At 53.1% G+C, this 116,336-nt stretch overlaps 6 protein-coding genes across 9 annotated transcripts; 3 read left to right on the plus strand and 3 right to left on the minus strand.

The window, feature by feature from the left end:
• Nucleotides 1–10,429: 10,429 nt before the first annotated feature.
• Nucleotides 10,430–14,177, minus strand: R3HDML (R3H domain containing like). The gene is made up of 5 exons (XM_054392044.1): nt 13,917–14,177; nt 12,451–12,569; nt 11,813–11,945; nt 10,667–10,782; nt 10,430–10,562 (listed from the first exon to the last, which is right to left on the minus strand). Exons 1-5 carry the CDS (start codon nt 14,175–14,177, stop codon nt 10,430–10,432), a joined length of 762 nt encoding a protein of 253 aa, XP_054248019.1.
• A 15,828-nt stretch (nt 14,178–30,005) lies between these two features.
• On the plus strand, nt 30,006–32,948 carry FITM2 (fat storage inducing transmembrane protein 2). The gene is made up of 2 exons (XM_054392065.1): nt 30,006–30,178; nt 32,306–32,948. Exons 1-2 carry the CDS (start codon nt 30,006–30,008, stop codon nt 32,946–32,948), a joined length of 816 nt encoding a protein of 271 aa, XP_054248040.1.
• Nucleotides 32,949–52,977: 20,029 nt separating this feature from the next.
• Nucleotides 52,978–65,429, minus strand: GDAP1L1 (ganglioside induced differentiation associated protein 1 like 1). 4 transcript variants are annotated; one of them, XM_054391951.1, is made up of 6 exons: nt 65,250–65,429; nt 62,749–62,941; nt 59,260–59,433; nt 57,152–57,249; nt 56,854–56,968; nt 52,978–53,321 (listed from the first exon to the last, which is right to left on the minus strand). In XM_054391951.1, exons 1-6 carry the CDS (start codon nt 65,427–65,429, stop codon nt 52,978–52,980), a joined length of 1,104 nt encoding a protein of 367 aa, XP_054247926.1. The 4 variants fall into 4 exon arrangements, with proteins under 4 accessions (XP_054247926.1, XP_054247925.1, XP_054247927.1 ...); XM_054391950.1 differs by having other exon boundaries at nt 59,260–59,453; nt 62,691–62,941; XM_054391952.1 differs by lacking the exon at nt 59,260–59,433.
• A 5,439-nt stretch (nt 65,430–70,868) lies between these two features.
• LOC128975057 (oxidative stress-responsive serine-rich protein 1-like) lies at nt 70,869–75,364 on the minus strand. Its single transcript, XM_054391853.1, has 4 exons — nt 75,332–75,364; nt 74,552–74,649; nt 73,315–73,425; nt 70,869–72,411 (listed from the first exon to the last, which is right to left on the minus strand). The coding sequence occupies exons 2-4, from the start codon at nt 74,626–74,628 to the stop codon at nt 71,733–71,735; spliced, it is 867 nt and encodes a 288-aa protein (XP_054247828.1). The 5' UTR covers nt 74,629–74,649; nt 75,332–75,364; the 3' UTR covers nt 70,869–71,732.
• A 135-nt stretch (nt 75,365–75,499) lies between these two features.
• LOC128975076 (oxidative stress-responsive serine-rich protein 1-like) lies at nt 75,500–81,098 on the plus strand. The gene is made up of 4 exons (XM_054391872.1): nt 75,500–75,550; nt 77,844–77,958; nt 79,714–79,827; nt 80,051–81,098. The coding sequence occupies exons 2-4, from the start codon at nt 77,882–77,884 to the stop codon at nt 80,748–80,750; spliced, it is 891 nt and encodes a 296-aa protein (XP_054247847.1). The 5' UTR covers nt 75,500–75,550; nt 77,844–77,881; the 3' UTR covers nt 80,751–81,098.
• A 3,952-nt stretch (nt 81,099–85,050) lies between these two features.
• On the plus strand, nt 85,051–114,306 carry JPH2 (junctophilin 2). Its single transcript, XM_054391946.1, has 5 exons — nt 85,051–85,429; nt 92,596–93,379; nt 108,697–108,815; nt 112,635–113,410; nt 114,226–114,306. Exons 1-5 carry the CDS (start codon nt 85,051–85,053, stop codon nt 114,304–114,306), a joined length of 2,139 nt encoding a protein of 712 aa, XP_054247921.1.
• The last annotated feature ends 2,030 nt before the right edge of the window (nt 114,307–116,336 follow it).

Consider the following 116,336-nt stretch of genomic DNA (forward strand, 5'->3'; position numbering starts at 1 on the left):
GCTGCTGTGCACTCTCATGTTGACTGGACTGGCACCAGCCCAGAGAGAGGGGGGCACAGAGGCTGCGGAGCGTGTGCTGGCACGTGTGGCACTGCTTAGCCCAGGGGAGGAAAAGTAGGTGAGGGATTAGAGTGGCACTTCACTGGCTTTTCCCAGACACCCAGCAAGGAGTTGAGTGCTGGAAGGGAGACCTGGGCCCCTTTGCAGTGCAGCCCTGTGCTTCATGGCCATGACCCTGGTCACAGCCTCGCCAGTCTCTGCACCCGGAGGAACAAACTCCAGGCCAGGCCCATCTGAAACTTCCATTTCCTGCTCTCTCCTCAGATGGCTTTCTTCTCACCAAGCCTGCTTCTCCTCTCAGTGTGCCAAGAGGGAAGAGCCTTTTCCTGCCCTCCAGAGATGCTGCACTCCGTGCACCATCCTGAAGGCACAGAAAAGGAAAACCATTCCTGAACTGCTCCTGTCCTGTTCCTGTGAGCCTCTGCTGCTGCCCAGGGCTGCCTGGGGTGCATTCAATCAGCTTGGAGATGAGAGCTGCCAGGAGGCTCCTGCTGGGTCCGGCGTGGGAGATGAGCAGCAGGTCCGCAGCAGAGCTGCGGGGCAGGGGCGCGGTGGCGATGGGGCAGATGCCAGCGTGGCTGTGGGCGGCAGGGAGCGGCAGGGAGCTGCAGGGAGGGCAGGGCCGGCTCTGAACTCTGCGTAACCCGGGGACAGCTCCCTCCCCGCTTCGCTTCCACAGCAGCGCTGACGCCTCTCAGGGGGACACACCCAGGGCGACAGATTTCTCCCGGCTGGCGGTAGTCCCCTGGCAGACGCCCATGGCTGAAGTTAAGGGCAGCACCCAGCTCTGTCTCCACCAGGGTGCCCCTGTGGTGGCAAAGCCACCAGCTCCATCCCACCACCATTTCATCCTTGAAGGCAGCCGGGTCCAGGCAGAGGAGCAGCCAGAGCTATGGGTCTGAAGCACATCTCTTTATCCTCCTGTTCCTCTTGCTTCCTTATTCCACTGACTCATTTCCTGGGGCCACCTTTGCCCTGCTGACACCAGGCTCCCATTCGGGCTGGTTCCCTCAGGTGCCTGTCGGTGCCTTCTCTGCTTCTTACTGCCTCGACCTGGCTGAGCCTGCTCGCCCCTGGGGCAGGACCTGCTCCTGTTCACAAGCCGTGGTGGCTGCAAGTGAGAGGCCACACAGCTGCTGGGTAGGGACCTGCTACATGGGCAGGGCTTTTCCCACGGAATAGTTCTGTGTGCCTCAGTATTGCCCTATCCATTAACCTGACACCCTGCCCAGCTTCACCACCCGTGGTCCACTTTCCTTGGGTGATATTGGTCCCACTGAATCCTCTTCCCAGCCTGAGCTGCTGTTTACCACGGGGGCAGTAGGATGGACCCAGTGATGGGCAGGACTCACCCAGCCAGCTGGAAACCAGGGCAGGCTGGCACATGGGAGAGCATCACTAGCAGCTTTTTATCATGGGGCAGCAGGGCTTTGGGGACTGTGCCCAAAGTGCTGAGCCTTCCCTGGGAGCAGGAGGGGAGAGAAGTGGCCAGGCAGAGCAGGGGCAGCTGGGCTGGGCAGCCTCTGTGGGCGGTGCTGGGCCATGGTAGCTGTGGGTTGTGTGTTGGCAAACAGGCTGAGAGGGCTCAGCTGTTGATCCTGGCCTGTAAAAGTGCTGTGGCACTTGCTCAGGTTTATGCAGGTTTTACAGCTCTTGTTCTGAGAAGTGCCATGTGTTTGGTTTTGCTCCTTCCCTCAGCTCTGTCTGTTGACATTGGCTGTCCCAGGCAGGGCCATGCCAGGAGGCTGCCTGTGCTGCTCTCCCGGTGCTTCCCAACTTCCCAGCTTGTTGCCCACGAGGCTTCACATGCACCCAGGGCTCCCAGAGCACCATTGCATAGGAGATGGCCCAGGGCAGCACTGCCCAGTCCTCACCTCCAGTCCTCTTCCCAATAGAAGATGCCAGCACTGGCTAAGTCCACAGGGACACCTTGGGGCTGGGCTCAGAGGGCTTGAGCCCATGGTGATGGTCTCCATCCACCCCTTAGAATCCAGGATGCTGGTGCCACTGGGATGCAGCCATGAGTCCCTCCAGAGGCTGCAGCATTTTAGGACAGAACTTCTGGTCCAGCCCTGCAGAACCTTCAACTTTTTGGAGCCAGGTTCTGTTTGCTCCTTCACTGATGGTGCCTTTCCACAGCTGCTTGCTGTGCATGGAGGGGCTCCTCTCACACCTTCAGTGCATCATCCAGAGACCAACATTATTTTTTGAGGCAGTTCCTGAAGGGATTTGTTGGGTGATTTCTATTGATGCTCAGGCTGAAGCTTGGACAGGAGCCATTCCTTGGAGCAGTGTCTTTGCTCAGAGGCCCCAGGGTGTGTGTGGTGCCTCTGCCCAGCACAGGTGAGCCAGCAGCCCTGGGTTCACCATGCAGCCACTGCCTTGAAATTTGCCTTCTGAGAAAATTCTGTAACGTTTGCCATTTCCACAAACACCTCTGCCAGGAACCTTGTTTGCTTGAATATTTGAGGCAAGCAAACAGAGAAGGAGCCTGAACACAAACAGTCATGGCCTTTTTTTTTTTTTTTTTGCAGGCTTTGCCCTGTTCTAACCCCCAGCCTGCCAGCAAAGACACTTGCAGGTGTCCCCCCCTGCCCAACGTGCCCCTGGCTCTGCCCAATGTGCTGGCCTTGGTCCCACTGCAAATGCTGATGTATTAAAAAGCAAATTGCCTGGCCTGTGCTGCCTGCAGGACCACCACTCACTTCCAATAAACACCTCAATACCATTTAAGAAATGTCAGTAGAAGAGTAACACAGCCTGGCAGCCCTACACCTGCCCTGCACAGCACCACAACAGCTCTGGGAGACTCCTCAAACCTTCCCCAGCCTCATGCTGCCCACCTTCCACAGCTGGACCTCACTGTGTGCTGCCAGCAGCCCTGTGCTCACTGCCATTGTGTTTGCTCGCTGGGCACTGCCCTGTCAGCTCTCTGTGCTCACTGCCATGCTGTTTGCTCCCTGGGCACTGCCAGCACCCTCTGTGCTCACTGCCATTGTGTTTCTAAGGGAAGCCACAGCTGAGGGTATGCTGCCAGCCTGATGAGGAAGGTGGCTGCCCTGGCAGGCTGGAAGTCCCTGCCCTGGCAGGGTGGAAGTCACAGCCCTGTGGCCAAGCACAGCTGTCCTTTGACACTGAAGCCCTCCATAATGGGGGGAGCATCCCCAGCTCTTCCCCAAGGAATCCTCCACTGTGCACCAGCAGACAACTCTCAGGATCAAGCCAGGGTGGCTGAAGCAGTGGTTGCCCCTTTTGCATCCCAGTGCTCACTCCTGGATGCAGCAAGACTCCTCAGCTGGCTGCTGCCCTAAGTACTGACCCTGCCAGCAGTGTTACAGCCACCCCCAGCAGCTGGTGGGGACAGTGGGAGTGGGGACAGGGAAGGAGGCTCTGCTGGGTGTCCTCACACCTGCCAATCCCCAACAATCTCTGGGCCATGGACATAGAGCTCAAGGAACATAGAAATTACATAGCAGCTGACAGGAGAAATCAAGGTGGCAAAGCTCAGTTTGGGTCATATCTAGGTGAAAGCTGTAAAAACTGAGGTCTGTTTGGCAAAGGAAAGTAATTGCTGCACAGTGAAAAGTAAAATTGCTCGGGAATTCTGCCTCCTCTTATGTTCTTCAGCTGGAACTGCTCACATCTGAGCACAGCACCTCAGCAGCTCTGACATCCTGCATTTTCCAGCAAGTTCCCACAGCTGCTTTGCTGAGCTGGCCCTGGTCATGCATCAGTCCCTGCAGGAACCACCAGCCCCTGGGATCTCCCTGCTCTGAGAGCTGCTCCTGGAATGTGGAGACCTGGTGCTGCTCAGGCTGGGACTGAGGGCAAGTACCCAGATTGTGCCCAAGTCTTGTTAGGAGGATAAAGCTAGAGCCAGGGACTCCCCCACACCATCACCTCTTCTCTGCCCTCCAGAGGAGCATCCCCTCACCCCATCTCCATCCCCAACCCTGTCACACACCCATCTGCAGCCTCCTCCAGAGTTTTAGCTCCAGTATGCCCAGAGGAGCCCTTTCCAGCTCACAGCCCATCCTCAGCAGCTACTGGTGAGGATGCTGAACTTGTCCCCAGCCCTGCAGCTCTCTAGGAGCTGTGGCATCACTCCCTTCTCACCTAGGAACCCACACATGGTTCTGGGGTCAGGACAACTTTGTCACAAGGCACCTTCCAAATCCTTTGCACAAACTACAGGGAAATTCTTGCCCCCAAAGTATTGGGGTGAATGCTGGGGCCAGTGTGGGGCAGGGATGGATGGGGAGGGTTGCAGTGCTGCAGTGAGGTGATGCCCTACTCTGCCCTTACTGTTGGCACCACTGCAAAGAGCAGGTGAGACCTGCTGACTGTCCCAAGGCCCAGCTGCCCCCTTAGAATGGATTCCTGGCTTCAGAGGGGTGCTGAAATGCTGAAGCCCCTGAGATGGGTGGGGAGATGGAAAAACCAGAACCTCTTTCACCTGTCGAAGGAAGAGGAACAGAGCCCCTCCAAGGATAGAGGCTCACTGTCTGAACCCCAGCAATGCCAGGGCAATGCCAACTGGGGTAGCCTGTCCTGCCAAGGGCTGCAGTGGCAGTGCTGGTGGGCACAGCTGGGGCTCAGCACCAATGCTGCTCCATGGAGCACTCCCATTGCTTTGCAAGGGGATAAATTCCAGTGACTCTGGGAAGGGTTCAGCCACCACTTTGCCATCTGCCCCATGGCGCATCCCAGCTGCTGTGCCCAACCTGCTGCCCAGCCCAGCCCCAGCCCCATGGCACTGCAGGCTCCCAGGAAAGCCAGTTGCTGCCTGGTCCTTCATCCCTGCCATCCTTTCCTCTCCTCTATTTGGATAACTTTTTCACCTGTTTTATTTATGAGGACTCCCCTCCCTCTGCCAACACTCTGCATTTCCTTTTGCTTTGGTCTGGGAGGCCCATCTCACTTTTTTATTCTTATTATTTTTCTCTCTCCCCCTTGCAAGGCCCCAGGCTCAGCAGCCCAGCCTCACAACAGGCTGGCAGGCAGCGGCTGCCGGCTGCAGCGAGCTTTGTTTGGCCATGGGAGCAGATGGGGAGAGCAGCCACAGGTGGGATGTGTAGTGAGTCTTCCCCAGAGAGTTCTGCCTGCATCTGCCCCAGCTCAGTTGCCTCTGCCCCAGCTCAGCTGCCTCTGCCCCAGTTCTGCCTGCATCTGTCCCAGTTCTGCCTGCATCTGCCCCAGCTCTGCCTGCATCTGCCCCATCTCAGCTGCCTCTGCCCCAGTTCTGCCTGCATCTGCCCCAACTCAGTTGCATCTGTCCTAGTTCTGCCTGCATCTGCCCAAGCTCAGTTGCATCTGTCCCAGTTCTGCCTGCATCTGCCCAAGCTCAGTTGCATCTGTCCTAGTTCTGCCTGCATCTGCCCAAGCTCAGTTGCATCTGCCCCAGTTCTGCCTGCATCTGCCCCAACCCAGTTGCATCTGTCCCAGTTCTGCCTGCATCTGCCCAAGCTCAGTTGCATCTGCCCCAGTTCTGCCTGCATCTGCCCCAACTCAGTTGCATCTGTCCCAGTTCTGCCTGCATCTGCCCAAGCTCAGTTGCATCTGCCTCAGTTCTGCCTGCATCTGCCCCAACTCAGTTGCATCTGCCCCAGTTCTGCCTGCATCTGCCCAAGCTCAGTTGCATCTGACACAGTTCTGCCTGCATCTGCCCAAGCTCAGTTGCATCTGTCCCAGTTCTGCCTGCATCTGCCCAAGCTCAGTTGCATCTGCCTCAGTTCTGCCTGCATCTGCCCAAGCTCAGTTGTATCTGTCCCAGTTCTGCCTGCATCTGCCCAAGCTCAGTTGCATCTGTCCCAGTTCTGCCTGCATCTGCCCAAGCTCAGTTGCATCTGTCCCAGTTCTGCCTGCACCTGCCCAAGCTCAGTTGTATCTGTCCTAGTTCTGCCTGCATCTGCCCCAACTCAGTTGCATCTGCCTCAGTTCTGCCTGCATCTGCCCCAACTCAGTTGCATCTGCCCCAGTTCTGCCTGCATCTGCCCAAGCTCAGTTGCATCTGCCTCAGTTCTGCCTGCATCTGCCCAAGCTCAGTTGCATCTGCCCCAGTTCTGCCTGCATCTGCCCAAGCTCAGTTGCATCTGCCCCAGTTCTGCCTGCATCTGCCCAAGCTCAGTTGCATCTGTCCTAGTTCTGCCTGCATCTGCCCCAACCCAGTTGCATCTGCCCCAGTTCTGCCTGCATCTGCCCAAGCTCAGTTGCATCTGCCCCAGTTCTGCCTGCATCTGCCCCAAGCTCAGTTGCATCTGTCCTAGTTCTGCCTGCATCTGCCCCAACCCAGTTGCATCTGCCCCAGTTCTGCCTGCATCTGCCCCAACTCAGTTGCATCTGCCTCAGTTCTGCCTGCATCTGCCCCAACCCAGTTGCATCTGCCTCAGTTCTGCCTGCATCTGCCCAAGCTCAGTTGCATCTGTCCTAGTTCTGCCTGCATCTGCCCAAGCTCAGTTGCATCTGCCTCAGTTCTGCCTGCATCTGCCCCAACTCAGTTGCATCTGTCCTAGTTCTGCCTGCATCTGCCCAAGCTCAGTTGCATCTGTCCTAGTTCTGCCTGCATCTGCCCCAACTCAGTTGCATCTGTCCTAGTTCTGCCTGCATCTGCCCCAACTCAGTTGCATCTGTCCCACTTCTGCCTGCATCTGCCCCAACTCAGTTGTATCTGCCCCACTTCTGCCTACATCTGTCCCAGCTCTGCCCACTGACCCTCAGGCTGAAAAACTATGAGAAAATTAGAATTAAATAAAAAAAATCAGGGGAAAATTAATGGCAGAAAGCTTTGCCTGCACATGTGCCAGGACTGCCAAGCAGCTGATGGCATTAGAGCCAGCTGCAAGTGGGCAGAAGTTAATTGTGAGTGATTAAAGGGCTTGTTCAGTCCCTTGGGTTATATTTGTCAGGCAAAGCCTGCTGCTCACTGCAGAAATGAGGCTGGCCTTGCATGCTGGGACACAGCAGGACACAGACAAGTTAGATTTAGGGACACCCAGACCTGGCCACTCCACACTGCTGTGTCTCCCAGGCTGATGGGAATGTCGTTTGAGCCTCCCTTTCACCTGCAGTGAGGCACAAAGCAGTCCCTGGGAGCTTGGTGATCTCCTTTCCAGCAGCAGAGGAGGGGGAGGGTCCCTTCCTGCACAGCAACCACCTCAGGGATTCATCACTGCAGCATGGATGCCCAGCACAAGAGCAGGTTAGAGCTGGAGGTGGCACCTGTAGGAGGCTGTAGACCTGGAGCAAGAGAAGCCACCACCCACAACAGGGCCATAAAAAAGGCATAAAGAGGTGGCCTGGAAGCCCCACAAGCCCTCCTGGGGCCTGGCTAGAGCACAGGTGGCAGCTGGAGCAGGGGCTGGAGAGGCTGTACGAGTCTGTGAGTGAGATGTGGTAAAGAGGAGCAGGACATGGATAACACAGCAAGGAGAGACAAGGTAGCACCATGAAGGACCACAGGGTGTGATGAAGAGCCTCAGAAAGTGATGAGGGGTCAGGGGAAGGGATAAATAGTCCCAAGGAAGTGATGAAGAGACACAGAGAGTGATGGAGAGCCATGAGGATGTGATGAGGAACTTTGTGACTGACAGCCCTCCTCTGCTGGGGCCTCACTCCGCACCGTGGCCATGCCCAGGGCACTGGGGATTGCAGATCACACAGGACCAAAGCAGCCCCAGGCACGGCTGGACCTGTCCCAAGAGTAACAGCAGGCTGATGCCAGGCTGGGCAGGAGGACCCCATCCCCTGGTGCCCACATGCATTTGTTGGCACTGGGCATAAGCAAAGAGAGCAGCAGTGTGGGGCTGCCCTGGGCTGGTACCTGATGTACTACAGAGAGAGTGTGGGCACAGGCCTGGTGGGCTTCTCCCTGTGGCTGGGCAGCCCAACAGTACTGTGCTGCTTGATGGTCTGCACCACAGAGCCTGGAGGCTGAGCACCCTGCCCAGCCATAACCCAGCCTGGCCCCAGCCTGTGGCAGCAGCGCTGGCAAGTGCCCACTGTGCCCGGCACCTGCAGCCCAGGTCTGCCAGGGGGCACCCACTGCCTTTGCCTTGGGGCTGACTGCATGTCCTCCAGCAGCAGCACACTCACCTCCTTTCTAAGCTGCTTTCACTTCTGCTGCCAGCCCAGCAGCAGCAGCCCCTCTTCCAGCCGGCGGGGCAGCCCTACTGCCCTGGCACATGCTGCCTTCTGCAGGCCTGGCAGAGGGCAAGAGGCAATGCCCAGGTCTATCTTACAGAGCACATCGGGGACCCCTGCCTCCAGCTCCAGCCTCCGCGGGTCCCTGGGCCGCCGCGGGCCGGCCGGGGCTGCTGCCCGCTCCCAGCCCTGCTCCCCAGGGGGCGGCGCGGGCGTGGGGTCGCCGTACTCACCACACGGAGCCTCCATCCCAGCGCTCGGCTGCGTGCTTACAGTGACCATGGCGCACCGGCCACTGCTAGGGGCACTTGGGGCCAACACCAGAAGAGCCAGAGGAAGGGAAAAAAAATAAGAAATCTAAATAAATAAATAAAAATGTCTTTCACTAAGGAACTGGGTGAAGGCAGGAGGGAGTGCGGCGAGGCAGGGCGAGGAAACCTGCCCCTCCTGTTATCTTATTGATTCACTTAATCAGGGCTAATGTGGGTGGGGATGTTAAACAGTAACCAAGCTCTTATGGAAACCAATCTGCGAGGTGCCGTTGCTGTAGCTATAGTAACTGCTGCCAAGCTAGGAACTCAAACAGGGCTTTTACTGGACTCTATTTGGGCTCCCATCTCCACCCGGTGTCAACGCTAGGGCAGCCACGGGGCTGGAGCTCCCCCCCAGCTCCGGGGCGGGGGACGAGGTGGCCATATCCTGCTCCACAGCACCCCGGGTGCTGCTAGGTTTGGTGCCATCACCCACCTGTGATGGGCAAACCATGGCTGAGCCTGGGTGCAGGCTGGGGCAAGCAGTGCCTGGGAGGCTGTGGGCTGTGGGGGCTGACTTGGGTAGGGCAGAGCCCAGCCAAGGCATAAGGGGCAAAACGTCCAAGCCATGAGCCAGGGCTTGCCGACTCTCCACAGGACTGGAGGGGTCAGCTGGTGATGGAGTGCAGGGATGCAGTAGCAGGATGCAGGGTGGTGCCCTGAGTGCAGGCCCAGGGTGCAGGGTGCTGGCAGCTTCTCCCTCTTTCCCTCTGATCCCCAGGCTGGGGGAACTGGCAAGGTGCTGCAGCTGCTCATGGACATCTCTGCTCCCTCTGAGACCACTTGGAGGAGCCTGGAGACCTCACGGTGGCAGGGGTGCAGGTGTGGTCCCCAGACTCCCCATGGGGCTGTGGCAACCCCTGTGCTGCTGCTGGCTCTGTGGTACCAAGGGCTCTCTGCCAGTCCTGAGGTGTCCCAACATCCTGGTTGTCAAAGCCCTGCAGCCTCCAGGGGACAAACTTAGGGACTCCTCTGGATGGAAAAGCGCATCCCAAGGGAACATGCAGAGGGACAGGGATGAGAAGGGAGCGGGCTGCCAGGATGTGGTGGGTTGCAGCTCAGGAATCCACAGCTGGGGGCTCAGACCCAAGGCTTGGGAATCTGGGGGCTCCTGAGTTTGCTGAGTGCTGGGAGGTCCTAGAGAGGGAGGGGATGTGGCTAACGGGGTGCTCAGCAGTGCCGGGGGTGAGGCAGGGCAGTGGGGTGCTATGGGGCAGCCCGGGTAGGACGGGAAGCTCGTGGTCCTCCGGCATCGTTGTCACCTGGTGTCCCAGCAGTGCTGGCTTCTCCCACACGATGGAGCAAAGCGCCCGGGCATCTCCCGCAGCCATGGCCCTTTGCCCTGCCCAGGCCGTCTGCACCCTTTGGCTGCACGCCCCCAAACCCAGAGCAAAGGCAGCGGCTCCGGGATACGAAAAGCTGTGAGCGACGGAGGAGCGACACGACGTGGGGGTCTCCAGGCTATTTTATTGGGGGGCTCAGAGCCAGTGGCCCCATGGCAGGAGGGGCTGCTGTGGAGCAGGGGCACGCTCAGAGCTCTCCAATTCTCCGTCCACTTGCCGTGGACGGAACGTCTTGTACCACTGACTGACACCAGCCTTAGCATGGGTGGGGGGCAGTGGGGAAAGCCCCCTGAGCCTGCGGAGCAGGGACCACACCAGTCAGCCTAGCTCGTCCTGTGCAACCCCAAACCATCCCTATTTCAGGAAATGGGGATCTGGACCATCCTTATTTCCCTCAGAGTGGGAGGCAGACAGGCAGTGCAAGCGCTGCTGGAGGGGTGTGTTACAAAAGCTGTTTCCTATGCAGCAGGAGGGGGGAAGCAGGTTGGGCAGCTGGGCTGGTGGGAGGGTCAGTATCATAAATAATTCTGGTTCACCCTACCCCCATGCCTGGGGGCTCGTCATGGGGCTGCAGCTCTAGAACCAGCTGACTTGGTTGGATTTGAGTCCGGTGAAGCACATGTTGTTGGAGCAGCCCCCACCGTAGCTGGGGGGGCAGGCTGAGCATGGCCTTCCCATCTTGTACGGAGCTTCTCCCAGCCAGTTGCCCCTAAAAAGAGAGGAGGGCATCACCTCTGAGCACCAGCACCCCACTGCCAGCACTGGAGCAAGGAGGGAGGATGGCACAGGGGGGGCTTTCCTCCGCACACTTACTTGATGGCATAGTTGCAGACAAGGAGGGTGGCGTGCCGCCACGTGCTGCCCCACACTTGGATGTTGGTGCAGGTGCTGAGGGCACAGCCCAGGCGGCTGGAGGATGCCCACACCATCTGTGTGGGGACAGAGAGCAGACAGTGGTGGTCACCAACCTCCCAGGTAGCCCACAGGCAGTCACCCTGGCACCTCGCACAGGGCTCCGTCCCAGCAGGGCATCACATTCTGCCTGCCCAGGTTTCTCAGGCTGGCTGCTGTGCCCATCGCTGGCACTGCTTTGTCACAGAGCTGCTTTGGCACTGTCCCTCTCCCACCTGCAGCCCATGCTGCCCTGAAAGGGGCTGCCTTGTCAAGCTCACTTCAATGAGCGACAGAGTCTGAGTCAGTTCCCTGATTTACCCAAATCAGTTCCCAAGCCTCATCCTGAAGCATGTTGGGCATCTTACCCTGCACACAGGGAGGTGAAACAGAACCAGAAGCTCCTCCTGAAGCCTAATTTCTTCCTTACAAAATGTACCCTCCTGCCTGTTTGCAATCCAAAGCATCCCCATGGATGAGTGGCATGGGGATTCAAGTGCTCAGGTAAAGGCTGGAGCCAGGCTGAGGAAGTAATCAGGGGTTGGCACAGCTTTTCTACCAGGCAAGGGAGCAGAGGGATGTTTTCTACCTTGTGCTGGCCAGGCTCTCAGGATGTGCCAGAGGAGGAAGAGGCTGCATTCCCAGGGACCTGGGCACAGTTGAGCACTATAAAGCTGTTCCATCAATGGAGGAGAAGATTCATACTCAGTGATAACACAAAAGGGCTTTGGTTTTATCTTCACCTTGAAGGTGCCAGTGGGGTAATAAGGGGGAAAAAAAAAGGCCAAATCAGTGGAAAAAACTCTTTTTTTAAAAATGAAAACCTCCCAGGCAACTGTCCAGGAGGTCCCAGCTATGGCCTGATATCACAGAGCCATTTTGGAAGCAACCTTTAAGATCACTGAGCCCAGCCTTAAACCCAGCACTGCCAAGTCCATTTGAAGCAGGCAGCTGCCGAGATCTGACCCCAGAGGCAACTGTCACAGGGAGAAGGGCTGCTTGCTGCACCAGGGGCTAGAGCAGCCCAGGCTGCTGTCCCGGGGGGCTGTGGGGGGCTGCAGTTCTCACCTGCGTGTAGTGGCTGCAGACAGAGCCGCTGCATTTGGAGGGGCAGCGGGGGTTGCACTCACGGGGGTGGGGGAAGGAGTAGTGCTGCTTCTCCTGGTGCCACGACCTCACCATGTCCACCACGGAGCGCTGCCTGCAAGAGGTGCTGGGTGTGAGGTGGGCTTCCTCCCCTTCAGCTCATGGGCAATGGCGAGGAGGGGGAGGAAGGCTCCACATTGAGAGACTGAGGGAGAGAAGTGGGATGGGGCCGGGGCAAGGATGTCTTTGTGCCAAGTCCACTTGTGCCCAAGGTCAGAAGACCTGGCCCTTGCTGGAGGCACCTGAGCTACAGGACCCATTGGCATCTCTCTGCTCCCGCAGGGAGTTAAGCAAGGACAGAGCAGATCGCTAGTCCCTGTGCCTGGAAGAGAGGGGATTTATCCTTTCCAGATGAGCAGTGGGCACCTCTGGTTTCCCACATCTACCTTAGTGCAAGACTTGGACCCTCCTCCCTGGGGGTTTGATGTGCTTCTTGCTTGCATCTCAGCCCTCGGCAACTCCAGTTCAGAACCTCTCTGCTCCTCAGTCAAAGGGCTGCTGCTGCTCCTCCTTCTCCTCCACCACCACAGGAGGAGGAGGGGGGTTCCAGGAGCACTCACCTGCCTGATTGGATGGAGAGGTTCTGCCCCACATATTTAATCAGCTGCGGGGGGCCGTGGTCCCACAGGCAGCGTGCAGCCCACGCCTCCGCCGCCCTGGCCAGCTGCTCGTCCCACACCTGGCCAAGAGGAAAGGAAAAGGGCAGGCAGGGATGTGGGGTGCCTGAAGGAGTACAAAGGAGAAGCCTGCTCCCTTGGGCTCCAGGAGGGTTTCTGAGCACTCATAGGTATCCAAAAACCAGGACTTACAGCTCAGGCTGGAAAAAGCCCAGTGGGAGCATGGTAGCATGTCCAGCAGAAATGAGCCACTCCAGCTGCCCACCACAGCTCCTGGGCACAGATGCCCCAGATTGGTGCAAGCCCTGTGTGTGTGACTCCCTCCAGGAATGGGCTCCTTCTTCAGAAGGTGAAGATGAGCCCTGGGGTGAAACCCAGAGCCCTGCACTGTTGCTGCAGCTTGCAGCCATCCCCAGACTCCACCTGCAGACTAACTGGTGAGGACAGCTGGTTCCTTCATGCATCATTGAAAGGTTCCTCACCCATCCTGAACCACTTTGGGAAGATGCCTGGAAGAGTTACTTTGGAAGGCAGGAATTTAGGCCAAGTAATAAGCAGTGCAGGATGCTCCTGGGCATGTCTGACCTGCTCTCTGGTACCCAGCAAGCTGGGCTGCCAAGTGCTTCTCCCAGACTGGCATCCAGGGATCACCCATCTGCTCCTGTCCCCTCTCTGGGAGCAGAGCAGCATCTGGCACCTCCTGCCCCAAGGGTCCTACTTTGTGCTGGCTGGAAATCCCTGCTTTGGTGGCTTCCACTTCTCCTCCCTTTAGGGCTGGGTTAGAAGTGACAAGCAGGATGAAGACAACCTGGGGTAATCTCAGCCCAGGGTGGCCTTTCTCCCTCTGGAGGTGCCTGACTCATTGAGGCTGTACAGCTCCTGTCTGACCCAGTCCTGCATCTTTTTTCTCCCAGGGACTGCCATCCCTGAGCATGGTTCCAAGGAACTGGGCTCTTGGGACAGGGCTGGGCTCCCAACTGCAGTTAGGGGAAAGCTCCCTCCTGATTCTTAGGCTGGGACCTGAGCTTTTCATGCTTACAGCCACCTCTGTTCCCTAAATGCTGCCTCTGCAGCTCAGCTGGATGGATCCTGCATCCCACAGCCTGCAAGCTCCCAGATGTCCCAGGTAGGGGACCAGGGGTCATGAATCTGCCCTGGGTGGAAACATCACTCTGTGGGACTCTATCCCTGCTGTGCAGAATCTGCATGAGTCTGCCCTGCACCAGGGGTGTGAAATATCCTCTGGGACAGATGTTCAGCAGTGAATCCAGGGCAGCCCCCTGACATCCCCATGTGTAGGTGCCCTGTACCTACCAGGCTGGGTGCCCACATCATAGGCAAGCCCTTGGCCCCCACTGCAGCACCCATGAGCTGTGAACCCAAAGCCACGCTGCCAGAGCCCCACTCACCATGTACTCCATGTTGGCAGCCGGAGGGGACACCTGTGACCGCACTTGGTTGTGATAGTCCAAAACCAGACCCATGTCGTGGGGGGAGAGGTAGCGCTTCCGACGGCCCCGGGGCACCCCCGCGCCCCACGTCAGGCCCACGGCTCTGCCCTCGGCAGGGGACAAGAGCTCGGTGGCATTGGGCAGCAGGAAGGAGCTGGACTGATGAGACATCCAGAAGCCCAGGGCGGTGAGGTACAGGTGCAAGTGCAGCAGGGTCATGCTGGCCCGGCCCGCGGCGACTGCGGCGGCTCTCTGCTCCCCACGGAATTCAGCAAGGACAGAGCCGAGCGCTGGTCCCTGCTGCCAGCACGTGGACCTAGGAGAGAAAACAACACAGGCACTGCTCAGGCTCGCAAGCACCACTTCCCAAATAAGATGGAAATAGGTTTTTTCTTTTTTTTTCTTTTTTCTTTCTTGTTTCTTTTTTCCTTTTTCTTTTTTTTTTTTTTTCCCTTATCCAAATACTTCTTTTACACCAACCTCCCTGATAACCTGATTTACTATAGCAAATTGCCCAGGACAAGCCAGAAGATGGCTGGGGATGGGGAGCTGGTTTTGTTCTTGCTTCTTAAAAAAAAAAAAAAAAAAAAAAAAAAAAGCAAAACCAAAAGCAAACACAACCCCCTTCGCCCCCCCCCCCCCAAAAAAAAAAAAATGGTACAAAATCTCCCCCTAATTCTCACTCCTTGCACATACCTGCCAGGCAGGGGCTACTCGAGAGCACACTGAGCATGCCGCAGCTGCCTGCCCTGTAACTTCCCAGGCGTGTGGTGCGGTGTGCTGAGCAAATCCCCGGCACAAACCGGACTCATACAGATGAAGAAAGGCACAACCAGTGGGAAAAGCAGCGGTGAGAAATCCTTACAAGCCTTAGCTCAGGGAAAGGAAAATAAACCACCCCGAAAGCAGGATAATTTAAAAAGAAACAAGGAAAATGCTGAGCTGTCCCCTCGTCCGTCAGCCGGTGCAGCTCCCAGCATCTCTGCCAGCTCTTCCCGGAGCGGCGGGGAAGATGTTCCTCCGACTACGTACCGTGAGGACTGAGCCAAGGGCAGCCGAGCCCGGCGGCAGCGGCGGCAGCGGCCGGGGTTGACCTTTGCGAACAACCTGTGGGGCAGATGCGGACGGCAGGTTTAGCCTAGCCCCGGAGGGCAGCCCGCTGCGGCATCTGACGCAAAAGCTGCATCTTAACTCTTCCCCTGGGAATGTCCTGAAGTTTGGGAGCAGCCCTGCTAGGAGATTTATAGGCTGGTGGAGGCATCCGCGCAGTCAGGCGCACGCAGGCACGCTGAGCCGTGCTCCGTGCCCCTGGGGGAAGTGAGCAGAGCCCAGCTCGCTCCCCCAGCGGGCGGAGGGGCTGCGGGATGGGGGTGGAGGGGCTCTCAAGCTGCCTACCGGGAGAAGTTCCTAGAGTTGTCTGTTCATTCCTCCCCAGCTGGGGTCTTGCCGCGATCTGTGGAGAGGGAAGCGAATCCGGGTCATCGAGGGATGTGGAAAAGATTTTCTCCAGCAAGGCAGTGGCAGGGCTGGCACGTGGGGACACCTCACTTTGGTGCTAGCTGAGCAGAGGGCAGAAAGGGCCCTTTCTCGGGGTGGCTGGAAGGGGACTTGGTGACCACACATGTCTGTGGGCCAACAGCTGTCCCTGTTAGAAATGAAGTCGCTTGTGGGCTGGGTGCTGCCACCCATGGGTTCCCCAAGGACCAGGGCTTGCCACAGTCTCTACCCATGTCCCTACCACTGACTTGGGCTGTCAATGCCCAGCCAGGAGCATCCCGGGGAAAACAGCCCTTCCCCTGCAGTCTGGGCTCCCCTGGGCAGCCCTACTGAGGTCCAGGTGTCTGTCCCCAGGGAGGGGAAATGGCTGCAGAGCTCCGAAAGCCGTGGACAATCCTGTGGCATCGAGAGTGCTTCCCTGCAACATCCCAAGCGGTCACCATGCCTAGGGCCAGCAGAATTGTTTCAAGGCATAAAAATGAGAGCTTGGCAGGCTGGGCAGCTGCTTGCAATGCCCATCACATCTCTTCTTGCCACCATGCTTGGAGACAGTGTGAGCAGCCACATGTGAGCTGCAATGGGGCTTGCTGCCATCGTCTCCCCCTGCCACAGCTCCCCAGACGAGCAAGCTGCTCACCCCATGCCTCACTAGCGCATAGATGAGTTTGGAGCTGGGATTTTAATTTGTGCTGCATGAAGGGGAGTGCTGAGGCCAAGCTGCTTCTCCTCAGGTGGTATGAGGCATGGAGACAGAGGCATGAAGCTGAGACTAGAGCATGACCACAGGAAAGCTGGTGCTCAGGTAGGGAGACAAGGAAGCTGCTGGGATGTGTGGGGAGGAGAAGGCAGTCCCACTGCAGTAGCCCATCACTGCCTTTCATCTTCACTGGTTTGACTGGGATAAGAGTTGAGAATCCTGGACACAAAACTCTTGCACCATGCCAGGACTGACAGCACATCTCAGAGCCTTGCTGCACCCAGGCCCCCCTGAGACTTGTCATGAAACAGAAACTGAACAGGGGCTTGAGAAGCAGACCTGAGCATGGGGTGGGAATAACATCCAGGTGCTGAGCTGATGTGCTCAGCCTCACCCTGCTGTGAGCTTCTGACGACACAGTCGCCTGTGTAATATTTTTCCTGGCATCCACTCTCTCATAAAGCAGCTCAAGATGCTGTGGGCCCCTGGAGCAGCTGGAGGGAGGTTTCCACCCCTTCCCCATGCAGTGGGTGGGATTTTGATTGTGCCAGCGAGGAGACCAGGAAACTGTTCTTGAAGCATCTCTGGCCCTGCTGCAGGACAGTGAGAGGGGACCCCTTGGTGCAGAGGGCAGCAACACCCAGAGTGCTGGCAGGGCTGGGCATACTGCTGGGGGCTGTGCCATGCTGTGAGTGCCAGTGCTGGACATGCCAGGGTGTCAGGGTGGCTCCCAGAGCCCACCAGCTTTCCAGGTTACTTGTCCTAGGGAGTCTAATCAGCTCAGTTTCACCTTCCTAGCACCAGACCACCTCAAAACACCAACCACCTCTCTGCAGGTGCTGGGTAAAGCACCACACCCAGTTTGCCAACACCCCTATTTTATGTTCACCTGTATGCAGAGATACCAGCCCCAGGGCAGCCAGGACAGCCCTTGGTACCACTCCGGGATGGCACACCCAGAGCTGCCTCCAGCCCAGCTATCAAATCTCAATGGCAAAGCTGGGAAAGGAGGTTTCATTCCCAGTGGATTAGAAAGGCAGATGGGGACAAGCAGCAGCAGTCTCAGCTGGGGTAGACTGGGGACATAGTCTGGGCAGACTGGGAGGAGCAGCTGCTGCCAAGTGGACACCAAGATAGGGAGGACTCTGGGGCTGCCTGATGGGGAGGGGTTTTTAATGATTTGTTATTTCACAAAAGGCAGAGCCCTGAGCAGTGGAAACTCTCCCAGGCCCATGAACTGCAAAGCTTTGCCCTGGAAGGTTTGTCTGAGGGTTTTGTCTCCCCGGGGCTGGGGCAGAGCAGATCCACTGCAGCTCCCTCTGCCACGCAGCAGCCCCGCAGCAGCCCCGCAGCAGCCCCGCAGCAGCCCCGCGACCCCGAGCCCCTGCACCGAGCCCAGGCAAAGGTTTTTTGCCTTGGGTGCAGCCTGAAAGCACTGCTTGATCAGCACTCCGCGAGACAATCCAAATTCCAGGAACTGGAAGGGGGTTTGTGTCCCTGCCAGGCGCAATATCCTGCAGCCCAGACTGGCCCCGCTGCCAGAGCAGACGATATCTGCAGCCAGGCAGCCAAGAGGCTCACAGCGCTCAGCTGGACACCCCAGCGCCGGCAGAGTCCCGTTTGAACGAGCCTCGGGGGCGGGGGGAAGAGAGAGAGAAATCCCTGGGTTCACAGCACTCTCTTGGCTCAAGCGACCACCCATGTTTCTAAGAGCAGCAGACAGAGCAGCTTGCTCCAAAACGAGCTGTTACGGGCACTTGCAGGATGTCTCTGCCGTGGTTTCTTCTCCCACCTGTTGGCTTTGGGCATCTCCCATCACTCTGTGGATCAAGGTGGCAAATGGTGACGTGAGCCCACACAGGACTGAGCAGGGCTTTGCCCTTTGCTGAGGGATGGGATCTGCTGTGGTGCCAAAGTGTCCCTGTACCTCGAGGTTGTTGTGGCTTTCCATGGCAGGAGCCTTCTCTTTACTGGAGTGAAATAGAACAAAACTAGAGCTCTGCTTGACCAAAGCTCTTTTCCCAGGTAATACACAAGCTCTGTTGCTCTAGTGAAATGTTCCCCTCTTGTGAGAAGGCAGACAGCTCATTTTCCAGCTTTGCTGAAAGCTCTTCATTTCCCCCTGTCCTGCTTCAAACACCACCAACAGCCTCAGCCACCCCAGTGCCCATCCTGGCAGGGAAGAAAAGTCAGGGTTTTGATGGCATTTCTAGAGCCCTGTAGAGGTCCAACACATCCAGAGCTCTGTTTCTGCTCATGCATCATGAAAAGGAGAGCTTGATTCTGACTTAGAGGTAGCAGATGTGATCTCCTCATCTTGTGACATGAGAAAACCCAGGCTGAAATCCTGTAAATTTATTTGGGATCTCCCTGGAGTGAAGCACCCAGCTGAGCTGGAGCCCAAGTGAGACCAGTCCTGAAGCCTGAAGATTTCAAAGTCATCCTTCTTGTCAGCTAGGACCAGCTCCTTGTAGATGTTAAATCCCTTTCTGAACCAAGCTGAGCCTTGGAGGAAAAGGTGACTGAAGGTGACACTGAAGAGGTGACTTCCCAGACTGGGAAGGAGGGGATGAATTCCAGGTTGCCTATAGAACTGTGTGCCCTACTTGGACAGAATATGGGGACAGCAGATTGGGATGGGTTCCTCCAAAGAATTCAGCCTTTCTTCAGTGAAATTGAAGAAGTTTGACAGGTTTTGAACCCCTTCCCCATGGTATCTCAGACACTGCAGGAACAGGGCAGGATTGTCTAGAGGAAATGTCAGGATTTTAATGAGAAGACAGAACTTTTCCAGCATTCACTGCTAAAACCTGGGGCAGAGCAGAAAGCCAAGGTGCAATTTGTGTTTACCTCAGTGTCCCCTGCTCTGTCAAACAGGCCATCTCCCCACCCAAGAACCTGCTTTCTCCATGCCATTGCAGAACAGTCACACCAAGAAGGGGGAAAAATTAAGCACAGGCTCCTGGGATCACCAGCAAACAAAAGGGCTTTGCCAGTCTGACTTTCAGGGAGTTCCCTTGCTCCTGTTGATGCACTCACAGGATGGGCTCAGCAATGGGCACAGCACAAGGCAAAGTGAGGGTCTGGGTGCTGGCAGCCCAGGACCTTGCTGAAGGTTTGCATCTCCTCCAAATGCTGTTAGATTGCAGCACTCTGGGCTTTACCTTTGGAGCAAACCTGAAGACAGCCCATGTGCACTGGCCAGAGCTTGCAGGACTTGTTATGAAGGGTCCTGTTATGGCTTCATCTCAGATTTTTCCCATGGAGACTCTTCCTCTCCTAACCCACTTGGGCAGTGACTGTGCCTCCTGGGCAGGATTTCTGCTGTCTGTGGCCAGCCCGCAGCACCACAGCCAAGATCTTACAGACCAGCCCCTCACAGAGAACATCTCCCCTCTGCTGGGCTCTGCTTACAGAGGGAGGGGAGGGGGCAGTGCTGCAGCCAGCCAGGGGGCACAGCTCATGCTAGGGACAGCATGTATATGACCCCAAACGTGCAGCCAGACAGGCCAAAAAGGGTGAAGTCCTCTTTAGCCATTGTCTCGGTTACTCAAGGCATCACAGCCTGCCTACAGCAGCATGCTGACAGGGTGGCTTGCAAAGCCCAGCCCAAACTCTGGGCTTTGGAGCATTTCCATCAACAAATGTGAGCTGCTTCACTGCTGCCTCCTGCTCTTTCCAATCACAGAGCCACTGAACCCTCTCTGGCTGTCTGCAGCCCATGGAGGTTGCTGTAAAATCCACCCAGGATTGTCCTGTGCCAGGGCCAGGCTTGTCTATTGCCAGGGCCAGGGACTTGTGTTCTCTGCAGGAAAGCCCACAGTCCTGGAGCCATGATGCCTAGTGCCTGCCTCTGCTTCAGGTGCAATGTCCTCTCCTAACCCACTGGTTCCACTTGCACATGAAAAATAATCAAAGGAGGCAGGTGGCAGCAATGTGGGGAGAGTCTGTACATCCTAGGAGCCTTTAGTGGCTGAAAACACAGCAGGACCAATGCTTTGGTGGCACAAAGTAAAACCCACTGGTTTTGAGTCCAGCAAGGCAACTGGGATCCTGCATGGCCTCCTTGGTCAATAGCGGAGAGTCAGCCCCAACCCCTTCCCCATCCCCCATGGCACTGTTGGAGCTGTGGTCCCCACCAGCAGCCCATGACTGCCCACAAGGGAGCTGGGGAGGCCACTGGCTCCATCCAGCACCAAGGTATAACTGGAGCCTTTGAAAGGTGAGACATCTTTCCACCAGCTCTGGAAATAAATCTCTGTGAAGCTGAGTGCTGTGGACAGCAGCCTCTCACAGAGGGGTTTTACAGGAACTGGGCTAAGTTTGGAAGCCACTTCACAAGTCACACCGGAACTCCTCTCAGCACCATTCAAAGAGAGTGAGTTTTGTGTTTGCTAACAGCTTACTCCTCAGCCCAGAGCTGTGGGTGTGTGGTGGCCTCGGGGCACTCCCAGAGAAGATCCTGGGAAGTGGAGCTCATTGCCCCTCCAGTCAGCTGAGACCAGGACAGACACAAACCCAGGGCTGGGTCCTGGCACTCCTCACCCCACCGTGCCCACTGCCCAGCAGCCCATCCCCACTGCACACCCACAGCCTGCCCACAGGGCTGCAGCCCTCACCCAGCTCTGCCCCTGCACAGACAGGCAGCAGAGTCAGCAGCAGCCCTGGAAAGGTGATGGTGGAGAGGTTCTTACCATGCCCACCACCTGCTCCCCACATGGGTGAATTTCAGGCTCAGTGGTGGGAAACTCATCAGGCCCAGTGGGAGTTTCACATCCCCTGAGGCAAAACCAGCCTTCAAAAAAAGCATCAACTGGGGCGAGCTGAGATCATCCCACACAGTGAGCACCACCTCTGGAACGGCCAGGAAATGCTGCAGCCCTGGCAGAGGGCTGGATCAGCTGCTGGCTGGCGGCTAGTGGATCTCAGCCCTGAAAGCCCAGACCTGGCAAAGTGAAGCCAGGACACCCTGGCAGCCTTACTGTGCCATTTATTTGCTTGGCCAGGTGTGTGGCACAGCCTGGCTGCAGCCTCTGTATGCTCAGCCCCTGCCATTTTTTTTTTTTTTCTTTTTTTCGCAAGACCAAAATTAAGGCAGAAACTGAGTACCTGGCCCCAGGTCACAGGAGGATTTGTCATGGCTGCACAGGGACCTCTTCTTCCTCTTGCTCCTCTCCTCAGGGGTGGCCCAGCTGCCCATGTGCCTGGGTCTCCACTGTGGCATTAGCACAGAGCCTCCAACCATCTCCACCGGTGCAGGGTTCACTGCAAACCACTTCCCATACACATTTCTCCACCTGTATTGTCACGTTGGTCACATCTACCAGAGGACTTGACCAGCCCTGCTTCAGAGCCATGGGGAAGGACACCCCTGAGGGCTGCACAGTTCCTAGCTGGGCTCCTTACAGCCCCACCACTTCTTTCTGTGCTTGTTAACATCCAGCTGTGGGCTCCTGGCTCAGAGAAAGGGAGGGTGGCATTGCCCCAGGGGCCATGTCCAAGCAGGGAGTGCTGGGCCAGGTTTGGGCAGGGGGCTGAGGAATGAGACCCCTGCATCCTTCTCATCTGGCACTCAGCTGTTCCTAGTTTTTCACCCTTCCCTTTTTCCTGTTTAAGCTGGGATTCTCCTGATGAGAGGAAGTCTGGGAGCACTGATGGATGGTTTGGTGGCTGGGGCTAGCAGCTGGGAGTCCACATCTACCCCTCCACTGGCTGCTGGGGTGGCCCAGCAGAACCCTCTTTCCAAAATCAACACTTTGAACCCCTGCAAGTGGGTTGGGGGGATGTCAGAAACTAGATCAATTGGTGGAAGCATTCCATGATGATATGAGTCTGTGTCTTCTGGCATGGGGGTGCTCACAATGTCCACCATTAAGCCTGTGGCAGCAGGTGGGGGATGCCATGAACAGCTGATGCCCATCTGGACTGACTGGGATGAATGAAGTGGTTATAAAGCAGCAGGGCTGGGAGCAGGACAGGTTTTCTCCCCAGACAAGGAAAGGACTTTTCCTCTGCCTGCTCCAGTGATGGAAAGGATGAGATGTCTCTGGGAGTTTTATGGACCCTGCTAAGGGGAAGCCTCTAGGTCTCCTCACCGCAGGGTTTTGTGTCTCCCCACCTCCCGAAGCAGGTCAGAAAATCAACAAGGCTCCCCTCTGTGCTGCTGAACCCCCTCCAGCCAGCTCACATAGATGACTGCTGAGGTGATGAGGGGAGTTAATTGACTCTGACAAATATTTACCTGCTTTCCTGGCTTTGCAGAAACCTCACTCCAACCCCAGCTTTGAAGTGGAGTTCAAAGCCCCAGCAATGCTGACGTCTTAGGGGGAGAGAGCTGCAAAAATACTGCTGTACAAGGAGGGCACCACGTCTCTTGCCCTCCTTGGAGGGCACTTGGTGCAGCACTGGCATCTTCCACCATCTCATAGGGTCCTGCTCATCTCCCCACGTCAGGGTAAGATCTGCTTTGCCACTTGTTTGGAACCTATGTGAAATAACCAGCCCAAAGAAAAGCCTTTCACCCTTCCCCCCACAGTGAAGTGACAGAAAATGCTTCTTGTGGGTTTTTTGCTAACTTCTAAAGGGTGTCAGCAGACTGGTCTGAGTCACACATCTGTGGTGGGCTCGTGCTTAGAAAACTGCCCTGTCTGAGCTGTGCAAACAAACACTTGTGGAGAGGCTCCTGCATCTCCAGGTGAAGCTGATAAATGCTCTGATTTAGCTAAAGCTCCAGGCTTTGGCTTTCATTTTATTTTTCAGCAAGCTTCAAGCTAAAGGAGGAAAATAAATGTTTATTCTCAGAACTGGTAGAACCCAGGCAGCAGGGGCACAACCTTCATCACTCACCTCCTCCTCGGGATGCTGCTGACACCCCTGAAGCACTGCTGATCGCCCTCCACACCTTCCTTCCCTGTGGTAAGATGCAGGCTGGATCACAGTATTTTGGGAGCTGCTCTGTTCCTGGCAGACTGGGATGTGCCAGTCTGGTCCACTTCATGTCACCAAACTGGGCCAGACCATAATGGACCAGTGGTGGCCCTGCCAACCTCTCGTGCCTGACCGTAAAATATCACAAGAAGCCTTGGAGAACGTACAGAGGTTCTCTAACATTCACTTTGGGCTTCAGTTGCTGTTTGGGATCATGTAACCCTAATGGCAGTGCTCCTTCTGCAGCTGGTGGGACCCTATGGGAAAGCAAAGTGAAAGAAGTGCTCCAGAAATCCTGCAGAAGCTAAAGGGAAGAGCTCTGGATGGGATGAGGTGCTTGTGGCTCTGGGTTTCTGCTCAAGGCAAATTAATTTCTCCACTGCCTTAACCCTGGGGTTGGCTGCCCTGAGCATTGCTCTGCATGCTGCCTTGTCCTTTCCCCTTGCTGTCCTGCCCATCCTGTCTTTTAGATGTCACCCATGCCACAGCCCCCAGGGCCTGGGGTGTCCTCCTTTCTTCTGCTGAAGGCTGAGGTGTGAGGCAGCCTTTGGTGAAGGGTGCAGCAAGGTGAGTAGCTTCAAGTGAAAACCTGAACCAAGGATCTACAGAGCAATCATTTATTGTATTGAAGATCCAAATGAAGGCTGCCATGACCCTGAGAGCAGTGCCCTGCCAGCACACCCTCTTTTGTGGTTATTTTTATCTACAGAGCAGTTCAGCAGTCCCTACAGTCAGGCCAAACTCAAATCCTGATTTCCAGCCAATGCTTGTGTAAGGACACAAGCCATTAAAGCACAGCTGCAATGTTCACTATCTATATTTTTTTTTTATTTTTTATTTTTTTTTTTAGTTTCACACTCAGTATCTGTGACTCTAGATTGGGACTGAAATAGCCACAAGCCGTGGTGTGTGGCTGGCTGTACCACTCACCCAGCCAAAGAAACAGGGCTGTGCACTGTGGTCCCTGCAGCTACTCAACATCAAGTCACTTCCAGAGCTTGCAGCTGAAGCCATGACTGGTTCTTTCCTGCAAACATGAGCTAAAAATGCTCCAGCCAGGTTTGAACTATTCGTATTTCTGACTCTGAATGGACAGACGCTGACCATTCCCTTCCCCTCTTTGATCAGCTCCAGTAAACAGCACTTTCTTCAGCTCAAATAAGAAGGAGGTATTTTGGTACAGCAGCTCAAGGGCCACCCAGCAGAGGGTTTGGGGGAAGTCCTCACCATGGGTTTTGCACAGTGTTTAATCTATGGTTGATAATCACAGAGTCAGAGAATGCGCTGGGTCGGAAGGGGCCTTTAAAGGTCATCTAGTCCACCCCTCAGCACTAAGCAGGGACATCCCCAGCTAGAGCAGGTTGCTCAGAACCCCTTCAAGCCTGACCTGGAATGTCTCCAAGGATGGGGACTTCACCACATCCCTGGGCAGCCACCCTCACAGTAAAGAGCATGCATGTATAGTGGATCACAGGAATTGGCACAACAGGTGGTGTCCTCTCACCCTGCTTCTCCTGCTAAGGGGCTGCTTGATTTGGAGTGTAAGAAGTGGAACTCTTTGACATCTCTGGGAACTCTGCTTATTTTTAAACTCTTCAGACCATTATCCCATCCCTCTGCAACCTCACAACCACCTCTGAAAGTCATGAGGTTTAGGGTGACAGGTTGGACTTGATGATCTTTGAGGTCTCTTCCAGCCTTCTTGATTCTATGAGGAAACGTAGGAAGGAGGAGAACAGAACCTCTCCCATGTCCTGCTCAGGTACAAGGGGTAGAGAGGGGAAGGGACTTGCCTATGGCTGGAGAGGAAGGTGGTCACAGTCACAGACTGAACCCAGCTCCTCAGAGCCCACACTCATCACAGGACCATCCCTGCTGCAAACCAAAGCCTATCATTAGTCTGCTCTGCTGCAGCCTGGCTGTGCAGAGCTAGAAATGTAAATGTTGGGCAGCAGCAGGTATTCATTTGTAGCACTAATAAAGTATGTGCTGTTGAAAACTGAATTGATTCTTTCTTGTGCTTTGCCCCCTAGCCCCAAATATTTTGCTCTTTGGGTATAACCACTAAATAGGCTGAAAATTCCCTGCAGCTCAGACCAGACCCTCCCTATTCATTTGAGGAGAGCTGGAGGGGAAATGTGTGACCTGCAGACATTTTCACATTCAGTCCAGTGATGCTTCAGCCTGTACAAATTCCCTGGGGTTATTTTCCATACCTTTTCCCAAAATTCTTGGGGTTTCAGGACTGGAGAAGCCCTTTCCCATTTGTTTGGGCAGCCACACAGCTGCTGAGTTACCCTGGTCTCCTTTCTGGCTCTCAGCTCAGCATCTCTGCTGTAAATAACCCAGGAACTGCTCACAGGAGCCTGTTTTTGAATTTTCTTTATTTTTTTTCTTGGCCTTGTTTCTGTCCAGACCAGTGACAAGACTGGGGCTGACAGCAGGAACATCTTTCCCCTCAGAGTCAGACAGCAAAGTTCCAGGCCAGTGTGAGGGGATGGCTGCTATGCCCCTGCCCCAGGCAGCACTTCAAAGGCATGGCTGGCAGAAAGAAACACAGCAGAACCTCTCTGGGTTTATCTTTTCTTTACAAGCCCACAGCAAGCAGAGAAGGCTGCAGAGCTCAAAGCACTGAGGCTGAGAGACAGTGTCTCAGCAAAGGGCTAAAACTGTCTTAAACTCCAAGCTGAATCTCCTATTAGGCAGAGAAAATACAGCACCAATTCTGCTTATGCAGCAGCTCTCAGGCAAACACCCCAGGATGCTCAAACTCAAACACAATCAGTCATGGAGATGTGAGCAGCCTTCAGCAAGCAAAACAGAGCAGGGCAGGCTGATGAGGAGTGAGGGCAGGGCCACCACCACCTGCATCCAAAGGGAAGGGCTGGGGCTGCTGGGGCCCTGGGCAGGCTGCTATGGGTGAGCAGGTGCCAGGAGGTGTGGGAATCACCGTGAGGCAGGAGGACAGGCCAGGAAGAGAGGAGGTCTCCCAGGTCCAGCTGGACCTTTGCTGGTGGGTTAACCTAGCACCAAGTGTGCAGACACTGATCAGTGGCTCTGCTGGTCCCACTAGGCAGCATGCTCAGAGGGTCACCAGCACCTCCTCCTAGTGCCCCTGGTGCCCCTGGAGCCCACCTTCCCCGCAGTGCCAGTCAGCCTGGGAGACCCCACCCGAGCCCAAACTCAGGTCAGAAAAGAACCACTGCTTGTGTTTTGCAAAAAGGAATTTGGTAGCTTTTCTCTCCTTCAGGCATTGCTCTTTGGCTGCAACACAGAATTACAGAATCAACCAGGTTGGAAATGCCTTCAGGATCATCAAGTCCAACCTATCACCCAGTACCACAGAGAACTGCACCCAGAACTCTCACAGTTACAAAACCATGGGGTTTTAATTCCTATTCAGCACACTCAGGAGGCTCAGTTTAACTGTTTGAGCTGAGAGTTCAGTCCAAACTTCTTGATCCTGCTCCACAGCAGCCCTCCAAACCTCCAAGCCACTTTACTTTTCAGTGTCTGGTCACTCCCTCGCTAGGGCACCCATGATGCCTGAAGGTTCTGCAGGGCTTTGTTGAAGGGCTGAAGATTTAAACTCCAGTAACTCATCCTGCAGGTAGTTTTAAGGCACAAGCAACTTTTCAGTAATGATCTGGCCTTCTCCTAGCATGCAGCATCTTAGAGTGTGCTTAGCAGGAAGAACTTCTGAGTAGGGGACTTGTGATGTTCATGCTGGAGGCTGTGGCACAGCTGCAGCATGTTGAGTGGCAGCATCATTTTCTCAGCATCATGCAGGACCATCAGCCTGTCTTCCAAAAAGGTTTGAATTTCTCCATGGCTTATTTTAAGCACCCAGAGCTGCCCCAGTCTCCTGAGAAGGCTTCTAAGCTTGTCTCTCCACAGACTGCATACCGAGACTCTGTTCCTCAGTTCTGGGGATCCTCAGTTCTGTGGAAGGTATCCATACCAGTGGCACAGCAGCAAGACGGCCTCCTCTGCACTCACTGTGATTAACAGAATCACCAAAAGGAGGCCAATTAATTTCCTAAGCAACTAAATTATTTAAAATAATTACAGCAGAGTGTTTTCTCTTTTGTTCCAATGAACAGCGAAATTCGTAACACAAGAGGAACTCTATGGCCAGGAAAGATCTCCCTCAAACCTGCTGCAGCTCAGGAGTGAGGATGCTCTCCACTCTTCCCAGGCATGTTGGGTCTTACTTCAAACCTCTGCTCTGCAGCTGGGATCTTCACAGTCCAAATAAGTGCCCTAAGCTCTAGGTGGCTGAGACTGCAGGGACAAGGCTCACCAACCAATCTTCAGCTCTGAAACTGCTTCTACATCCCCTAATGAATCTGGTCCCACAGAGTTTAGAGGCAAAATGTGATTTCTTCATGATGGAGAAACAGAGTGTTGAGGGCTTTGCTTCAAATTAAACCACAAACATATACAAACAAAACACCACCAATTTTTTAATTGAATCATCTCCAAATTTCAGCTTAAATCAGGCATTGGTATGGTGAAGTTAAGGGAAAATATATGAAGAAAGGGAAAGACACCCACCTCTGATATATCTGACAAATTGATTCTGTTTCATATGGTTTTTAGCTGCCACAGGTGGACCAGATCTCTGTGAGAGCTCTTTGAGAACCTTCTGCAGTCCCCCTAGAACAAACCCTATTCCCTGTTCATGAACAAAAGCCTTTTCTGCAGCTTTGAAAGACCTAAATTCCACTTCTCTGATTCTTTACAGAAGAGCAGTGGGCTCCTCAGAAGGACTGTTGGCTTTGGCTGGTGCACAGGGCAGCAAATACATGGCCCAAAAGCAGAGATTTACTCTGAATCTGCAGGACACCTGGACCCAGCTGAGCTGTGCTCACTGCTCTTGTGAGAATCCATGATTTACAGAGATAATCCTCAGACATTTCAAGCTGGGCTGAAGATAGACACATTTCCAGCCCATGCCATCAACTCCATTCATCTGGAACAGGTGCCAAGCTTATGAAATCCTCCTGCTGTGTGGTAGACTCCACAGCATGCTTCATTAGCGACCAGCCGAGCAGCTCACCACCTCCAGCTTGCAGGCATTGCAAACAGTCTGGAGATCAGAGACCCAAACCTGGGAAGCAAAGGAGGCAAGGTTTCAAAGGCAGAGGGGATTTAGCCAGACAATGCCAGCCTCTGTCAAACCTGCTCCCAGCCCCTCTCATCCTCACTCATCTGAGTGCACACAGCTGTCTGTCTTCTCTAATTCAGGGCTGCAATGCTTGTGGCTGGAAGTGCTAGACGTGGCTGTGGCAGGCTGATTAAAAACAACATCTAATAAATTGCCAAATGCCATTTACCCTGGATAACCTCCTTAGCTGAAACTCTCTGTATCTGCTGGGGCTGCTTTGATGTGTCCTCCTGCTCTTTCAGCCCAGATGTTGTCATAGATTTGCTGACGGTGACTGCAGCCCAGCTTTGAAATGCGCTCTGGCAGGAGACACTTTCCCATCCTGTCTCAGATGGGATCTGCTGTTTTTCTCCCCTCTCACATTTTTCTTACTGAGGCCGTTGGGATGAATAAAGGCTCTTTGTTCATGCAGCCTGCTTGCTGAAGCTTTTATTTTTCACAAACTAAGCCGAAATGGCAGCAGCAGCACTTCAATAGATGAGATGGGTCTTAAACACCAGGGTGATGGCCAGCACTTGAACACCACTTTCAGCTGCAAACATGGACAATGAAAAAGGTGTGGGAACCTTAGGAGCCCCAGAAACACTTTCTTCCTCTATCTTAAGCCTAATTAAAATTAAAATTAAAAAAACAACAAAAAACAAACAACAAACAAACAAAACAAAACAAAACCAAAAAACAAAACCCCAAAACTCTACTGAGTGAGGAAATTCTCCAGTTTTCTCTTGAATGTGATGGTCAGATGCACTTAGAGAGTAGCAGTGGATGCTCACTTATAGCATGACAGAAAACAGCCTCAGTTTGTGCCAGGGAAGGCTTAGATTGGATATTAGGAAAAATGTCTTTGGAATGGTTGTCAACCCCTGAACAGGCTGCCTAGGGAAGTTCTGCAGTCACCATGCCTGGAGGGATTTGGAAGATATGTAAATGTGGTGCTGAGGGACATGGTTTAGTGTAGACTTGGTAGTGTTAGGACCATAGAACACAAGATTGGAAGGGACCTCAGGGATCATTTGGTCCAATCTTCGTTGGCGACAGCATGGTCTAGATAGGAGAAACTTCTTCACTGAATGGGTTCTCAAAAACTGGAACAAGCTCCCCAGAGAGGTGGCTGAATCCCCATCCCTGGAGATGTTTCAAAGCTGCAGAGCTGTGATGCTGAGGTCCACAGGTTAGCTCCAGCCTTGGCAGTCCTAAGAGAACGGTGGGACTGGGTCTGAAAGGGCTTTTCCAACGAGAAGAGTCCTGTGAGGGGCACCCTGTCCGGCTAAAGAGTCCAACACTGGGACTCTGCGACTTCTCCGGGTGACATTCCCCTGGCTGCTTGCTCTTGTGCAAAACTTCCCCGGTGTGTGCAGTCGGCATCTCCCCAGAGTAACCTGCACCCATTCCCCATCCCTTAGCATGCACTCCCCGCAGGGAGGGAGTCTCCAACCTCCTCTGGAGTCACACTGTGGGTGATGAGGAGGTGTCCCCTAACCTCAGCGACACGTGAGTTTCTGTCACACGGCCACGTATGGGCTAGCAGGGTGCCGGATCCCCGCTTCCGTACGGACCCACTCCTGTCTCGGTGCCACTCCCGGCGCAGCGCTGTAGGGGCCGGAGCGGCGACACTACGCGTGCGCGCAGCCCGCTCCGGGACCCGTTTCCAGCTCGGCGGGCGCCGCCAGGGGGCGCTGGAGCGGTGCGGCTGCAGGAGCGTCGGGCGCGCGGGCCGTGACGCGATACGGCGGCCGAGCGCCGGCAGCAGGGAGAGATGGAGCGGCTGGAACGCTGCGGGCGGTGGTTGCGGGCCAGGCTGGCTAGCGGGCAGGTGCGCCGCCGCCTGCCCTGGCTGCTGCTCGCCATCGTCCTCGTCGGGTCCGCCCTCAAAGACAATGACTTGGTGCCCGAGACGCCCATGCAGAACAAGCGCAACCCGCTCAACGTGTGAGGAGAGGCGGGGGGAAGCGGGGCGGTGGAGGGGGCGCAAGCCCTGTGGGTCGGGCTGGGGGGAGCCTGTGGGACGGGGGACACTCGGCCTTAACCGGAGCGGGGGCTGTGCTCTGGCCCCCTGTCCTCTCCTGGGGCGGGGGATCTGCCCCGAGGGGCTAGGGAGGTGACACGGGGGTGGGGGGAGAACAGAGGGCTGGAGGCACCCACCTGCGGCCTGTGTGGGCCCTGACGGGGGTAGGGGAGGCAGAGAGGCCTCGGGTCTCAGCTGAAGGTGGCTGTAGCGGGTCTGAGTGACTCAGGCTGGTCCCAGCGCCAGGGGGGTGTAGGGGTGACGCTAGTGAGGAGTCAGACACTGTGTGCTGGTCTGTGGGGTGGTGGAGATGATGATTTCTGTTAGATTTCCTGCTCCTAATGTCTGGTATGGTCTACAGGACTGTCAGGTAACTGTACAGGTGGAGTTTCTTACTCTGTTGGATTTTTTTTTTTTTAAGAGGAATAGAAGGATTATTTTTTCTTTTAACTCCCTGGTAATTCCTCGTATTTGAGTAAACTGATAGTCACTGAACTGGCCTAAAAGCAAGCTGAAGAAATTGAGTTTTTGATCACCTCTTCTAAAAATAGAGTTGCTGCTATCCTTTCCAAGTACTTAGGAGTGATTTTAGTGGCTTAGTCATAACCTTTGAACGTTTTGAAGGGTGTGAGGAAGGCGATGGACTGGGCCAGGACACGTGTGCTTCACCTGCTAGGGGTCAGAAAGCACAGCTCCTGTTTTGCCCTGGTGATGTGGGGAATTTTGTACCTTATTGATTCCAGTGTGTCATTTGGTGACGTGTGGGAGAGGAGCTGATTTTAGTGTGATTGAGAAGGACTGGCAGGAGCACCTAGTGAAACTGATCATGCAGTAAAAAAACATTACTGCAATTCAATTTTCTCCCTTCAAACAGAGGAAGGTTCACTGTACTGACAAGTCCTGAAACATTTTTTTCCCCACAGATTATTCATCTGCTGACTTGCTGGCAGCAGTTCTGCCAATAGTCTCTTTTTCTTTGAACTGTCTGAGTAAAATGGGGATTTTCTTTTCAATTACTGTTCCATGGTGGCAGCTGTAGTTGCCATGCAGATGCCATTCCTTCTATAAATGAAGGATTCCTCAATTGTTGGGCAAGGCCCTGAGAGGTTTTGTTAGAGTCTTAATGAAGGTACAGCATTCTGTGCCTACTTGGGTCTGTTTGCAGTGCTGAGGTGACGATGAAGTGATGACTGTGTGCCAGCACACAGCTGAATTTCAGCTCGGCCACAGACCAGAGTTCTGCTTTCTCTGTCTTTTGAATTGGAGTATTGGGTAACAAGAGGGCTGCACAGTTCCCCTCTCATACCAGCTGATGTGAAGCAAGCTTTGTTGGAAGGTGCTAGCAGGAGAAAACAAGATCATAGACTGTGGTCTCCTTAACACATTAATAAATTCACTTGCACAAGCTCCACTGCCATATTGGAAATGAGAAGTAGTGGATTGAGAGGTGGAAGGGTGTGTGTCTGCCAAAGGAAAGCACTCATTGATAAGGGACAGCAGAGGAGCAAACATGGTGCTGCTTCATTCATTTTGTGAGGTAGTGAGGGAGGAGAAGCTTCCTGGGCTGAGCAGGGAACAGTCAGCCCTTCTGGCTACCTTATTCAGTGCTGAGAGGTTGAGGTTGTGAAGGGTCTTTGAAAGCCAAGATATTTGGGATGGAGGAGGAGAGTCAGAGAAAGGGTTACTGTGGCCAGGGTGGCAAGCTAAAAATAAATCCTTTGCAGCTGCATTTAGAGTAGGGCAGAGTGGAGCAGGTTTGTAGGGTAAAAGGGATTGCAAAACTGAACTGCAGATTGTGACAAGTCTGAACAAGGGCTCTGGGTCTGAGGGGGACAGCTGAGGGACCTGGCTGAGGAAGTGTTCAGGTGTAGGGCCTGAGAGAACAGTGGGGAGAGGGCTGATTTCAGCTGTGCTTTACTTTGAGGGTAGGGCACAAGTATCTAATTCAGATGGCTTTGAACACTGACACCGAAAAGACCCCTCCTGAAGCTGTACCATGTCCCACAGCTCCTCAGAAGTTTCACGCTTCTCTCTTGGCTTTCCTCTGGCAGGTATTTTGTGAAGGTGGCTTGGGCATGGACCTTGTGGCTTCTGCTTCCCTTCATGACAGTCACCACCTACCAGTTTGCCAAGAGCAAGTTCCGTTATGGTCCCACCAAGAGCATTTTGCTGGTGCTGCGGCGCCTGAGTGCCCTGCTGGTGGGCACTGCCATCTGGTACGTCTGCACTGGGCTCTTCCTCTACATTGAGAACCTCACAGGCTCATGCTCCATCCCGGGTGGGGGCAGTGAGCTCCACCAGCCGCCCACCACCAAGCAGGAGTGCCACCGGGGCAGCGGCATCTGGATCGGCTTCGACATCTCAGGCCACTGCTTCCTGCTCTCCTACTGCGCCCTGCTGATCATGGAGGAGGTGGCGGTGCTGGAGGGCCTGGCCACAGAGCAGAACTCCAAGCTGCGGGTTGTCATTGATGGCCTCTTTGTTTCCCTGTGCCTCCTCACTGTGATCTGGGTGTTCATGTTCCTCTGCACTGCCCTTTATTTCCATGACTTCAGTCAGAAGCTGCTGGGTGTGCTGATAGGTCTGGCAGCTTGGTATGGGACGTACAGGTTTTGGTACTTGAAACCCTTTTCTCCTGGACTGCCTCTTCCAAATGTTCCTCTGAGTTCCAAGAAATACAGCTACAGCAGATAAAACCAGTTCTGGCAGGGATGGATTTTGCTTTCAGCACTGGAATAGTTGATTGTAGGATGGTTACTGTATCCCCTCTGTACGGTACGAGGTGCTGGGCTGGAGGAACCCAAATTGTAGTCGCCACTGGCCGACAAGTGGCAGTGAGCTTCTGCCTTGGGAGAAAAAAATGGCTGCTGGAAGAGATCTGCTCTTGGTTAGGAGCTGCTGGCTGCCCTGCTCGGCAAAGAACTCAGAGCTTGGATCTGTTCCTCTTGCTAATGAATGGAGGAGCAGGTCCAAGGCTGACAGAGACCTTTGCATTGGTGTCAGATTAATTCTCCCTCTTTCCGTTTGGTTTATTTCTGTCTAATTATCACAGGTGATCCAAACCTGGGTTTTAATGCTCCTATTTGTTGCCTTATGGGGCGCACTGACAGTGATGGTGCTGCTGAGTGTTGTGGAAGCATCAGCAGTGTGCAGGACTGCTGTGAGACTGCAACAGCTCAACCTAACTACACTAATTTGCCACAATGCTGCTTAGCTGTCTGCACCTTCTGCAGCAGGGTACCTTGAAGTGGAGTGTCTGAAGCAGACTGACTAAATCCCTGCCTGCCTTTGAAAAGGAAACTCTTGAAAACCAAGCCTTAACTTTCTCCTTAGGGGAAGTGTCTGTAAGAACATTTTGGTCATTTTATTCTTAACAGGAAAAAAACCCAAACCCCTTTCAATGTTGCTAAAAGCTTTGGTATGAGAACTGGGGGTTAATTTTTTTTTTTTAATCCTGAGAGTTGCAGCCTTTGCAACAGGGAGCACTTTGTGCTCTGATCCTGATGTGGTGTTAAAGCCACATAGCTTGAGCTGCTCTTTCCCCAGCAGCCTGCTTGGTAATGGGTGAGACACCTTGTTTGGCCTAGGAGCTGCAAGCATTGTGCTTGAAGCAATATTTATTCTTGCTTAGCCAGCAGTATCAATAAGCTGCTTAATTTTGATTGCACATAAAGCTGTGTGGCCACTTTGGATGTGGCTGAAAACCCACTCCTGATTAGAACACTACTAGTAAGTAATGAATAGCAGTAAGGTAGGATGGGTTTACCTATCATACCAATCAGACATTTAACATAGTTTTTATCTCAAAAAGCCTTTTATTGTTTCATAGAGGCTTGTTTATGCCCCAACTGCACAAAGCTCGTTTGGCAGTCATAGTGAGGAGCAAGGCAGCCAGAAGGGGCTGTGGGCAGGGATGTGGACAGTGTCTGCTCCTCTGGCCGTCAGCAGATGGCCTCTGGCTGGAGCCTCTGACTCCAAAGGGATTGTTCTGCTGAGTGCAGGGAATGATGCACCACAGCCTAATCTCACTGCGTTTCCTTTTGCTATCTCAACAGCTCTCTTCCAGCAAGAGAGCAGCAGCATTTACAATAAACGCAGCAGTGTTAGTTCCACCCTGTGGCCTGCCTCTGAGGAGAGCTGAATTCACCTGAGTACCTGCTGAATTCAGTGGCAAGTGTTCTGTGTTCTGGGGAAGCAGAGATCACCTCTCTGAAGGAAGCGGTTTCAGCAGGTTCTGTGTTTTCTGCTCCTCCTTTTGTTTTTGTGTTAAACTGCCTTTTGAGCTGACTCTTTAGAAAGCTTGCACTGATTAACTCATATTGGGTTTAACTCAATCTGTTTGAACAATGCAAATTCCTTTGCAGACTTCTTTTGATGTAATGTAAGCCTGCTCCCAACAGAGTTAAGCTAAAGCAGAAGCCACCTTCACCATGAAAAAGGATTAAATACCCAGAGGGTTTTCTGGTTAATTTCATTACATGTAAATGTCTCTTTATGTAACTGCTGCACAGACACAGCCTTGGACCAGGAAGGAGTATTTATTGAAACCAGCTGATTGCTGATGTTCAGCTCCACAGGTATTTTGTGCAGTCACTACGTGTATCTCTCTCTCCACTCCTCAGCAGTGTCCTTTTGATTATGGAAGTCATGTGGCATGTGATTATTTGCAGAGCTTTTATTTAAACAATGAAAGAAAAGTACTGGGAAACTTTTGTGTTTGTGTCATTGAGAATCTCTTCCTGACGTCTAAAGGGATGCTGCTGCTCTTCATTTCCTGGGATGTTCCAGCCTCCTGGTGCTCCCGTGACTACTGAGATGGGAACAGAGTGACACTGATCATTCTGCAGTGTGTGAAGGGGTTAATGCAGCCCAGGTTCTCCAAAGTGCAGGGCATTGGAAGAAACAAACCAAAGCCATGCCTGACAAAAAAACAGTTTCCTGCTGTGTAGCTGTACCCAAGGCAGTTCATTTTCTAGACATGGACAGGTAGCAGAGTGGCAGCCTGATCCTTGAAATAGATGGGAAAACCCCTGCAGGCTGCAGCAGTGCCTCTGAGTTTGGAGATCTTGGTGCTCGTGTCATTCTTGGTACCCAGGGACCATGTGCCAGCTGTGGGCTTCAAATTCCCTTCTGCTCCAGACCTTTGAGCATTTGGGCTGTGTTTCAGAGCAGGTCTTTGCTTCCTTGCAGTTTAACTGAAAACTGACGTTGCAGATTTTCTGTTTATGCATTTGCCGTCACTGTTACCTGACTGACTTCCCTCTCCCAGATGCACTTTGCTCATGAGAATAAAAAAGCTTCTCTGCAACAGATTTGTAGCCAAAGTGCTGCAGGTGGCCAGATGTGATGGCCTGTGCCAAGGCACAAATCAGCTGGCAGCAGGCATGAATTTGTCCCAAGCTGTTTAAAAAGTGTAACATTTTAAAGATAAATTTTCCTGTTTTGTAGTGAATTCATAGAATGGTCTGGGTTGGAAGGGACCTCTGAAGGTCATTCAGTCCAACCTCTTCCGCAGTCAGCAGGGGCATCCTCAACTAGATCAGGCTGCCCACAGCCCTTTCGAGCCCCACGAAGGCAGCAGCTGTAATCATAACAAACTTTGCCTTTCACTGTTTGCTTTTCTGCATTAAAGTGTTCCTGCAGTTCCTCTAGAGCCATCTTTCTGTGTCTGGGGAATTTTCTGTCTCTAGCTCCTTCCTGGCATATTCCTTCTTTCAGTGTCTGTTTGCTCGTCCCTCAGTGCCATGTTTGTGCAGCCTGTCCTGTGTGCTCTGTGTCACAGCACGTTCGTAGGGGCAGCTTTGACACAATTGATGGGGCTGGGGCAGGGCTCAGTGCTTTAAGCATTTTCCTCTGCAGGGGCCAGCAGGGATGAGACTCTAAGCTGGAACACCCTGGGAAGATTAACTGGATTAGGACTCGTTTCACTCTTCACTTACCTGGGACTCCTCCAAAAGTTTGCGTCACTGAAGGCAAGACAGGAAAGTTCAGATCTTCTGTAAGAGCTCTGAGCAGCCCAGACTTGAACGTGTCTGAGCCTTTGATTCTTCCTTAAAGTCTCTGGCTGAAGCAGATTTGTCCCATGCATACTTCCCTGCTCAGCAGTGTTCTTGGATTGCCAGTTTCTTTCTGTGTGCTGAAACCTGGGTTGGGGAGTGGCTGCAGAAGTCACCCTCTGGAGTGTTAGGCTCTGTGGCCATTAATGGCCAAGGGACAGACACCCAGTTCTGCACTGCAGGGGCTGCTGTGGTAGGCTAAATGCTTGGGAGAAGGGTGAGCACAGGTCTGTGGTCACTCCTTACAGGGAAGCCATACCTGGGTTTTCCCATTGTAGCTCAGAGTAGATGCCTGCATCTCTGAAGTCAGCCTTTTGTATCACTTTGCTCAGCTTGTCTTTCTCTCTGCTCACTCAGAAGCCTTCTTCCTGACATTATTACTTTTCATAGTTCCCTCATGCCTCCTGGAGCACAGATTAGTAATAAATGCTCTTTACCTCTGCCAGGTGCTTGCTCCCTCTGTGTAATTCTCCCTTCTTTTACGTATTTCACCAAATCCTAAGATGGAAGTAATTAATTCTAGCAAAGAAAGGCTGTTGGGACTCTGAGCTCCTAACTAAGGAGCTGGTTAAAAGGGGCTGGTCTGTCTGTGGGGTGTGTGCCGGGACAGAAGGCCATGCTCAGTGATGCCCTGATGTGCTGGAATTGAGAGCCATGCCCTGCTCAGAACCATACCCTGCTCAGTTGCCCTCTTCCTGACCCTGCTGTGTCCAGCAGTTGTGCCATGTCTCCCCAGTGGTACAAGGCTGGATAAAGGAAAGCATGGAACAAAAGAAAATGCAAATTGAGATTGGTTTTGTCTCATGTCTCTGAAGCCTTTTCCCATGTCCAGTCTGGGTCTGCTGTGCAGTTTTAGGTTGTGTGTTCCCCCAGTCGTGTCATTTGGTGGGGTTAACCTGTGGGAAATGTGGTTGCTGTCAGAGCAGGCAGCAGGCCTCAGTGTGATACCAGCTCTCTGCTGAAATGTCTGCCCTGAATGCTGCTCTGGCTGTTCTGTGGGGAGAGGAGCAGTGCTGAGAGGTTACACGTGGTGTGCCTGTCAGTGGCAGCTTTACATCATGACTCACTGCTGGAGAAAATTCAGTTCAATAGCTTCTGCGTCAAAATAGCTGTCTCTGGTGGAGAGAGCCCTGCAAAGCTGATGGCAAGTGAAGATGCAAAGCCTGGTGAGCCTTGCAGCCAGAGGGGTGAACTGTTGCACCCAAGCCCACTGGGATGGTGCCAGTGCAGAATGGCTCTCAGGAGCTGCCCTCTGTTCTTGCTGACAGTGGAAGCAAAGACAGGTTTCATGTGTGCTTGCTCTTAGACGCAGCCTAGCCCACAGCTCTCCCAGCATTGTGCACTCTTCCTCCAGCTTTGCCAGAGCCTGACCTAACTGGGTTGGGGTTCAGAAGAATGGCAGTGACAGAGCTGTGAGGGGTTTAGGAAGGTTTTGTTGTCTCTTGCGATTTGGAAGTTAAGAAACAAAACTATACCAAGGTGGATTTGGGGCTTGTTTTGGGTTGGTTTGTGGGGATTTTTTTTTTGTTTATTTTGGGTTGTTCTTTTTTTCTGCTTGTGGCCAAGAATCCTCCCTCCCAGTTGCTGTTCTGCTGTTGGCTGCAAGGGCATGGAATGAAGATAAATTGCTTTTGGTAATCACAAGTAGAAGAGCATTCCAGCTCACCGTGCAGGGCATGGCTGGCATGACCTTGTGCTGCAGAGAGCGTGGGGAAGCAGCACTGAGCAGAGTGCTCAGCTCCATGCCCAGCAGTGTCTGCAACCCTCAGAGCTGGTTGCACCCTGTTCTGGTTGCAGAGCAGCTTTATTTGGGTAACTCCTGCAGCTAAAAAGGATTTAGGTCACAGGAGAGATGCGGTGCTGGTAGAAAAGGGCTGAGGCAGGAGGCAGGGAAGGTGGGGGTGGAGGTGTTATTTTGAGTGAAGGATTTTTAGCAAGGCTTTGTCTCCTCCATTCCTTGGCTATTCCCTCTCAGATGCTGGGATGGGAGGTGCTGTGTCCACTGGTGCAGAGCTTCACAACCCACGGGCTCCTGACAACAGAAATGGCTCTGAAGATGGTCCCCAGCTGTCTGCAGGAGGAGACTGAAATCAGGGGAGGCCAGGGGACAGAAAAAGGGTAGGACAGCAGAGACTGGTAAAGAAAAGAAGAGCTGGAAGTAGGTTGCTGTGCAGAGGAAAGAGACAAAGAGGAAGAAAAAACTCCAGTGAGCTCCTGAGGACTGGATGGAGGTTGGTCCTGTGCTCATCAATGCTCTTCAGCATGAGAGCCTCATGGGGACAGAAATAATCTGCTGGGCAACAGCCTCTGCTGGCTGCAGGGCCAGCCTTGGCCTGCATTGCTGCTGGCTGCAGGGTGAGCTTTGGCCTGCAGCACTCAGGTTGCTGCAGCTGCAGTAATTGACAGCTGTGTCCTGATAAAGCAGTTCCTCAGCAGTTCCAAACCTGTCCCGGTCTTGGGACTGTGCGGAGCCGCCGGTGGTGCGGGATGGCAGCGGGTAAGCCTCACCAAAATGGCGCCGGCCTCACCAGGATGGCGCCACCCTCACCAAGATGGTGCTGGCCGCTTTAAAATGGCGAGAGCTGTGCCACCCCAGCCTCCAGGTTTCCTGGTGTTGGAGAATGGCTTAAATCAAATCACAGGGATACAAGTCTATTGAACAATTAATTTAGCAAAATGTGTAGGCCGCACTCCATCTTGTTGTTTACTGCTCACAGTTAGTAGATACGCTGAAGCTGCAAGGTCACTATGCTTGCAGCTGTCTTGCAAGGTTCCAAAACAAAGAACTAGTTAGAAAGAAGTCTGTGAAATAGCACGTAGACCTAACTGCAAGTAGGCTGGATATTATAATGTAGTTCTTAACCTGAAGCCAATTATCTTATGACATTTGTGCATATTAACCTTAGCTGTACCAATAGAATAATGACATCTGTGCCTATTTTTGCTGAGATCTTATATAAGCTGTGTATTTGAACAATACAGTTAAAGCTTGCTTATCAATCACATTGATTGCCGCTTGTCTTCCCTCGCGTTTCACCAGTAAATCAGATTGATTTCTGCCCGTCTCCCTCGCGTTCGACAACAAATGGCGCCCGAACAGGGACCCTCGGAGACCTTCAGGCTGTTCCGGTGATACTGCGAGTCCCGGGAAGGAGGTGTCGATTAGCAGCAGTCGACAGGCAGAAGTGCGACTCATCGCTGGCAAAGGGAGTTCGTACCGTGCCTAGGCCAGACCTTCGGGAAAGGCTCGCCATACGGGCAAGGGCTGCCGGCTCTCGGGTTCAAGGCTGCACTAAGGTAAAGATATCCGCAGGTCTTAGACTGCTTAAGGAACTGATATCTAGGTAATATATCTGGCCAGATAAGTTTTCGAGAGCAAAGTAGCCCTTAGTTTACTCAGCAGTTTCCTTGAGGAACTTTAGAAACAAAAAGACTTACAAGTTTCCTTGAGAAACGAAAAGCAGAGGATGTGGACTTAAAGAAGCACCCTGAACGTTTGATACAGTTTGGTCCTTTGTGGGTTACAAGCAAGTGGACTCGTCCGGTGCATCTCCCTACTCAAGTGACACAAGACAATGAAGATTCCTTTGCTTTTGATGATGCCCCTGACGGGTTTGGCAATTACATCGATAGATCCAAGGACTAATATGTGGATCCCGTGGGCTAACCAAATTTGGATTTCTGTTTAAGTCTGCAGTCTGCTGTGGAACCTTTTAAAACATATTTGGTACCTATTTCTTTGGGTGCATACGGAGCACAATGGACCTCTGAGGGCTTGCAGCGTGGAACTCATCTCTCCAGGAAGTGAGGTGAGCTGTGGGAAACTGAAATAGGGAATCAGGAGTCGTCCCCAGACAGAGACATGTATGAACTGGTGAATGCACTCCTTAAAAAGCATGGACAAACAAAAGCATTGGGGGCTAACACATGAAGGGAACCTCCTAGCACCAAATTTCTTTTTCCATTTGCTCTCTTTTCAGGAGAGAGTCTACATGGAGCTTGCAATTCTGGCCTAGCTCTTTCCTGTCACCAGTTACAGCCATGTCTAAGCATGTGGAAAAAGTTGCTTTAGAAGCCGCACAGATACAAGGAAAAGCATTGGAGGCTAACACATGAAGGGAACCTCCTAGCACCAAATTCCTTTTCCCATTTGGTCTCTTTTGGGGAGAGAATCTAAATGGAGCTTGCAATTCTGGGCTAGCTCTTTCCTGTCACCACTTACAGCCATGTCTAAGCATGTGGAAAAAAGTTGCTTTACGAGCCGCACAGAGTCCAGGAAAAGAATTGGGGGCTAACACATGAAGGGAACCTCCTAGCACCAAATTTCTTTTTCCATTTGCTCTCTTTTGAGGAGAGAGTCTAAATGGAGCTTGCAATTCTGGGCTAGCTCTTTCCTGTCACCAGTTACAGCCATGTCTAAGCCAGTGGAAAAAAGTTGCTTTACAAGCCGCACAGAGACAAATAAAAGCATAGGGGGCTATGACATGAAGGGAACCTCCCAGCACCAAATTCCTTTTTCAATTTGCTCTCTTTTGAGGAGAGAGTCAAAATGGAGCTTTCAATTCTTGGCTAACTCTTTCCTGGCAGCAGTTACAGCCATGTCTATGCATGTGGAAAAAATGTGCTTTAGAAGCCGCACAGAGACAAACAAAAGAATTGGGGGCTAACACATGAAGGGAACAACCTAGCACCAAATTTCTTTTCCCATTTGGTCTCTTTTGAGGAGAGAGTATAAATGGAGCTTGCAATTCTGGGCTGGCTCTTTCCTGGCAGCAGTTAGAGCCATCTCTAAGCCAGTGGAGAAAAGGTGCTTTACAAGCCGCACAGAGACAAACAAAAGCATTGGGGGCTATGACATGAAGGGAACCTCCTAGCACCAAATTTATTTTTCCATTTGGTCTCTTTTGAGGAGACAGTCAAAATTGAGCTTGCAATTTTGTGCTAACTCTTTCCTGTCAGCAGTTACAGCCATGTCTAAGCACCTGGGAAAAATTTGCTTCACAAGCTGCACAGAGACAAAGAAATCATTGGGGGCTAACACTGAATTTCACCATTTTCTTGCATCACCCAATAGGTGTGACCAGGACCTTCAGCAGAAACCACCCCTCGGACAGGTTTGGCCTCTCCTGAAGGAGAAAATACCCAAACCGTTTTGCCTAACAGATTCTTTTCTCTGATAACAGGAACTCTATCACCTTCCTCCTTTCGCAACAAATCTGACTGGGCAGGTCCAGCTCGATTCACTGAACCTCTACTATTCACCAACCAGGTTGCTTGTGCTAAATGTTTCTCCCAGTTTTTCAAAGATCCACCCCCCATGGCTTTGAGAGTGGTTTTCAGCAAACCGTTGTAGCGTTCGATCTTCCCTGCAGCTGGTGCATAGTAGGGAATGTGGAATATCCACTCGATGCCGTGCTCTTTGGCCCAGTTTTTCACAAGATTGTTCTTGAAATGAGTTCCGTTGTCTGACTCAATCCTCTCTGGAGTTCCGTGTCTCCACAGGATTTGTCTTTCCAGACCAAGAATGGTGTTACGTGCAGTTGCATGAGGAACTGGATAAGTTTCCAGCCATCCAGTGCTTGCCTCTACCATAGTCAGCACATACTGCTTACCAGATGGAGAACGAGGTAGAGTGATGTAGTCAATCTGCCAGGCTTCACCATACTTGTACTTGGACCATCGGTCACCGTACCACAAGGGCTTGATCCTCTTTGCCTGCTTAATAGCAGCACAAATGTCACAGTCATGGATGACTTGTGTGATAGCATCCATGGAAATGTCAATGGATCTGTCACGAGCCCATCGGTAGGTTGCATCTCTGCCTTGATGTCCTGACGAGTCATGGGCCCACCGAGCTAAGAACAGCTCACCTCGGTGTTTCCAGTCAAGATCAGGATCAGGATCAGAGTTTGTGTCCACCTGGGAAACTCTTGCAGCTAGATCTGCCTGATGGTTGTGTTGTTGTTCCTCAGTAGCTTTGCTCTTAGGAATGTGAGCATCGATGTGTCTCACTTTCACTGGGATTCTCTCAATGCGAGCAGCAATGTCTTGCCACAGATCTGCAGCCCAGATTGGCTTTCCTTTTCTCTGCCAGCCATTCTTTTTCCAGTCTTTCAGCCAACCCCACAAGGCAATGGCTACCATCCACGAGTCGGTGTAGAGATAAAGCTTTGGCCATCTCTCACGTTCAGCTATGTTAAGAGCTAGCTGGACAGCTTTTACCTCTGCAAATTGACTGGATTCTCCTTCTCCATCTCTCGCTTCTGCAACTCTGCGCGTTGGGCTCCACACTGCAGATTTCCATCTCCGCTTGTTCCCAACCAGACGACAGGAACCGTCTGTGAACAAAGCATATCTCTTTTCATCATCAGACAGATCACTGTAAGGAGGAGCTTCCTCAGCACGAGTTACTCTCTCCTCTGGAGGCTTAGCACAGCTTGTGCCTTCTGGCCAGTTTGTGATCACCTCCACCAAACCAGGCCTTTCGAGATTTCCCATTCGAGCTCTCTGTGTTATCAGAGCCATCCACTTAGACCAGGTAGCATCTGTTGCATGATGTGGTGAAGAACCTTTGCCTTTGAACATCCAATTCAGAACTGGCAATCTAGGAGCTAGAAGAAGTTGTGACTCAGTTCCAATCACTTCAGAAGCAGCTTTCACTCCTTCATAAGCAGCTAAAATCTCTTTCTCTGTTGGAGTGTAGTTTGCCTCTGAGCCTCTGTAGCCACGACCCCAGAAACCAAGAGGACGTCCTCGTGTCTCCCCTGGAGCTCTTTGCCATAAGCACCAGGTTGGACCATTGTCACTCGCGGCTGTGTACAGAATGTTCTTAATATCTGGACCAGTTCGGACAGGTCCCAGACCCATCGCTTGGACTACCTCTCGCTTGATCTGGTCAAAGGCTGCTTGTTGCTCAGGACCCCATTGGAAACTGTTTCTCTTTCGAGTCACATCATAGAGAGGTTTCACAATCTGACTGTATCCAGGAATGTGCAGTCTCCAAAATCCCACTATGCCTAAGAAACGCAGAGTTTCTTTCTTGTTGATGGGATTTGCCATGGTGGAGACTCTGTTTATCACATCCATTGGGATGTGACGGCGACCATCTTGCCACCGCACTCCCAGAAACTGGATTTCTCTGGCAGGTCCTTTCACCTTGTCTCGCTTGATAGCGAAACCGGCTTGCAAGAGAATGTCAATGATTTTGTTACCTTTCTCGAAGACTTCTTCAGCAGTCTCACCCCAGACGATGATGTCATCGATGAACTGAATGTGTTCTGGAGCTCCACCTTTCTCCAAAGCATCATGGATCACTGCATGGCAGATGGTTGAACTGTGAATCCACCCCTGGGGCAAACGATTGAATGTGTACTGAATGCCTCTCCAGGTGAAAGCAAACTGAGGCCTGCATTCCTCTGCTATGGGAATAGAGAAGAAAGCATTAGCAATGTCTGTGGTAGCATACCATTTGGCCTGCTTGGATTCCAGCTCATATTGGAGTTCCATCATGTCTGGTACAGCTGCACTCATGGGTGGAGTTACTTCATTCAAGGCACGGAAATCAACTGTCAGACGCCACTCTCCATTCTGCTTTCGCACAGGCCAGATTGGACTGTTGAAAGGTGAATGAGTTTTGCTGATGACCTTCTGACTCTCCAACTGACGAATCAAGTTTTGGATGGGCACCAAAGAGTCACGGTTGGTTCTGTATTGTCTGTGATGCACAGTTTGAGAAGCAACCGGCAGCTTTACATCCTCTATCTCATGTTGTCCCACAACTGCAGATTCATCTGAAAGCTCAGGTCTAATGGACAACTTCAATTTTCCTCCATCAATTTCTACAGTTGCTATTCCAAAAGCCCATTTGTAACCCTTAGGGTCTTTAAAACGCCCTTCTCTCAGAAAGTCAATTCCCAAAATACAAGGTGCATTAGGTCCTGTTACAATAGTATGTTTCTTCCACTGCTTCCCAGTTAAACTTATATCAACCTCTATCTTAAACAACTCTTGAGATCCACCAGTGACTCCCTGAATAGTTATAGATTCTCCCCCTTGATAATTTGATGGTATTATGGTGCACTGAGCTCCTGTGTCAACCAAGGCCCTGTACTTCTGAAATTTTGAAGTGCCAGGCCACTGGATGTACACATCCCAATAGATTCTGTTATCTCCATTATCCCTTACCTCCCCCTGGCAGAAGGCAGGGCACCCCTAATGGTGGGGATTACCTCCACATGTACAGCTGGCACAATGTCCAGCACCAGAATTAGGATCACTGTTGGAGCTATCAGAGTTGTTCTGGGAAACTGAGGAAGCGACAGCTACCCTCCTGGTATTGCTACCTCGGGATCTGCCCCTCTGCAGCTCCCGTAACCTCTTGAAAAGATCAGAAGTTGGTTGACCATCCCATCTGTTCATGTTCTCACCAAACTGATCACGTAGAGTTATCCAGATACTGCCACGTGATTGCCTCTGCTGTCTGTTTTGGTTTGACCTATTCTGGAATGGCCTCCTTGGAGCACGTCTGTTCCTAACAGCTGAAACTTGTATCCATCTGGAGGAAGAGGAATTAGAATCATCCCCCTTCATCAAGTTGGATATGGAGGTTTTAAGTTCCTCCTTCAGCTCTTTCATGCAATTCTCCATCTTTCCAGACAGAGTTTCAATGGCTGAAACCAAAGAAGTACGTGCAAGACTATCCTCCAGCTGCCTCATTTGGTCAGTGAAATGGCCAACAGTGGGAGGTGCTCCACCATAATTTCTTGCCACAATCCTGCTTGCCAGAATAGTGGCATAATTAGGAGGAGCAAGCTTAATGAGCTTTTTGGCAAGGCCTGTTCCAACAGGAATTTCATCAGGATTCAGAGTCTTATGATCTCCATACATTACTTCTCTCACAGCAAACTCTCTCAGACGCTTGATTCCCTCAGCTATTGTGGTCCAAGGCTTAGGGTTCCATGGTAAATCATCTCTGCTGGGGTACCTCAGCGAGACTGCCAGTAGGAGGCGTGCCCACAGAGAAACTTTACCAATGCACTTGCCTAGATGCCTGTCTGTGCCTGTATCCTTTGAGAGCATCCCCAACTGAGAGGCCGACTTGTCACCTACCACCAATGCTGGGGCTCCCATATCAAAACACCTAGCTAGCCAAGACAGGACTGGCTCATTATCTCCTCTGATGTAATCCTTCCTCACATATCTAATTTCCTGTCTGGGTGCATTAGCTGACTGTATGTCATCCTCATCATCATCATCATCATCATCATCATCCTGAGGTCGCTGTCCCCATAATCCTATTTTAATCCTCCTTTGAATTTCTTTGAGTTCAGAGGCACTACCAGCAGTTGCTAATCTACTAGGGTCTACATCCTGACCTACATCTCCATCATCCATGTGGGGTCTCAAGAGGTCTACCAGAGTTTTAAGGCTAACCCTCTCTTCCTCATCAGAAGGATCTTTCTTAAGAGAGGGACCCTGAGTAGAAGGACCCTCATCTCCATCTGCACCATCTCCTGCAGTATCTGCATCTCCTCCTGCAGCTCCTTTGCGCTTTCTGGTGATAGTGGCAACCAAATTTACTGGCTTGGTTTTCACATTCACAGCAGAGTTGGAAGAGCAAGTAGCCTTATGTCTTTCTTGATACAGTGCTATCAGTAGCCATATGATTATTCCAAGAAGCAACAAAATTAAGGCAAGCACAAGATATCTAGGGTACCACTGGTTCCAAGGACCCTCTGTAGTTGTAAGAGGAGTAACAAACTCAAATGTGTCTGCTAGCAGATCCATAGTTGAGTTACCATAGCTTCTTAGCCCAATAAGACCACAACAGAATTCACCAACATTCAGTAACTTGTTCTTAACCCAAAGAAACGACTTATATGCCACATATCTCACAATCTTGTCTATCATGCAGGAAACAGCCCATCTGTAGACAATCACACTGATAATAGATGAAATAAAATTACTCAAAATCCAAAACAGCTTCATTTTGCTTCCTAATCTGAGCAGAAATAAATCAAACAAGCAATCGAGCCCCGAGTTGGAGCGCCAAAAATAAAAAGTGTGTCGGTGTGAGCTGAAATTCCCCCCCCACCAACAATAACCAGGCTAGCTCAGTCTGGAAGCAAATGAAAAGCTGTATTTACAAGCAGAGTCCAAAATCTACAATGAAATGCAATGAATATATACAAATATACAAAATTCACGACATTCACAAATATATACAATCAACAGAAAAAGCACAACCGATCTCCCTTTGCTTCCCCCCAAGGGGACCCTCCCAAAGGGGCCTCCCTCTCCCAGGAGCTTCCCCCCCAGACCCCTCTGGACAGAGAAGCAGAGTTTGTTAAGCAGAAAGTTGTTAACTTAGCTGCCAAGGTCAGTGTGTTATCTTCAGCCAGAAGAGAAGAAGAAACAGCAGCCAGACAGCCCAGCAACTGCCCCCACTGCCGAACGCAGAATGTGCAGAGTGCCTACTTTGTTTTGGGTAATAGTTCTTAAACATTTCTATCTATCCAATGGAAGTGTTTAGAACAATCGTTATTTTGCTTTCTTACACCCAATAGTGACTTATTTACATTCTTTCACTTTCTCTGTTCTGAACTTTGCAAGGGAAAATTAAAAAGACAGTTTCAAACCATCACACACATGAAGGGAACCTCCTAGCACCAAATTTCTTTTTCCATTTGGTCTCTTTTGAGGCTGGAGTCTAAATGGAGCTTGCAATTCTGGGCTAGCTTTTTCCTGTCAGCTGTTACAGCCATGTCTAAGCATGTCGAAAAAAGTTGCTTTACAAGCCGCACAGAGACAAACAAAAGATGCCGCCGGCCTCACCAAGATGGCGCTGGCCTCACCAGCATGGCGCCGGGCTCACCGTATGGCGCTGGCCTCACCAGGGTGGCACCACCCTCACCAAGATGGCTCCGGGCAGTTTAAAATGGCGAGAGCTGCGCCACCTCAGCCTCCAGGTTTCCTGGCTCCTCTGGTCTGCGCTAGGTCAGTGCCAGCCTCTGCTCTTCTCTAGGGTTCTTCTGTGCCAGCTGCAGCACTGGTGGCCTCTATGGGGATCTGCCTGGAACTGGCAGGGTTTGGAGCTGGCTGTGTGTGAAATGCAGAGTGAGAGGCAGTGACAGGAAAGGTGTCCTTTGGGCACCTCTGGAAAGCAGCCAGCAACCCCAAGGGAAGGAGAAGGGAATGTTTGCCATGAAGGTGCTCCATCTGCGAGCACAGGCTCCGGTGTTTTCTGTGCTATTTAACGCTGGATTCAGCCTTGGGAATGGCTCTGGATCCTCTCTGGTTTATCACTGGGGCCGTGCTTCAGGGAATCCTTCAGGGGTACAAAATCCATTCCTGTTCATGGCAGCTTTCTGCAGATGTTTTCATGCCTGCTGGGGGGGTTCAGCTTTTCTCTGCACACAGCCTACTAAATATGGGCTGGGGGCTAGATTGTGTCCCAGAAAGGCAGAAGTCACTTTTCTATAGCCCTGTGTGGTAAAAGCAGCTCTGCTGATGGCACAGAAATTTGCCTCCTCACCCTCCAGAGTGCCACAGGTAACTGCAGGTGAGGAGGTGCAGCAGTTAGCTCTTAGGTCATACACCATGTGCTGGCTCTTTGGTTATTTCACTTTTATTTCCATGCTATCACATTTTGTGTTATCCCTGGGCATCCCAAAACACTCTCACCACATTATCCCATAGGATTTTAGTCCCACATACCTCTCAGGAACCTGAGAGATGTAGTTGCTGTCGTTGCCTATGCTGTCTGGGTGGTTCTGGCTTTGATCTTAGTAACAGCAGGGAATGCCACCAAGTGCAGCCTGATGTTATATTTTCACAAGCTTTAATGTTTGCTGTGTTCAGATGGGGAATTCCTTCAGTTAATTCCACAGCAGAAACGAAGTTTCCCCTGGCCTGAAGGCACAGCTCTTACACTCTCTTTCCTCCTTAGCCAGGGTGCTGAAGTTGCAGCTGGGTAGCAAGGATCTTTTATTTAATTCAGAGACAGAAGTAGAGTTGGGAACTAATTTCTGAGAGGGACACGAGATGGTCCTTTAGTGCTCAGATCCAGTACCTTTGGCAGTTTGTGACAGCCTCTGTGGTATATTCCTTCCAGCAAGCCTGGTTTTGAGATCCTTTATTCTGCAAGGAGAGTGTACTGGTTTGAGGCCAGCCAGAACATCTCTTGCTCCGAAAGGGACAAAAGAATGACACACACACAAATGGTTTGGAGAGTGATAGAGAGTTTAAATGGAAAAGCCATTGGTGAAGCTACAGAAAACTACAAAGCATAGTGGCAAAGAATATCCCAAAGCATACACAGTCCCTTACATAATTCCCAGAGGCTTCCAGTCCTTCCCTTCTCCCACCTGAGGGTCTACCCAAACCCCCAGGGCTCTTTCTTCCCCCTCTCGCTGCTAGGCAAGTCTCAGGCTGGCCAGGACTGAGACTGCCCCCCCCCCCCCTCCATTCTCCTCCTGGCATTAGGCCTAGTCAGGCCTAAGGGGCCTGAGATACTCCTCCACCGTTACCTGATAAGAGAGAGCATCTCCCACGGGGGCAGAGAGGAAAGAAAGAGAAAGATAATGACTTTGCAGATGGATTTATAGGGCGCAGGATTTATGGGTAGAAATACGCCGTTTCCTGTGTCCACCCCTATTGGGTGGGCACCCAGGACACCAGAGGTGTATCTCATGCAGCAGTGGCAGGGGGCACCCAGCCTAAACTGCCACAGAGAGGTCTTCTCATCCCCTGATGAGCAAAAGATAAGGCTGCAGCCAGCTGCAGGACTGACCCCTGCATTTTCAGTGTTCAGCACTGAGCCTTTTGAGCTGAACTTGCAGGAGGTTTCAGAAGCTGTAGCTCCACAAACCTGACCTTGGTGAGCCTACTGACCAGGAGGCTTGGGAGTAGGGGGGGAGTGACTGCTTCTCGTGAGCTTGTGTTGTGAAGCTGCATCTCAGAGGTGCTCAGAAGGACTTGGACTTGACAAATGGCCCCTGATTTCCTGTCCTCTGATCATGAGAACTTCCACCTTTCAGCACAGACACAGATTGTAAGGCCCTGTGAGGTAAGATGTGAGGTGCTCCTAAGCACATTTGTCTCTAAACCACACAGATCTCAAAGGGTGCAGATGTGTTTGGGAAAAGAAGTCCATACAAGGTAAACCCTGAGGAGGAGCCTGGATGGCTTCAGGTTGGGTACACAGAAGTGCCTGGTGCAGGACACAGCAAGAGCCATGCCCTCTGCTCTGCAGTGTGGCCAGGCCCTGCTCCAGCCACAGCAGATGCTAGAGAACAGCAGATTGTGAGGTGTCCCACAGCAGGCAGGCATTTGCTCCAAAGGGTCTCTCTGAGGCTCCTCACCTCAAGGCCTTACCCCTTGGGTGCTGTTGTTGCCCAACACCTTGCTGAAAGCAGAGGGAGAAGTCCTGGAGTGAGAAGAGAGTTTTGCTGTCATTTTCATCTTGTGTGCAGAATGTGCCTTGGGCAGCAAGCATCAGGCCAGTGCCTGGCTTATTGCCATGTGGTGCAGTGGTCTCCTCTTTTAGCAGGCACTGGAGCAGGAGTCTGATTAGGGTCAGATCAGCTGCAGCAAAATCAGCTTCTTATGAGAGCCTGTAATCACCACAGGGCTGCTCGCAGTACCTTGCTAAGCTGGATCAGTTGGAGTGGTGACATCCATCTCCCAGGCTTTCCAGCAGGGGCTTGAGCATCAATCCAGCCTCTTGCTGACATGGGAGCTGTCTTTTATGTCCCTCACAGATTGCTTTTCCCTGCAGCAAAGTCCTGCTATGTTTCCATCACCACAGCAGGGAAACAAGGCTCAGCACCAGGGACTGGCACCACCTTCCCTGATTTTTGGCTTTTTAAAAATTTGCTCCAAAACAAAGCTTGTTGGTGAGCATTCCCAGCCCAGAACCTTTACAAAACTCAGCACCACAGCTTCTGTGGCCTCCCAGCAGCCCACAAAGGGACACAGATGACACCTTACGTGGCTGGTTCTGGCTGGCTTCCTCATAAGAGCTACCTTTGAGCAGTGTCCTCCAAAACAAAACAACCCCCTGCTTTTGGCAGTGTTCAGAGTTCTGCTTTGCTCCATGATTTATTCTTTACTTTTAAAAAAGAAACAAAATGAGGAGCAAATCAGCCATCAGCAGCTTTGCTAAGTAGCTTCCTTCTGCCTTGTTCTTGGGCTGACATTCTGGGAACAGCCTATTTGCTCTGGGGGTCTCCTGGCTTTGTACCCCCATTAACATTCCTTTCTACTCTTCAGTCTGCATTTCCTCAGCTCTTGGAGACCACCAGGGAATGTGTGTGTAGGAGAACAGAGAGAGGTAAAAGGAAGAAATGCTGATATGGGGGTTGTATTGGTGCCTCTTTGACTTCTTTGGGGGAATTTAGTATCAGCTAATGCAGCATCATAGGTCACTCTGGGTGTTTTGCACCCTTCAGGTTCAGCAAAAAGGATGACCTCATGGGACTCTCTTGCCTCCATCTTAAAGAAGGGAAATAATCCTTTCTTCCAAAGTTACTGATCATAAAATCACAGAATGGTTTGTGCTGGAAGGGACCTTAAAGATCATCCAGTTCCAACCCTGCTGCCATAGGCAGGGACACCTCCCACTGGAGCAGGTTGCTCAAGGCCTCATCCAACCTGGCCTTGAACACTTCCAGGGTTGGAGCCTCCAAAGCTTCTCTGGGCAGCCTGTTCCGGTGCCTCACAGTCTTCACGGTGAAGAATTTCCTCCTAATGCCGAATCTAGACCTGGCTGGTTCCAGTCTGAAGCTAGGTATTCCCCTCCTAGTGCCTCCATACTGGCAGTGTAGCTGTGTTTGCAGCATGTCTGCACTGCTTGGCTCAGCAGTCTCCCTGCAGGTGCCTGCTCTGCCTCTGCAGGTGCTGGGGTCTTGTGCAGCAATTTTAAGTGTGGTCCTGTTCACTGCAGGGTAACAGGGATCACCGAAACATAGAATGATAGGGGCTGAAGGGGCCTCTGGAGATCACCCAATCCAACCCTCTGCTAAAGCAGAGCACCCACAGCATCTTGCCCAGGATCACAATGGCCAGGTGGGTTTGGAAGCTCTTCAGAGAAGGAGACTCCACAACCTCCCTGAGCAGCCTGCTCCAGGGTTCCAGCACCCTTACACTAAACAAGTTTTTCCTTCACAGCTTTGCAGCTGCACAGGTTGTCCTGTCCCAGTAGTGTGTAAGAGCAGCCCAGGCACAGAGCAGCATGGCACAGAGGGATGCATTTTGCACTAAGCACTGTGTACTCATCCCTGGTAGTTCCTGCCGGGTATTCCCAATTCCATGGCTGCCGGGTTGTATGGAGAACCAAAGCTGCTGGGTAATCCTGCTGCTTTTAGATAGATAAAGCTAATTTTTGAGTCAGAGGCAAATTCAATTTATGTTGCTTTAGCCACACTTGGCAGACATTCCCCAGCCCAGGGATGCAGCTTGGCTTGCCAGGATCACCGGAGCACTCGGAAAGGCAGCCAGCAGAGATCCCAGCGGGTTAGTGCTCGCAGGAGTGAGTGCTTTGGAAGAGGAATGCCTGCTGCTCCGTGCCAGCTTTGTACCAGTGCAGTACAGGAGAAGCAGCACATCCCCCTGCCTGGGGACGTGCTTTGAAGCAGGCCTAGAAGGGTGGTGAACACAGGTAGAAATGTGAAGCCGTTTCTCCTCCCAAATGGTTTATTGAGGATCTCAGTTTGCAAAGCATGAGTAGCAGTGAGGTTATCCTTCTCAACATGCAAAAGGCACAAGAAAGTCATCGATGTGATTCTGTGAAAAGTGTCTCTGAGAAAACAGACAGCGAGGAAATGACAGAAAAGAGCCCCTGGTGGGAGAGAAAGCAAAGAGCCTTCAGGAAAGTGCTGAGGAGATCTGAGAGTGGTCAGACTTTGCAGAGTCCAAGTCAGTGAGACATGCTTTGCAAATCCATGAAGGAAAACTCAAGAGACAGAGCCAAAAGGCTTAAGCCAATAATCTCCTTCATCTGCCAAAACACAGGATGGGAGTCAGAAAGATTTCTCTCAAGAAAAAAGTGTGGCAGTTAAAGACAGACATTAAATCCTCTAAAAAAAAAAAAAAAAAAGGCCCACTCAAACCAGCTGTAGAAAGGGGATACATTCTGAGAGCAGCTCCAGAAAAAAAAAAAAATTCCTTTTCCAGAAAATAATTGGAAAATGGAGACTTGGGGAATGCAAACCCACCCTGACCATGACCAGCTACTGCACCCTGCCCCAGGAGAGCCTCCAAGCTTAACACAACACCCTCTGGAAAAGAGTCCTCACCACCTGCACGTGTGGGAAAGATGAACGGACAGGACCTAGCGTCCCAGTCCCATTGGGAGCCTTCCCAGGGTCCCCATCTCCCGCTGGAGCCAGCTAGCACCGGAGGCAGCATCACTCCCCGGTGGGCAGAGCCGAGCTGTGAAGCCCCGAGCCTCTCGGTGGAGCTGGGACATTGGAACCTGAAGAAGGCATTTACAGGTGGTGGTGGTGCTGCTGTGGTGGTTTCCTGGTGGGACAGGTTTCTACTTCTAGCCTATGGAATGTTACACTGCACAACACGGCGGCGCTACCTTGCTTCAGAGTCAGCTACTGAGGCTTTGTCATAACTTCACACGGCACACAGACACCAAACTAAACACCCAGCAGCCATCACTAGATGTATTTTTTCTTTAAGTACCAATAAGCAAAATATCCCATTCCCCCCAGAGATCCCATCAGGAAGGAGGCTCCGAGGAAGGAGGGAGGTTTCCGCTTGACCAGCCGGAAGGCGTTGGGCACCACGGCGGAGAGCAGCGTGGTGTGGATGTCCCCCAGAACTTTCCTGAAGGCGAAGCGTTTCTGTATCCTGTCAAAGAAGGACTGCAGGTTGGGTCTGCTGCCATCCTCCCAGTATTTCTTAGAGAGTCCCAGAAACTTGAGGCGGTGCAGGGTGGCTCCCAGCAGGATGTCGGCCAAGGTAAAGACGCAGCCGCAGAGCCAAAGCTCACACTTCTGCCCTGCAGAGAGAAGTGACAGAGCAGGCAGGGTGAGAGAAACCCTTGGGTGGGCACCTAGTGGCTTGCTCAAAAGATCCATGAAAGCAGGAGCATTTGCATGGGGCCTGGGTGGGGGGCTCTCAGCTCTCTGGCATCCCAAGAGGTCAGACCCTCTCTACCACGCTCCATGATGGAGGAGATAGAAGGCCACCAGGCTGGGAACAGAAGATGAGCGTTTATAGCTCATGTAAAGACACAAACTGCTGTCTGCAAAATGGCTCTGCTGCCTCTCTTCCAAGTCAGGAGAAGTAGCAGATGGCATCCTCCTGTACCCAGGAGATCCCTGGCAAAGGGCTCTTAGCTGCTCTTGAAGGAAGGTCTGGTACAGTGACCCCTTCTGCTGTATTGGTGCTCGGGGACAGCAGCAGCACTTGTCCTTGGTGGTGCTGGGAGCCGTTCCAGGGGTGTCATGTTAACTTGTCCTATTTTAGGGATGTGAGAAGTCCTCAGGAATCAAAACCATTTGCTTTCCCAGCCTGGCTGCTCTCCTTGTGTGCTATTGGAGAGGTCCTGCCTCTGTCCCCTCTCCTTCAATGGGGACCTTGCTTCAGGACACCAAAAGTGGCAGCACATGTGTGCCAAGATGTGCAGGGCCGGCAGAGCTTGGTTTGAATGCAGGGCATGAGGAAAGATACTGATGTGCTTGATGGCCCCTGATAAAGGGTGAACCTGAAAGTAATCTCACCAGAGAAATGTCCAAGAATTAACCAAGCTGGTGCTAGGCTGGAAGAAGCAGGCTCAGGCCAGGGTAGTTTTAATCTCCTCCATTCAGTGCTGAGAAGCTGAGCTGGGCTGGTGCTAGGGCAGATGAAGGGAGATGCAGGTACCAAGGAACAGCAGAGGGGCAAAACTTGGCCCCATCCAGCCTCAGTCCCTAGGTTTGCACCAAATCCTTAACTTTTGGGGCTCTTCCACTGTCCTTTGGTTGTTGTTTCCAATAAGGTGAGAGTGGCACCTTTACAGCCCTGGGCAGGCACTGGTGCTGCTGGGCCAGACCACGGGAATTACTGGTAATTAGCAGCTCTTGGCCTCCTGCCTAATCCTGCTGGAGGCACAGCCCAAGTGCACAGATTGCCTGGACCTAATTAGTCAATAAATGTTTGCAGTGACTAATGAATTGTTGGGGTGTTGCAGCCAGAGCCTCCTCGGTGCTGTTGGGACCCTGAGTATGCTGCATCTCAGAGGTAAGGGAAGCAGGGCTGAGGTGGCTGCCCAGCTCCCAGCCACTGCTGTGGGTCAAAGCATGTGTGAGGATGAGGACTTTGGGAAAGAGCCATGGTCCAGCCCTACCCCTCCTGGCTCTGGGCTTGTGCCCACTACTGAGGGATGGACACAGCTATGAGTTGTGCCAGTCCCTTGTACCCCTTCCCAGCACCAAATGAACAGAACAGAATAGAATAGAATAGAACTGAACGGAACGGAACGGAACGGAACGGAACAGAACGGAACAGAACAGAACAGAACAGAACAGAACAGAACAGAATCAGTCAGGGTTGGAAGGGACCACAAGGCTCAGCCAGTTCCAACCCCCCTGCCATGGGCAGGGACACCTCACACTAGATCAGGCTGACCAGAGCCTCATCCAGCCTGGCCTAAAACACCTCCAGGGATGGGGCCTCAACCACCTCCCTGGACAACCCATTCCAGGCTCTCACCACTCTCATGGGGAAGAACTTCTTCCTCACTTCCATCCTGAATCTCCCCACTTCCAGCTTTATTCCATTCCCCCCAGTCCTGTCATTACCTGATAGCCTAAAAAGTCCCTCCCCTGCTTTCTTGGAGCCCCCTTCAGATATTGAAAGGCCACAAGAAGGTCACCTCGGAGCCTTCTCCTCTCCAGACTGAACAGCCCCAACTCTCTCAGTCTCTCCTCATAGGAGAGGTGCTCCAGCCCTCTGATCATCCTGGTGGCCCTTCTCTGGACACTTTCCAGCATGTCCAGATCCCTCTTGTAATAGGGGCTCCAGAACTGGATGCAGTACTCCAGGTGGGGTCTCACCAGAGCTGAGCAGAGGGGGAGAATCACCTCCCTTGACCTGCTGGCCACACTTCTGATGCAGCCCAGGCTCTGCTTGGCTCTCTGGGCTGCAAGTGTACACTGACAGCTCCTGTTGAGCTTCTCATCCACCAGCACCCCCAAGTCCCTCTCCTGTGGAGCAGAGGTGTGAGCAAAGACAACTCATCCACTTCGCACCCACAGCAGCCCTGGCTCAGACCAGCTTGTGCCAGCTGTGCCCATGGCAAGGAGGTCATCCTGTGCTCCTGCAGCACCTCCTACCCTAACGGCTGCCCACCCTGCCCTGCCTGCAGTGCTGCCTGTCGGGCCTGCAGCCAGGGCTGCGTGGGAGGAGAGCTGCTGCACTGCGGCTCCTGGGCCGGTGCCAAGGGGCCGGTGCCAAGGGGCTGGTGCTTGTGCCCACTGCTGAGATCCTGCCCTGGCTGTGGGCATGGTGAGGAGGGTTTGGGGGCCTGGAGCAGAGGGAGGAGCAGCATGTGAGGACCAAAGGCAGCAGCAGCCTCCCCTCTGCTCCAGGCACCTGGGACGTCCTCTGGGGGCACCTCATTAGGTTGAACTCTGCTGAGCTGCCCTGGATCAGTTAATTGAGGGCAGCACAAGGTGGCACTGGGAATGCTTCGGGGCTCCTGGCGAATTCCCAGCTTGGTGCCTTATGGGGCCCGACCTTGGCACCTCCGAGGGCCCTTTGGTGTGGCCCCAGGCGTGACGCACAGCTCCCCACTGCTGAGGCCATCCCCTGGTTAGCTGTGTCTGGGCTCTGTCTGGGACCTGGCACCAAAGCTGTCCTGGGGAGGGGGTTGTGAGCCCTGCCAGCAGTGGGGACAGGAGGATGACGACATCAGCCTGGGGTGGCGGCAGGACAAGCCATGCCCAGCTGTGCCCATGCAGTCCTGCCTGCCAGGGCACTGGGGGGGCTCTCAGCAGCATATGTTTGATGTTGGGGGTGGCTGGTGTGGGTCTCTCCCACCCGCTGGCATTTGACGCAGGCCCTCTGAAAGCTGCCACCCCTCCAGGATCCCTCAGATTCCTGTCAGGTTTCCCTGTCTGTGCTCCACTGGGATGTGCCTCAGCACCATGGCTGGGGGAGGTTGGCTGCAGGACATGTCCCCAGCCCTGTGCTTGTGTCTGTGTTCCTTGTGGTGCAAGAGCCTGGGGCCAGCCTGCTCCACTCCAGCAGCTGGGGTGGAGGAGATCTGCCACCCAGCCTGCAATGGCTGCAGAGCTCCCTCACAGCAGCCATGAGGACAGGGGCCCTGCTGTCCCCTGTGGCAGTGGGTGTAGGGGCTCCCTGGAGCAGGGGTGGTTTGCTGGAGGTTGAGGAGAGCACCCAAAATGAGGAGAGCCCAGCAGCAGCCTGGCTCCACTGGTGGTCACCCCATAGGGGATGTTCATCAGGTGCAAAGCCATTGGCTGTTCCTGGTGTAGCACCTCAAGCTCCTGTGGGAAAACATCTCATAAATGCAGCCCAGAACCTACCTTGGTACTCCAGTTTCCTCTTCTCCAGCTCCGCCTCGATCTGGTCTAGCACCATCCCCAGCTCACCAAGGATCTTCTTCAAGTAGTTCACATTGTCGTGCTCCAGGATCTTGGCCTGAGTGGAGAACAGGGGTCAGGAGGGAGGCAAAGATGGGTGGGTGGGTGGAGGGATGGATGGATGGACAGACAGACACATGTTTCTGCAGCCATGCAGGACACAAGGCTCCTGGTGCCCATGGCAGGTCTATGGTTTGTGTCCCAGAAGCACCAGAGGTGTGTGTGGCTTTGACCCACTTACCATGAGCTTCTTCTGCTTGGAGAGGTAGGGCTCTGATAGCTGTGGCTCTTCTTCGTGGTCCAGCTTCATGAGATCTGTGCTGGCATTAGCTAAATGTCCTGGGGGGGAGACAGAGAGACTGGGGCAGCTGAGTTTGGAAGAGGTCAGAATAACTTTGCATCCAGCAGCAAAGCACCTCCTCCTACAGGCAGAGTGTTGTGGCACCAAGAAAAACGCCCCAGAGAGCTCAAATGGGCCACATTCAGGGCTTGCTGCTGCCGTAGGGGTGGGGGGCCAAGGTGATGTGCACCCTCCCAAGGGCAGGTGGCTTCTCCAGCCTGCCATCCATGGCTCACAGCACTGGCTGCAGGACACAGTGGATTCCCTTCCCTAGATGTGCTGAGTCCCAGCTCTGCGGGTTTCAGAGGGGGTTCAGCTCTTCGTTCCCTCTGCTGAGCTCACTTTTGAGCTGCCAGAAGATCCCTGGCTCATGCAGTTTCGAGAACATCCCTGAGCTTTCCCAATAACCTGGTTCCTGCAGCTCCATCCCAAGCAGGCTGATCCTTTGGGGTGTCTGAGCCAACTGCCCACATGTGGATCTGTGTGCAGAGCAGCGGCTTGTGGGGGCTGCTCCCTCCCAGGTGAAGCTGTCCTGACCCAGCTCAGAGTCCAGGGGTGCAGTTCAGTAGCATGGAGCCCATCGAAAGCTTGGGGAGATGCCCACCCTCCTCCCACCCAGGGCATGGGCAGGAAGCCATAGCTTGGTACAAGAGAGCTAACAGAGGAAGGGAGCAAAGCAAATGGAAGAAGAGATTATGAGAGGCAGAGTAACACCTCAGGAACAACGTAAATTGCTCAAAGCTGGGCAATCTTTTCCTGCCAGGGACCATCTGCCTCTCCCTCCTTGTTCCCTCCAGCAAGGGTTTGGCTCTGCTGATGAGCAGGTACAGGAGGTGCCAGGGCTGGCCAGAGTGGCAGCCAGCAGCAGGCTGTCCACTGCCACAAGATGATGAAACCCCCTGGTTTCCGGCACAAGCCTGGAAGCTCCTGCTTGCTAAGGCTGCCAACCAGCTCTCCTGGGGCTGCAGCTTGGATGGGAGCCTGGATGTCACCATGCTTTTGTTCCCCTTGGGAGAGCCTGGCCCTCAGTTTACCTTCTCACTGGGACACAACTGCATGGATTTGGCTTGGCACCCACTGTAGCAGGGCAGCCCAACCAACTCCTGGGCACAGGGGATGTACTGGGGAGGAAGGACAATACTGGCACTGGGGCACCCCACAGGCCTGTCCACAGCAATGGCTTGGGAAAAATGCCACCAGGTGGGAAGATATTTTTAAGGACCTCAGCAGAGTGCTGGGGAGGTGATGTGAGGCGGACAGGGTCTGAAGCCATCACAGCAGAACCCTTTGAGGTCAGGATGAGCTCTGCAGCCTACATCTACCCAAGGTCTGGGGGTGGAGGTGTGCTTGGTGACATGGGGACAGTTGCCTGTGCAGAGTGCCAGCAAGCAGCCTCTTTCTCTTTGTGGCTGAGTGTACCCGTCTCAGAGGGACCATCTGTGACTCAGGCAGCTGCAATGGGGAATGGAGTTTGCTGTGGGTGCTCCTTGGGACTGCAGCCTGGGCATGGGGCACACTCTGGTGCCCTCCTAACGAAGTCACTTCTGTGCTGAGGGACTCTCCAGCAGCAGCTCTTGCCATCAAGTTTTATTAAGCATCATCAATGTTTTATGAGTGCTTGAAGGTCAGGTACAGTCTTATGCCGACTCATCCACGATCTGCTACCCAGTCTGGCTGTGCTCTCCCTCCCTGCCTTGAAAATTCCCAGAGGGAGAAGGGATGTGCAGAGGAAGGACCAAATCCAGGTGCTTCAGAAAGAGCTGGATGAGAGGTGTCCATGGCCCATGAGAACCCAGATGCTCATGGGGCTGGGAAGCCTCTGCAAAGTGCTTGCAGCTCCCAAATGAGCTGTGCTTTGCTGCTTCCCAGCTCTGTCCCTGCCTGCTTCGGTGGAAGGAGAGGTGATCAAGAGCAGGGTGGATAGCTGGGCTGTGCAATCAAAGGAAGCCTAAAGGAAAGGTTGTGGGAGCCACCCCCCCGGCAGCAGCCCTGCTGGAGAGGCGACTTACTGCGGATCTCGGCGGTGGCGTACTTGGGGATCATGGAGTCGGTGGTGAGTTCGGGGTGCAGGATGCAGCCGTGGGTGTAGGCGTCCATGGGCAGCGAGTCCAGCAGCTCCCGGTACTGCAGCACCCGCGAGTGCAGCAGGCTGCCCGGCTCGGGGATCAGCTGGGGCACGTTCTCTGCCGGGCCAAAGGAAAAGCTGTCAGTGTGGTGCTCCTCAGAGGCTCCTTAGCCCCCATGAGCCCCCAGCATGCAGTCCTGGATTGAGACACTTCTGAGCATGGACTTGAAACTGTACCCATGGCTGGCTCTGCCCCATCCCTGCTCCCCATCCTGGCCAGGAGTGTGCCCAGCCTGTCCCTAGAGACAGGCAAACCCACAGCACTACAGGGACAGGTACATAGCCCATAGTCCCCACAATCCCCACATCCCCAGGAGCTCAGGGCAACAAGCCCTCCACCTCTGCAGCTCCTGAACTTGTATGCTGGTTCCACATCACTTAGAAGGGGAACAAAACCTTGTCAGGCCACAGAAAAGAGCTAAAATAGGGATTTGACATCTCCTGGGTTACACTTTTGTTAGATCAAACAAGGCACCTGGTTTTCTCGGGCTCCCTTGAAAATCCCTTTCAAAATGGGGAATCAAGGAGCAGGTTACCAAAGAAGGAGCCCAGCACATCTTCCCCCCACATTCCCCTGGTTCCTCAGCTGCAGGGAGTGTCCCTTGCCCTGCCCAGCTTAGCACCTTCCTCCCCTTGCTGGGGTTTATTCATCGTTCATGGATGGCAGTTTGTGTCCTGCTCTTTTTATCACACTTACAGCTCAAAATACACAGCAGATGACACCACAAGCAGTGAAATGTTCTTCTTCTCTCCCCCAAGAATATCAAGTCCATTTTTTATGGGCTCATAAATGTTTATGGGCATTTTCAGACAGCATTTAACGGGCAGTAAGTAAAGGCCTCAGGGCACTAGCTGCCCAGCTGCTGTGGTCAGCATGCAGCACCGGGCTCACCACACACCCTGACTTCAGGAACTTTGGCAGAAGGACTTTGGCAGTTGTGACCAAGACAGCTCCTTAATTGAGGGCCTGAAATGAGAGCTCTGCCCAGCCCCACCACCGATGGCAGCAGCAAGGCTGTGGGCACAGCCTGGTGATGCCTGCTCAGCACAGATCAGACACGCAGCTGGCCAGGCAGCACTGTTCCTGGACAGGAGCCAGGGAAATTCTGGCAGCCCCTGTATTGCAAACCTCCCAACAGCTCCAGTTCAGGGCTGTCTCTGCTGGTGGGCTCCATAAGCTCATTCTTACTGATGGGCATCAGCACTTCTGTCTCCAGAGTGAGGGCAGGCCTTGGCAGCTCTTCCTTGCCCACAGGCTGCTCTCTGCCTGGGTGCCAGCTCTCCAAGTGGGGATTTTCCACCCAAGAAAAGCGACTAGCTGAGTGAAATAGCAATAACTGACCTACAGCCTGTGTGCTGCTTCCACAGGGCTGCCTGCCAGCACCAGACAGGCTGGGGCTGAGGCTGGGTCCCAGCACATCCAGAGTGTCTGCCACATCTGGCAGCAGGACCAAGTGACCACAATGAAATAGCAGCAAACTGGCCACCAGCCCATGTCCTTCAGCATGTCCCAGGGAGGTTTTACAGTGGAGTAGTGCTGGCCTTGCCTTTGCACACCGAAACAGACCTGCACATATGGGCTGCCATTGTGTTTAGTCCACAAGTGGTGGGCTGTGAAAGGTGGGATGAGGGGAGGCTCCGAAGAACGGGGCTGGGAGTGCCCTTGGAGAAGTCCCTCACCCAGGCTCTGAGAAGCATTGCCACCAGCCAACTCATCAGTGGTTTCCTGACTCTGCTGCAAAGTGCCCTATTGAGAAGCACCCTCAAAGATGGCCTATTGGCACTATTCACTGCTTTTGGGGGAAAGAAAACCCTTACTCAAAACATCACCCTGCACTGGGAGCTGACACTCAGGGTGTGTGTAAGCAGCTGAACAAGATCATGCTCCAGCCCAGGGGAAAACAAAACTCAGTGATACACCTTCCTGCAAACGCATTTCCAAGCCCTGTGTGTTCCTGCAAGGTGGATGAATCCCCTTCACACCAATCCCACAGCCCCCTGGTGATGCTTTTGCCAGGGGTTCTGGGAAATGGCTCGGAGCAGAGCATCAGAGTCCTCTGCCCTGGAGCTTCCCCTCTCCTCTTCTCAGTGAAAAGGTGAGATATTGCACCTGGCTGGAAAATCTCCGGGGCAGGCGTTTCCCGGGGCAGGGGCAGCAGCGTGTTCCCCCCCCCCGCTGGGGCCAGCCTGTTGTCACATATGCCAACCCACCTGCCCCTCACAGAGCCCGGCCGAGGCTGCTGCGCGGCGCGGGCACCAGGGAGCCGTGCTTCCTGCAGCCTCTCGGCAGGAAAGCCGCTGCCGTTCTATTTCCCGTTCGCAGGGAGCCTCTGCCGGTGCCGGCCGATCCCGGTCTATCCCATCCCTGCCGCCCCACCGGCGAGCGAGCAGCGAGCCTCTGCCGAGCATCGGCGGCGCGGCGGGGCCGGGAGAGGACAGCAGCTGAGCTGGCAAAACGCCCTTGCTTCGGGAGCTATTTTGAGATGTTTTTGATGTCTCTGTTGCAAGGAGGATGGATGCTGGGGCGAACATCGTGATGGCACAGCCCAAGCTCCTTGCTCAGCTTTGAAGCCTCCTCGATGGAGCATCCCAGCCTGACAGCCCCCAGCCTTGGGGAAATGGGGGCAAAGGGACGTGAGATCCCGGGGCGGGGGGGCGCTGCTTGCTGCTGCGGACAAGCAAAGAGCCACCTTTGAGTGCCACCTCAGCATCCTGCTGCTCTGGGCTCTGCTGGCTGCCGTCCTGCTCCAGGGGGAATATAAGCTTCTGTCTTTCAGCTGTCCCTTCCTCTGGGTTTGTGTCACATCATCCTCCCATGGTCCCCAGCACCGATGGTTTGGTTTGACTTTCAACAGGCAGCTTTCTGCAGGGCACAGTGGCACCAGGGACAGCAGGGTCCCCTGCACACAGCTGGCTGCACAGGGCCCATGGAGGAAGGAGAGAGGGGCAGCAGCACCTGGCTAAAACCCCTCTCTCAGCAGGGCTGCTCAGGATGGTTTTTATGCCATCACCCAAGGCCAAAGTACAGAGGTGGCCAAACCCAGAAGTATTCCCTTGCACTGTGCCCCAGTGGTGGCTCCAGTGAGATGCCACCACACACCATGGGAGCAGGGGAAAAGGATCCAGTTTGGGAAAAAAGAGGAACCCAGCTACGCCCCACTCTCCCAAGCCTTCCACTAGCACTTCCAAGGGACTTCGGGGGATTTCTGCTGGATGTCTTTGATTTCCAGGGAAAACCACAGAAGACTGGAGAGGACTGGTAGCTTGCTGCTCTCTTCGAGTAAAGCTGAAACTTTAAAGGGCAAATTGGCAAACGGTGCCTGGATTAAACCTGAGTTTGCCCGGAGGTGTATCCCACCCCCACCCTCCTTACCTCCTGTGAAGTTCTTCTCCATGTAGTCAATGATCTGGTTGTAATCACTGATGATGTTGTCCTTGTGGATGATGACAGGCACCTCCTCCCCCAGGTTGAGCCGCATGAACCAGGGCTCCTTGTGCTCCATCAGGGGCAAGCTGACATCCCGCTCCTCGCAGGGCAGCCCCTTCTCTGCGATGACCAACCGCACCTGGGCCAAGGGAAAGCAGGGACAAAGGACTCAGCCCTGCACACCCAGCTGGCCCTCAAAGCACTCTGAGAGCCCCACCACCCCCCTGTCATCCCTCCATGGCCCATCCCAGTCACTTAAGCTCAGTGGTATGCCGCAACACACACTTGTCCTGCAAGAAGCCAAGCAGCTCTTGGCATGAGGTAATGGCAAAATCGAGGCAGTCAAGGGAAATCCTCAGAGATTTTCTCACAGCAGACAGAGGAGGCCCAAGCTCATCCTAACTTCACAGGCTCATGGACCACCATCCTCCTGCTGGTGGCCTGTGTGACAGGTGAAGGGGCCAGGACTGCTAGCGGGCTCTGAGCTCATCCTTTGGCAGCAGGTGGGGAGAGAAGGCAGTTCCCCAGCTGGGAGGAATCAGTGATTCTGCTGTGGGTCACAGAATAGCCCAGCAGACACATGAGGAGAAGAGGAAGCAGAAGTGGGCCTGGGTGTGGAGCATCATTCCCATCACCTCTGGCCAGCCCTCAGGTTTGCTGCTGCTGCTGCTTTGCTCTGTGCTTGGGGTGATGTTGAGTGTGCAGTTAGGGATGACATTTTAGGGTTTGGGGTTATAGAAACCTGACTGTTAGGAACTAAGTGTGTCAAATGGGCCAAAAAAAAACCCCAAATCCTCAGAGGATGCAAAACAGCCACATTTGACAGAACCCCTGAGGGAGGGAAAAGCACTTCTTTTCCTCCAGCAGCAGCTAAAAATACAACTTAACAAATATAAGCATTTCTATCTGTACTTCAGAGTTCCTGGGGAATTAGTCATTAATTATTTACAGGATTAGCAATTTTTTTTTTTCTTTTAAAGACAAAAGGAAAAGCCTGGGTACCTCACCCGCAGCTTGTGCTTGGCCTTCTCCTCCAAACTGATGGATAAATCCCAGGTAGGACCACTCAGGGCATCTGCCCCCAAACATTGTCCCCAGGGGAGCCCCTGAAAGCACCCCAAGGTGCAGTCCCAGCTGGACGTGACAGAACATTCTTGGATACCTCATCCAGTCCCTTCAGCTCCCTCACAGGTGAGACAGATCCTTGTCATGGGATCCCAGTGCCCATGCAGGGTGGTTCCAAGCAGCTGCCAGAGCAGAGCAGGACAAGCTTCACCCACAGCTGGATCTGAGCAAAACTCCTCTGCAGGGCGTCCTGTGCAGCCCCTGATGCCCCCTGCCTTGCGATGTCCATCCCAGCAGTTTGTGCTCAGCTGCCCTCCAGCAAACACTTTCCTTTCAAGTGACCTCAAAACCAAAGCTTGAAGCTGTGCCAGCAGTGCTGTGGCTCTAGGTGTGCCCTGCCGTGTCCCCTGTGCGTTCAGCCCCACAGAGCTGAGGGTGGCTGTAGCAACCCCTTTCCCCTCCCCTCCCCACAGTGCCTTCACTGCTGCTAGCCAAACGAGCAAGACGGAAACCAGCGCAAGCCCAGCCCGTGCGGGGGAGCCGGGCGTGAGCACCCCTCGCCGGTGCGGACCAGCCACCCGTTAGTCACCCGCTGCCGGTGGAGCCGACTATGTGCAGCCACCCTGCTGCATCGGGCATCCTCCCTTCTTTGTGCCTGCAAGCAGGGACAGGCATCTCTGCCGCCGGCCTCCCTGCCAGGCTGCGGGGCTATAGGGGCCCTTTGCACTGGGGGATCTGTGTGCTCCCCCCAGCCCTCTGGATATCCCATTCCCCACATAACAACAATGGTGTAGGAATGACGGGGGGTTGGCGCCGGGAGAAGAAGGTTGGGGGTTGCTCCACAGCTGCTGTGCTGCAAAATGAGCATTTACTACTATTGCCTGGAAAATGGGATTGGGGGGGGGAGCACTCAGCGGGAACAGGATTTCCCGGGTGCTGCTGCTGCAATGTCAGGGGTAAATCGTGGCTGTGTGCAGGGATTTGATCCCTGGAAGGAGCCCGGTTTAGGGGCTGCCTCCCTCTCTCCCAGCAGCAGAGTGGTCCCGGGGCCTGGCTCAGCCTTTGTCTGTGCTCCTGGCCGCAGGGCTGGGCTGAGAGCGAGCACAAAGCCAGGGCTGTTCTCGGTGCAAGCCACGATCCTAAAGCAAAAGCAAGGTTCTGGCTGAGCCCCCCCATCGCCGTCCCTTCCCCAGGCAGATGCTGTGAAAACGCAGAACCGCAGGGATAGAAGAGCTGCCGGGCACAGGCTGCTGCCCTCCCCAGCCCGGGGGACAAGCTCCTTGCTCTGCCCATGACTGCATCCATGCTCCCCAGACAAGGGGATGCTCTGGGCTCCGGAGGTGATCGTTCCCCGGAATCCTGGCAAGCCTTTATTGTTTTACCTTTTGCGAGCTGAAAGACTGGGTCCAGTGGTACAAAACCAGTCTGTCCTGGGATTTGAGAGCGGGGTCTGTCGGGTCCTGGTTTTCCTCCCCTTCCGTGGATTTCCCCGCTTCGCTCTCCAGCGCCGAGATGGGCCACCAGCTGCAGTTGGTGGGAGTAACGTTGTTGGGAGTCGCCATGACAGCCTGCGAGCGAGCGGGAGAGGGACGGGCGAGCAGCGCTAGCCCAGCATCACATGGCTCCTGCCAGCATCACTCCCGGGGCAGCTCCGGCGGCCCGCCTGGGGTGGGCAGCGGGGGTCACGGGAGAGGATGGTGCTGGCCGTCACGCCGGTGAAATCTCAGCCCGTCCCCACGCGTGGCGGGGCTGCCACGGAGACGTGCGGGCATCGCTTCAATGGGCGAGGAGGCGGCGGCGGCGGCTCCCTCTGCCAGGCAATCCGGGGCGGTGGCTCCGGCCCCTGCTGCTCCCCGGGTACGTTTTGCAGCAGAGATTAAGGGGTTTGGGGTTAGACATGGCTGTGTCATAAAAGCTACACTGGTGGATAGTGGCTTGGAAACGTCCTGCCTGCCTTGCAGCCTGCACGGCAAGAAGCAGCAATGGTCCTGTAAAGGTGTTCAGGGATTTGGGGAGAGCACAGATTAAATAATTACTGCCTAAGGGGTGTTGTGTAGCCTGTACTGGGGTAGAGCCCAGGAGCTCTCAGTGTGTCCCAGAACCCTGGGCAAAGCAGGACGATCCCTCCTGCACCAAAGCAGGTACAGCTGAGGGGTCATTGCCAGAATCAGCAGGGTGTGCCACAACAGCAAACTTCTTGGGTTTCCACCACCCATGGAGCTCCAGAAGGAGCTGCCACTCTCCAGGCACTACAAGCCTCACCCAGAGGTTTGCAAAGACATCTGGGCAGCTGACACCTCTCTGGACACAGCGACCTGAACGTCTGGGGCTGTGGTTTATGACAATTGGCTTCATCATGCTCCAGCACCTGGAGATAATATCCCACACATGGGACTAGCTGCCAGTGCTAGGGTGGGGTAAAACCAGCCTAGTTATAGTTGCCCTAGGGGCGGTTTCTAGAGAGGATTGCAGGCAAGGGCTCTGCAGGTGCAAGGAGCCAGTTCACGTCCTGGGACTCCAAGAGGGCTCTGGGTGAAATGCAACTCCTCTATGTGTTGCTCCCATCTCCATCAGCGCTGGAGCTGGTAAGGGTGGAAATGGGAGGCTCTGGGAGAGCTGGTTCGACTGGGGAAACTGAGAAATGCTTCAGTAAGGAGCACTGGGAGGGAGCAGGACCAGACTGGTACTTGGCTGTGTAAAAATAGTGAAAGGAACAAATTTCTGGGGACTGGGAGGTGGAAATAAATCCTTTGATGTTGTGATGTCCTGCTCCAGAAGATGTACAGGAGGGTGAATGGCAGAGGGGACATGTACATGGAAGGGCTCTTGCTTGGCCTCTGTTTTGGGGATGCAAAGCTGGAGCAGTGACCTCTGTTGCTGCAAACTCAGAGAAAAGAGAGCTTTAGAGAGCTGTCCCTGCTGTGCAGCACCATCCTGCACACTGCTCTGTAGCCTCTGCAGACCATTCAGTGCCCAAGGAGCATCTTTTGTAAACATTACTAAGTTTATGTTTGCATTCACAATCGTGGTGCTGGCTGTTGGAAGTCACAGTGACATAAAGGTCCTTCGGAGCAGGGAATCGTCTTTTAATCACTGTGTGCCAGCACCTAAGCTGGGGCAGGACCTTGGCTGTAATTAGTACTAATGAACATGAGCACAGGCTGTCCGGGGAGGTGGTGGAGTTGCCATCCCTGGAGGTGTTTAAAAGCTGTGTGGTGTTGAGCATTTAGTGGCAGCATCTTAGCAGCAGCGGTGGGGTTGTGAGCTCCGGGTGGGTGGTTGGTCTGGATGAGCTCCAAGGTCTCTTCCAACCTTGGCTGTTCCATGGTTCTTTCAGTGGCAGGGGGACACCTTTAGGTCTAGCAAAGGGAAGGAGCTGCCTGACCGAGCAGATGCTGTCCTCTCCGGTGGACACCTGCCCGGAAAGCCCCATCTAGTGGCACGTTCAGTGACGAATGAACGCTGCGTCTCTGGGAGCAAAAATAACAAGTGGCTGCCTCTCTCCGGGTCCTGCAGGTACATGGTGCCTCTGGAAGTGCTTGTTTGTTTGACAGGGGTTTGGCTTGCTGAAGTGAAGAAGCCTTGAGGGACAGGATGGGTGCCAGCCTCCTTTAGGGGTGCACTGACATTGTGTGACCTTGAGATCACCCCCAGCTGTTGGCCCCAGCCTCCCTGTCTGCAAAAGGATCGATGCTGGGCTACCCACCCCCCACCTCCTCCTCTCTAGGATGCTGTGTGGCTGAACCCAGCGGCATTGGCAGAGCCCATGCAGAAGGTGCCATGGGGGCAGGATTGTGGGTGCTGGCAGTTTGGAAATGTCCAGTCTGGGGTGTCTTGTCTCAGATCTGCTGCAAATGTTTCAGAGAGGAGAGAGAGCAGGTGGCCAAAGCCAGTCACGGGACTTTGCAGGCACAGAAGCACCTTCCCTGTTTGGAAGGAGAGGGTGGAAAATCAAGCTGGAGAATCAGCTCCAGTGATTTTTGTTGGTTTTTTGTTTTTTTTTTTTTTTTTTTTTTTTTGGTCCCCAGTGGCCTGATTCAGCATCTGCCAATGTAAAGCTTAGCTAGGACTTGGTTTGCCTTTTGTGAGGTGAGAAAGAGCATTTCACTGATCCAGGGTGCCCTGCTGCACTCCACTTTGGTTGAACTAGTCCTGAGACTAGACAGGCAACTAACTTGTAAAGTGCTGGGGGGAAGACACTATGGGAAAAAAAAAAAAACCAAAAAAACAACCAACATCCTGGATCTGTTGAGATAGAAAGTAGAGAGATAGGATCTGCTCTGAGGGAAGTCCTGGAAGGACTGCAAACCCACCTGTGCTTTCTCAGAGCATTTTAGACAATCCTCTTGTGTCGGTGTGAGCTGAAATTCCCCCCCCCCCCAATGACAATAACCAGGCTAGCTCAGTCTGGAAGCAAATGAAAAGCTGTATTTACAAGCAGAGTCTAAAATCTACAATGAAATGCAATGAATATGTACAAATATACAAAATTCACAACATTCACAAATATATACAATCAACAGAAAAAAAGCACAACCGATCTCCCTTTGCTTCCCCCCAAGGGGACCCTCCCAAAGGGGCCTCCCTCTCCCAGGAGCTTCCCCCCAGACCCCCCTGGACAGAGAAGCAGAGTTAGTTAAGCAGAAAGTTGTTAACTTAGCTGCCAAGGTCAGTGTGTTATCTTCAGCCAGAAGAGAAGAAGAAACAGCAGCCAGACAGCCCAGCAACTGCCCCCACTGCCGAACGCAGAATGTGCCGAATGCCTACTTTGTTTTGGGTAATAGTTCTTAAACATTTCTATCTATCCAATGGAAGTGTTTAGAACAATCGTTATTTTGCTTTCTTACACCCAATAGTGACTTATTTACATTCTTTCACTTTCTCTGTTCTGAACTTTGCAAGGAAAAATTAAAAAGACAGTTTCAAACCATCACACCTCTGCAGATAGATTTGCGGCATATCCTAGAGCAACCATGGACAGGAGAGAATCCCCCAGGCTTGTTGGGGCAGGCACAGCAGGAGGCTGGGAGCAGGAAGGCTGGCAAGGCTGTGTTCAGCACTGCTGGCCCAGGGCCACCTCTGAGGCCAAGTGCTGATGCCCAGGGATCGTTCTTGCCACGCAGGAGTTCCGGAGGAGCTGCCATTTGCTGGTCACGCTGCAGCCTGCAGGCAGGCAGCAAGCAGAAGCCACTGGGTCAGCAAAGGAGTGAAATGGGAAAGCTTTGAGGGAAACATTAAATTGGGCATTGGGGCCTCTCCTAGAGCTTGTCGTTTTCCTGAGCTGAGATGATTTGAGCAATGCAAGAGATAGCAGCAAGCTATCAGTGCACTGGCTACTAGTCTGATAGTTACAGCCAGGAACCCAAGATACCTGTCAGGAACCCAAGATGTCTGTAGAATCACAGAACGTTAGGGGCCAGAAGGGACCTTGGAAGATCATCCAATCCAACCCCCCTGCCAGAGCAGGATCATCTATACCAGATCAGGAACACAAGATACCTGTAAGGAACCCAAGATATCTGCCCTCCCTCTGCTGCAGGCAGCATGGGATGTTTTAAACACCAGCACAGACAGGAATTTGCACAGCATACCTTTTTTTTCAAGTCTCTTTTACACCCCTTTCCTTCCCCTCTTGCTACCAGTCACTTCTGTACTGCCCAGGATGCTACAGAAATGTACCTACAGAAATGTACAGAAAACCTGCTTAGGTTTTCCCTCCGTGCCACCTTGTCAGTCTGCATTCACTTTTCAGCCCTGACCTTCAGGGTGTATCCTGGACTAGTTTAAGCTCCACAATTTCCCCACGCTCCCTGGGCATGGCAGTTCTGTTGCACACTGTCCTGCTCCACAGCTGAAGGTGGCCTTGGGCCCTCCCAGCATTGTTGCTCCCTGCTAGTTTTATGTTACACCAGCTTGAAGGTCTAGGACACTTCCTGGAGTCTGAACACTCTCAAATGAAGAGAAGCAGGACGCTGCTTCAGCTGCACTGAGGTGACCTGGAGCCAAGCTGCCACATCATGTTTCTGGGGAAAAGAGCCTCACCATGCCCCTTTGTAGGGCTCCAGCTGCAGATGGGAGTTGGGACAATCAAAATAGGTTTGAAATAAGAGTTTGTGCAGGTTACACATCTATGTCCCAGCTCTATGTGCTTGGACTGCCTACAGGGCAGCACTCACAGGGAGGCTGGGCAGTCATCAAGGAGTCTACAGGGGAGAAACAGTGAGTCTAGCAACAGGATCTTCAAATGTTGTTAGGGGGTACAAAACCATGCACAGAAACACAAGCAGACACTGCTGAGGCAGAATTAGCTTCTGGAACAGCAGCAGCAAAGCTAACTGGTACTAAATATGTAAAGTTTGAAAGGCAAAATACATGTTGGACCAGACTGACTGTGAGGAGGAAGAAGGGAGAGTGAAGCAAAGCAAAACCATGTGTGGGTGTAAAGGGCAGTGCTGAAGGAGGGAGCTGAAGGGGTGAGTAAAGGGCTAACCTGAGAAAGTGCAGGAATCAGTTAAATTATCTGGGAGCAGGAGCCACTACTGCACAGCTGAGCATCTGTGGTGAGCAAAGGCACAGCTGTGGCTCTGTTCTTGTGTTACCTCATTTGGATTTCTTTAACTTTAAATCTGAACTTCCTGGGTCCATGGTGTGAATTTTAGGGCTGATCAGAAGAAAATCTACAGACAGCAATCATCATCCAGAACATCTGAGTCTGCTCCAGCACAGAGCCAAGGCCAACTGCCCACATCTGCTGGAATCTATTTTTATCCAACTGCTTGTGATTCCTTGGCTTGCTGACCACTGAATTCTGAGTAAGTGAAAACTGCAGTGTTTTCTTCACCCACAGCTGTTCACATCTGGGTACAGCTGACACTGACAGCAGAGTTTGGGGGGGTTTAAAAAGGCTGCAAGAGGAGATGAGTGAAAGTCAAACTCTTCAGTTTTTAATTTGCTGGGGTTTGACACACATTTATTAATGCAAGTCTCAGCAACAGCTTTTTTATTTATTTATTTATTTCAGTATTTCCAACCAGAAGGAAAGGTAAAGCTCTACAGCACAAAGCCTGTGTGACAAACATTCCTTATTTCCCCCATTCCCACACTGCTTTGTGTACCAAACTCAGAAACAATCCACACGGATGGCTCCACCACCTCCACTCCTGAGACAGCATGGCCCAAAAATCCTGCCAGCCTGCCTCCCTCCCCCCTGGAAAGCACAAATAACAAAATATACTTCTTGCTTCTAAGAGCTTCACTTATCTGCAGAAAAATAGAACTGCTTAAGAGTGAGATGGTTAAATTATGAAAGGGTCCAAGCACAGTCTGGGCCTCACAACAAATCTGTGAGGAGGAAGCACTCACAATTTGATCAACCTAGAAAGGAGCCAGACAGTGCTCAGGGAAAGGAGAACCACCCTCTCCGCAGTAATGGAAGCCCCTTGCTCTTCTCTCCCTCTCTCCAGAGCAGGAAGAGGAATAGAGGCCTAGCTCTCCAATGTTTCTCTAAGCACTGGGACACATTCGGAATGAATCTTCCCAGTGCTGCAAAACCTAAACAGTGCTTCCCCATCCCTCACCCCAAACATAGTGAAAATAGCAAGCTGAGCTTGAGGCTCCACAACACAAACCCAGAGCCAAAGGGAGCTCGTTGGATCTACAGTGCTTTTGTTAAGGTGTTCAGAGGCTTTAGTGCATTCTGTTTAGAACTAAGCTTGGAAACTAGATTCCGTTTTTCATTTTATTAGAAAACTAAACTGTATGAGGCAAAGAAACATCTGATGGAACACACAACAGTAAAAACATGGCACTCAAAAGGCATTTAATCCAACTCTTCCACAAACTGCAGGACCCTCACTTGCTATCAGTCAGGTGTACATCATTTCGGCCATGTGAGACATCTTCTTGGGGATGTACAAGTAGTATTCCATGTATCCTGAAAGATCTTCAATAGTCACATCATCCACAAAGGCTCGAGCCTGCTCAGAACAAGACCTAGGAGAACCTGATGAGGCTGCCCCACAGGGGGATCTGTTCTGAAGTGCCTGGACTCCCAGGACAGCCTTCTCACACTCCGACAGGACGCTGCGCAGGCCGGAGAAGGAGTAAACCTGCATGGCTCTCCACTGCCTGCACTGGCACTTCTGGTCTCTGCAAGGACACTGCTTGCTGTTGCTGAGCATGGACAAGGACTGGAAATCAGAGGTTTGGCTAGAATGCAAGCTACTCTCAAAGGATGAGCTGAGAGCAAGGCAATTATCTCTTGACTTCTCCAAAGGCTCTTTGGCTGTGAAAGCTTCTAAGGGTTCTGTTCTGTCATCAGTGGCCTCCGAGCGAGATCTGCACCCGTCCTTGGTCCCGTGCTCTGCTGTCACCAAACTGTCTGAGCTGCCACTGCCCTTGGACACATCTGCCTGGGCTTTGTGTTTCAGCTGGCTGCTGGCTTTCAGACTGCAATAGGTGAACTTGGGAGGATGCAGGACGGGAGACTTGGAGCGTCTGCGCCGTGGGACTCTTGCTGATCCTCGGGAAGGCTTCCTCACACACCTGCGGGGTTACAACAGGAGAGCAGGGAGGTGACTCCAGAACCCACAGCTCAATAAGCTCTAAAATGTGGCTAAAAACTTTTTAGAAGGTTATTTTATTTCTGCTTAGAAAAATGAGGTGGCTGGTCACTTACAATCACTGACAGGAACGTTAGAAGTCGGAAGGGACCTCCAGAGATAAGTCCAATCCCCATGCCAAAAGCAGGATCACCCAGGGTAGTCCACACAGGAATGCATCCAGGTGGGTTCTGAAAGTCTCCAAAGAAGAAGACTCCACAACCTCTCTGGGCAGCGTGCTCCAGGGCTCTGTCACCCTCACTGTAAAGAAGTTTCTCCTCATCTTGAGGTGAAACCTTCTATGTTCAAGTTTGTATCCATTGTTCCTTGTCTTATTACTGCACAGTGGAGGAGTTTGAAGAAACTGGGGCTCCCCCAGAGGAAAGACACATACCAGCAGCCCCATTTTAAAGGTACCTTCCCACAAATCTTCTGTGTTAAGCACATGATACTTTTGTCATCCCAAACTGAACTGTAGTGCAGAACCTGGGTATTGGTTGGAGCTGCTGGCAATCACATTGAGTGTCCACGTGCTTCAACACAGAAATAAAACAAAAAAGAGGTGGGAGGGGGCTGCAAAGACTTGAAGAAAAGGACTTGTGAGGAAAGCAGTGAAAAGAACATTTCAGGCGCTCTCTCAAAGGGAAAGGCAGGGTTGTTTTTAAAGCCTTTGATCAAAGCCCTTTAAAAAATATCCAGTCAAACTGTTACAGAACAGCTTTGGAAGAGAAAGGAGAGGAAAGGTGATGCTGAATGAATTGATTCACAGCTTTCACTGGGAACTGGATGCAAGAGCTAAATGACTGAAAGCAGAACCACATGCCCAGAGCAGAGAATGGTGTTTTACCCATGCCAGGCTTCCTTGCAGCAGGCAGGCTGCTGTTTGCCCCCATCCACGGCTGCTCTTGTCGGGGTTCTGAGCACCGTGCCGTCGCCCACGGGCAGAGCTGCAGTGCACCTGAGTTGAAAGGGAAATGCCATGTCACAGCAGTGCCTGGACCTGCTGCTTCAGCCAGCCTTAGCTGAGCCATCCAAGTGTGCAACCTCCACTCCCTCTACAGCCAGTGGTTACAAACAGGACAGATTCATGTAACTGCTCTCACCATCCTGACCCCCGCCAAGTGCCTAAAGATAGGGGAGATGAACTGAAAGGAGGCCAAAATACCCAAAGGCTGATGTCATGTCTTATTCATACCAAAATGACACAGGAAAGGAATGCAAACTCAGGTTCCAACTGTTCTTGTCAGACAATAGCTATTAAATATAGACTCCTGCTCATCTAAAACCCCAACCCAGAGCAGCAGGCTGAGGAAGAGTCAGTGCAGCAGTGGATGGGGTACAAGACAGGGATAGATTACCTATTTATATCTCACTAAATTTCCCAGGTAAACATGGAATGAAGAAAAAATCTGACCCTGGAGGTTCAGACAACAAAGACAACTATCTCACCATGTGAATGTGCTAGACTGCATGGTTTTCTTAACCCCTGGTTTGAAGGAAGATGCTTGTAGAACATACTGTCAGTACACTCCATGTGCTATGGAGTAAGCTTTTAGGAAAGGACACCTGCAGACATTGGACTCTACAGAATCCACCAAGGCAGAAAAGATCAGTGCTCTTATTTAGCCTCATAATTTTCAGTGAGGCTGGGCTCTCCAGAACGTCCCTGGGCTCTCTGTCGCACTACAAAGTGACAGTGCTGTCCTGCAGGCACCCAAGCAAACCTTTGTGCACTACAGTGAGGAGTGATAACATGGCTGGTGGATGGACAAACAAGTTCTGAATTGCACAGGTGACTGCCTACCACCACAGCTAAGAGTGGACTTGCTGCTTTGGGTGAATCACTTCACACACTATGTCACTACAGCTGGATGCTGTGTCAAAATCAGTCAGCAATAAAGCACTGCTTTGGCTGCTAGGAAGTTCTAATGGCTGCATGTCACATGAAGCCATGCAGTTGCCTCCTCTTGGAGAGTAAGGAACCTGTCACCAAACTGTGACCTTTGTTTAGAGATGCAAAATAACAAACGCCAGATACAAACATGCACCAACAGACTGCAGAGCCCTTTTTGTTGCTCACTTACCCTGCTGCATCCACTCTCAGCTTTTTGAAAGCTGTTTGCAGACTCTCTTCTTCTTCATCCTTAGCTTCCAAGTCCATTGATGGGCTCTCAGTGTGTAACTAGCAATGCCACACAGAGTAAGTTGAAACACAGAAATTAGGATGTGATGTTGACGTCTGAACACACAGAACTGAAATCAGATATGTAACAGGTGCTCATCCTTCTGCAGGCAACCCCACTGCCTTCTGAGCAGCCTCCCCCAGTGCTTCTCACAGTGAGCTCCAAACTCTCTGCTCTTCAGAAGTGGCACAGCCTGTGCCAGAAGTACCAAAGTGATTTTTTTTTTTGTCCACTGGTAGAACAAATAAACATGGAATGCTCTGTCAGCTGATAAAACTTCAGTATCGGCTGTGAGCGCAACACTGCCAGAAGAGCGGGGACGGCCGGGCACTGACACTGCCGCAAGAGACATCTCCTAGTAACCACGGAACGGACACCAACAAGGGGCACGGAACGGCCGTTACGGCCCTGATGCCGCCGCACCCCCGCGAGCTCCGAGGGCTCTGTTGCCCCTGATGTCCCAGGGCCGCGGTTCCGCACCCTGCCAAGGCTCCGCCAGCTCCCCGGGGACTCTCCTCATCCCCACGGGGGCCCCTCTGCCCCGCCCGGCCTCCCATCCCGTCCACCCCCGCCCCGCTTGGCACCCTCAGCCTTTCCCGGCTCTCCGGGGCCGCCCGCCCGGGCGCCGCGCGGTTCTCGCGATGGGGTTGGGGTGCCCGAATCCCCCCAGCCATCACTCACCGCCGCCTCCCGGCCTGGCTCCGAAGGGTGGGCGCGGAGCACAACAGGAAGTGAGGTCACAGCCCCCGGGCACGCGCATGCCCGCCCAGCCCGCGCGGCGTCCCCCACCCCACCCCGGCCGCCGTTACTTCCGGCAGAGGGGGCGCGGCCTCCCCTGGGCAGCGCGGCCCGGAGGGAGGCGGCGGGGTCTAGCCCGAGCCTGGGCCCTCAGGTGACGCGGTAAGTGTGGGTGGTAGGACTTCTTCCCCTGTGCCGGTTCCGCCGCTCTGCTCCGGTGACTGTGGCCCGTGGGGCTTCGTGTCCCCGTGGCGGTACTCCGGAGCTGGTTGTGGTCTTCTCGCTGGGCTAAAAGGCTCCGGGGGAGCGTGGGGATTGTGCTGAGTCACCCCCTCCGCCCACTGGGCTTCTGTCGAGGGTCGGGACTGAGGGCTGGTGGTACGGTTCGCGGGGAGCTCCAGGGTCGGGGTGTCTCCTGGGCCCCCCTACAGCCCTCTGGGGCAAAAAGCGGGCGCCGCTGGGTCCGGGGACTCCGCGGAGCCGAGAGCGGGGAAGAACGGGGGATGTCAGAACTTGTGGAGCGGGCGGATCAAGCGGCAGCCCTCAGTGGGCGGCCGGAGAACGGCCTCTGCCGCTTGTCGTTGTGTTAGTGAGTTGCCCTCAAGGTGCCCAGGGCCCCTGTTCGGTGTGCGGGGCCTGTGGCCGAGGGCCTGCTCTGGGAACGTCTTGGGGCTTCTCATCGCTTTACGTCGTTAAAAGCGAACGGCTGCGCCTCTCCCGGTGCGGCATTGTTAACTGTGAGCAGCGGTGATGGCTGCAGTGCACCGAAAGAGGGTCCTGTGAGGCTGGGAAGTAGCTGAAGCCGAAAGGGGAAAGGGTGGGAATGTGTTCCCCTAGGAGATGAAGGACGTGTTTCAGTGTGGGCTTTGACACAGCCTTACATTGCGGTGGATTTTCACAGTAATTCATTTTTTTGGTGATATTTTTGCTATTTGGCTGTTGTGACTGAAATGGTACAGCTTGTTACTTGGCTACCACAGAGTGGGTTTGATCTGAGTAAATCCTGTATCCGTTTGAGAGGTTACTGTGTCAGGGATGAAGGGCAGCATGAAAACATCCTGGGGCTGAATCTGGGAGTATGTGTGGAGTGATGTCCTGTGTGTTTAAAAACCTTTTGCTGCCTTCTTGCTAAAGTTATATAACACAAAGGGGTGGGACTTTAAAAAAAAAAAAAAAAAAAAAACTTGTAGGCTGAATTTCTCTTAAATTTAGATTTTAAATTTATTTTAAAGAATCTTCTTTTCGGGTCAAGGAAAAACCTTTTTGAAGTAGGGCCCACATCTCAGCAACTAAGAGTATGTAGGATGGTAACTTGCTGTGGTGAGCATCATCTTGTCAATCTTTGAGTTAGCTTCCTCCTCCCATGTTTACTTGCTGCCTGACTCACAGGACACCAGGAGCCTTGAACTTGTTATGGTACATTATCCCCTGGGTGTGTCCTAATAGTTGTCTGCAGTACAGGACACCTGATGAAATCAGAGCCAGCAGCTGGGACCTCCCTCCTCCAGCTGGAATCAGGCTGTGAGGGACCTGAAATTACCCCTCCATATCTACCTGTGTAACTGAGCTGCAGAGGTTCATGTCCCTCTGTCTTCACCAAGACCTTTTCTGCTGAGGAGAAACTGGTGCTGAGCTGTAAAAACAGTGCTAACGATGCTGGAGCTGAAAAGCTCCTTAGGTAGGGAGCAGCATTTCCATTTATTTAGTGCTGAATAAAGGCAGCCTAGGGGGAGCATTCTCAGAGTCCCAGGGGGCCATGAAATGAGGTTTTTACAGCTATTCCTGCAGGAGCTTTTACAAAGTCACTCTTACCTCATTCAATGATTCCTCCTACCTATTGCATATCCATGGACTACAACTCATCAGAGTATTTTTGTATCTGTGCCTACACCATTGATGTGGGGTCCTTCAAACCCTCTCCTCAAATTATGGACAACATGGCCACTCACACCTAGGATCATAAACTTTCTTGTCTATGTCTGGCTTACTAAGGAGGGTGGTAGGGGGGAAAGGTTGAAAGCAACCTCTGACAAAGGCAATGTCTTGTAACCAAAACAGTCTGTTCCATACTGTCTGAGAGCCTAGCAAAATATTCCCAACCAGGCAGTGAGAGCCCATGAGAGCTAAGTGATGTGTAAGGAAAGCAAAGCCTGCTTGGCACTGTGAGACAAACAACAGTCTGTCTGGCCTGCAAGGTGCTGTTGGCACCAAACTTTACTCTCAATTGTTGGTTCACCTGTGTAGCTGTACAACAGCCTGTTTGTTCCCTTCTTGGGTATCATAAAGCTTGTTCTGAATCAACTTTCAAAAATGTTCTGCTGGAGTGACCTCAGCTGTGTGTGCTCACTGTGCTATTTTGGGTTTATTTTCATGTATTATGGTGCTGCTGGGCAACTGATGTTTTTAACAAGGTTCTTGCATTTGTGTCTTTTTTTTTTTTTCTTTCTGCTTGTAGCAGTGCCTGGTAACTGTCACCTTCTGGCCGTCCCAATAATGAAAACTGAAGCAAAGGATGGAGAAGAGGAAAGCCTGCAGACAGCTTTCAAAAAACTGAGGGTTGACACCACTGGGTAGGTACTGCTGCAGGGAGGTACAGAGTGAAGGTGTTGCAGGTGGCCTGGAAGGGAACAGCCCTGCTGTTAAACTGGAAGGCATGAGGTCACTGCAGAAGGTTACGCACTGGGAGCCTTCATTCTGGTGAAACAAACTGGAATTGGCTCACCAGCTGCAGACTGCTTCCCAAGGCTTTGTTTTGCTCACTGTTGGGGTTGGACTCAATCATCTTAAGGATATTTTCCAATCTAAATGTTCTGTAATTCCACATGCTTGAAATGAACTTGGGCATGAATCTGGCTGCCAGAGGTTCTGTCCCTAGCACCAGGTCTGTGCTATGGTATTATGATGTTGTCATGGCTCTGAAGCTGTCAGGAGAGTGAACTCCTGTCTTTTCCCAGAAGAGAAACGTTCTTTCCATGGCAGTCAAGGAGAGTGATGGATTTGCTGCACAATTCCCACACACACTCTTTGCACTGCTGTCACAAATTCCCTGCTTGTAACTGGGGAAGAATGCTTTTTGTGTTGTTCTGTGGGAGATCTAACACGTGGCTCTTGCCCTGCCTCTCCCTGGGAGCAGAGCACAAGCAGCAAGTGTTGTTGTCTTGGTGGTGATCATGGTCAGCTGAAACGAAAACCAAGAGAGGTTCGTCCTGTGCTTGCTGCTGGCAAACATTCACCATGACCCAGCACCTGGGTACTGCTGTGCTTCAGTGAGGTGTCAGTGATGCAGTTACAGCTGGAATGGAAGTGTGAGTAAGGCAGTGTGTCTGTCAGTGTTGAGGTACTGACTGGAATTGCCATTGGCTGGTGAGTAGACAAGGCTTCTGGACAGGCTGCTAAAGTGTCCTTTCCTTAAGTAATCAAACTTGTTAGAAATGAAGTCCTACACAGGCCTCTCACTGCTTCAGGATCTCCAGTCCCACCCCTGAGTCAGGCAAACCTCATTTTACCACTGGCCTCCAGTTCTGTGTTCTGTGCTCCTTGTCCCTTACATGGACAATAGCAGGTGTCTGACTAATAGCTTGGGCTCTATTAACCATCAGTTAACCCTTTCCTAGGTCAGTCTGTGGAACCCTGCTTACAAATTAATTCAACATAGGGTTTGGAAAATTATTTCCTTGGGAGTTCCCATGTAATAGCTGAAGTCCCAGCTTGGAAAAACTCTTCTTGGGTTTATTACAGCTCCTGGAAAAGGGCAGTTTGGGGTGAAGCTATAGCACCAGAAAAATCAGAACATCATCTGAGATCCCTGGCTTGAAGAGGAGTTGAACATCTGATGCCTCCGTTGCTCCAGTGATGGAACTTGCAGTAGTAGGAAGAGTTTTAGCTTACATTGTCCTGAACAGAGGCTGAAGTGTTCTTCAGTTAAACAAAGTCTATTTCTGTCCAGAGAACATTTATTTTTAGGAAAGAATGACTTATTTGTCTCTGGAAAAAGAGCCTTCTTTCTCCAGTGATGATGTTTTTCCCCTCCCCTCTCCCGGGAAGCTGAAGTTCAGGCGTTGTGTGAGCTTGGTCAGGGCTGCATGGAGTTGAGTCTGGCTACTGAATGGCATCGTGTCTGCTGGAAAAGTCTCTTATGCAAACTTTGGAATTAGGAATGTATAAACATCACCCTTCTGATGGGGTTTGCTTTGTGGGCAGCTCTTTTAAGGCATATTGTAAATTATCTGGAGCAATCTTTTCTGGGAGAGAGGATTCATAAGGACTTTTTTATTTTGATACTCATAACAGTCTAGGCTGGTAACTTTTCATTCTGTCTTTCACAGATCTCCTGCTTCTCTCTCTGGGGGTGAAGGGGCAAGTCCCATAGGACAAGTTAGAGCAGTGGCAGATGAAAGCAGACCTAAGAACTTGTGTGCTTCTAAGGAGCCCTGGCATGGGTAAGAGAAGCTTGGGATTATCAGACTGCTCCAGGTGATACTGCATTGAAGTGGGGGGTTAATAGACAAGGTTTCTGGTAACTACACCCTCAAGCAAGAGCTCCAAGTTCCCTTTATGAAAGGACTGTCTTAAATACTCCCCTGTTTTCTGCTCACCTGTTATTTGCAACCCAGCAGCATGTCCTGTTGTGGGTCTTCACTCTTTTGTATCTGTCCATGGTAGGTCTGTGAAGAAGCCTTCAAGAGGGGTTGTGAGAACTCAGCGTCGCAGGCGTTCCAAGTCTCCAGTCCTCCATCCTCCAAAGTTTATCCATTGCAGCACAAAGTCGCATCCCAACTGCAGCCAGCTGGTGCACAAGAGCCAGCTTGGTGCCCAGGAGGACAGCAGTGGCTTTGGGGTGCCAGTGCCAGAGGAAGCTCCTACACAATGCGGTGCTGCTCCGGATGCCCGCCAGAAGGCAGCTGATGTCGAGGCTTTGGGAGCTTCTGTCACACAGTCAGCATCAGAGGCCACCCAGGAGTCTCCAGCTGCCCTTTCTCTGGTGTCCAAAGCAAACCTGCAGCCTGCAGAGCTTTCTGACTTCCAGTCCATGTCCAGGCTGAGCAGGGACGAGCCATGCGCGTGTGCGGATGAGGCCTGCCGGTGGAGGCGGTGGCAGGAGATGGAGGTGTATGAGTTCTCAGGCCTGCAGAGCACCTTGCCCCTGCCAGCCCTGCCACTGCCCCCTGAGAGGAGAACACTGCCTGAGGACCACTCCCAGCCTGTGCCAGCCAGAACTCCCTCAAGCTCCCCACGCTCTTGCTCTGAGCAAGCCAGGGCCTTTGTGGATGATGTGACTATTGAAGATCTTTCTGGCTACATGGAATACTACTTGTACATCCCCAAGAAAATGTCCCACATGGCAGAAATGATGTACACCTGACAGCACTGATGCCAGGAGGGTGATGGCTTCAGTCTGCCCTTTGCCACACTTTGTGGCAGGTGCAGCCCACTGCCTACTCAATACTTTACATTGCAGCTGATGTTCATTATTTAAGCTGGACAAACACTTTAGCTGGAGCTTAATACTTTGAGCTTGGAATAGATAATGAAGTAAAAAAATGAATGTGTTCAGAGTGAGCCTGCCTCTGCCTAAATGACCTAACACTGGGAAATTCTGCTTGGTTTTTAAAGTCCTCCCCATTTCAGTTCAGTTTCTGGGCTGGGAAAAATCTGTAGATGGCCTGCTGATCGTTATGAGAAATCTGGCATCATTTAGGTTCTTTGATCTCAGGTTGTTAACACTCAAAAAAGGTTAATTGTAGCTTTAGAAGGCTGTAACCAATTAACTTGTATTCAGCTTTCACAATTAGGAGCTTCACCATAGATACTGGTTTGCAGTGAAGCTCTTAGATGCAGTCATCAATAATGTCATTGTAAACCTTCATTCTGGACTAGATTTCTTCTGAAAACATAGACATATTTCATTCCTGTCCAGGACCTTGGTATCATCTCTGCTCTCTATAATTCCAAGAGACTCCCCTGGTTAAAATTCCAAGTCTCTAAATCCCAACGTTCTCTGGGATGAACCCAGTACTGTGGTGGCAAAGAACTTGAAATTTCACCTTCAAACTGGAACTTTTTCTCTGAACTCTCTCTTCTCTTTCTATGTTTTTGCATTTCTTTTTCACCTGATTTGCTTTTTCCAAGGCTTGCTGGTTTTTATGGTCTGAGCTCAGGCAGTGTGCTTTTGGACACTTGTGGCTCTGGTTTTATTTCATGAAGGAATGACCATCTCCTGCCCTCTTGGTGCTGTTACCAACTAGGCCAGTTCAGGAGACAGAGTTGTCTTTCCTTGGGCTGCAGGCATTGTTATTTCCTTGTGCCTGAGGAGGCCTCCTCCTGCCCTGCCATTGATGATGCCAGTGGGATCAGATGCTCTTAGGCTAACATAACATTTGCTTGCAAGCTGCCTGATGAGATAAAGCTTGGATGGTCAAAGCCAGACTGTTTCAGGAAGTTATTCTGATCTCTGTGGTGGTGGTTAGTGGAAAATGTAAAGCAAGTAGAACTTGCTGAGTGTCTGCAGCAGGAGAAATGCCCTACCTTTGCCAGGGGAATGGCTTCTCCAGTTAACCAAAGGAAAGATGAGGTGAGGGACTGTGTTCAGTGTGGGGTTTATGAAGCTTTGAAGCATTTGCTCATTTCAGTGATCTTAATTCATGCATTCTGGGTGTTCGCAGGTTTTTTTAGGTGCATCTAGCTGTAACAGGTATGACCTTTGGAGGTCCCTTCCAACACAAAGCATTCCATGAAGTATAAACCTTCAGATATTAAGAGCTGTAGACTTGAGGGGACAGGGATCAGCTGCACAGAAGGGAAATCTTGAGCACTGTCTTGATTCTTTCCTGCAGTCTTTTTACTAAACCGTTGTCACTTTAGATGCCTTCCCCAGGTCCAGAGTACTGGTGGAGCCTTGCAGTCTTTCTGAAATCAGCAACACTCAGCTGGCCATGCTTTGTGTGCATCAGCACGACCTGCCTGTACCACATTTGTGTAGGGCCAAGGAGCAATTCATTGAAGAGTCTGATCTGGTGAGAGAGATACTGGTGGTTAAGTTTGCACTTTAACTTTTCTGCCCTGTAAGGTCTGGAGAAGGAATGAAGATAAACATTTCCCTGTGAAGTCCTTTGGTGTTGCTCTTGGAGGGTTTTTGTCACTTCTGTGGCAGTACCTTGTGTCTGTGAACGAAGTGGCTGTGCAGATTCACCTGGTTGCAAGCCCTGAGGTGTCATCTCCCCCTTGCAGAGTGCACATGGGTGCCACATCTCTCTTCATTTCCCTGCTCTTAAAAAAAAACTGTATTTTTGCATTCTGAATTCCAGGCAGTTGTTTGGTGACTCTTTTCTGCTATACTGGTCTGCAAAGTGCAGAATGCTCTTACTACTACTTCACAGTGCCTGTGCTTGCAGGCAGCAGCCACAGCAGCATTGTGGGGCTGGGAATGCCCTTCGAGACCATTTTGCACCAGTCCCTTCACTGGCCGGCACAAACCCGTGGTGTAGGGACTGCAGCGTCAAGAGCTGAGAACTGCAGATCCAGGAGGTAATTAAAAAACGTGAACTGGTGCAGACTGGGAGGGGAGAGCAGTGCTGGGCCGCTAGAGGTCAGCCCCAGGCCGGCTGCAGGCTGGTTGCCTGCAGCAGGCTCCTCTGCCTGCTCGGCCGTCCTGGAGCTGACACCTTTGCCAGAGTGAGTCAGGGCAGCCCTGGGTGGTGCTGCCTGAGCAGGCATACAGTGCCAGTGCTGTCAGAAGCTCGATTGTGTTGGCAAAGTTAGTGGTCAAAAAAACCTCTTCAGATGCCCCCATCTGCACAAGTCACTAACCCATGAGCAGGGCACTGTCAGCCCACAGCTGTGCTGTGTGATGTGGAAGAGCTGCTGGGTGAATCACTGTGTGGTCCTGCACTTGGCATCCTCAGGGCAATTACAGCATCTTGGGGCTGGTGAGTGCTGGAACACTGTGAAATAAAAGACCATGGGTAGCTGCAGCTGCTGCCTTCACACTTTCCCTTTTGTCACTGCAAGGTGTTTTAAGATGTTTTGGTCTACCCAGAAGCCACAAAACAAATACCTCTGGTCCTGATTTGAGAAAATGTGACTGTCCAGGCCTTAGTCATGCAGCATGAGCCTTGAAAGCATGCCTGAATAGTTTAAATTTTTAGCTTTAAAAAAATCCATTGGAAGGAGCCAAGCTGACTTTTTTTTGGTATAAAATAAAAGTAAATAAGCTGCCTGGTTCTGCCAAGCAGCCATTCTGAGCCATGCTGGAGCCCCTCACCAAAGTGCCTGCTCCTACCCCTGGCTGAACAATTACAAAAAAGGCTTCACAGCAGTGGTTGGTCCCTGTGCCTGGGGACTGCTTGTTGTAGTTTGTATGCTGCATATCCACGCATCCCTGTGTGGCAGGTGTATGGTTTTTCTATGCCTCTTCATCCTGGAAACACCAATGGGGAGGTTGTCCAAGCTGCAATCTGTTACATGAGTCTGAAACTCACTGCTGTCTATGACAGCTTTGCCCCAGAGCTTGGTCTGGGTCTGGAGAGCTCAGGCTGCTGACAGCACAGCCTCACCCCACAGCTCCTGCAGCTTCGCAGCAGCTTGTGGTCAGTGAGGGGAAGGTCCTCTCTTCAGGGTCTTGCTGTGCCAGTGTCTTTAGGAGATGGAACAGGTGTGGCTGGAATAAAGGAGGCCTTGGATGAGCCTGTGGCCTGGTGTTTTGTTTCTTGTCCTCTTCCACCTGTGTTTGATGATAGGGGTTGTTATAGAGCAAGCTGGACTGTCCCACGGGCAGTCCCCCTTTCATTTCCAGATCTAGTAAGACTAAACCTCTGCCAGCAGTTAACCAGAGAGGTTTTGAGTTTGTTTTTGAGAGAGAGGGGTATGACTACTGGTGTCTCACTGTCCTGAAGTGGTGCTGGAGGTCCATTTTAGAAGTGGCAGAGAGTAAGGTGGCCACTATAGGGCTTTTACCCCGTGTCCTAACTGCCCACACACTGGTGCCACCCATCTGGTCCGCAGGGTGCTCCCAGCCAGGAGCATCCCTCGTGGGGCCGGCGGAGCAGGGCTCGGCTCCCCCTCGGCTCCTTCCTCTGCGGAGCCGCTGCCGGTGCGCCCGGGCGGCGGGGAGGGAGGCAGGGAGCGACGCGCCCCTTCCCAGGCTCTATTTTAAGCAGACATTTACTTTCCCAGCCTCTTCTCTGCCTGGATCCCTGCCCGAGGCGGGGGGGATGTGTCTCTTCCCTCCTTCATAAAAGGGCCCCGAGGCGGAGGCCGGGCTCCGGGGGGGTTATTTTTGGGAGCAGCTCCTGGGATCCGATGGCCTTGTTAGGGCAGCGCTGACCTTTCTCCCGGTGGGGGAGGAGAGCGGAGCGGGGCGGCGGGACGGGACGGGACGGGACGGTCCGGGTAGGGGAGCGCGACCGATTCCAGATCCGCTTGCTCGGCTCCGGCTCCCCGCGGGGCTCGGCCCCAGCCCGGGGCAGGTAGCGGCGAGGCGAGGCTGCCCCTCCCGGGGGGAGTTCGGCCCTGGCCCGCCCTTCTCCCCTCCCTTCCAATTCCTCCTTCCTCCCGGCCCCTCGGCCACCCCCGGCGCCCGGCCCGGCTCCTTCGGGGATGCGGCAGCCGCATTCCTTAGCGCTGTCCTGGGAGAGCTGCTCGGCTGAGGGGGCACCGGGGGTACCATGAGCGGAGGCAGGTTTGATTTCGATGATGGAGGCGCCTATTGTGGGGGCTGGGAAGGGGGCAAAGCCCACGGGCACGGCATCTGCACTGGCCCCAAGGGCCAGGGTGAATACTCGGGCTCCTGGAACTATGGCTTCGAAGTGGTGGGCATCTACACCTGGCCCAGTGGCAACACCTACGAGGGCTACTGGTCCCAAGGCAAGAGGCACGGCCTCGGAATCGAGACCAAAGGACGGTGGGTTTACAGAGGAGAGTGGACCCATGGCTTCAAGGGGCGCTACGGCGCCAGGCAGAGCATGAGCAGCGGAGCCAAGTACGAAGGAACCTGGAACAATGGCCTGCAGGATGGCTACGGCACGGAGACCTACGCCGATGGAGGTGAGGGGGCTGCGAGGGGTGGGGGGGGGTGAACAGCCTGGTGCCCAGCTCATGGAGGCAGAAAGTCTGCTGTCCCTGCTGAAGGGCTGGCCTGATCCTGTCCCCACTAGCGAGATCCAGGCAGGCACAGTGGTCTGCAATGAGCCATTGGGTGCTTCAGTTGAGAAGCACAGCCTGGGGCACAACCACCTCACAAATGTGTGTGTGTGCCTTGATTTTCACCATCAGGTGCAGTGTGTGCACGGGGGGAGCAGCAGGAGCACTGCCCCCACCACCCCTCCCTCGGGAGCTGCTCTCAAGTGTCCAGATCAATAGTTAACACCAACCAACTTGGTTTGTGTAGTCTGTGACTCCTGCTTCTCCAGGGACTGGTTATTCAGGTCATCACCAAACCAGAGACTCCTCAGCAGTGTGTGACTGCAGCCAAGGTGTTCACTGGCTCCTCCGGCAGCAAGCTGGAGATGTTTTCAGGTTGGGTATAAGGCACCCACAGCATCACAGTGTGCTCTGCCTGTGCATTGAACACCTCTGGCATGCCCCTGACAGGCTTCCTGGCCATCTGCTTTGCTGAACCCTTTTGTTGGCTGTTTAGAACACGTGCCTTTCCCTGGAATAAATCCATTTGGTTACTTGGAAGCTCTTCAACCACAAGTGCACCATGTAGTCAGATATTTCTTGTGCTTTATGAATGCAGGGGCTGGTTGTGTTTTTGCATTGGTGGCAATTTTGGGGTTAGAAGTATTGCAAAAATCTCTGTCCAAGTAATTCTGTAGCTCTCCAGTACTGCAGTGTTCCAGGCTGCCATATTTAGGAGAGCTAAAGAGTGAGGGTGATTTGAAATAAATACTCTTCAAAATATGGATCAGAATTGCAACTACATTTATCTAGGGCAGGCACTGGAGTTAGTTTGTAAAGAAAAATAGCAACAATGGCACAAATCTTCAGAATGAAGAGCACTGTTCTGGAGACATTAGAAAAATGGACTGGTTCAAGACTGGTTGTCAGGGCTGGACTGGGTACCTGGCTGCCTTTAAGCCTGGAGATACAGTCCTGAAATTGACTGATTTTCTTTGTGCCCTTGGGGGTTGTAGGTACAGACATGAACTGATGTGTCCCTGCAGCTCCTTACATCATCTGTCCCTCTGTTTTGTGGCCATGCAGCAGTTGGGCACTGAGCTGTGTGGGTTGCAGCATGGCAGTGAGCTCAGGCTGGCACTGCAGCACCTCTGTAGGGCTGCAGGATGAGCAGGCTCTGTGTGAGGTGTGCCCGGGTGAGAAAGGAGCAGTCATCTGGGAACGGTCAGCAGTGGCTGCCCTTGGGGCCATCATCCTGCAGGTGCCAAGCTCTCCTCTGAGTTTGCACAGCCCCTTTCTTACTGCTTCCTAAAGAGCAGAGCAACTGGATTTCAAGTTAATATTGCAGAGAATCTCAAGAGGCAAATCTTGACACAGGAGTTCGAATTTGATTAGATCTGGACTGGAAGCTTGCAACAGAAGAGGAGGAAAGATGAGTCGAGGTTTTCCCCCCAAGGATATGTAAGACACTGCTTCAGTCAGCATGCAGCCCCTGGGCTGCTGTCCTGCACCCAAGAACGTGCCATCTACATGATCCCTGGTGCCACCTGAGGCTGGCAGCTTAGCCCTGATCCATGAAGATATGCCCTGCCAAAGCCATCCTGGGCAGTGCTGAGCTGAGCCCCCCTGGGTGCTCATGAGGGCTGTGCCCCAGTGTCCAACAGCTGCTCCTTGCCTTAAGCTATCATGTCCTGGCTGCCCCAAGCTGCTCGTGCCACATGATGGTACAGGAAGCTGCATCTGAAGCCAAGGTAGGGACCACCAACCAGCATCAGGCGTGGAATGATCTTATTAACTTGCAGGAACAGCTTCCACTTTGTCTACTTACCTGTACCCAGTAACCATCTGCAAGATCCAGATGTGACCAGGCTGCTAACTGGACCTGTTAATGCTTGAAGTTGAGGTTGCCAAGATAAACATCTGGAAAGGCTTTGGAAATCAGCTGTCCCTTGGGTAGGGGACATGGTTCCCAAGCCCCCTGGAAGCCAGCCACACCAGGAAGAGGGCTCTGGGAACATGCAGCCCTTGCCAGGTCATTAGAAGCTTTAGGTCATGGTCTGGTTGCCTGTGGATTTCGTGGAGGTGCAGCTGATTCTAAAGTTTTAAAACAGGCTTTAAATCGATCTTATTTTATTTTGTTATAAATACACACATCAAAACTTTAGATTTTAACACAGTTTTATAAATCACAGCCCCACAAGTGTATTTTATCTCATCTGGCTGAGGTTGGTGACTAAACAAAACTCAAATCTGGAGTGAAGGGTTTTGAAATCCCCTACAGATTGTTGGTGTCCAAGAAGAAGCAGACTCCTGGTGTGAGTTAGCTCAGGTATCCTGTGGGTCATTCACTTTTGGTCTTGGCTACCAAGAGCTACCATTTTTGTTGCAGCTATGAGAGACTGGTGGCCTAAAGAGCTCTCCTGTAACGCTGATTGAAGTCATCCAAGGGGCTCAAGGCTCCTTGGTGTGGCTGGGCAGAGGCAGCAACGCTGACTTCTTTGCTTGGGTATCCAAGCTGGATGTACCTGAGTGGCTGCTGCTGTTACCAGTGAAGAGCCTTGAGCCCTTCCCAGGCACAGGATGCAAAGCTAAAGTGGATGGTGTCTGGAGTTGTGAAAGGACCAGCATGAAGGAGCACCTCATTTTGCAGCCCAAGCCATGAGTAAGCACCTGGTTATTTGGCTTCCACCTGTAGGTTCTGCCTTTGCCCTAAGAAAGGCCTCATTTTTGGGGTGCTTTGGAGTCCAAGTGCTTGACCCAGTCAAGGTTAACTGCAGGAAAAAATGTTGCTGCTGATGCTGATTCGAGGGATTTGAGCCCAAAGCTGGGCTTTGCTGTATAAACAACTCCTTCTTGCTGGTGGGGGTAGAGGAGAGGGAAAAGTCCCCTGCAGCTGAGCAGCTGGAAATCAACTTATTTTTGATGCTACAGTTTGGTCCCTGGGGCACTAAGAGAAGAGAAAATGGTGGTGTCAATGAACTGCCTGTGGAAACAATTGGACCATTCAGTGACCACCAGCCCAAAAGAAAGGGGAAAGGGAAACCCGGAGAGATGAATGGGGTGATGTGGACAAGTCCCAGCCCTTCAGTGCTTGGGGCAGGGAAAGGTGGTGGGAAGGGACCTGGGCTGAGGCAGAAGGAGAATCATCCATGGGACTGCAGCTGGGGAAGCAGGGATAGGCTCTGGCTGAGCCCAAATGGTGCTGGTTTGTGTCTGCTGCCTTTGTGGTACAGCTTCTATGTGACTGCATTTGACCCACAAATTAATGCTGCACATTTATTATTTTTTTTCACCCCTCTCTAGGGTTTTTTTCCCCCTCCTTTCCTTTCCAGCAGAAGCCATCAGATAGTGCTGCTGGCAGCAAAGAGAAGCACGAGGCTTCCCCTGGCCTGTATCCTGTGTGGTGCTGAGCACTGATTGAATGTCCCTAGCCTTTTACATTGAGTTCTTCCAACATACCTGGCACTGCAGGGTGTGGGTAGCAGCAGAGGGTGGCAAGGCAGTGACACGAATCGTTGGCATTATTCACCTGGCTGGTTGTGTTATTTATGTTAATTGCTAATTGCATTGGGGCTTTGAGGCTGGGAAGGGGAGGTCTGACACTGCTGGCTGCAGGCTCTCACTGCCAGGCTGGGTGTGCCCCAGGAGCTGAAGCTTTTGCTGTTGATGCAGCCAGGGACCGTCCTGCCCTGCTGCCAGGGCAAAATGAGGGTGCTGCCATCCTGTTGTGTGCCTACAGGTGAAGGCTCCAGGGATACCATTTTCATCAATCCCACAATTTCATCTCTCCCATTCTATGAAGTTACCCAGGCAAGGCCACCGCCTGCCCTGCTTTGGCTGGGGCCAGGTGAAGTGCATACCTGAGGGGCACAGAGGTGCCAGTGCTTTTTGTCATCATGACCAGAGAAAGACCAGACACTAAAGGATTATTTGGGTCCTCTCCCCCAGTAATCATCAGTGGGGTTCAGTGGCTCTATCCCACTGTCCTGGTGAACCGGACAGGGAAGAAGGGTTCTGCCCCATTTTCATCCTAAATAGAGGTTGTTGGTTTTCACATCCACTGCTTTTTCAGCTTTTTTTCGCCCCAGAACCTCAGAGGTGGGTAGGCACAGCTGGCTGGCAGCTTCGTGTCCTGCCTGTCCCCCCTTGCACAGGCTGCTTTGATACTCAGAGGATAGCAGTGGCTCAGGGATGTGCAGCCCTGATGAGTGACAGCCTGTGGTGCAGGAGGGCTTTGCATGGCCCCATTCTGTTGAACTGGCTGCACTGGGACGTGCTGGTGAGCTGAGGCTTGGCTCCACTCAGACCTCTGCGTGCCCTGACACACGGCTCTGGCTCCTCCAGCCACACTCAGCAGCCTCTGGCTCTGCTCCAGGGATGGTTTATGGCTCTACCCTGGCATGAAGCCTCAGCCAGGCACTGGATCACAGCATGACAGGGACATGGCAGTGCCTGCTTGCACCCACGCTGGTTGGACAGCTGCAGGCAGAACCGTGTGTCAGTGCCAGGCAGGGTGGGCAGGTTTGGTCACACCACATACCAGAGGGACAACTTTACTTGTGCAGTATAGACTGAAATCAGGCAGCTGAGACCAGCTGGAAGAGCCAGTGCCAAACCTTATGCTGAAGGTAGGCATGTGTGCCCCTAGGAAGAGGCACCTCAGTCTCTCCTTCTTGAAAACCAGGTGTGCCAGATGGCTTTTCCCATCCAGGCACCCCTGGAACTCCTGGAGGGACTTGCTGGGGGGCAGAAGCTTCTCTCACCTCACCCCTGAGGACCAAGCTGAGCCCCCTGAACTTGTGAGATTTTCCAGAGTTCCTCTCACAGGGGGTTAATTTGGCAGCACTATCAACTGCAGCCTGCTATGTGCAAGGTTGTCCATCCTAGGAAGAGGTCTCCAGTGTCACCCTGATCATGTGTCAGCCCTGCTCACTGACTGGGCAAGTGGGGATGGAGCACTGACTTCACCAGCCCTCAGTGGGGAGGGCTGTGGGGGGCACTATGAGGTTCTCCAGAGCTTCATTTTGTGCTGGGATGACTCAACACCATTTGACACAGAAGGGATTTGGGGCACAGTAAGGAGCACACACAGGTACCTGGACATCTCTAGCAACGATCCTGCTCTCCCACTTCATGCCCAGACCCCTAACCTGTGCTGTTCATCTAATTTTTAACAGAGCTTCAAGCTCTGCCAAGAAACTGGGCAATGACCCCTGGCTCTGGCAGGCTGCTCCTCATGGCTGACTGCCCATGGCCCACAGATGCTCTGCACTACCTCAGCTCCTACATTTTTAAGTAGAGGAGGCCAACTGTTGCAAGGAGCCCGAAATCCTGGGTGCCACGTGGTAGGCAGTGGCTGGTTGGGGGTGGCTCACCCCAGGGCAGCAGCTGCTGCCTGCTTGGGCACTTCTTGTCTTTCCTGGCCCCCGGCACTGTAAGTTAACACCCCACAGGCGGGTCCAAAGAGGATTTCAACGAAACCTGAAGCTTGGGAGGAGAGATTATGCTGCAGAAGTGGCCTGGGAGAGTGTAAAATATGCACTCCCACAATAGCCAAAGAAGGAACTGGATTTGCTCCCTGAGGAGCAGGGTCAGCCCTGATAATGGTGTCTGAAGGGGAGATGAATGCCTTGAAGATAGGTCACCCCCTCCTGCCTCAGCCCAGCCCCACTGAGCCTCCCTGGGTTTCTTGCTCTCCAAAACTTTGGTGCCTCCTGGTAGATAACAGCTTAATGAAAACCATATTTAGGACAGATGCCTGTGAAAATGTCCCTGGCACAGCTGGTCCTTAGCTTGCACAAAGCAGCACGTGAGAGGGTGACGGAATGGGGTAGCCTTTCTAAGGGCATTCCTGCTCCCCCAGCACCCTCTGCCCATGCCCCAAAATGGGGGCTGCCAGCAGCCTCTGCCCCACAGAGTGCCAGTCTGGGGTCAGGTGGCCTGTTCCAGGTCCTGTGATGACAGAAGCAGACCTGAATGCTGCTTTTGTTTAGGGTGGTTTGCTGGTTTCTGAGGCAAGAGCATCTACAGACTGAGACTTGTCCCATGCTGTCCCATCTCACAGGGCTCAGCAGGGATGTGCTGGCCCTCACAGCCTGCTCTGCTGGTATGTGGGTGCTGCCCCAGCAGCCCTCCTGCCCTTCCTTGGGCTCTTCTTTCAGAGGGCTTTTATGCTGCTAATTTAAATCTCTTGACATCCTGGTGAGAAAAATCAGAGCAGTGGTCTCCAGTTCACTCTTCTGGAGCCTGCAAGACCCGGTATGGGCTGGAGAGGAGCAGTGTGCTTTGCTCAGTCCCTCAAGGTGTTACTGCCAAGGTGCTGATGGCTCTTAGCAGGGTCCTGAAGCCAAGGTGTGACCTTGACCACATTGAACACCATCCCTTCTGTGCTCCCCATCACATGATACCATGTTCCCTCTTGAGGTGGGTCTGGAGGAGCGTGGTGGGGCAAAGTTTTGTTGGGGCAGGGCTGAAGGAACCCCACATAGAGCTGCTCTGCTTCTCTCCTTTTTTCCAGCCATCTGTTGCTTTGTGCAGTGTGGCACAAACCTTGGTCTTGGGACCACAGAGAAGCTGTATGACAGGGCCAAGCAGATGCAGCCACAGCTACCAGAGCAGCCTATGCTATGGGCAGGAACCCAAATCAGGGGTCTAGAGCTGGTGCTGGCAGCCTCTGAGTGACAAACTGCAGAATGGGCTGAAGGGGATTGTCACTGAGCCAAGGAGTGGCCACCACAGTTTGTGTGTCCATTGGGGCTGCTACCACCCTTGGCACAGCCCAAACCCCAGCCCTGTGGGGCTACCTCCTGCTCTGGATGCTAATGCAGAACTTGTCCATCGAGTGGCTTTGGGTTTGCAGCAGCGTTCCCTAGCACCCCAGCTCCTTCCCAGTGAGTTGTCACCCGCCAGCAGCAGTTTCAAGGCAGGTATCCTCTGCTCCCAGGGCACCGCTGCTTTTGCTCCTGAGCGAGCACTGGTGGCACGGAGCTCCTCTCCCCGAGGGCAGGCAGCGCTGCCCCAAGCCCGCCTGCCTTTGCTGGCTCAGCCGGGAGCGAGCCGCCTCCTCACCCTGTGCCCCTTCTCTCCCGCAGGCACCTACCAGGGGCAGTTCACCAACGGCATGCGGCACGGCTATGGCGTGCGGCAGAGTGTGCCCTACGGCATGGCCTCGGTGGTGCGCTCCCCGCTGCGCACGTCGCTGTCCTCCCTGCGCAGCGAGCACAGCAACGGCACCCTGCCGCAGGACTCCCCCGCCGCCAACCCCGACAGCCTGCCCCTCTCGCCCACCATCACCCGCGGCGGCTTCGCCCTCAGCCTCTACGCAGATGCGGAGGCCGGTAAGCCCAAGAAGGGCGGGGGGCTCTTCCGCAGGGGCTCCCTGCTGGGCAAGCTGAAGAAGTCGGAGTCCAAGTCGTCCCTGGCCAGCCAGAAGAGCCGCGTCAGCTTCCTCAAGAGTGAGAGCGGCATCAGCTCGGCCGCCAGCGATGCCACCTCCACTGTCAGCCTGGGCGAGGGTGCCGAGGGCGAGGAGTACCCACCGTTTGAGTCGGACATCGATGCCACCACCACGGAGACCTACATGGGCGAATGGAAGAACGACAAGCGCGCCGGCTTCGGTGTCAGCGAGCGCTCCAGCGGGCTCAAGTACGAGGGCGAGTGGCTGGACAACCTGCGGCACGGCTACGGCTGCACCACGCTGCCCGACGGCAAGAAGGAGGAGGGCAAGTACCGGCACAACGTGCTGGTGAAGGGCATGAAGAAGCGCGTGATACCCCTCAAGAGCGCCAAGATCCGGCAGAAGGTGGACAGGAGCGTGGAGGGGGCTCAGAGGGCTGCGGCCATCGCTCGGCAGAAGTCAGAGATTGCAGCATCCAGGTAGGTGCTTGGGGCTCCAGTGTGCAGACCCCCGCGGTGGTGGTGCCCAAGCCAAGCGTCCCTCTGGAGCTCTGCTGTGTGCCTCCCGCTGTGCACTGTTGGGGGGTCGAACACATCCCTACTCAGCTTCTGTTAAATTCTTTGTACTAAGTATGGGCAGAGCAGGGCCAAGGGCTTCTGTGGTAGCTTGGTGGTGTTCAGGACCTGTTCTCCCTCTTACCCACTCTCCTGTCCCCCTGCAGTGCTGGTCCAGAAGGTGCCAGGAGGAACTGCCACCAACACCAGCACTTCAGTAGAATGGAGTGTATGAGCTAGAGGGATGGGGAGCACCCATCCCTGGCCATGCCAGGCTGCTGGAACCACTAGGAGTCATTGACAGGGAAGATGAGAACCAGCAGGGTCTGACTACAGTAAATTCAGCAGGTTCCTGAGCAGCCAGTGAGATGTGGCCCAGGTGAGCCAGGTCTGCAGCACAGCACAACTTCACTCCACAGCCCCCACTGTGGCTCTGTGGGGAGCTTACAGGAGGCATCAGGGTTGTCACTCAATTTTAGCAGCCCAGAGTAATGGACTCTCGGACAAACACTGCTGTGCTGGAATGCTACAGATGGGAGGCAGGACCTATGGCAGATACCAAACCAAGGAGGGAACTTCTGTGAGGAGCATCATCTGCCCCCCAGCACCCAGCTGCCCTCAGACAGGTTTTGTGTGTCCCTGCCATGAGGGAAGTGGTCACTGGAGTCAGGGTGGGTGGCTGAGCCTGATCACATGGCACAGAACCACATCCCAAAGCCCGTGATGCTTTACAATGCCAGGAAGGGGAGAAGCAGGGGGAACTCAGCTGGGTTTGTCCTCTTTTGTCCCCCCAGTTTGTCCTGGTCAGAGCCCAGGGGTGGGAAGAGGGCCATGGCAGCCATCAGTGAGTGAGTGGCAGTGTGCCTGGGGACATGTGCCACAGGGGCGTGAGAGGCTGCCCTTAGCATGTGGCAGTCTCTTGCTGCAATGCTGCCCCTTGTGCCAGTAGACACACAGGCACTGCTGGGCACCACGTTGTCCCTACACCACCCAGTACATTAGGACCAGACAAGTGGGCTTCACTCAGAATTAGTTAGAAATTAGTGGGAAAGTGCTAATTGCTCCATCATCCCTCATGGAATAGAGGAAGGAGGAGATAAAAGCGCAGCTCCAGGGTCTGCTCAGGAAGGGCAAGAGAAAACCACCTTCTGCTTGTGTCCTTGCCTGTGCCTGGATTATGCTGGCAGCATACTCCTCGTCCCACAGCATTTCTGCCAGTCTCAGAGCCAGCCTGGCAGAGGCCAGAGATCATCAGGCTCTCATCTTCCTCAGAGAAACGTAGTTGTGACAGACCTCGAGGCTGTACCTCAGCTCCCCACCAGAACCCTGCCCTGCACAGGCTCCTGCCTTGCTCCATTTGGTTGCTCAGTCACCTCATTGCCAAGCAGAGATGGGAAGTGGTGGCAGAGATGGGAATTACAGAATCATAGAATCAATGAATCATAGAATCATAGAATCAAGAAGGTTGGAAGAGACCTCAAAGATCATCGAGTCCAACCTGTCACCCTACACCTCATGACAATCTAAACCATGGCACCAAGTGCCACGTCCAATCCCCTCTTGAACACTTCCAGGGATGGTGACTCCACCACCTCCCTGGGCAGCACATTCCAATGGCCAACCACTCTCTCTGTGAAGAACTTTCTCCTCACCTCCAGCCTAAACCTCCCCTGGCGCAGCTTGAACTAACAGAAGTTCTGTCCTCTGAGGCACCCCAGCTTTGCTCTCCTGGTGACCATTTCTGCTCCAGAGCTTTGCAGGCAGTGTGGCTGGTGTGCTCTTAGCAGAATCCAGTTGCCTGAGAGACCAGCCGAGAGAAACTGGCAGGACTGCAACTGAAATGTTGCGCGGGGCCAGCTAGGATAAAAATAACAGCCTGGGGTGGCGTGAGGCCCGTCGGAGCCTCCTGGCAGGACAAGCTCAGCCGGACACCAGCTTCGCCGTGCCCGGGAGCTGCGTGCGGCCGTGGTGCTACGCGCCCGTAAACAAGGGGGCTGGAGCTGCAAAGGCTGCTTCCCGAGAGCAGGGCTGGTTTACACAAACCTCTTTTTATTATACACTATTTACACTTCGGATCAAAAGCGGGTCTGCAGTGTTTTCCATCAGGGCTGGAATGTGCCTGCTGCCCTGACAGGGGACTGCATCCCTCCCAAGTGCGGCCAAGGAATAATTTCCTATTAAGGAAACCTTGGAGCCGGAGGAAATAAGGCGTTAAAGGCGGTTTCCTGCAGGGAGCCCGCCCCTCGCAGACCCTGCCGTTGTGCGGGGGCTGGGGCAGGGCAGGAGAACGCTGCTGGCGCTGGCACTGCGATGCCCCCGGTTCCCTCCCTGCAGCTGAGCTGACTCCGCTGCAAGAGGAGAATTCGGGCTCCTCTGTCCTGTAAACTGTAACTCAGCGTTTCCACTAGTCTTTACTCCTGGTGTATGTCACTCTGGACAGAGCTGTTCTCTCTGCCTGCTGCCTTCTGAGAGCCTGACTCGTGCTCCTTACTCTTCCTTTCAGCTCAGCATTGGGCTCAAGAGCTCCAGAACCAGATGATTTTGCCTTGAGAAGGTTCTTAGGCTAAACCTCAGCTCTGCCTGGCCTTGAACCTTGCCTCTGTTTCCACTCTCAGGACAGAGCAATTGCAGACAGATTGTGAAAATCAGTGAATGTGGTTTCTGAAAGGGCTGGGCTGGCGTTAGCATTGCCTCAGGTTGTCACTGCAAGCAGGGTTGGAGCATTCCCTTTCTCCTGGGCCTTAGTGTGTGCCTTAGGAAAGGAATGACTTGGAAGCTACAGGAATGCTTTGCCAGGGGAAGATGTGGCACACCTGTGTGTGAGGCTATTGCTGGGAACTGACCAGCAGCACTCAGCAGCCACCAACCTTCACCAACCTGTGCAGTCGTTATGGGTGTTGGAGTTTCTTTTGCTTCTGGCACTCAGGGAAGCCCTGTACAGAGCTGAATGATAATGACATGGAGCCTTCCTGGGGGAAGATGTCAGGAGAAGAGCAGACTTCACACTTTTGCACCATAAAAGGCTCTTTAGGGATAGAAATCTTTACAGAAACAAGCCCATGCTCTGCAAGCTGCCTCGGCCAGTTGCACTGCAGGAATCCCAGGCATGTGCCCAAGCTCAGGGGGTGAACAGGCAGGAGGCTGCTGGCAGTGCTGATGGGCACCCTGCCTGTCATCTGCCCTGTCATCTGCCCTGTGGTCAGTGATGGTCAGGGATAGTGGTCAGCCACGGTCAGAAAAACTTCCTCAACCCATGCTCTGCTGAGAGTGTCTGAGGCACCAGACTAATTTGCAGCTCCTGCCCTGCTTGGTTTGAGTGTTCCAGCCAATGCCAAGGGCAGTGCCAGCTATCACCTGCCCTGCTGCTTGTCCTGCCTGAGTAGTGCTGCCTGTCCTGCCTGATTAGCACTGCTCTGGCCTCTTCAGCTCCCCCCCAAATCCTCCTGGGTCAGTAATAGAGCTGCTTTCCCTGTTGTGCAAGAGGCTGAGCACACAGCTAGCATTGCCTCACTGCCAGATGAGGGAACAGCAATTTTTTTTTTTCATTTTTTCATTGTTTCAGTGAAAATCATTTAGCATGGGGTCATGCTGTCCTGAACAGCCCAGCCAGCTGAGCCAGCTGCCCCTCACCCCAGGCAATGGCCCTGGAGCTGCTCAGATGTCAGGCAGAAATCTGGAGCTCGTCTATCAGCAGCACCAGGCATCACCTACTAGGATGGAGGTACTGAAGTTAAGGTCTGATGAATTCTCCCTGAGACTGCTGGCACTAGGGAGAAGTCCTCCTGAAGCATGGCAGCCACTGGGGTGTCAAGCCTGGGAATAGGGTGTCCAGAGAAGTGGTGGAGTCCCCATCCCTGGAGGCACTGAAAAATGTGTAGATGTGGTGCTGAGGGATGTGGTTTAGTGGTGGACTTGACAGTGCTGGATTAACAGCTGGACTTGATGGTCTTAAAGGTCTTTTCCAACCTCAAGTACTCTGTGATTCTCTGATGGCTTTGCTCCAACCCTGGGGTAACCAACCACAGATGGACATGGGGGCTAACAGGCACTTTATGGTGTCCATTGCTTGTGCTCTGTACTGCTGGTGTCTTGGGACTTTCCTTGCTGTGATCCCAAGTGATTCCTATTGGAGCTGAAACATGGCTGCTCCTTCAGTGCCAGGTGAAGCCACCCACCATGTCCCTCAGCCTCCTCCCCTTGTATCCTTTGTTCCTCTGCTGTGTTGGGGTGGGTGGGAAAGGCAGTGAGGACCTGGGCTCACAGCCAGAACATCATCTCCTCAGGGCTTCAGTAGACAAGCTGGTAGAGGACATCTGGCAGGCCTGTCCTGCACCAGCCCCTGCCAGAAGGGGACAGCCACCACCAAGCCAGTGAAAACCCATCCCGAGGTGTGTAACAGCTGCCTTGGGTGTGTCCTGGGCATGGCTGGTGCTGAACAGGGTGCTCTGGAGAACCAGCAGTCGGGGTGCTGCTGTTACATAGGGACAGTGGTTCCACTGAAAGCAGGGAGAGAGGCATGGAAGTGGTCAGCTTTTATCTCTTCAGGAGAAACCAAAACAAAATGCAAGAAGAACAGCAGGGCTGGCTTCAGGGGAACCTCTGATTTGTTGAAGGCTTCATGCTCAGCAGTTGGGCAGTTCATCCAGGGGATTTTCTCCTCTCTGGTGCTTTTGGGGGACAAAATGAGTGCAAATCCTGCAGATCCCACCTCCCTCCCACTGCATCAGCATCTGCCTCTGCACATGGTTGTGCTTTCCAGTGATTTGGACCAAACTCAATGAGGAGACTTGTCTGTGTGTCCTGCAAGGCACAGGTCTGGCCATGCTCTGAGATTGTTTGATGGGTGCACAACACCTCAGAAATACCTGCCAGATGTCACAGCATCAAGAGGAAGGCAAAGTAACAGAGGCACAACGGCTGCTGTTTTCTGAAGCTGGCCCTGAAGCCCACGTGCAGCTGAGAGGGATATGCCTGGAGAGTACAGCTGAAAATGAACGATGTTGCATTTGGTTTGGAGGTTTAATGTGCTATCTATAGAGGTCCCACAACGCTGCTGCCTGGACAGGCCCCTGTGAGAATTGCTCAAGTGCATTCTGAAATGCTGGGCACTAATTCCTGTGAGAGCAGAGGTCAATCTCATCACAACGAGCCTGGGCTGTGTCAGATCACCGCAGCGCTGCAGTGAGCGCCCGGCGTCAGAACTCGCATTGGTGACGTGTTCCTGGCAGCAACGTGCGGGCACCGCTCCTGGGGGAGCTGGCTTGAAGCTCAGGTTGGTTTTCTGTCCGTACCCGTGGCTTTGGGGCAGATCTTAGCTCTGCCTTCCAGCAGTGAGAGTGTTTGACAGCTCGTGTATCGCTTCCCGAGCCTGCCCTGCCCGGCCGCATTCCCGGCGGCGCTGCTGCAGCAAGCGCAGGCGGCGTGGCCCCGGGCAGCTCCTGTGTGCTGCGAATGACGTCCTAGAAGCGCTGGAGTCAGCAGAGCCTCCTGGCTAAATAAGGGCAGGCAGAGCAGGGCGTTATCAGCGCTGCCCGAGCGCGACAGCTGAGACGAGGGGCCCAGGGCAGCCCATACCGCTGCAGCTCGGCCGCCTACCCACCGGCAAGGTGCTTGCCTTGGCAGGGCTCTGCCTCAGCCAGCCCCTTGCCCCCGGGGGTCTCCGGGGTTATGGGGCTGGTGGGGGAGATGGGCAAGGAAAGCAATGTCCTCCCAAGGCACCTTTTTGGTGATGCGTGGTCTATGTTCAGAGCTGGGCTTGTGGCCGTTGGTGGCCTTGGCTGTCTTGGGGCTGATGGTGAAGCTCAGCTTGCCTGAGGCCAGAGTTTGGACCTGAGATTTTCAGGTCTGTTAAGTCAGACTCGAAGCTGCTCTGAAGGAGTTTCAGGGGTTTATGTTAGATATGCTTTCCTCAGGCTTTTAGCCAGAGGCATGGTTGTCAGACCCATCAGGAGCCCAGCGAGTTCCCAGACCTTTAGGTCTGAGGTCAGATGGCAGGATGCTCGTGGTCATCCCATGAGAGCAGGCAGCAGTGGTGGTTCAAGAGAGTCTCTGCCAGGTGGACTTCCTGCCTGGGAGAGCAGCTGATGGTCCTCTGCTGTCCCAGCTTCGTGATTCCTTTGCTCCAGGGGGATTGCACATCCCCCTGTGATGGATGGGGGTGCAAGGAGGAAGCAGCAGCAGCCAGGAGATGGGCAGAGCTTGTCCTGGCCCCGGGTGGGTTACTGGCTGCAATTCACCTCCCATCCCAGGATTTGCCAGGAAGAGACACAGGAGTTGGGAGCTGCATTTCTGCAGCTGTGCAATCAGACACTGAAGTTGCCATAGCCTGACATCTTGGGGGTTTAAAGATAGGTGGGTGCAGGTGGAGGACTACCCTGGCTTTGTTAAAATCCTGCCAGACTCCCCATAGGGTGCAGGGGGAGGCTCACACTGAGCAAGGCGCAGCCACAGCTGGAGGTGGTCGAGTGGCAGGAGCCAAGGGCAGGTCCTCGACAGCTGGGTATTCTGGTTGCCCTACTGCCCCCACAGTGGCAAAGAGCATCTCAGTGCTTCCACAGACAGGGCTCAGGGAGAGCCAGGGGGCACCTGGGCAGAGAAATGAGGGCAGCCTGGCTGCTGCTGCATAGCTGGGTGCCAGGACACAGCAGCGAGGGGACCCTCCTTGGTCCTGCTCTGCCAGCAGCCGTTTCTCACGGCGCTGGGTGTGTTTATCAAGAAGATAATCTTGCTGCACTCCCTGCTGGCTGATAGAAAGCCAGTCACTGGCATCTGTTTCTGCACCAGTGGGAGCCCAGGGCTGGGACTCTGCCACTTTCCTCTCGGTGCTTGGTGCCAGCAGTGCTCGCTCTGCCCAGGGGTGCAGACCTTTTCCTGGCAGCTCCTGAGCAGGCACTGCCTCCTCCACAGAGCTATCAGCAAACACCGAGGTCACTGTCCAGAACAACCCTCCCTAGGGACAGCAAGGGGAAACCTGCCTGGCCTGTGCCACCACAGCCAGGATGATTTCAGCTTGGGTTTCTCTCCGAGCTCCCAGGTGTCTTGTGCCACGGCATGTTGAAACCACCTGTGGTTTGGTTAGCAGGAGCACTTCCACCTGAGCCTCTGCACACCCTGGACTGAGAGCTCAGGGACTTTGTGTCACTTGGTGATGGGGGACACCTAGCTCCTGTCCCAAAGCCAGTGCTTGGTCTTTATGGCTTTGTGGTCAGAAGTGAGTAGGACTGGTTTGGGCTTGCTTGGGCTGGGGTTTTGTGGTGGATTTGCTGCCCCAGAACACCAGTCTCCAGCTCTGCAGAAAAATTGCCTGCTTTGAACTGCTGCCTGGTCTTTGCCTCAGCCCAAAAGGCCCTTGGGCTCACCTCTCCTTCTAGATCACCCTTGCTGTGCTGCCCACTGAAGCCAGGTGGGGAGCAGGCTGCAGGATTCAGGTGGACCCCTTGCTGTTCCTGGTCACATGCAGCCATGAGGACAGTGAGTCCCAGCACTAGTCTCCAGCACCAGGACCAGCACCTGCTCCAGCTGTGGCACCCCCATGATGTGTCCCCCTACATGTGGGGCTGTGTGGCCTGGAGGGATTTGGTGCTGTGAAATGGGTGATGTGGTGACATCTTCAGCCCTTTCTTTCAGCACTGTCCCAGAATGGCCTCATCCCCAGCCCAGGCTGGCTGCAGCTCCAGCCCTGACACATTTTTGGCCCACCAAGCCTGTTGGGCTGATGTGTTGTGGCTCCAGAGAAGGGGGCATGGCTTTATCTGTTTTCCACTCGCCTTGCATGAATTTCTTGAGGCACTTTCATGCCCTATTAGGGTAAGAGAGAGCCTGTACTTTCTGTGCACTTTCTGTAGCTCCGAGGAGAGAGCCTCTGCTGGGCAGCAAACTGCCTTCTCCAGAGCTTCCCAGGTCCTGGGGATTGAAGCTAGTGAGGCTGTGGCTTGCTTAAGAGAAGCAGTCTGATGTCAGGACATCAGTTGCAGGGATGGGTAGGACTCAGGTAGCTGGCCCAGGGAAAGTGGAATCGATGAGCCGCTCATTCTGGCCTTGTGGGAATCCTTCTCTCAAGAACTTACAAACACAGAAAGGGAGAACAAAACTGTGGCTTTAATCTTGCAAAACCAGCTGTGGAACGTGGAGCTCCTGCTTCAATCAGTCTGCTGCTGCGTGGAGCAGAAGGTTTTGACTCCCACCCACATGCCTGAACTGAGACAGCAGGGAGCCAGGCTGTGAAGCCATCGGACTCAGGCAGGCTGTGCTGCGGGGTTATCGTCACGGCAGTGGAATGTGGGACAGGCTTATCTTGGAAGACAGAGAATATTGGAGGGAAATGGCCAGTGCAAAATTAAAGCCTGAGACGCAGCAACCCTCCCTCCTCCTGGAGGAGATGTGAGGTTTTCAGCTTATCCTGGTGCTGCCTTTGGCTTCCTGAGTCCCGGGTTTTGTCATTTTGCTCCTGCGAGGCCTCCTGAGCACTGGGAGGGACCTGGTGTCCCATCTGCCTGGATGTCTGTGGTAGCCTTGGGTGCAGGTGCAGAGGATGTGGACACTGCAGCTTGGGCAGCAGCCTGGCAGCCCCCACGGCTCTCTGCTCCTCTCTTGTTTCTCCTGGACTTCAGATCTGTGAATGTCAGTGAAGAGACTGAAAGAGCTGGGGGGAAAGGCTTCTGCTGTAAATTTTGATGAATAATTTGGCTTCTGGCCAAATGCAATATTTTAAGAAATCTGCCTGCTTTCAAGTCCAATAATAATAATAATTAAAAAAAAAAAAGATAATAAAATTCCTGCTTTTCTTTTTTGACTGGGGAAAAAGAAGACAAACCATATAGTGCAGTTCCTCACTCTTTTGGTTTGGATTGCTGAAATCTGAAAAAATTGGAGTTAGAAGTTGCTAAAACTTGTGGTTGAAAGCCCTCAACAACCTTGAGCAAACACACCCTTCCTGCCCCAGTGTGGCACTGGTGGGGCTGGCCAGTGGGTAAAACAAGCTGGCATTGTGGTAGAGCTCGGGGCTGGACAGGAGCCCCTGGCTTAGGGTAGGCTCCCTCAAAAGAAATGCCTACTGCAGCCCTGATGTTTTCTTGTAAGTGGGAATTCATTCCCCTGGCCAGGGCAGGGAGCTGTCCCTGCTCAGTGCAGGTACAGGCAGGAGCATGCAGAGGACCAAGGGCTGGATGACCCTGGCTGTGGGTGTGCAGTGAAGAAATCTTGATGCACTTAGTGGGATAACCCAGCTGCTTTGATCTTGCTCAGGTAGCTAATTAAATACGAGTCTCCAGAACATTAGCTGAGCCCCTTTGGAAGTGGTGTGGTGGAAGTTGGAATAAATCAGTGGTGTTTGTGCATGATCCCAGGGCTGTGCTGGACCTGGTCTCAGGGCAGCACGAAGGAGAGTGGACCCAAAAACCAGGAAGAAGAGGAGGCAGTCATCCCATTGTCAGCTGCAGATCCTTCCTTTATCCCTCCGAAGATGTCTCTGTGGATGCTCTCACAAAACATTTCCAGTCTGGCTGTGCTGGCAGGATGAGTTCTGGCAGGATGAGAAGCTGCCTGCCCTGCCCAGCTGGGACCAGTACAGTGGCCCCAGCCTTACTGGTGGCCAGCAGCCCTTGGAGCTGGCAGGCTCTGGCTTGCACTGTTCCAATTAGGGCTGACCCAGGCAGCTGCTGGCTGGCTTCCAAGGGCTGGGGAGGAAACAGAGAGCAGCTGTGGTCTATGCCAGCCCCATCAGCTCATTGCAGCCCCTGGGCTCTTGTGCAGGCTGGCAGGACTAAGCCCTGATAGTTAACTGCCCACCCGGTCCCACTGGGCCCACGGGGCAGTCAGGGTGGCAAAGATTAATTGAGCAAATCTCCCACTGGCTGGGGTGTGCAGGTTGTCATATTACTGAAGACAGCTGCAGATCTGCCTGGTCTGAGATTGCTGTCACTTGGAGTGCTCTGAGGGGAAGTGTCCCTTGGTGAAAGCTGCAAGTGGCTCAGGGCTATTTCGAGCCCAGGATGACATTTCACTGTTTTAAACATTCTCCACATAACCACAAAAGCTGAGGCTAGCTGAGCCCCTCAGCTGGCAGGGAGCTCGGCCAGGCCTCTGCTCCTGAAGCACTGCACAGGAAAGGATGCTTTTGTCTGGATCCAATGGCCTGTTCTTGCCCTTTCTGTGGAAGGAAGGAGGAAAGGTCTGATCTAAGTGGTCTGGGCATGTACAGAGTGCCACCACTTCCATGTGAGTGCTGGTGCCACGAAGTGAAGAGCCTGGGGCATCTCAAGAGCTGGTTGGAAGGGAGGCTGGAGAGCAGCTCTGCAAGGGCAGGATGGCTTCTCTCTGGGGATTTCTTTGACAGTGATAGGGAAGTGTTTGCTTTAGGAGCTGGTTGAGGAGGATGGTTTATGCTTATGTTACAATTTAGGTCACACCTTGCCGCTGCAGAGTCCACAACGTAAACCAGCAAAGACTCAGGCACCCCAGGGATGTCAGGGTCTAAGCTGAATGAGAAGGTGCACATGAATGCTGGAGCAAAAGGAAGGTCAAAAGTACAGCTGGCTCTCAGGGCAGGACACCCATGGGGCAGACACAGATAGGTTTGTCTGTGGACAGGGAAAGTGGCACAAGAGATGGGCTGAAAGAGAATATTCGGTCCCATGGGCTGGTTACTGGCAGAGCTCTGCTGGTATCTGCATGCACATGGAGACAGGGGGAGAGGCACAAATGAGATGGATTTTGTGAGGGCAGGCAGAAAGCGATGCTCCTGCTGCAGAGGTGACACAAGTCCAAACACAGTGTGGAAAACAGAGAAGCCATGAACTGTCTGTCATGGTCAGGCCATAGAATCGCAGAATGGTTCAGGCTGGAAGGGGCTTTAAAAGTGACCTTGTGCAGCCCCCAGCACAGGTCTGTATGTTCTTGTGCAATGTGAACAATGGGACCCTGTTGCCATCAGCAAAAACTTCTGCAGCTTTCCCTCTGCCCCTCTGAGTGCTGTAAATGTTCTTGCCAAGACAAACAGTTATCTTAAGGCTCTCCAGAGGGACAAAATGATTCCTGCTGGATGCTGGAGCAGGGATTTGCCTGGAGATGGAAAAGCCAGTTTCTGATAGCCAGGAGTTTAGCAGAAATCATAGAATCATAGAATCAGTCAGGGTTGGAAGGGACCACAAGGATCCTCCCTTTTTAGAGCGGACTGCTGAGCTGATTTGGTTAATGGCCTTTTAGCATCTCATGCTATGAAGAATAGCAAGGAAAAGGTGTACAGTTCATCCTTGCTTGGGGTTTGCAGAATCAGTGGGAGGAAGGAGAGCTCAGAGAAGGAGGGCCAGTGCTGGGCAGGTCTGTCTTTCCCTTAATAAGCAAATGTGCAGCAGCCCAGGAGGAGAGCTGAGCTCTTCCCCTATTTCTAGCCACAAGGTCATGGCTGCACCTGCAGGTGCCCCAGCCCCGTCTGGTATTTGCAGTATTCCCTGCTAATTCCAGTTTCATTTACAGTCTAATCCAACATGGATGTGCAGTACTGCAGAAACTGTCCAAAGATCTGGGTGTGCTGCCTGGGCTCCGGGGCTCGCCTGTTAGCAGGGTGCTCAGCTGCAGCTCCTGTGTCCCCAGGGTGTTTCAGACTGGGGCAGTGATCTCCAGAGGTGGCCAGGAAGGGCAGGAGCGGTGCTGCTCTGTCCTGCACTAGTACAGAAGCAATTAAAGCATTAGAGCTGTGCCAGAGGAGCAAATAAAACATTTAACCCTGCCTCCCCCACCTGTCCAGCTAGAGTGTGAAGCTGTGACCCAAGTGGCGCTACTGGGAGGCAGGGAGGCTGGGCTGGGGGCTGCAGGCATTGCCTGCATACCTCCCCTCGCCTGCAGCAGGGCTGCTGCTCCTGCTTGCAAAGAATTCACCCCAGCTATTTTTACCAGTGCTGCCTGGGGAGATTGCTCAGGGTGAAACTGGGAAGCACTCACCCAGGGCAGTGCTGTGTCATGGGGAACTGATGTTGGTTTGTGAAGGCCCCTCTTTGTTTATTGCCCCTGGATGTGATTAATCCTCATGGCTCATTTTCCAGCACTGCCTTGAAAAAGGGCTTTTGAATTCTGCTGCTGAGTGCTATAAGATCCATGGGCCTCTGTTTCAGCTTCACCCTGACCTCCTCCTGCTCCAGGTTTTCTCCTCCGCTGGTTTTGCACAGGCTGCTTTCTGCAGCCCTGTGGATAAATACATTCAGAAATACTCTAGGCAAGTTCCATGTTTTATCACAGTATGGCTGAACGCTCAGTGTGGCTTTCTGGAGGCTGGGAGCAGCAGTGCCTTCCCTTGGTGCTCTGGGGATGTGTGGCACAGCCAGGAGAGATGCTCCTAAAACACCATGCTGAGTCTTGAGCCACGTGTTCATCAGCTGGCTGCTGCTCTAATAAATGATCTCAGCAATGGAGGACCCCAGCATAGGACACCAGCATCCCTGCTAGGGCCAGGCTGCTGGCTGGAGAGAGCAGTGCTCTGCCTTGTGCCACAGCCTCAGGGGGTGCCAGCAGGGTCAACATGTGGTGTGCTGCAGCTGCCAGATGTGAAGCTGCAGCTGTGTTGATCTTAGTCCCCCCCAAATCGAACACTTCTGGATGACTTTGCAAGCAAGGGGGACAGGAGAAGAGGTCAGGTGTATCCCTGCTGAGCCAGGAGACTGCTGGCCTGCAGCTCACATCCCCAGCGCAGTGAGGATCCCAGAGCTGTGCTGCTCAGCTCACTGTCACAGCTCCATGCATGGAGCTCAGGAGCTGCCCCATGGCCTCCCTGGCCTCATGCCCCTCTGTGCCCAGGAGGGCTCATTGTGGAGCCCTGCTTCCCTTGGGGCCATGGCATCTCACAGCCATGGCTCAGACCCTCACCACAGCCTCTGCAAGCCAGCTTGGGGGTTTCCTGGCCTCACCATCTCTTTACCTGCAGGAACTGCCTCACTCAAGCCCTGTGCACCAGCCAGATAGCATCCAGCAGTTTCTCTAGAGAAAAGGAAATCTCCAGCAGAGAAGAGCATATTAGGAACTATCTTGGCCCTTCCAACACCCCAAGGATGTTCCTTTGCCTTGGGCCCAGATGCTGGGGGAGAGCAGAGCATGCAGGAGCCATCTACACCCATTTGGTAACACATTGGCCTGAGTCTGGCTCGGTCCTTACTAGAGGAGGGAGCAGACCCTGCATGCAGTCCACTTCCAGACTACTCTTTTGGAAGCCACCTTTAGGAACCATCCATTCACTGGTGTGGAACTGCCTGTTGCTCCCCCAGCTGGGGCCAGCTGGCTAGTTGTCTGGATGGGAAGTGGCTGGGATAGCCTCTGCCTGGCTCAGTGAGCAGCCTAAAGGGAGGATTTTGTCACCCTGTGGTCCTCCAAGAGCACGAGGACAAAGCCAGGAGTGGGAACACATCCTGCCAGGGTGAAGCTTCACAAGCTTCTTCCTGGGGCTGGCGCCGGGCAGGCTGTGTGCCCCATGCTCAGCACACCCAGCCTGCTCTGATCCCCCAGGCATGGAGAGCACAGAAACATCCCCTTTGGCCCCTGCCAGATTTTAGTGGAATTAATCACACTGATTACATGCTACCAAAAAAGGAGGTGCTTTCTCTGTTCAGAGCTTCCTCAGACCTCCTGCTTGCGAGCAGAGGCTTAAAATTGCTGCTTTCTGTCTCATCCTGTCTTGTCTCTGGGTTTTTCAGGAGTTGTAATAGTTTTGGATAAAAAGACCAGGAATGACAGCAATCCCAAGCAGCTCAGCCTGCAGAGAAAGTGGGGAGATAAGGAGTGAGTGTGGGCAAGGAGGTGAATCATGGCTCTGTGTCATCCCAGGGAGAGCCAGGCTGAGCCACAGCAGCTCCACACCCTGCTCTCTATCACAGGGCACTGAGCAGTGTTTTTGTCTCCCCATCAAGTCACACTGTGGCCTCTATCAGTTGGGATTAATGCCCTACCTTTAGTTCTTTCCCCACAGCTACTCCAAATGGGGTGGGTGTCTATGGATGTATCTGTACATATTTATCTTCCACCTCCCAAGGGTTTCAGGACAGCATTCCTATCACCTTTTCACTGCATTCAGAGGAAAGCTTGTCTTGCATGTGGAATGCCTCTCACTTTCATGGGAAAGAATCATCTGGATTTCAGGACTGACAATCCAAAAATTCCTCTGGAATATGTTCACTGCAGGGATGAGAACTTCATTTTTCCTTATTCTGAGCTAAAACGTGACCACATACCAACCTGAGTCTGAAAAGGGCTCATCAGACACCCAAAGACCACACGAAAGGAGTGGTATTTGAGGGCTGCTTAGTGCTTATCTCACTCTCCACACACAAATATGTGGGTTTGCACGTGCAGCAGTAGATGCTTCATCATGGGCAGCAAGGGAGATGTGGGGAGCCTCAGCAAATGTGCCAGTGAGAGCACAGGGAAAGCAGCTCTCTGCAAGCCCCTGCTGGAGCAAAGCAGCTGAACCATGGTGCTTCACGCTCCTTATTTTCAAGGTTCCACTTTGCTGTTTGAAGTCAGCTCCTTCCCAGACTGCCAGCAGCTGGGCTGTAAAGCCAGCCCTGCTTTTAGCATGAAGATCACAGGGCCCCGAGTGTGAGGCATGCAAGGAATACGACAGCCGGGCAGAGGAATCGCTCTGATAGCCCTGTGGAGCAAGGAGGTCTGCTGGGAGGCAGAGGAGAACACTCAGAAAGCCAAGCTGAGAGCACAGCAATGGCTCTGCCTCTCCTAGCATTGCTGAGAGCAGCTCCCCAGGCTGTGATGGCTGAAGGAGCCCCTTGGACAATGTCTATTTGCTTTGGGAGAGACATTTGGGGTAAAACTTGTCCAGTGCACTGGGGAGGGGCAGGCTGCCTCTGGCCAGGTGCAGCAGCTCAGGGCTGGTGACAGCACAGTGGTGTTCACCCATCCTGTTATTGCCCCTGTGCTCCAAGTGATGCTTAAGGCTTTCCTCTGAGCCCTGTTTTCAGTGGTTCACAGGGTGGCAGCCAGTCTGTTTGGCAGTGCAACACCTGAACGTGCTCCTGCTTGCAGATGCACCTGGCTGCTCCCTCCCATGGCAACCTGCAACCTTCACAACTTAGCCTTAAGCAGCTTATAGAAAATATGGTCTTTTCCCCTCAAATATGAGGGTTCTGGGTCAAGTGGGCAAGCACTTGAGTGTGCTGATTTAATTTTGTTGATGGACAAGATCCACTGCTCAGACTGGGACAGTTTTGGCTCTCATTACTCACTGGTGTCCCCTCTTCTCTCTGCAGAACAGCTCATGCCAAAGCCAAAGCTGAAGGGTCTGAGCAGGCAGCTCAAGCAGCCAACAATGAATCAGGCATAGCCAGAATGATGGCCAGGGAGCTCTCTCCAGACTTCTACCAGCCAGGTAAGACCAGGGGCATCTTCTGAGAGGGATTTTGCAGTTTCCTTGGGCAGTCTTGGGACTAATCAGTCTGGAGAAGAGAAGGCTCTGAGGAGACCTTATTGTGGCCTTCCAGTATCTGAAGGGGGCCTACAAGAAAGCTGGTGAGGGACTTTTTAGGGTGCCAGGTAATTATAGGACTGGGGGGAATGGAACAAAAATAGAAATGGGTCGATTCAGATTGGATGTTAGGAAGAAATTCTTCACCATGAGGGTGGTAAGACACTGGAACAGGTTGCCCAGGGAGGTGGTAGAAGCCTCATCCCTGGAAGTTTTTAAGGCCAGGTAATCTAGTGTGGCAACCTAATCTAGTGTGAGGTGTCCCTGCCCATGGCAGGGGGGGTGGAACTAGATGATCCCTGAAGTCCCTTACAACCCTGACAATTCTATGATTCTATGATCTGTTGGTTGAAATGCTTCACCAGCTTTGTAACTCCATGAGTTACTTTCCTTAATCCTCTTTCATGCAAGTTCAGCCAGCCCCCTGCCCTGGATGATTTGCTGTCCTCCTTACACCATTCTTTTATGTGCTGGAACTTGTTACTGCAGCCTGGATGAAAAATCTGCAGTCCCTCGACTTCCCCTCGTGCTCCCCACACACTGAAGCCCTCCCCAGACCAGGCAGAGCAGGCAGTGAGCTCAGGTCTGTTTGCAGCACTCCTGTAGATAAATCCCTCATGGCTTTTTCTTGGAGCAGCTTTGCACGTTGACTCACAAGCCTGTGTCCTGTGGGGCCCCACACTGCTCCAGAGGACCATCAGACTCAGCTAATTAGGGGCTGTAATAGCCTATAGGAAAGTCACTAATGCAAAATCCTGCTTCCTGATTCCCTGTTTATTTGTTAGCATCACTGCTGATTATTTGGCTGGGAATCACTTGGGGGGTTCCTTCTGTGACACTGAGCACTGAGGGATTAGTAGATAGGGGGTGTAATAGTAGAGGCAGCATTGTGAATGCCATTACCTTTCCCTAGACTGTGTTAGCTACAGATGTGCTCTTGCTGGAAAGCCTCCCTTTCCAGAGAGGGAAGGAGATAACAGAGCAAAAAACAAGGAACCAAATGCCTGCATTTTTATGCTGTCTTTCCTGTTATCTGGCTTTGTCACCTGGAACAAATGCCCTGCTGAAGCAGGATCACAAGGGACCATCACAGTGGCACAACTGGGGGTAGAAGCCAAAGGCTGACTCCTGCTCAACAAAACCTGCTGCCTGCTCCTGCTCTGACTTTGGTGCCTGAGGGTGTCCAATACCACACCCTGACTCAGGGCACACAACAGGAAAGGAGGATGGTTCATACCTGGCACTTGGCCAGGAAGAGTCATGCTGACAGATTTGCCCAATTCCTTGTACTCCACCATCTTGCCCTGCACCTACCAGTTGGGGATGTGGTGCTAGAGGACTGCCCCTTCCTCCCCACTGCACAGGGAGGCCTGGGAGCTGGCTTTGAGTGGGGAAGCAGCACAGAGCCTGGGCACAGGCATGAGCCAGCGTGTGGCACTTCACTTAACAATAGCTAAATGTTGCTTGATCTCCACATAAGCCTCCAGCTGCCACTCACAGCTCCACACTCACCCTTTGCACACTGGGGTATTTATAGCACAGAAGCAAAGGAAACTGGAATTCCTGATGGGAGATTTTTGACGTCCAGCTAGATTCCTTTTTTCCATCCATGGCAATTGAATGAGACAATTGAAATAGTCTCTGCAAAATGCCTGAACCAGCCTGGCCTCTCCTCCTGGCTCCTCGGGAGCTGAATCCTCTCACTGCTTTTATCCAGGGCTTCTCTTGGTCCTGGCCTCTCTCAGTGGCCTTCTGAGCTGCTGCTGCATTTTTCTTCTATGATTCCTCTAAATTCCCTAAGTGCACAACCAGGGAAAATGTCTCTTCCTGCATTACTCACTGTCCAGCACCAAAGAGACTAAAGTTCACCCTTGGATTTTATTAGGACTTGGAGCTGCTGGTCACACAGCCAGGACAGCCTGGCAGGGTTTTGTGACCACCTTTCCCCCTGCTGTCCTGGCAGCAGACCCTACAATGTCTGGCACAGGGCAGTCTCAGCAAGCCTCCTATCTCTAATAAGTACTGAGCACTGAGCTTCGTTTATATCAACCCAAGCAGCTTAGAGGACAGGGGTGTAAGCCAAAGCCCTTGCTGAAATGTCATTCTGGGAGGTGAAGGTGGGGAGGTGAGGAAGGAGCATGGGAGCTGTGAGGTGCCCTGCAGGCAGTTGGGTTTTTTTTTTTGGTGTGAATTATTTAGGAGGAGAATAAAACAGCAGGAGAGAGCAAGGAGTTGCAATCAGCCTATTTTAAGGAGTCTGAACAACTGTTGAAGTGGCTTCCAAATAATCCACTTGCAGCCAGAAATAAATGGCCCTGAATGGGTTGCCTGCTGATTGACAGGAGAGTGCAGGCAGGGCAGAGCAGATAAAAGCAGTGCCTGCTTTCTCCCCACTGCCCCCTCTGAGCAGGCACTGCCTGCATGGGCAGGAGGTAGCAGTGTACAAATCTGCTGATCCATTAGGGGGAAAGAGCAGCAAGCCCAATTTCCCAACCAGGCTCAAGTCCTGAGGGCAGAGGAGATGAGGGGAGGAACCACAAGGCAGCTGGGGACAGCATGGCTACAGGCTCCATTCAAGGAACACAGAGCAAGCCCTGTCAGCCTGCACTGCCTCAGCATTGCTTGGATTCAGCAGAATGAGGCCAAAGCCACTTTGAAAAGAAGGTGCTTTGCTGTAAAAAAAAAACCCTGCTTGGTGACCTCATGCTGCCCATAAGGTGCATGCTTCTCTTGTTCTCACTTGCTATAAGAATTGTAATGACATGCAGGGACTCCTGTCCCAGCGTGGGTCCCAGCATGCAGAGCACTGTTCAGGGTTATTCCAAAAGATATTCCCAGTTGTTCAGTGGTGGATTTTGCTCAGCCAGCTGCTCAACATGATGGATAGCTTTGGTGTCAGGCTCTGGCTGATTTCTCCAAACCCTTGGTGGGCTGCAATTTGCTTTGCAAGCATGGCCTAAAGTTCACAAGAAGTAAAGATGTAACGATAGGTGAATAATTGAAGGAAGGGCAACACTGGTGATAGATAACAGCTCTTAGCAGTCATCATGGGACATGAGGCCAGAATGAAGGCATGAGACACCTGGTGTGATGGTGCCAGGTACTCTTGCTGCTGTTGTGGGGCTCAGTGCAGGCAGGAGGGCTGTGAAGCCACCAGCCCCACTCCATGCATAAGCAGCGGGCTTTTCCTATTGTGAGGCATGACAGGCAGATCACTTGGGGATGTTGCCTTTCCCAAAGAGGCTGGGCATCCCCTGTTACCACTTGTGAAGTTGTCTACGCTATTAGTCATCAAAGAAGCAACATTGAAGGCTTTCTCAGACATTAAAAAAAAAAAAAAAACCAAACAAAAAAAAAACACTAAAAAGTTGGATGAGAGCTGGACCCACTTTAGCCCCAGAATAACTCATCTGTGTGATCACAAAAAGTTGGGCTGCAGATTTTCAGTGTTTCTTTACCACCATGTGTAGCTACCTGCCTGCTCCTCCAGCTCTTCCCAGCTGGACAGCTTGGGACAGGGCTCAGAACCTCCGACTGCTCCTGGAGGGCATCCCTTATGGAAGCATCCTCCGGACTGGGAGGACCTCCTCACCCTACCTGGGCTCTCCCGCAGCTGTACCCAAACCCGTCGGACCAGCGGCACGCTGCTGGCAGGGCGCTGGAGCGGGGCTGACGTCCCTGCGGCGTCGGGGCAGCTTCTCACCCCAGCTTCTGTCTCCCCAGGCCCCGAGTACCAGAAGCGCAAGCTGCTGCAGGAGATCATCGAGAACCAGGAGCACGCCGTCAACATGGAAGAGGAGTCTCCGCGGCCGGCGGGCGCCCCGCCGCCCCCCACGCCCCCTGAGAGCCCCCAGCTCCACGAGCAGGACGAAGCCCGGCGCGACGGCAGCCCGGCCCCCAGCCCCGCCGCCACCCCGCCCGAGGCCAAGCGGGCGAAGGCGGCCCCTCGCCAGGACGGTGCCCTCCGTCCGGGCAGCTGGGCAGAGGCGGGCGGCAGGGCGGGCGGCGGCAGCCCCGCGCCCCCCGAGGGCGAGAGCCGGCCAGCTTCGAGGGGCTGGACTCGCCCCGCCGAGCAGATGGAGATCGGCCCGCTGCAGCGTATGGCGCAGGACCCCGACGTGGATGTCGTCAAGGGCTACCACAGCTACGCCGTTCGGACCTCCCCGGTCTCCCCCGCCGAGGACTATGAGGAGGAGCCGCTCCCCGAGCCCGAGTCGCCCTCCCCGGAGCACCGCGGGGGCACCTCCACCCCGCCGCAGAATCGGGAGGAGAAGCCGACGGCCAGGGCAGAGGCCAGGGCGGAGGCCAAGCCGGAGCCGCCCCGGCCAAAGGAGCTGAAGCAGCGCCCCAGCCCCGAGCGCAGGGCAGCCGGCCGGGCCGAGCCCGCTATCAACAAGAAGACTGAGGTCAGGGCGCTGGTGCGCACGGAGCACAAGGCGGGGGCCAAGCGGAGCCCGGCCACGGCGGTGGTAGCGCGGGAGGCTGAGGACGGCGAAGAGGTAACGTGGGGCAGCCCGCCAGGCACCCCTGGGAGGCATCTGTGGCTTTTTGTGGGTTTATTTTTCTCTAGGAGGTGCGGATTGGCCCAAAGGGATGCAGAGCCCACGGCCTCGGGGCTGCAGAAACCCCGGAGGCTCTTTTCGGGATCCCAAAGCCGGCCGGAGGAGGGGTTTGGGTTCCTCTCTCCCGCTTTCCCAGCCCGGTGCTATTCCCACCCCCGTTCATAATCCCCGGATTATTTTCCTCTCTGCACCACGACAGACACACTTTCGAATGCATCCCTCTTTCAAAATTTGAGGGAAAGGAGCATTTTCTGATTAATTTTTTTACATTTTCTGCTTTAGCTGCGAGCATGGATCTGGGAATTTGGAGAAGGAAATATAGGACAGGGGGAAACTGAGTGGGGTTTCTTTGTTACCTGTTTCTTTTACTTTTTTTCCCCTTTTTTTTCAAGTAGGGGCACATCGTGAGGTGAAAAATGGCAAATTAGAAACGTGGGTGAGGTGGGGGGCAAAGGAGTTGGGAGGAGCAGTTTGGTATGGGCTTGGCAGTTTGTGTGCCTGCAGTTGGGGTCTCCTTTAATCTGCTTTAGCCTCAGAAGCAGCCTGATTTAGCCTCCTTAGAATGAATTTGTGGGGAAGAAGTAGAAGTATGGATTGATTGATATTCAACTAGTCTGAGACTGGGTAAATGCCAGATTAATCTGAGTTGGGAGGGGATGGTTCTGGTGGTTGTGAACAGCAGAATTAATTTGTGTCTGCATCCCTGCCTGCAGCTGTGGTGTGTAATGCTGTGTTTTGGGTTTTTCCTTCAGGGACCTAACACAATTGTGATCTGCATGGTCATCCTACTGAACATTGGTCTGGCCATCCTGTTTGTCCATTTTCTGACATGATGTGCCCCTCAGACAAGGTAAGACAAGCAGGGGGATCTCACTGTGAGTGTTTTGGGGTTGATTGGCCTTACTGCCACCACAAATCATTCACCTGTGAGAAAAATGCATGGACATTACCTCAGTAGATGCAGTTGCCTTGCACTGAGTGTTGAGATTCTCAGTAAGATCTTGTCTGTTCTAAGAGAGGTTTGTGGAGTAGTTTCAGTGGGTAGTTCTCAAGTCTTTTCCTAAAATCACTTCCTCAGAATTAAAAGACTGAGCTGTGTCAAGCAGATGCATTCCCGTGGTATAGATTTGCCTTCCAAGTTGGGTGGACATAATTTCACGTAGACTTCCAGTGCAAGATTGTGTGATGGTAAATTTTAGATGTTTTCTGCAAATGAGCTGCAAGAACCATCTCCAGTTTGGTCTTCCATGGCACTGCTGCCAGGTTCCTTGTGCAGTATGTTGTGGCACTCAGCATAGCAAGAGGCAGGAACACAAAGAAAATGTGAAACTCTGAAATTGGCACCAGTGTTAATTCTGCCACAGTCGTTATATAGTTGTGTTACCAAAGGTAAATATGAGCTGAGATGCCTGACTAAGGTTAAGCTGGAGTTTGCATGTGACTTCCACTGGAATTGGGATGAGGGTCTGCATTTGGATTTGGTGGCAATAAAACCTTGTGAGATTTCTTGTGCCAGTCAGGTTCCTGCACACAGGAATGTGTCATGGGTTTGCACAAGATTTTTGTTGCCTTGGGCTCAAATATTGCAAAAAAAAAGACCCCAAACCCTAACAAGGCTGAACCTGACTCTTGGGCTTCATGTGAACATATTGTGAGAGGTACCTCCTAAGCCCCCATGAAGGTGTCAGGCTGGCTTCCTGGGGCATAGAAGGGTTCCCCTGCACACTGCTTTCTGCTGTGTCCTTAGTCCCCACTCATCTTGCACAGCCAGAATCATGTATTGGTGGTGTGCTTTGCTCCTCCTTGACTCCTGTTCCTTTGTGTCTGGCACAGGCATTGCTGCTGATGGAGACCACAGACCTTGGCAGGGATTAAATCTCAGCCACCTGGAAGCACCCAAGAGGAGGACTTGAGATCCTGAGGTTGCACTGCAAACATCAACCTTAAACAAAAGTGCCTGAAGATGAGTGCAGTCTCTCTGCTCCCAGGCTGTGGCTGGCCTCTGTGATCTCCCCAGGAAAAGCCAGGGTTTCTGCACTTCAGCCTCCTTCTCTTCTTCCTATAAAATAGCAGTTGCCTTAAATTGTTCTCACCAAAGCCATCAACTGTCCTGTCATGCCAGGGATGAGGGATTCTTCTGTAGCTGTAGGAAAACGACTGAGAAGGTCTCATGTGTGCACACTGATATGTTTTTGTAACTCCCTTGGTTGACTAAGTGCCAGAGACTTCCCAAAGAGTGTCATCCATGGCGTGGACATGGAGCAATGCCCAGCAATCAAACTGACTCGTGAGAGCCATGCCACGACTAGGGGTGGACGACGTCGCCCACCATGCATGGAGGTCATCCAGAGGGATGAGCAAAGTCTTGTCTTTCCCTCTCTCCTGGAGTTGTTTTTCCACGTAAGGAGGACTGAAAGGAGGAGCAAGTTGTAATTGGGCTCGCTGAAGGGGAACCAGAGTCCTGTCCATGCCTGCCAAGGTGCCACAGATGGGGGCCGTGGGTGGGGGTGCCAGGGCCTGGCTGATCTGAGGCTGTTTGTGCATGTGGGGGTGCTGTGGGTGGGGGTGGTGCCCGTCTTGGGGCCAGGCACCGTCTGAGTGCTCTCCTGCCCCCAGCAGTGCTCTGCTCAGAAGAGTCCTGCAGTGGGAGACTTCCACTGTGATGGGAGAGGAAAGGGGGGAGCTGAATTCGTGCCTGTAGCCCTGTCTCTGCCAGGGTTGTTAGTGACAGTGGGACAGAGGCATGGACTGCAAATCCCTCTGGACGCCCGCAGCTTCCTGCCCTTGGCGTGGGGGTTCCTGGGATCTCTGAGCAGACTTCCCAGCTGGAGGATGCAGGGTGGATGCTGTAGCAGAGGTTGCA

Source organism: Indicator indicator, chromosome 24, assembly GCF_027791375.1.
Source record: "Indicator indicator isolate 239-I01 chromosome 24, UM_Iind_1.1, whole genome shotgun sequence".
NCBI classification, from domain to species: Eukaryota; Metazoa; Chordata; class Aves; order Piciformes; family Indicatoridae; genus Indicator; species Indicator indicator.

Excerpts from the sequence above, each read along its gene's own strand:
- R3HDML (XM_054392044.1), bottom strand. The coding sequence starts at position 14,177 with ATGACCCTGCTGCACTTGCACCTGTACCTCACCGCCCTGGGCTTCTGG. Across the intron at positions 12,570-13,916 it reads CTGCCAACATGGAGTACATG|GTGTGGGACGAGCAGCTGGC; the intron begins GTGAGTGGGGCT and ends CCTCTTGGCCAG. Across the intron at positions 10,783-11,812 it reads TCTGCAGCCACTACACGCAG|ATGGTGTGGGCATCCTCCAG; the intron begins GTGAGAACTGCA and ends GTCCCCACACAG.
- LOC128975076 (XM_054391872.1), top strand. The coding sequence starts at position 77,882 with ATGAAAACTGAAGCAAAGGATGGAGAAGAGGAAAGCCTGCAGACAGCT. Across the intron at positions 77,959-79,713 it reads CTGAGGGTTGACACCACTGG|ATCTCCTGCTTCTCTCTCTG; the intron begins GTAGGTACTGCT and ends TGTCTTTCACAG. Across the intron at positions 79,828-80,050 it reads TCTAAGGAGCCCTGGCATGG|GTCTGTGAAGAAGCCTTCAA; the intron begins GTAAGAGAAGCT and ends TGTCCATGGTAG.
- GDAP1L1 (XM_054391950.1), bottom strand. The coding sequence starts at position 65,429 with ATGGCGACTCCCAACAACGTTACTCCCACCAACTGCAGCTGGTGGCCC. Across the intron at positions 57,250-59,259 it reads CGCCACCGCCGAGATCCGCA|GACATTTAGCTAATGCCAGC; the intron begins GTAAGTCGCCTC and ends TCTCCCCCCCAG. Across the intron at positions 53,322-56,853 it reads GAGGAAACTGGAGTACCAAG|GGCAGAAGTGTGAGCTTTGG; the intron begins GTAGGTTCTGGG and ends TTCTCTCTGCAG.
- FITM2 (XM_054392065.1), top strand. The coding sequence starts at position 30,006 with ATGGAGCGGCTGGAACGCTGCGGGCGGTGGTTGCGGGCCAGGCTGGCT. Across the intron at positions 30,179-32,305 it reads AAGCGCAACCCGCTCAACGT|GTATTTTGTGAAGGTGGCTT; the intron begins GTGAGGAGAGGC and ends TTCCTCTGGCAG.
- LOC128975057 (XM_054391853.1), bottom strand. The coding sequence starts at position 74,628 with ATGGACTTGGAAGCTAAGGATGAAGAAGAAGAGAGTCTGCAAACAGCT. Across the intron at positions 73,426-74,551 it reads CTGAGAGTGGATGCAGCAGG|GTGCACTGCAGCTCTGCCCG; the intron begins GTAAGTGAGCAA and ends CTTTCAACTCAG. Across the intron at positions 72,412-73,314 it reads TGCAAGGAAGCCTGGCATGG|GTGTGTGAGGAAGCCTTCCC; the intron begins GTAAAACACCAT and ends GTAACCCCGCAG.
- JPH2 (XM_054391946.1), top strand. The coding sequence starts at position 85,051 with ATGAGCGGAGGCAGGTTTGATTTCGATGATGGAGGCGCCTATTGTGGG. Across the intron at positions 93,380-108,696 it reads TCAGAGATTGCAGCATCCAG|AACAGCTCATGCCAAAGCCA; the intron begins GTAGGTGCTTGG and ends TTCTCTCTGCAG. Across the intron at positions 113,411-114,225 it reads AGGCTGAGGACGGCGAAGAG|GGACCTAACACAATTGTGAT; the intron begins GTAACGTGGGGC and ends TTTTTCCTTCAG.